This window comes from Mytilus galloprovincialis, chromosome 2, assembly GCF_965363235.1.
Source record: "Mytilus galloprovincialis chromosome 2, xbMytGall1.hap1.1, whole genome shotgun sequence".
Lineage (NCBI taxonomy): Eukaryota > Metazoa > Mollusca > Bivalvia > Mytilida > Mytilidae > Mytilus > Mytilus galloprovincialis.
This window is the reverse complement of record NC_134839.1, coordinates 84756473-84881106: the sequence shown is the minus strand read 5'-3', so window position 1 is coordinate 84881106 and position 124634 is coordinate 84756473. Positions and strand designations below refer to the sequence as shown.

At 32.1% G+C, this 124634-nt stretch overlaps 3 protein-coding genes across 10 annotated transcripts; 1 reads left to right on the top strand and 2 right to left on the bottom strand.

The window, feature by feature from the left end:
* Nucleotides 1-8135: 8135 nt before the first annotated feature.
* Nucleotides 8136-10725, bottom strand: LOC143064662 (serine hydrolase RBBP9-like). Of its 4 annotated transcripts, none has more exons than XM_076237651.1 (2): nt 10623-10725; nt 8136-8706 (listed from the first exon to the last, which is right to left on the bottom strand). In XM_076237651.1, the coding sequence occupies exon 2, from the start codon at nt 8696-8698 to the stop codon at nt 8153-8155; it is 546 nt and encodes a 181-aa protein (XP_076093766.1). In that variant the 5' UTR covers nt 8699-8706; nt 10623-10725; the 3' UTR covers nt 8136-8152. The 4 variants fall into 4 exon arrangements, with proteins under 4 accessions (XP_076093766.1, XP_076093764.1, XP_076093765.1 ...); XM_076237649.1 differs by lacking the exon at nt 10623-10725 and adding an exon at nt 10122-10249; XM_076237650.1 differs by lacking the exon at nt 10623-10725 and adding an exon at nt 10080-10218.
* LOC143064661 (enhancer of polycomb homolog 1-like) lies at nt 10508-31572 on the top strand. Of its 2 annotated transcripts, XM_076237647.1 has the most exons (14): nt 10508-10660; nt 13205-13361; nt 13675-13820; nt 14121-14216; nt 15639-15746; nt 16194-16261; nt 16841-16921; nt 18650-18758; nt 19122-19286; nt 19810-19896; nt 20218-20366; nt 21691-21807; nt 24796-25470; nt 26107-31572. In XM_076237647.1, the coding sequence occupies exons 1-14, from the start codon at nt 10508-10510 to the stop codon at nt 26171-26173; spliced, it is 2178 nt and encodes a 725-aa protein (XP_076093762.1). In that variant the 3' UTR covers nt 26174-31572. The 2 variants fall into 2 exon arrangements, with proteins under 2 accessions (XP_076093762.1, XP_076093763.1); XM_076237648.1 differs by lacking the exons at nt 10508-10660; nt 13675-13820 and having other exon boundaries at nt 13233-13361.
* An 18095-nt stretch (nt 31573-49667) lies between these two features.
* On the bottom strand, nt 49668-114991 carry LOC143064660 (uncharacterized). Of its 4 annotated transcripts, XM_076237645.1 has the most exons (8): nt 114848-114991; nt 91003-91148; nt 78337-78487; nt 66173-68615; nt 63647-63765; nt 56011-56145; nt 54657-54839; nt 49668-53152 (listed from the first exon to the last, which is right to left on the bottom strand). In XM_076237645.1, exons 3-8 carry the CDS (start codon nt 78397-78399, stop codon nt 52979-52981), a joined length of 3117 nt encoding a protein of 1038 aa, XP_076093760.1. In that variant the 5' UTR covers nt 78400-78487; nt 91003-91148; nt 114848-114991; the 3' UTR covers nt 49668-52978. The 4 variants fall into 4 exon arrangements, with proteins under 4 accessions (XP_076093760.1, XP_076093757.1, XP_076093759.1 ...); XM_076237642.1 differs by lacking the exon at nt 78337-78487; XM_076237644.1 differs by lacking the exons at nt 78337-78487; nt 114848-114991 and adding an exon at nt 97303-97524.
* Nucleotides 114992-124634: the final 9643 nt, after the last annotated feature.

Genomic DNA, 124634 nt, shown 5'->3' with positions numbered 1-124634 from the left:
TACAATTTGATATAACAGATTATTAATTTGATATAACAAATTATCAATTTGATATAACAAATTATCAATTTGATATAACAAATTATCAAATTAACGATATAAAAAGAAAATGTGAATTTCTCTACCAATAGTATGATTTTATTACAATAATGATGAATTAAAAGATTGCGCATAACCCAAACTGGCGTATTTCGTGTATTAATTGATTTTTCATCTGACGTCCAGTGACAAATATCTAATGCATTTTTGAAACTCAGTTAACAGGTTGTATGTTTCTATAACCAACCCTCCTCTCCCTTTTTTTGAGACATTTTTCATGAATAGATTCTCAATTTTGTATATGGGACCTTGTGTCTTAGAACGGACACATATATAAGAGAGAAAAGGGGTCCTATTTGATCAATTGATATTGCATATTTGCAAGTCAATGCGAAACGAAGAGTTCTATTGAGATATTGGAGTTTCTAGGAACATTGGAACATGCAAGGATAAAAAAATGCGTTTCCTTCTTAAAAAAGCCTGGCATTTTGCTTTAATTATTTTAATAGGAACATGAAACGACTTATTAAACATCATTCAATTCATCACTGCTTTAATATACTTGTCTTCCATACATTTGTTTTTAACATATATTTTTTATTTGGAAATGTTTTATTTAAAATAAAGAAACATGCGTTAGATTTTGAATGATTGTGGACCATCAATTTTCGTTAAAAAAAACACCACACATGTATAATCGATCTGAGCACTTTAATAATGTTGTATATATAGGTTAAGGATTTCAGATCATGAGTAATACAAAAAAAAAACATTTAGGCCTTTATGTTTTCCCCCTTTATATCAAATAGAGAAGGGGAAAACCCCAATCCATGCATAAGTAATTTGACATATCAAGTTTCTTTTTTTGTTATATCAAAATCATACATTGTTATATCAAATTGATAACTTGTTATATCAAATAATTATAATCTGTTATATCAAATTGGTAATATGCTATATCAAATTGACAATCTGTTATATCAAAATTGACAAATTGAATCTATTATATCAAATAAATACATTGTTATATAAAATTAATAATTTGTTATATAAAATTAATAATTTGTTATATAAAATTAATAATTTGTTATATTAAATTGTAAAAAGTAAATTAGCATGGCCCTAAAAGGCTTTCGTACTAAACCTTTCACTTGATTCACAGTTGCATCAAATTCCATCACATATACAACGATGCGTGAACAAAACAGACATAATTGGTAAAATTGTCAAATATTGGGTACAGTAGTCATTACTGTGTCCCAATATCAATTAGAACAAAAACAAACAATATTCTATAACAAAGAAGCACAAAAAGCTTCTATCAAATTTAACGACCACATAATCATTCATTGCTTACTTTAAATGTATTTTAAATCAACCCATAAAGGATTGAAATATTTGAAGTCCTGTGACTGCATTCACATCAAATCTAGTAGAGTCGCGTGTTAGATGCCAGAATGTGAACGACACATAGGAATAAATATAAAAATAATTTTGACGTTCAAAGTATTTTCAAAATTATAATTTCACATGGAAAATTGTGGTATACAGGGTTGAAAAATCAAAAGTTTTGTAAAAACTAATTTCAAGAAAAAACCGAGATTTAAAATTATACAGAAGTTCTTTAGAATTTTTAAGAATCTACATATGGTTAATAACACTACGCGAGTAAAAATAATTTTGTCGTTCAAAGTATTTTCAAAATTGTAATAGAACAATAACATAATGGCATTGTAATAGAACAATAACATAATTGAAGGATCTTCCAAAAGAACAGAGCCACGTCATATGTACCAAAGAAACATAAAAAGTCACACGTACAAAACACACCAGAAAAAATGAAAGATAATACAAAAAACACATAGACGGGGATGTATAAGTACCGAGCCACGTCAAATGGATATCACAGAAAACAGACCAAACAATATAAATAATATTACTAATAGAACAAAGACAAATAAAAGAACAATATAAAAACACGTTATTAGGATGATAAACAACGTCAGTACTCAGAATCTATTCATCAAGACCATCATATATTATTTGTAAAGTTGATACGGAATATTTATCAACAAGGTCTTGGTACCTTCCGAAGAACTTTAAAAAAAAAGGATGAGACGTTCTTTGACATACCCCTGGTTCATCAACTTTCTGCTCAGACACTGGTGACGTTTTACAAAGTCTGAGTAGGAGCTGCTTGAGCTCTTGAATATCGAATAAGTTGGGAAATGTATATCCCATAAGCAGGTTAAGTTGGTATATTACCAAGGTGGGAGAAATTGATAATTTCAAAATTAAAATCGTCTCGTTTGTCAATAAATTCTGGTACTGAGATGACTGTGTATGCCAAATTCAAGGTATAAGTCTAAAAATGAGGTGGAGGAAGTCGTGTCTGTTGTTTCTAGTTCTGGGGGATATATTAATGAAACCCAATCAGAAAGTTCGGATTGTTAATGGAAAAAACATCATCAATATATCTGAAATTAAATAATCTAGCTTCTTTGATCTTCTTGTTTTTGACAAGTGTCTGAAGGCTGGTCCATGAAAGCAAAAACATTTATTTCCAATGGAGTCCGTATAGACTTGAAAAAAACATTTTTTTTAAGTATTCTGGACATTTGTTGTGAAAAACATTAAATACATGATTCAGACTAACTTGTTTCAACTGTGTTAGAAACATTCAATTAAATCATGTATACTTTAAAGCATCGAATTCAAAAGTTGAAAAACTGTGTAAATGATCGACCAAAAAAGTCCGTATGCAAACTATTGGAAAATCATTATATTTTCCAATCATGAATGTCGTCGTAAGCTGCCGTGGTCACGTTTTTCAAAATTTTGTGATTTCTAAGGGTACCCAAAGATACCTAATCATACAGGCCATCTTCAACACGAAAAATAAAATTAATTATTGCTTTCTGTTTTATTTGTTTAAATGACACTCATCATTTAGGTTAAAAATTAAACTTATCATATTACGAAAACTGAAAAGATTTATAACGTTTAAGTATAAGTTTTTTAGAATTTTAGTAAGACTATTTTTTTTAGCTAAAATTTTCCTCATTTTGAACGAAAGAAAATTCTGATTACATCAATAAGACATGGTTCATATGTGTGCCAAATATCTTTCGTGTAATGTTATTAAATCGGTGAGAAGAAAATAGCAATTTAAAACACAAATTTACTGATTATTCTGTCTTGATTCAAACACGCCTTTTCTCGTGCCGTTAATCGTTTTGTAGCTTATAAAAAAGAAGATGTGGTATGATTGCCAATGAGACAACTATCCACAAAAGACCAAAATAACACAGACATTAACAACTATAGGTCACCGTACGGCCTTCAAATATGAACAAAGCCCATACCGCATAGTGAGCTATAAAAGGCCCCGATAAGACAATGTAAAACAATTCAAACGAGAAAACTAACGGTCTTATTTATGTAAAAAAATGAACGAAAAACAAATATGTAACACTATCAGGTCATTAACTAGGACAATTGTCACTAACTTCATTTCTCTTTTTCGCTTGTTGTATGGTCGATTTGTATGTTTTGGATAGTCCAGTTAGTTTGAAGATCGATGTTTTGTTTTATGAAATATATTTTTTTGTTGGTTTTTTAACTTTTATTGTTTTTTTAATTGATAGTTTTGATATAATTATAACAAACAAATCAAATCCTTCGGTCACGTTTCAGACCCGGAATATGGCACACATTCACAGTCCTGTTAAACTTATCACCAAGCCCTAATCGAAGTAGGAATGAATTCAATGGGATAAGTGTGTTGTATGTCAGGTTCTTCTACTGAGTTATTGCCTATTAATATGCGAAGAATTAGGAGAAACAAAAGCTTTATCGAGGCTATGGGAGCACGGAAAGATCATGTATATTTTAGTATATTGCATGATGCTTCAGACCTAGACCATCTACGAACTGATGATTACAAAATATTGTACCATGATTCTTGCTATAAATCTTACACTAGCAGACACAACTGCAGTTATTTTAAAGCTAAATCAAGTTCTTATTTGTCTGTAAAAGTGTTTCAGGTCATAAATAGAAGGTTACTGACTGGAAAATATTTCTTTGAGTCAGTGAGAATTAGCTGGCCTTACTTAGATTTCTTGGCAAATCGATTGTTCAGCATCATGGTAGATCAACAGCTACTATGATACATAAGGAAGACATTTATCTAGCTAGCACTTCAAGGACCATACATTTGCTCAGAAGGAGTATTCAGGTTTTAAGAATTATTTTGTACGCCCGATGAAGTAGATACTCGCCTGAATTTACACGCTATTCACGTAGACTAAGAGTTCGGTGTGAAAGGAATCAAGGGTATGATAATGATAAAGTCACAAGATACAGATGTTCTGATCGTATGCGTTCATTACTCCCCCTCCATACAGCATACGCATGAGCTATGGTTTCAAACAGGCACTTTAACTTACACACAAGATTTGCGCGCTATATGCCTGTCTTCGAAATATACAAAAGTCTCGGGTTTGACACTTTGCCATCTGTGACATTCTACCAGCCGCACATGCTGTAACATGATGCGATACAACGTCATCCCTGTTTAGGATAAATAAGCGCACTGTTTTTTAGTCTCAAAGGACAACCCAGATGAAGGTCAAACCTATCTAATTGTGACATCGATGGATCTATAAATGCAGCTCGAGATCTTGGTTTTAGGTTGAATTATCTCAAGTCAAAACTCAAAATAGATCATTGTGACCTAAACAAAATCAGTGTAAAATTGGCTATAATTTAAAATTTCTCCCTGGTCAAACGTCCTTGTAAATTTACTTTTAAACAATGTGTAATAAGAGCTTCACTCTAGACATAAATTTGATGTCTTCCATGCATATAGCAAAACTACAAAACCTTAACATTCTGCTCTTCAGTTCGAATGGGTAAAGAAGAATGACTTGTTCCTGTCATCTACATCGGTGCTGTAACCCTCTCCCTTATTATATGTTCGGAATATTGTAAACATTATAGCCAATTGTTGCTTACTTAGTCATCTGTATATGCAGGATGGGGTGTTTTACCTGTTTCTAATAGACGTTTTGTTTTCATAACTTTAACCCCCCCCCCCCCCTTTTCTCCGTTTGCAGTTATTTTTACTTCTGTAAAGCAAAACTATACACAGAGCTTTATATTCAACCAAGTTTAAAGTTAATGTTACACAAATTTCAAAACAAATGATAATACATGTATATGCTCTTTCACACCAAATAACAGAAATTTGATATTTACCTATAGAAATTGACGAACACCTTACTATTGAAAGACGTGAAAACACATCTTGTTTTCGACAAATTATTAAAGTTAAGATCTAAATAAATATCTTTAGATCTTACTTGTATCGAATTGAATACAAAAATTTGAAATTTTTAAATTGAAATAGGTCAAGGTCATTGTTAATTAACAGCTGTTTGGAAATTTCAAATTTGCACCCTATATGAAAAAAAAGTCAATCTAAAGTCATTTTTGGCGATAAAAATATAGAATAAGTTCTAAATCTTGATACAAAAGATATTTTTATATAAATTAGTCGTTTTTATTTTGCTTCAAACGCATACACGTAGGAGAAACAAGCTATCTAAAAGTGACTGTGCATATTCCTTGAATTTTGGCTTTGACCTTTGACCTCGATTAAAAAAAAACGTGACCACCGGCACGGCAGACAACGACGACAACGCTATTTCAAAGAGGATTGTTCTCCTCTTTCCAATGATATAAAATATAGCCGCGTGTTATTCCGTTAAGGCAAATTGATAATATTCGTTGATTGGGCACCCTACTACTATTAAATGTTTAAACCCGCTGCATTTGTTTGCACAGGAGAACTGTCGTAAGTCAATCTGATGTTCAGTAGTTGTTGTTTGTTGATGTGGTTGATAAGTGTTACTCAGTTTTTTAATATATATTATTGTGGTTTTTTTTTCCATTTGAATGGTTTTACACTATATGTAAATTGAAAATCGTAAAATGAAAAAGCTTCATCTGACTCATGTTTAGACTTTACCTCGGATTTGACATAAGCGGTCAACTCAGTATCAGAATCTAAAACAAAAAAGACGATTTTACTTTTGAAACTATTTCCCCCAACTTTGCAGCAATATACCAACTTCACCTGCATATAGGATATACATTTCCTTATTCATTTGGTATTTAAGAGCTTGTAGATGCTACTTATAATGTATATCATATCACCATGCAGTGTCTGAGCAGCAAGTTGATGAACCAAGGTTATGTCAAAGAACGTCTCGTCTTTTTTTTTTTAATAAAAGTTCATTTAAAGATACCAAGACCTTGTTGATAAATATTTCGTATCAACTTCACAAATAATACACGATAGTCTTGAAGTAAAGATTCTAGCTACAGATGTTGTTCATCTTTGCAGCGTGCTATAGTGTTCTGTTCATTTGTCTTTGTATATTTTAACCATTACTGTTTATTCCAATTTTGGAAATATCTTTTTGGCGTGGATCGGTATTTAAACAATTAGCTATTGTGCTTTAGTCATTTTTTGTTTTCTTGTCTTTCATATTTTGTTTACGTGCTTTGTTTATCAGGCTTAAGGTTATAACACAATGGTGATTGCTGTTCCACATTTTTGACATTTAAACCTATTGTGTCTGTTTATTTTACCACACATTGTAGTAAATATAATGAAATTTTATTAAACTGTCATACAAGTGAGGCGTTAGATATAAAACCAGGTTGTATACAACATTTTCTACATAAGGAAAAACCTGTACCAATAAGTCAGGAATATGACAGTTGTTTTCATTTAGCTTAATGTGTTTGAGCTTTTTGACCTTGCAATTGATGATGGACTTTCCATTTTGAATTTTCTTGGACTTGAGTATTTTTGTTATATTACTTTGTACAAAAAAGTACATTATTGTCATATCAAGGAGTCGCATCAAGGCATTTAGTTGTACATCCATTTTCTCTTGCCTAGCGCGTATTTTTGTTTATATAGGGGCTAGGTGAAGCTCGCCTCCGGATGCATGCTTTTCTTGCTGTATTGGAGACCCATCGGTGGATTTGGACTGTTTTCTGCTCTTTTGTCGGGCTGTTATCTCTTTGACACATTCCCCCTTTCCATTTTCGTTTGAGTTTACATGTAATTGCATGGCATTGCTGTTGGGTGTGTATACCGATTGATAATTTAGTCCTGGATGCATGATTTATTTTTATTAGTTGTTATTGGGTTTGAACTAGCTGTCAGTAACTTCGTGTACTCTCAAATCAGTACTTAGTGTCTTTTTGTTGTTGGGATATACACGTACCAGGTCACGTCTAATCTGTGTTTTTGTTAGATGTATGTTATTTGTATATCCATCTGACGAGTTAAGACTTTTTCAACTGATTTTTATAGTTTGATCTTATGTTGTACTGTGACACCACTGTTACAGGTTGTGGGGAGGGTTGGGGTCCCGCTAACATGTTTAACCCCGCCACATTATGTATGCATGTGCCTGTCCCAAGTCAGGAGCCTGTAAATCAAGTAGGTGATGTTTGATGTGCTACATAAAATTGAGAATGGAAATGGGGAATGTGCCAAAGAGACAAAAACCCGACCATAGAAAAAAAACAACAGCAGAAGGTCACCAACAGGTCTTCAATGTAGCGAGAAATTCCCGCACCCGGAGGCGTCCTTCAACTGGCCCCTAAACAAATATATACTAGTTCAGTGATAATGAACGCCATACTAATTTCCAAATTGTACACAAGAAACTAAAATTAAAATAATACAAGACTAACAAAGGCCAGAGGCTCCTGACTTGTTTTTCGTTCATTTTTTCCCCCCATAAATTAGTTAGTTTTCTCATTTGAATTGTTTTACATCTGTCACTTAGGGGTCTTTTATAGCTGACTATGCGGTATGGGCTTTGCTCAATTGTTTTACAATTGTCATTTCGGGGCCTTTTACAGCTGACTAGTATGCGGTATAGACTTTGCTCATTGTTAAAGGCCGTATGGTGACGTATAGTTGTTCATTTCTGTGTCATTTTGTCTCAATTATCATTAATATAATAAACATGTATGTATAAAATAAGCAAACAGCAACAATCCAAAAGTGTGACAAAACAATTTAATGTAATTTTTCCTTAACAACATTTAATAGTTCTGGGAAAGAAGAGTTCATAAAATGTCCCTTGTCATTGTATTTCTTAAATTCACTCTCAAGTCCATCTGCTACTTGCTGTTGTTCCTTCCATGGAATAAATGGGTCATCTGTCGATCCAAACTGAACAACAAAGGTTGTATTAGATTTAATTTTCTGCCATTCCCATGGTCTGTTATAATATCCACTTTCACGTTCGTTGTCATCGCCAAGATCCGTCACGCATGCAGAGACGAGGATAATTCCCCTAACTGGGTATTTTTCAGAATACCTCATAGCAGCCTCAGCACCTGAACTATGACCAATGATAATCGTTGTTTCATCGCATGTCATTTCGTCATGCATGAAAGGTATCCATACTGTTTCTTTTGCTGTGACCGGATCAGGCATATTTCGTAAATCGCATGAAACGCCTGAAATCTGGTTAAGTTTTTTATGCATCCATCCATACCAGTTTGCACAAAAAACATCACCGGCACCGTTACCTGGTATTATTGCAATTTTTGTTGCCATTTCTTACTCTGAAAAAAAAAATCATAATGAAAAAAAATATATATGGGTGATGGTGTTGCCTCAATTTTTCAAAACCTTAACGGTGAAGTTAATTTTTTTAAAACGTTTTATATTTTAAACAGAACGAAAAAACAGACCGATGCACCGTTCATAACCGTTTCTCATACGTATTTGTATATCATATATTTTTTTTCTTGCAGATACGTACACATGCTCATAAACTACAATTTGATAAAATTCTACGTAAAGGTGACAAAGTACTATCAGAATGATGCAGCAGTGATCTGAATTTACCTTTGGCAAAAACATCTTGAAATAAAATATACAGGTATGCAAAACAAATAGAAGAAGCAAGTCGTGTACACCTTTTACTTTCCGGTGTGTTTGAAACTCTTGTTTCAGTAACCTTACAACTTCTAAATAAAAAAAATGAAAATGTGATATCGCTCGTGATTCCATTATCATTATTTTAATCTTTTCAAACTTAATTTTGATTTAGTAGCTTTAAGAATTCATCTTTTGGAAGGGTCAAGTAGAATAACGATCGTATAAGATTTGAACGCGCAGCTTCTTTTTTTATCACGACTTTATAGGGTTCTGTCAAGAGAAGCGTGCGTTACTTCCACGCTTCATACACTCAAGTCGATTACAAATTGAAATTGACAAGGCCACGGCGAAAAAAACAACACAAAACACTTCTTTAAGAGTATACATACAAAATCATCAAAACTATATTATAAAATATAAACTTTGTTGCAATTCCCTTTCTATTATTTCTCTCTTACTAATTTATATGTTTACTGATAAGTGCCAGCCTACTGATTGCCCTTGGAGAAACCTTCCTCCTGCAGATGTCAGTATAATTGTAATCTCCTAGTTATAGCAGTAAAATTATTAAAGGGGCAAAATTGAAGAAAAAAAAACATAATTAGGAAGGGACATGTAGCAAGTCTATATTAAATACTGACAATACCAGTAGCGGATCCAGAAATTTTCATAAGTGGGGGCCCACTGACTGACCTAAGAGGAGCCCGCTCCAGTCACGCTTCAGTGATTCCCTATATAAGCAACCAATTTTTTTCCAAAAAAAGGGGAGGCCGGGCCCCCTTGGGCCCCCCTAAATCCGCCTCTGAATACTCAACTCCCATCAAAATCGTGTGTGTCAGCTTAAGATTTTTCACCCTAAAAAAAATACAAAAAGAGGCATTTCATTCTCAATTGACTATTCATAAAAATGATTTCTTGGGAAATTAATAAACAAAGGAACAGGCGGTGAAAATATAATGGTATTTACCGTGAGAAATTTTGACACGTCACTGTTCGTAGTAAATTGACTCCGCCTACTATATAAAATTTTGAAATTCTATGCATTCCATTTTACCTTCACGAAAATCTGTTCGGCACGCTAAAATATGAAACTTACTTAGGATTCCTGTGAATAAATGAATTCTGAAATCCTACTAAATATTCCTGAAAATGATTGAAAGTGGTTTTACTCATTACCACGTGGTACTTTGTTGTTCAATGAAACTTTTGCGTACGTAATACCGCATTGGCGTCTGGGATAGCTTTGACGGGCACTTATGGCCGCCATGATGGATTTTCAGAAAATTTTGTGATAAATGAATTTATTATCAGGTTTTGGAGTACTATTTTGAGACAAAAACTATTCATTAGGGTTAAGTGATGTGTACTGTAACTTGGTATATTTCTTAATATGCTTTATTGGTGTATGTAAGACATTTAAGTCGTTCCAGAAGGAAGGCAACGACGTGGACGAAGCTCATTAGCATAAACGAGGTCAGCAAGATGAGCAAGGTTTCGTTTAGGGCTAGGGCGCTGGACGCCACGAAGCCCATGCCTGTCTACAGAGCCGAAGAGATTCCCGACCTCCCTGATTTTGCAAACATAAACAGATCGGTACCTGCTATGCCGACCGGGATGGAGAAAGAGGAAGAAACGGTACGCTGCTTTGTGTTGGTTACGGTTTTCCGGCAGTCGCCATCTTGGATTAATTTTATATATGAGCGCAAATTATCTGAACTCTTGTCTTTAATTGCCTTAGTTGATAAAATGAATAAATCTAAATAGTCATTAAGTTTTTTGTTTAGATCTTTGTTGGGTTATTAACCTAATAGTTAGTATGTCTATAATTAGAATGTCACGTGATACTTTGTTTTTGTTTGGCACGTGGGGAATGGGAAAACGAAAGTTCTGTATTGTACAATGAAAAAAATAATTAAAAACTTACAGTAACAGTTGTTTGTGACGATTTCAATCCGATCTAAAAAAAAAGTGTTTAGTTCGATCAAAAGTTATAGAGATCTTTAAACTATAAATATACATGCATCATAACAAGTACGCCACTTTCATTTTCAACCAACTTTTTCACTTTTTCCATAGTAGGCCAATCACACTTAACGAAGCCTTGACAACTCATCCTATTAGAGAAGGGAGTTAAATTCTGGTGAATTTAATTTTGCCAGTGATCTCGTCTTGATTGGGAAGACCCTTCCAAGTACAACGTTAATTGATTGCTTTTACTTCAATTCTTTCTTGCTTAATGTCTTTGTGGTAAATATGTGTGCATAGATTGCAGACTCTCGACAAGAACAAATTAAACAACACATAATAAATATATATTTGGAAAGTGGTAGGGTGCGAAAAATTAGGGACAGCAATTTTGCCTTGGACCTTCAACCCTGACTTTTTGATTTGCAGAAACTAATGCATTCTCCATATTATCGGCATTAGATTGATTTATTGACTGTCATAAACTTGTTTTCTTAATGTCCAGGGGGCATCAATTGTGACTTTATTTACACAACTTTAGGCTAAAGGACAGCTTTGCGGGAAAGATGTTTCCCTCATTTAGTGATACTTGGCATAATTTATTCATTGCAGAAATAGTGGTATGTCTTTCTTCATATGCTTCTGTTGCTGACGAATTTTAATTGAAAAATAATAAGAATCACTGAGATAAACATCTTTCTATCAAAGAAAAACTGCATATCCTCTAATAGCTGACTGATTTACATGTATGTTCATGTTCCACAAATCCCTAAAAATCAAAATCTAAAAGATCACACCATTTTTGCACAACGTTTCTAAGTGATCTGTACAGAAGATATGTTGTAAGTGTAATGATCTTGAAAGTGTTATATAAGAGGAAGCATATACATGTATATATATGTACTCAAGGTAGAAACACAATCCAAAAAATGTCCAACACGTTACACGTACATGTATTGAGAAAACAGGTGCAGTTAAAATAATCTTGCACCCTTGTATTAGATTAGTGATGCCACTGATTAGTCCTATAAACAAATCTTTTTTTACTGTCAACTCCTGGAAAAAGTAGGGTTGGTATGTTGGCAACATTTTTTTTTTGTTTGCAAACTAAGAAATAGCCTTATCCTGTTCCAGAATCATATTTTTATTGCATGTACCTATATTGCTGGTTAGTCATTTGTCACTGTTGTCTTAGTTAATCAGAAATTTTAAACACTATTCTTGTTGATAATTTTCAGCATTAACATGATTAAGTTGTTGGTTTAACTAAACAAATATGGCTGTCCAGAACAATACAGATGAAGATATATATATTTTCCCAATTTTTAATGAAAGAAATTTAACTGTTGGTTTAAAAAAAAATAAGGGTTTGGTTAGGATATCATAGTGGATCTTGTTTTATATACTCATGAAAACCACCCTGAAGGTAGTTTTCTTGTCCCTGATTGAAAGAGGATAAGGTTTAATAGATTAAGACAAACTAAATACTTGACAATTGTTGTGTATGTTTGTTCCTGCCAAACACACAGCATCAAGTAGGAAAAGGAAAAACTAGTTGGCCTGGAGTCTGAATAATGTTTTTGCACAGGGTGTTGTATATTCCTGCAGGATATATCTTGGTAACTAGCTCAGTAAACCCCAAGACTGACTCTATCTAGTACAAAGCATGTTTTCTATTCATGTTAATTGCCAGTGTAAAGTAGACAACAATCCATCCCTGTACTTGCTCATGTGTAGCTGAAATAGGTTTCTAATGGCTTTTTAGCTGATCTAATAACTCTAGAATTAAGAATCCACCAGATCTGCCCTTCACAGCCATTTAGCTACTGTACCATTTGCAGTATGGGGTCTAGAACAACTAACTTAATGAAGCTGTATCCTGATTTATGATATACCGTTCACATAGATGTAAAATTTGGTTCAAACCATAAACCTACAAATTATGACTTGTAAGCCTTGCAATACTATTTTTAATAGAAAGTGCTTTTCTGCATGTCAAATTTTTCAAAACTGACATTCAGACCAATTCTCATTGTTAACTTGGTGAATAATCTCCATGATGACAGGTATAGACTTGTAATTCTTGTTGCATAAATATCTTTTTTATATTTGAATACCTACTTGAACTGCAGTATTATTCTCCTGGTAAAATAACTTTCCCTTACTTGCTCCATGTGTATTTTATATATATTATGGTTTGTTATCCTATTGCAGGAACATCATCTCCAGAGATACCTATCAGCCCAACAAGTTTATGGTACTGCAGATGCTCTTGTCATCCCTATACCTGATGTTGAGACCATTAAAGAAGATTATGATAAGTTGTATAAAGGAGAATTTAAGCCCACTAAACAGTATATTCATATCCAGGGTAAGTAGAAAAGTTTTTATCATTTTATCATATCATGAAAATATGTTCTACAAATAAGGTATCAAAGGCTCTGTGTAGTTACCTGAAAACAAAATTATGAAACTTCTCAAATCTTCAATAACAGTATTCTGAATTTTAACTTGCAAGAAGTGACAGTTTTTTAATTGTAGCTTCCCTGGAAGAAGTTGGCTATGCAAAACACTGATATGAATATAAGAAAACTACTGGTATTGTCAAGTAATTTTTCTTGTTAACACTGCCAACTTCACTGATTTAAATTTTGTTATACTCCATGGGTAAATGTGTATTTTAGCATGTGGTATGGAACAAGAAATACCTGATTATGATATGGATAGTGAGGATGAATCCTGGGTAGAACATCAAAGTAAGAAGATGGAAATCTCTGCACTTAAGTTTGAAGAGATGATGGACAGACTAGAAAAGGGAAGTGGTCAACAGGTAGGTCTTGTTCACTCATGGGAAGTATTGAAAGTGACTGCTCAACAGAGGTGACCTTTTAATTGAGGTTCTGATAAAACATCCCAATTTTGACTCTGCAAATGGATGGGACCAGGGAAATTATTTGAAAGGTTTCAATTGGTAGAGTAATCGTATGTGCGAGCAGACATGTAAAAAATAATAGATTTATTTGTAGGATGTTAAACAATTGATTTATTTGTAGGATGTTAAACAATTGATTTGTTGTTATGACTGTTAATTGCATAAAACAACTCATTTGTATTTTCTGTTTATTTTCAGGTTGTAACACTGCAGGAAGCCAAACTTTTGCTCAAGGAAGATGATGATCTCATTATAGCTGTGTACGACTATTGGCTGAACAAACGTTTACGCTTGGTAAGCCTTATCCTTGCTCGTACACTTCTGTCCTCCTGTTTGTCCGTGGAAGGTCAAAGGTATAGCTTAGCTTTAATGAATCTGTATTACAGATTGAATCCCTTCTTTTCATTGCTTACCCTCTGTTTTATTCTGCCTATCATTGATAAGGTAGTATACCTACAAATAAATATCAACTGTTTCTTTCAGCTGGTCCAATTAAGATTTTAGACATGTTAGATAAATAATGTAGGTATTAAAGGGCTGCTCCTTTAAAACATATATGGTTCACAGGTAAGGCGCTTGCGCTTTAAAAATTGGGCAACAGCATAAATGGGAATTTTAGATTTTCACTAACATTTTCACAGAATACATTTGTTAAAAGGATTTGAAATTCGGAAGTGCACTGGGACTTGTGTATGTTTTTATTGAAGAACCCCAAGGTAAAATTCATTTGATTTTACTTATTTATATCATATTAATACTTGACATTGAAATTTGCAATGAAATAAAGGATATTGCCCATGTATGCTTATTGATTATTGGGCGTTTTGTTTTGAACAATTTGTTGACATAATGTATGAGTATGTTTTGGTGCATCTTTGCTAGCAGAGAGTGAAGTTCCTCCTCTCTACCCTCGGCAGATTAATATTAGATTTTCAGATCCATGTTGTTATGATTACATTGTGTAACTGACTGCAACAATTCAAAATTCTCTTTTAAGATGGTAATGTGTAAATGTATAAAATGTAAACAGACATTTGCAACATAGGACAATATTTGGAGAAAATTTAAATTTCTTAATCAACTAATTGAAGTTCATGAGTATGTTTCTTACACAACCTTGGAATGTCAACATACACTTTCCCAGTAGCCAGTATGTACTGGCATGAAAATACGGATTGTTTGTGTTATTAAAATTTGCTGTTACGAATTGTTGGAAATTATTATAAATTAAGGAATGTATCTACCTCATGCAAAGCTCTGATTCCTTTCACGGATTTGACTATACTTTTTGTACCTTTTAAATTATAGCTCTTCATCTTTTATATAAACTTTGGATTTCAAATATCTTGGCCACGAGCATCACTGAAGAGACATGTTTTGTCGAAATGCGCATCTGGTGCAGAAAAATTGGTACTGTTAATGTTATTTCAGTTCACGAAATTTTTATCAAAAGTCACAACCATATTTACACCTCCACAATGAAAAGAGATCGACCAAAAATGTTGTTTCAGAATGAGTATGACTTTTAAATTTTAATCACAAAAGTTGGCTTTATCTGCCAAGGGTAGAGAGAGGTGGACAAGATTTTAACCCTTGGCTAGCGAAGATGGTTTTGGTGAAATTAACATTAGTTTAAATAATAGTATTAAAGACAAAATATTGAAACATTGCAATTAAAGTTGTCAGTAAATGCAAGTCTGTGAAATTCTTTTTTAGGCCCATCCTTTGATACTTCAAGTGAAAACAGAAAAAAGAGATGGATCAACTACTAATAATCCATATGTTGCATTCAGAAGGAGAACAGAAAAGATGCAGACTAGAAAGGTTGGTAGAAAGAGATACATGGAACAATATTTTATTGGAATATAATTTAATTTTGAATGTTACATGTCTTCTGATTGGCTGACGTTGTTTTGTTTATCAGCTCATAGACATAATTTTGTCACGTTCCCGTCATCAACGTTTTTTCATGGTTTACTTGTTTAAAATGGAATTTAGAATTAACTTATAAGAAAATATTGTAATATTTTTTCTGTCTTTTTGAATGGTACACACTTTTAGAATAACCCACATCAGTGTGCACCACATTTTTTATGTTATTTCTTCATAGACAGAAAAAATATTAGTCATTCCTTAAAAAAAACCATTTGAATTATATTTAACATTAGGACGTTATGGTAATAGTGATTAATAAGTTAGCCATATGTGAGCATATCACATTTTGACATTGCTAAAAATAGAAATTATGTAATATGATTATTTCTATTTCAGAACAGGAAGAATGATGAAACATCTTATGAAAAAATGTTGAAATTAAGACGAGATCTTAACAGAGCTGTGTAAGTTTCAAAAGTTATACTATCAAAATTAATCAATTTTGAATTGGAAGTCATCTTTTTTTTTAGAAACTTGTTGGATCCAGCAGACTAGGAAAACATAGCTCACTGGGTATTTTGAATCTATTCTGGTCAATTGAAACAGTTTATGCCATATTTCGGCTCTTAGTATGCTCAGTTTACTGATTTCTGCTCTTGGGGTCTTACAGTATTAATAATAATTCTTTATTTAAATATACAGAAAGTGAAACTAATCTTCTTTGAAGTCCTCGCACACTAAAAAACCCCAGATATTTCCATTTAGGTTATTTACCATTATATAGTGATGTATCATAAAAAGATAGTATGGTAGTTTCAGAGACAGAGGTACATGTTGTAAAATATAAAAATATATATACAAATCAAAATAAAAATAGTTATCGAGGAACATGGTGTATTTTTTTTTTAGGTAGGATATACAAATGAAAATAAGACATTTAAAAAAACACAAGTTTATGCATTTCAGATGTAAGGCTAACACTGGTTATATAAATTAATCTCTACCTGTCAGATAAATTGTATAGTTTATTCTTTATACTCCAGAACACTGTTGGAAATGATTAAAAGAAGAGAGAAGACCAAGAAAGAAATGGTTCAGTTAACAATAGAGGTTGTGGATAAAAGGTAAATACATCATAATAAACAGCTGCTATATTTAGAAAATAATCAAAATAACAAGAAAATGTGGGTATATATGTTCCCTTTCTATTATTTATAAATGTTAAATAAATTTTAACTAAGATCTTTTTACCAAACAGTACATCTGCGTATTCAAATATTTAGAATACTGTAGATTCATATATGTTAACTTTGTTGATACTATCTTTTTTTGTTCATTTAGAAAAGATCATACTTCAGTGGACACTAGATTTCCTGATTTTGCCAAAGTTTGCATACAAGCCTTTTGAAAATGTGTACTAAGCTGAACTCTATAATTCCTGGTTCTGGCTCAAGAAATAAGTTAACCTGCATCTCTACTAAAAAAAAATAGTGTTTGAGATTAATAAAATTGTTGGTACAATGTTAATAAATGAAGATAATAGCCTTTATCAGGGACTAAACTTAACTGTTTTTGTCTAGGGGCCAGCTGGGCCCCCAAGATATTTTTTTCAGGGGCCCAGTAGAAATTTTAGGAGCCCAACCAATCTTTATACAAAAAGACTAAATGAAAATAAAACTGAAAATAACTTTTTATATACTTACTAACAGTGTTCCAGCTTGAATCTCAGGGCAGAAGGGTGCTAGTGCTCCTAATTAAGGAGTTTTATAAATAAAACGGGTGAGATGGGAGAGGATTATATTATTTTGATGCAACAATACAATGCATATATTGCAGAAGCTTAGAACTGTTATTTTTTTTCTCCATAAGTGTTAAAATTAAAAGCATTTTATAAGTGCCCCCATGTAAGGAGGATCATAAATACAAGAAGTAAAACAGGAAGTACAGTCTTGTTTATGTTCAAATACAAATTTCTCTGATTCTTCTTTAAATGTATGTTCATGGTATGAAACAAAACAATTTTTTTTAATAAAGCTTATAATATTTAAATTATTGCCACCAGAAATGTATTATAAGATTTGACAATATTTATTTTAGGTTATTTCCTGCCAAAATTGTCTCCCTTCAATTTTTTTCAACTTCCTGTTGATCTGACAATATGGCTATGTTTTTTTTTTTAATAAATACTATCTCAATCCAAGCCATCCTCAAATAGTGTTGATCAAAATATATTTTTGCAATAAGTTTAAATTGAAGATTGGATATCAAACTTAATATTGGGATATTTATTTACGAGACTTTGCGTTTCGTTTTTACATTAAGTATTTTTTGTAAATAGCGATTTAGGGACAAGTTACTGTCTAACACAGGCTTGTAATGACTCCGAGGACAATTAGAAAACATCCCTTTCGCGATGCTTATTGAACAGTTGAGAAGAAAACACTATTCAATAATGAAATCATTGTAGAAAATTTAGCAGAGTTAAGAAAACATGCTGATTGAAGGAGGTATATGACATATCGTCACTTCGGATTGAAAACAAAGCTGTTCGAATGGGTTAGGTTATTAGAAAGAACCTACTGGTTTTCGGAAATATTAAATATTACTATATCGCTTTGAAAAGACAAAACAGGTTTCCTTTTGGGAACAGTCTTCGTTAATATCGCGGGGGGGAAAGGGTACAAATGGGATTTACTTCAATTTTTTATACAGTCGCCAGCTGGGCGATCAGGATGACTAAATATATTCGCCCAGCCGAAAATCTGGTCGCCCTGGGCGAGCGTTAAGTTTAGTCCCTGTTTATATTAAATTTAAAATTTTGTCATTGACACCACTATGCTTTTGTATTTTAGGTATGCAGCAGAAGATTATGAAGGTAAAATGTTGGAAGAAGCAGAAGCATTAAGACACAAAATGCCATCGTTTTTATCACCATATACCTATGGTGGAGGTTGGAGTCAGGTTTGTGACTAATTCTTGCAATAAATTTTCATGTAAATAGGTAATTAACTCTATTGTGAATTATTAAAAATTGATGGAACTGCAAAATTTAGTGGTGCATTGTGCAGTGCATGATATATTCCTTGATAAGAATAGGAGCCATGTTTCTAAATATTTCAATTTAAATGTTTGAATAATATTTTTCTTGGAACTCAAGAAAATGAACTTGTTAAAAAAAAAATAATAGGTCCTTTTTGATTACCTGCATATTGAATGTTAGACTCTTCCCTTTGAAATCTTTCATCCCTCTTTTTATTTCAATAAATTGAACAAATTCAAGAAAGAACTATACAGTTATCATACTTCTATATACAATATTCACAGGAGGAAATGGTGGTTAAAAAGAAGAGAGAATACAGAAAGAGGAAACATAAACAAGTCATACAGCAACAGAGAGAGCATACAGTAACAAGTGTTCAACAATCTCATTATAACGATATTGATGTTCTACACCCTGACTTCAGCTCTGAAGATGAAGGACTTTCTCCGGTATTACTTATTTCTAATGCCATTGAATTAAGACGTCCACAAAGTATCAGCAATGGAAATGTGTGTAAATAGTTCTAAATTCTCATCATACATATTAAACCCTCAAGATAATATTTTGAAAGAAGTTTCAATTAAATTTGGGGTGGTGATCCATTACCCATTTCCCTGTTTAAAACCTGACTCGGGACCAGTTGCAAACTCCTGGCAAATGAGAAGTGTAGGTTTTTTTGCAGCTTTAAATGGTTCTGTAAAATTTCTATGTAATTTTTGTTCTTTTTGAACTCTTGTTTTGTTTCTCTTATCTACACTATTGGATGAGCTAATAAAGTAGAAACACAGAAACACTGCAATAAAAACTAACTCCTGAGCAAAGCTCTCAAATGATACCCACACCCCTTGCAGTTCATGCTTTGGTGAGAGAAACCTCAACTTTTATTGAGATAAAACAAAATCACTATATAGCTATTTAGAAAAAAGGAAACATGAATAAATTCTAAACTATAATGTGTTTTTCTTTTTTCAGGGTATGTCACCTTCTGATCATGAAGAGGAGAATGACCCAGATGGTCTGTTTGCCTTCAGGAGGAAGAGGAACTGTCATTATCATGCTGTAAGCATAATTATCGTCTTTTCTTCCATAATTCTTATGTGTGGTCAAAGATTTTGTAAAAACGTTAGAAAAATCTGAATTTTATTGTTTTAAGCTGATGATAAAAATTAAATTTATTTTAATATGCTTCATTAAAAAACATCTGTTTTCACGAGAGGGTAGATTTTGGAAATATGTATTGGGGTGAAAAATTATATCGGCAAGGCAATGTAGAATTAAAGATTTCTGAATTTTCTCATCATGAGTTTATCTTATGCGGTCAGTCATTAAAGATGCAAGGTTTCTGAAAGCTGATATTTGATCTCCAAAATTATTTTTTAGCCAATTTTAAATCGTCTTGGAAACTGGCCTTGGTGCAGTCAAGAAGATGGTGGAATGGGAGACAAAAAATACAGATATAACTTGACCTCCTTGTCTCAACCCCCTCGCTGTATAGGATTTGCACGTAGGCGGTTAGGTAGGGGAGGGAGGTAAGTGTGAAGGAACATCTTTTAGCAAAGAAAAAAACTATTCCCAATTATCATTGTGTTTTTACCTTTCTTTTAAAATTTTGATATTCTGACTGTCTCATTGAATAGCTATTGTTCTGGACTTCATTCAATGACAAATTTAAATTTTGCCTTGAAAAAACAATCGTTCATTGATAGATTTACTACCAAAAAAATACCTTGAAGTGACAGTGACAAATGAATATGTATGCTTACGTACTAATAGCGCACATTTTTAGAGCAAGAGATTATTATCACAAATTTATCACAATAATAGACTACAAATTCCTTTTTTTTGGGTTCAGAACAGGAAAAGAAAACTTGTAAAAAAGATATGAGAAGTAGATTATTTGGTTTGACATGGTTCATATTGTTATAAAATTAAATCAGTTTCTTTGGGTTTTATAATGATAAGTGTGGAATAGTTTTGCAGTCAATATGTCCCTTGTACAATCTAGTAACCCAATTACATCACACTAAAAAGACTTTTATCACAGTAGAAATAAATCTATAAGAAATAATCAGATGACACTTGTTTTCTCATCACCAGGAATTATTTTTTTGCACATACAAATAAATCTTTGAGGGAAAATTTAAATAGCTCGGTCAATACAAACTGATTCTCTGGAAAATTTTCTTTTCCATCTTAATATTATGTGATACATATCTCAACCTAAGTGTGATAGCAATTAATAATTCTATCAAGGTCATGTAAAATAAGGTTTTAGTTTCTGGTAGGAATTACATTTGTGTTTAGTCTCATAGGTATGATCAGATTTATGATATGTGATATGTTATAATTCTATCATTTTCTTGCCAACATGACTGACATGTATGTTACTTGTAGATTCATTATTTGTTGGATACTAATTTTCATTGAATTGGCTGGTACAGGTCAGCCACCAAATTAAGTGTTCAATGAATTGCAAATATTCTATAAGGTTATATGCAGACTTCATGAAATGGGATATCCACTAAAATGTGTACCTACAAAATAAGTGAAGCAACAGTATGTCAGTAAACCTTGAAATCATGTGAATTTGTTCTACACTTGTTTAAAACATTCTTGCAACTAAGATATATGATTTCTCAGTAAGTAAACATGAAGAAATTCAAAAGGAGATGTTTTAATGACTGGGCAGAAAATCATAATCACTTGCTATTTTGTATGATTAGTTGCTTTTCAAACATATTTATATCATTAAATGTAGATATATATTTTTCTGATTAATGCACATGGAAATGTATACATTGGCATTAATATTCTGACTTTTTGTAGTATTTTAGTTGTTTTATTCTATTGTAGGGTATTGTTAGACCGAGCTTTCTCAGAATTTGATGAGCCATTGTATAGATCAAACTTTTCATCACAGAGTACATCTTTAGGGGAAGATTACAACTCATACATCAGGGAAAATAAAATGTAAGTATTAAGAGATAAGTTGTAACTATAAAACCAGTGGAGGAAGCTACAGAAGATAGAATCCTATGTTCAGTTTTAATAAGCTTATTATATGACCGCAAAAAATTTTTGCGTTCATATAATGGTATGATGTCGTCTGCGTCGTAATCCGAAGACACATTTGGTGTCCTGACAATAACTTAGTTTAAGTATTTGGATCTCTATGAAATTTTATAAAAAGGTTCAATACCTCAAAAGGAAGGTTTGGATTGATTTTTGGGATGACAGTCCCTTCTGTTTTGGAATTAGGGGCCCAAAACAAGCATTTTTCTACTTTCAGGATATCACACTTGTGTATAAGCATTTCAATTACTCTGAAATTGTACCATCAATGTTTGATACCACAGGTAAAAGGTTTGGATTGATTTTGGGGGTTATGGTCTCAAATGTGTGGGAATTCGGGACCAAAATTAGCATTTTTTTTTCATTTTTAGTCAATAACTTGTGTTTAAGTGTATAAATCTCTCTGATATTTTACCACAAGTTTCCATACTACAATGGGATGGTTATGGGGTGGGGGTTATGGTTCAAATCAGGGCTTCCAAAACGGTCATATATTCCGGACATTTGTTTAATGTCCGGTAAAAGTCCGGCTGGGGAAAAATGTCATTTTAACATAATTCACGATCTTTTTGACATAACCTTTTGACTTTAACATCCACACATTTACGGTCATAAAAGTGACATGATGATTAATTACTATCAAAACAATCCCTTCTTTAATACTTCGTAATTTTAATCAAGGCTAATTAGTTGTTGGACAGCTGAAATCTACCTGTTCAGGAAACAGGTGAACTATTATCAGTACCGGACATTGTATAAATTGATCTGTCTATTCGCAATTATTTTCTTTCATTTCAGCGGTTTGTATCTAATTGATTTAGTCCAAAAGATTAAATTTATAAGAAAGTAGTTTATCCGATGATTTTTTGCTGAAAAATTTAAAAAGGTTTTAAATGAAAAATCGTCAGAACTACGTTGTCTGAACTAGAACACGTGTGCGCATGTGCACAGGAAGGAAATTTAAATTTAAATTTGTATTCTACATTTCTTCAAAAATGCTAAAATTATCATTGATACCTGTATCTAACGTTCATTTTAAGTATTTTGTTGAAGAAATAACGTGGAAAGAGCTTCTTCGCTCAGTCAAGATTTGTAAACGTACACGGATTTTACGTATCCGTTTATGGTCCATGTTTTACCATTGTCAAGTCAACATCCGGTTTGAAAAAAATGTGAATTTAAACCAAAGTAAAGTTTTTGACAATGTCATTTTGCACAAATAAAGAGTCTTGGGCAGATATATGAGCCACTGATATGCACACTTTGACTGATGCACCGCCAATTTAACAGTTTACATCCGAACATCAAATTCATATCAAAGTAAAGTTTAAAATCGTTATTTTTTAATCTAATGTCAATCATTGGAATGGCCATCTGATTACAATAATTGCCTTTTGTGACTAAGTCTTAAGGGATTAAAATCGGGATCAGATTTAAAATGTCCGGCTGGCTCAAATATTTTTTGGAAGCCCTGGTTCAAATCATCAAGCAATTAGGGACAAAAAAGGGGGAAAACAAGTGTCTTTCTGATTAAAGGACAATTTAGAAAATTTAAAAGCAGTGATGGGGGGGGGGGGGGGGGGGGGGGGGGGGTAATTCAATTAAAACTTAAAGAACACTGTTATATGTTTGATTATTTGATTACCTCCCTTACACTGCTTGAAACTTCTGTTTTAAGAAATGATGAGTGTTTTGAAATGTGTAGCTGGAAATTTATTTTTAAAAGTTACTGTTTATTTATATTAATTTTAACCATGACTGTATAATGAGTAGTAATTGATGCCAACTCCATTAGAAATTTGAATTGAGATTATTTTTTAATAAGGAAACAGGGGAGGTAAAAAAAATGTGGGGGTAGGGGTGTAAAATTTTTTCTCATTTCAGATTTCAGAAATTTAAAAGAATTTTTTACAAGTATTCTTTTTGAGGGGATTAATATATGTTCATTAGACCACATTCATTCTGTGTCAGAAATTTATGATGTGTCAACGACTTAATCACAATCCAAATTCAGAGCTGTATCAAAGCTTGAATGTTGTGTCCGTACTTGCCCTAACTGTTCAGGGTTCAACCACTGCGGTTGTTTAAAGCTGCGCCCTGCAGAGCATCTGGTTCCTTTTAATGTCAAAGAAGAAATAAAACAATGAACAGGACTACAGATAACTTCTTTCAATGGTCTTGTAAATTTTGTGTTCACCATGGACATGTTTGACAAAAAAAGTATGCTTAATATGTGGCTTGGTTACATGTCAGGCTGTCCAGAAATTGCTACGCCATGCCCAGGGACGACACTTTTTTTTAACCCACCAACAACAGAATTTAAAAAAAATAGAATAACACTCCCTTTGCATTTGAGTATTTCAAATACAATTGCATACATAGAATTAAAAAGAATGCCTTCCCTGGGGTGGACATAGTATTGAATGGTTAAGATGTTATCTGTAACACTAATGTTATGGTAAATTACTTCTTTACAACATATAAAGAATATCATTTTGATTACATTATACAGTGATTTTCCTAGTGCTTAGGGGAAGGTCCCAGGGCCAATGCAATTGGGAATAAAATTTTGTGGAATGTTGGGGGAAATATATTAGTTCGTTTATACAGAGGACACACAGCATCATTGGTGTACAACTTGCAAACAAAAAACCATGATAAGACACTAACAAAATCTTGATACAATGTCTTTTTCCATTGGGAATTTTAGAGCTAAAAATTAGGGAAAAAGAGCATATTTCTTTGGGATCAGGGCCAAAATGAGGGTTTGTAAATCCCTGTCATATATGGCCAGGGTAAAGAAAGCTGTCAAAAAGGTAACTAAAGTTAATGCATTTTAACATTTCAGAGTATTAAATGTCATGCATGTAATGTTATATATTTCAGACCATATTTTCGTCCACATTCACCCACAGAGGAAGATCACAATTTTAAAGATCGCATTTCTGGTGATAAACTAGAAGAAGAGTTTAATCTAGAAAGTTTTCAATCTCATCGAGAACAGTTATTACAAATGCAGAGAGATCAAGAAGAGCAGCTGTTAAAACAGACAACTTGTGACTTTGAAAGTGCTGGATGTTCGGGTCTGGATCAGTCTTTCTCATCTCAGCCCACATCCCGGTTTATGTTAGATTCGGCTAGTGCTAAATTTGCTGTGTCAGCAGTGATTAATACGACACAGGTTCAGACTAAAAAAACTGGTGCTATATCATCTTTATTATCATCTACATCATTGCCATTAGCAACATCTTCATTTTCACAACCAGCAGCAGTCTCATTACAACCAAGTTCCGTTGCATTAACAAATGGACCAATATCAGACAGTAAACCCACAGGTCTTTCAACATCACCAGCAGCAACTGTTTTACAGCTGAACTTTCCAATTACAAACAACAATAAAAATTCGTCCAATCACAATTTGGTCACGTCGACTGCTACAAGTCTTTCATCAGTGCTAATGTCAACACAGTCATTCCTGCCAGTCCAGACTATAGGCAAAACTGTTCAATCAGCTAACCATGTCAAAATATCCCCGGGCAACTTTACACATAAGTTAATAAAGTAAGTAATGAAGCTAACTGGGGGAATATGTAGTCAACCTGAATAAAATACTTTTAACATAAAACCTTTCAAATTCATCTTTGAAAGAAAAGAAAAGATGCAATTGTATAAAATCATACTGTTATGTTAAATATAAAGATTATTAACTTAATTTTTCGAAAATCTCAATTCATAAACTTTCCACTTGAATAAAACTGAAAATGAGAAAAAAAGATAATTATTTGTACATGAAATATTTTGAATTGAGGAATATATCACCCTCATGCAAAGCTCTAATTCCTTGCCAAGCTTTAGCTTAACCGATTTGTCCTTGGTTTTATAACTCGTCATATTTAATTAAGCTTTGGATTTTCAATTTTTTGGCGCTGAGGATCACTTAAGAGACATTTATAGTCAAAATGTGCATACAAAGCAGAACAATTGGTACAGTTTAGTACAAACTTTTTGTACATGCCAATAGAATCTATACAATATTTTCCTGGAAATGAGCTTGTGTTGTTTGGCTGCACGAATTTTATTTTAATTTTATTGTGGAGATTGAGTTATTATTGGTATTAGTGAACTTGATGTTAAACAGATATAGATATATATATACAGTTGTTATGGGTAATACAATTTAATTCTATTTCATTACAGGACAGAAGATGGGAAGCTGAATAGTATAATACAGTCTGATAAAATAGTGGCAATGGATGTAACCTGAGAGCATCAAAGGTAGTAGAATGGTTTATAGATAGTGCTCTTCTGTCATCAACAAACAAAAGCTAGTCGGAGGGAGATATGTCAGCTGACAACATAATTGACGCCATATGCCCCAGGAAGAAATGTAGTTCTGTCATCAAAAACAATATAATGATTTTAAATAGCTGCTATGGAAAATTTGATGTGTAATAGGACACTTATTTTGCTTGCGTATTTATAATTATGTTAAGTTTTGTAAAAATCAGGAAGAGAAATTATGCAAAATTGCTTGCAGGAAGTAGTTATATAATATCAAACATCAGCTACATCATTGTTTTAAGTTTCAAATTATATTTATAAAGACAACAATAATCATGTGATGACAATGTTATTTCTGGTAAAGAAGAAGAACAAAAGGGATGGTTGGGGGACAGAAGTCAAAGGGAGATTTTCTATGTTCTTATTTGTTAAATATATTATACTTTTATTGTCTTGTGTTTGTAGTAAGAGTTCTGTTTCTGTGTAATTTAATTCCATTTGCTATGTGGTACGTTTTTACTATGGTCACAATATGAACTAGGTGATCATGTTAGTGCAATTGCCTCTATTAAATAACTTAAAACATAAACCTTTAAACAGAAGTTTAATTTCATAGATTTCTAGTATTAGTATGCTTTCCAGCAAAAATAAAGTCAGTTTGACCAAACTTAGAACATTAAATTGCTAGATTAAGTTTCACCTTTCAGTTCAATGAATTTATTTTGGTATTCAAAACAAATTGGATGTTCACAATAATTACCTACTACTAAATAAATTTATGCTTAGATGTAAACTATTACCTTAAAAATTCTGCTCTACTCAATAGTATTTTTATTATATTTAGCTCTGCTCGTTAAAAGGTGTTGGATTGATCCTTGTTATGAAACTAAATTTCATGGAACACTATAATTTTGAGTCTTCCTAATACGTTTTTTTGTGTAACAATCAGTGACTGAATAATCAAATACATGCATATTGAATATACAAAACATGCTTTCATTTAACAGTATTTAACAATGCCCAATAGTTTCTTTTCTGTCAAATATTTCACAATGTTTTATACCCCACCAACTTGGAAATGAGTTGGTGCACCAATTAAAAAAGTGTTTAAAGCATTCCTGAAAGATATTTGGTCAAAGCTAGTCCAACATAATTCTGTAAGACTTATAACAAGCTTTGGCAACATTGCTTGTAATGTTGCAAATTTGTGTAAAGTAGTTCAATGGCTTGCTAGGTATTTGTTTTGTGATGGAAGTCTAGGAATCTGATTGATGACCCCAAAAAGAGATCCCATATTTTTTGTATAATGAAAATTTCACTCTGTCATTTACTTCTAAAACATTTTCAACCAGCAATTACATAAATATCTTCTATTGTCTACATGTTCTTCTTTTCACATCTGAATAATGGTTATATCTTAAATGATATTAAAGATTATAAATATATTAAGAAATTAATCTTCGAATGGCAATATCAAGCATGGTTTGAGGTGGTGCAAAATTTGAATAATATTTTGAATTTCTGTCTATTTTCTTTGAACCTTTTAATAAGATGCTTATGTTGCTTTAATTCAGAACAGTTTGTGTATTAAAATAGAATGTACTGATCTCTTGTTTGAATACTTACTTCTGCAGTTAATTAATGCAAGCTGTACTAATTCTTCTGGATATTTTATATGCTTTCAAAAATTATTTATTAGCTTTCAAAACACAAGATCATGTATTAAGTGATGTTAGTATTACTGATAAGTACCTTGTGTACCGAGGCATAATATGAATGCATCTTTTATGTTGTATGATGTTTAACAGAGGGAATTGTATATTTGAACAATTCATGTATAGTGTACATCACTTAAAAGGGAACAATATTGTGTGCAATTATTTATTTGTAGACTTATGTGCAATGTAAATTTTTGTTTGTGTGTCTATAAGTTTAAGTATTATTTAAATGTGTGTCAAGACCTTGAAAGTTCATTTAATGAGTATCTCAGCTCAGGGTGAAGGAATGCTTTTTAAAATCAACCTCCAGCTTGTGAATAGAAATTTTTAGTATAAAAATCTAAGAATATGAAATAACTATTTGTAATTTGAAAAAGGGTTAAACAGTCAGGCCAGACTTTTTATTTTATCTGTTTAACGAGAAAATTTGTAAAAAATTAGGGTCAAGGGGGCGAAATAAAAAAAAAAAATAAAAGTGCAAAATTGGTCCAGTCGACACTAAAAATAAAATATTAACCCAAAGAAATATAAATACATATAGTTTATATATGTCTCTGGTTAACCCTTCTATTAATATAAACATAAAAACTATGTTTTGATTCTGTATTTCCACTAATATAGATCCATGGCACCACTCAAATATATCAACCTCGCTGCATATACACTATATATGTATATACCAGTCACCCAGTCAGGAACCTCTTAGTGTATGCAGAGACATATATATACACATGTGTATATATGTCTCTGGTGTAATAGTCCCAGAGTTAAGCAACTTTAACCTATAAATTGAAACAATGCTTATACATGGAAATATATATATACATTAATCAAGAAGATCTAACCAAAAGTATGTTAATGCGTGTGGAATGCGTAATTTTCCCTTTTGGGATCAATTTTTGTCTGTCAGCAGTGCCATTCATGCGTCTGCAGTCATTATCGCAAGAATCTGGAATTTCGGTCATAGCGGGTCCGTTTCCAATGAAATCCCGATTCCGATCCGTAGTTTTACAAATTTTAATGTCGGACAAAGAAAAATTTACAAAAATAAACGATGTTTGATACGCTATTTGGAAAGGAATATGACGTTTCTAATGCAATACATGGATGACAAGTTAATTTTAGGCTAATTTCATCAAGTTCTGATGAAGTAATAACTGATTTTGCCGAAAGTTAGAATGATTTGATGTACGCTCTCGTGTAACAAGTATGAAAAGCATGCCACCAGCTTAAAAATCTTTTAGAAGAAAGTATATCGTTTATGCCTTGAATTTCTTTACTTTTAAATGAAAATTACTGTTTCATTGACTTGGTAAAAATTAAATATTACCGATAACGAAATTGACTGAAAGCGAGTATCGTGAACAACACATTTTATTTTTTTCTGAGGATTTCGTAACAGTCGGCGGGAAAAATAATAATAAAAGTAAGAAGCACTAGTTTTATTTTTATTCTAAAATTGGGAAAGGTGGAGTCGGCGGATCTCGTTAAACAGATAATAAAAAAAGTCAGGCCTCAGTGGTTTTTTTTTTTTAACAATATTGCATATTTCTTACTGGTGTTCTAAATTTTCAAATTATATTTTTTCTGTAATGCTTTGCTCATCCACCAAGAAATTGTGGTTAAAAGAAACTGATTTATTTTATATTTATTCTGTATGACCTTAAACTTATTGGATCTATTTTATTCCTATTGGAAGTGTCTTTTACGATATTAGAATACATGTACCTTACAGGTGTAATACCACCAAAATTAGAACATCAAATCTGGTTTCATGTTAAAACAGTACAAAAATAAATAATCCCTACAATTTTACAGTTGTATGAAATTAAACCTTCCAAAAAAAATCCAGGTCTTAAACATTTATTTTTGGTGCTTTTTTTATGTTTAATTATTTGCCATTTTTGTAAAAAATCAATGTAGGTAATGATGAGTTGACTTTCAGTGAAGGTAATGTCTAACATACAATGATACTGTGCAAGATTTTCACTTGAGCTTAGGAAAGAACTAAACTTTATTCAGGCATAGTATTTCTGTATTTGGAAAAAATGTAAATTCTGCAACTTTTTTTTTTGAAATTATTAATTAAACATAGTGTTAGAATGCTTTGATGGTATTACCCCTACAAATTTAATATGGATTAAATAGTCCATGGTTTATATTATGTCAATGGAAATGACATTTATCATGATACCTATATTGAGAATATATTATTGTTATATTAACAGTCATTTGATGATAACCATTAATAGTTTAAAAGTCATATTTTTATCAATTAATTTTTATATATTTTGTAGAAGTGCCTGGGTTTTTATTACTTTTGTTATATTCAGTAGAAAACAAATCTACCTCAAGTAAGCCAATTTGTGTCAAATTCCACTGGGAAATCCATATCTAAAAGAAGGAACTGAATTATAACTGCCTGTATGAATACATATTGTAACTGCTATAACTTGGCCAAATTCAGGTAAATAAACTCATCATAGATACCAGGACAAAATTTAGTATATGCCAGACGTGCGTTTCGTCGTAAAAGATGTTTCCTTAAAATAGATATTTGATAACATTTTTAAAGATTAACCTTTCAGAACAAGAATTTAAGAAACTTATCAAGAAATATGTTATTGCCATAAAATATCTTAGATAAATAATAACTTCCATGCATGAGAGAGAACAATAAGACTTTTTAAGAGTAAATTATTTGAAAATTTAAGCTAAGTTTTCTGAGCAGATAGTCTGAATGCAGCACAAACATGTACAGTGGAATCAAGGTACTTGTAAGTGTAAATTGTCTTATCCTTGTTGGTACCTCTCCCATTTCAATTTAATTCCAACAGATTGAACAAATTATAAGTACCCTTTACAGATAATAACTTATGAGATAGATTGGTAGTAATATCTTTATCTTTGTATTAATTTCATGAATTTGATTTTTGGGGAAAGAGGGCTTCAAGCCGTCAATCCCCTATGTGGTTGACCAGAGTGACATCCGCTCACATTATTCATTTTGTTGTAATAGTGTGGAAAACCCCCAACAAATCTTACTGAGATTGATGAGAAGGAGACACACAAATGAATAGATTGACTTTATAACTTTTTTACACATTTCAGAATTCCCTTCTGTTTCTCTCGAAATTATGATATCTTGAGCTCTCCTTTACACTATTTATGTTTCTTTTACAATCCGTAAAAATCAGTATGACGAGATATTCTAATTATATCCAACCTACATTATATTTAATAGTGACGTCATTGTTGGAACACTACACAGAAGCAGGGATATCCTTGGTTATTTAAAATCATTCTCAGCGTTTGTGCACTAATTAAAAATTGGTATTTGTTAAATTTAGACATAAAAATGTTTGCTGTAGATGATTCAAACGTCAACATGCAATACTTTAAATTGTAGGTCAACAACTTTCAAAATAAATAAAGGCCATGGGGATGCATGAGATTGGGGAGAGAAACAATTTTTTTTCTTCATTTTTTCTGTAAAATTCTGTTTTGAGAATCTTCCTCCAATTCGGGAGCACCTCAATTGATGAGTAATTACCCAGTAAAATAAAAGTTAATGTATCTGAACACTTAAAATGTGACATTTAGTATATGATTAGTAGTCTTCCATTAAAACTAAATTATGTGTACAAACAACCATCCCCCCCCCCCCCCCCCCCCCAAAAAAAAATAGAAACAAGGGCCGTCTTTCCCCTCAGAGCTATTCAGCTCTTTGATTTTTTTTTATCTTTTTAGTATTAATATTTCTTTAGTGCAATACAAATGGAGTCCCCAAGCCACCTTAAAATTTATTTTTTGCATTTGGTATTAAACTCAGAATTACTTGTGCAATCATGAATGTTTGTAATTGGCAGAACTTGTGTGCCAAATAAAAACACCCAAATGACTGGCCATAATTTAAGCTTTTTATGAGGTATAAGTAAAAAAAGTATTATTAAAATGCAAATTTGAAGAAGAAGAAGAAAAGAGGTTAAATGTTTGAGGACCTTGATTAATAGTGGATCTATCCAAGGATATTGGCAGCTATTTATAAGTAAAAGGCGTCTTCACTTTTAAAACTAGATAAATATATCCTGGAAGGTGACAAGCAAACTGTTTTCAGTCAGAATTTTTGTCAGTTATAATTTTAAAATCCAGATCTTATGTTCTTGCTTAGAAATATGAATTAAGTCAACAATGAAGTTATTGTTTGGGAGATAAGATAATTTGAGTTTTGAGTAGCCCCTTGACCAAATGTAAAGTTCTTTAACATGACATCGTTGAGTATGAGTGTTATGAATTAAATATGAATATCAAGGCTCATTTTTGACAGTTATTAAACCTGTTGTCAGGTTGCTTGGGGAAAGAAGGGGTTAAGAGTCCAGATGTTTTAAATATATTTTGAATTTATTTATATAAAGATATTGAAAGGAAACTTATAATGACTTATTCTGTTTCAATTCATAAAATATAGTTTTGAGTTCCAAGCTTTGATGAACTATACTGTATTGATAAGCTCATGTAGCAATAACTATAAATGCTTTGAAAACAAAACTGAATAGAGAATCATAGTTCGAGAGAGGAATGAATGTAGATTATCTCCCTTTGTTATCTTCCTGTGTTGTAGATAATGTAAAATGTGTTCAGCTGTGATAGTCCACAATAAAAGTGGCAGTAACCAATCAAATCAGACTTTTTTTATTTCTTATGTTATTGGATTAAAAAAAGATTATTTGACAATCCCATTTGTCTAAAAAGTAAAATAACAAAAATACCAAACTCCAAGGAATATTCAAAACAGAGTCAAATGAAAAAATCAGAAGCACAAACATATCACAATAATGGATAACAACTGTCACATTCCTGACTTGGGACAAGCATTTTCTTATGTAGAAAACAGTGGATTAAACCAGGTTTTATAGCTAAATGAAGCTAAAACCTCTTGTATGACAGTCCCTTAAAATTCCATTTTAGTGACCATGTGTGATCAAAACAGAAACAATAGGTAAAAATGTCAAAAAAGGGATAAAGCAATGAACGCTGTGTTACGGGAGTTCGCTTCTCAGTTTCAAAGTAATTAACTTTTCAAAACACTAGTTTATATAGATAGGGGATTAATAAAGGAATCCAAAGAGCAAAAAAAAAAATATTGGTCACCATGCTTGTTTTCGAGATATTAGTCATTGAAATTTTTGGCGGGAAAATATTCTCTCTTGACTTTTCATAGCTTTATCATTGACAAGTTGAAGTTCTCAAAAACTGTTAAAAAGTAATTAAAATTTTATAAGACTTTTACAGATGGCTTATCATTATACATGTTAAAGATTTACAGAAAGAAAAATGGGGGTCACAGGGCAAATTTTTTCAAGGCATTCAAATGGATAAAACCAGAGGAATCCGAAAATCTGACAAAAAATCTAAAACATGACAAGCCAGCTTCCTTAAAATCTTAATCACTATCAAACAAACAAATATGTAACAAAGGAACACAAAAAGGCATATAGACAAAGCACATTAGCAAAAATAAAAGACAAGAATACAAAAATTTACTGTAGCACAATAACAGGACAGTACAGAGCCATGCCCTATGTAACAGAGAAACACAAAAAAAAAGGTATGTAGCCAAAGCTCATTAGCAAAAATGAACCACAGCAAAACAAAATGTTATTAACCATAACATAATGATGGGATGTATAAGTACAGAGCCACGTGGAATAGATATAACCAAAATTAGACAAACTAAAAGATTCATGAAGTCAAATCAGGAAAATCAAGTCTAAAGGACAGTACAAAAAAGTTAAGACTATAGTATTTACTATGTTCATTATGCAGAAAATAGGTCAAGAATAAACTGTTTGATGCAAGTAAGACGAAAATATACAACCGAAAGGTCTGGTTATTATACGACGACCGCAAAAATAAAAAAAATTTGGTCGTATATTGGTATCACATCGTCATTGTCAGCGTCGTCCAAAGACAGATGGTTTCTGGATATTAACTTTAGTATAAGTAAATAGAAATCGATGAAATTTTAACACAATGTTTGTAACCACAAAAGGAAGGTTGGGATTTTTTTTGGGGGTTATGGTCCCAAACGGTTTAGAAATTAGGGGACCAAAACAAGTATTTATCTAGTTTCGGGACAATAAGTTGTGTATAAGTATATCAATTGCTCTGATATTGTACCACAATGTTCATACCATATAGTAGAAGGTTGAGATTTATTTTAAGGGTTATGGAGCAAAGTCTTGGAATTAAGGGCCAACAACAAGCTTTTTTGTAGTTTCGGGACAATAAATTATGTATAACTGTATGGATCTCTCTGACATTGTACCACAAGGTTCCATAAAACGAAGGGAAGTCTTTGATTTAGTTTGGTATTAATATCCCTGAACATATAGGAATAAGGGGCCCAAAAGAAGCAATTTTTTAGATTACAGGCAATAACTTGGGTTTAAGTGAATGGACCTCTCTGAAATTATGCTACAAGGTTTCTTACTACAAATGAAAGGCTGGAATTGAGTTTCGGGGTTCTTGCTCCAAGGTGGGAGGAGGGGTCAAAAAAGGGGCCCAAATGAGCATTTTTGTAGTTTTCAGTCAATAATTTGTGTTTAAGTGTATAAATCTCCATGAAATTATAACACAAGTTTCCATACTACAAAGGGATGATTATGGGGGTTATGGCTCAAATCATTAAGCATTTAGAGGCAAAAAAGCGGGGAAACGGGTTTTCTGGTTAAAGGACAATTTAGAAAATTTAAAAGCAATGTAAGGGAGGTAATGCAATTCAAATTTAAAGAATACTGTTATATATATGTTTGATTACTTGATTACCTCCCTTACACTGCTTGTTTTCAAAAGTTTAAAGAAGAAATCTTCAATTGCACAGTATTGTGCAATAGATTTTTTAGATCTTTGACCACATTTATATTGTGACAAAAACCTATATTATGTCAAAAAATTGATCACAATCCAAATTCAGACAGTGTGAAGCTTGAATATTGTGGCCAAATTTGCCCCAACTGTTCAGGGTTCGACCACTGCGGTCGTATAAAGCTGCGCCCTGGTTTAAATAATTTTGTTCTTGGCTGGTAAGCTTTTTTTCACTAGGAGCCAAACAAGATATTTCCATTATTTGGCATCAGTCAACAGTAAGTAACTTTTTCAGAAATATTCTAAAAATTGGTCTTATTTCAACAAAATTTAAGCTTAATGTTCTTATGTTATCTTACATGAAGTGTTTTAAATAAATGTACTTTAATTTATATTTTGCACTAATCAACATTTCAAAAGTATTACTCCACATGATGTATATATGATTATAAAACAGTTGAAGGGGAATTATTTCTCAATTATTTTGTGCTTGTGTGGGGAAAATTGATACAATTTGTACGTTCTTGGCTGCAACACATACACATGATTTTGGCATCTATGTATTCCAGCCGCATTCAGAATAAGGCTCCGTATAGCAGAGACCCTCTATAGTATGCTTTAGCTTAAAATTGAAATTCTATGTCATCTCATCGTCTAACACTAAAACCTATCTTTTCTGAAACCATTGGACTAGTTGTACATAAAGACAACTGTAGTATGCCGATGTTCAAAAGTCGTAAATCGCTTAAGAGAAAACAAATCTGTGTTGCAAACTAAAACTGTTGAAAACTAACATAATCTAACTTATCTTTAAGCTCTTTTTGTAGAGGAACCATATTTTCATATGTAGAAAGATGTAAATTTTGTACAAGAGCATCATAGTCTCCACGTCAAATTAAGGCAATAGTAGAATACCGCTCATCGAAATTCATAAGTCGATTGAGAAAAAAAATCTGGTTAACAAAATAAAACTGAGGAAAACACATCAAATATACATGTAATAGGAAAACTACAACACAACATTAACATGTAACACACACACAGAAACGAAATATGATATAACAATGGCCATTTTCCTGACTTCGTACAGGACATTTTAAGAAAAAAAATGGTGGGTTGAACCTGAGTTTGTGGCATGCCAAGCATCCCGCTTTACCGCTTTAATGGCAATGTTAAATATAACATTACATGACAGGACTACAATACAAATAAATGGGAGAACATATAGGACAGAGAAACACACCAATGATAGCTAACAAAAGGTACCAGGTTTAAAATCCAAGATCGTGGTGGCCATTACCCCCCCCCCCTTTCCCCCCATAAAAAAAAGCAGGCTATAAGCACTTCTTTTGGGTTTTTAATAAATTCTTCCACATTTGCTGTCATGTTGCCCTTGTGTGATGTAGTTCTTAGTATTTCCAGACGTGTGGCTTTCTCAATTGATGGCATATCGTTTGGTCCCATTTAAAAGGTCTGGTTGTTAGATTCCTGTTTTCGCTGTTTATCGCATCAACTATAAGAGAAAAACGAAGGAACAACAGGACCACGGGAGTGGAACAAAATCAAACACAAACAGAGAGTGTTCCCGGTTTACGTCAGACCTTGGTATTAAGCTATTAGAAGCAAAGCTAAATCTTGTTACTGCGATGCACATTTTCATCTTCCTGCGTCCTATTCCTAATGTTCATTTCTTGTGTCCTATTCAAAGCGTATTCGTCAAATGTTGTGCACATATACGAATTTTAGGTCAAATTTTGTTAGCAGTAACAATTTAAAGCATCTTAATAATTGACCACATAGTTGTCTAGTTATGGCATTGCAGGGAAGAAGTTTGAGATCATCATCAGATGATCTTTGCTACTTAAATGACGTGGGCACATATGAATAAACTCATCATAGATACCAGGATAAAATTTTGTATTTACGCCAGACGTTTTGTTTCGTCTACAAAAGACTCATCAGTGACGCTCGAATGATAAAAAAACTAAAAAAAAAACCGGCCAAATAAAGTACGAATTTGAAGAGCATTGAGGACCAAAATTCCAAAAAGGTTTGCCAAATAAAACTAAGGTTATCTATTCCTGAGATAGGAAAACCTTAATAGTATTTCAAAAATTCAAAAGTTACAGTTAATTTATAAAAAAAATATTACCATATCAATGATAATTCATGTCAGCACAGAAGTGCTGACTACTGGGCTGGTGACAGCCTCGGGGAACTTAAACTCCACCAGCAGTGGCATCGACCCAGTGGTTGTAAATTAAATCATCATAGATACCAGGATTAAATTTTGTATTTACGCCAGACGCGAATTTCGTCTACAAAAGACTCATCAGTGACGCTCGAATAAAAAAAAACGGCCAAATAAAGTACGAAGATGAAGAGCATTGAGGACCAAATTTCCAAAAAAGTTTTGCCAAATACAGCTAAGGTAATCTATTCCTTAGGTAGAAAGACTTTAGTATTTAAAAAAATCAAAAGTTTTGTAAACAATTGATTCATGAAATAAGACCATATCAATGCTAATTCATGTCAGCACAGAAATGCTGACTACTGAGCTGGTGATACCCTCAGGGAATTAAAACTCCATTCGCAGTGGCATCGACACAGTAATTGTTAATAAACTCATCATAGAAACCAGGATTGAATTTTAAATTTACGCCAGACACGCGTTTTGTCTACAAAAGACTCATCAGTGACGCTCGAATCCACAATTATTTTTCTCATCACTTGGCGTCAGGCGTCTGTCGTCGACGTGAACTTTTTACAAAAATCTTCTCCTCTGAAGCCACTGGACCAAATTTAACGATACTTGGCCACAATCATCATTGGGGTATATAGTTTTAAAATGTGTCCGGTGACCCAGCCAACCAACCAAGATGGCCGCCATGGCTAAAAATAGAACATAGTGTTAAAATGTAGTTTTTGGGTTATATCTCTGAAACTAAAGCATTTAGAGCAAATCTGACATAGGGTAAAATTGTTTATCAGGTCAAGATCTATCTGCCCTGAAATTTTCAGATGACAACTGGTTGTTGGGTTGCTGTCCCTGAATTAGAAATTTTAGGTAAATTTTGTCGTTTTTGGTTATTATCTTGAAAATTATTATAGATAGAGATAAACTGTGAACAGCAATAATGTTCAGCAAAGTAAGATCTACAAAAAAGTCAAATGAACAAAATGGTCAGTTGATCCCTTAACGAGTTATTGCCCTTTATAGTAAATTTTTGTTATCTTTTAGTTTAAACATATGTTATTGTCCAAAACTTTGACAATAGGATTAGACACAAGTTTTGCAAATATGAAATACATAATAATAACATCATAAACAATATTAATATGAAGACATGAAATTACAAGAATTTAAACGACATGGTTCATCGATTCCTAAAAGTCGAGTTGATCGTAAATTTTTATGATAGACGTACCTTTTAGATTGTTTTAATCTTGGAATAAATATTCACTCAAAAGGTAAGTTTTTATTGTATTTTAAACAATTAAATTTAATTGTTGTTGTCAACTGATGGATTATATAATAAATTCAAATTGATGATCCATGTCTTAGGAAAAAATGAACAATTTCGTTCAAGGTCAACAAAAAGTAATAACATTGTTATTGGTATATATTTATTTTATTTATATTGGTATATATAATAGTTATCTTTTACAAAAATCTTCTCCTCTGAAACTACTGAGACAAATTTAACCAAACTTGTCCACAATCATCATTAGGGTATCAAGTTTAAAAAATGTGTCTGATGACCAGGCAAACCAACCAAGATGGCCGACATGGCTAAAAATAGTACATAGGGTAAAATGCAGTTATTGGCTAAAATCTCAGAAACCAAATCATATATAGCAAATCTGACTGGAAAAAAAATGTTCGGTCAAGGTCTATCTGCCCCGAAATTTTCAGACCAATCAGGCAACCTGTTGTTGGGTTGCTGCCCCTGAATTGGTAATTTTAAGAAAAATTTTGCAGCTTTTGGTTATTATCTTGAATATTATTATAGATAGAGATAAACTGTATACAGCAATAATGTACAGCAAAGTAAAAACTACAAATAAGTCAGCATAATCAAAATGGTCAATTGACCTCTTAAGAAGTTATTGCCTTTTATAGTCAATTTTTAACAATTTTCATAAATTTTGTAAATTTTGTAAATTTTTACAAGAGATTTTAACTACTGGGATAGATTCATAGGTTCATTATATATAAGATAGAGATAATTATAAGCAGCAAGAATGTTCAGTAAGGTAAGATCTACAAATGCATCACCATCACCAAAACACAATTTTTTCATGATTCCATCTGTGCCCTTCGTTTATGATATGTGCATAGACCAAGGTGAGCGACACAGGCTCTTAGGGGACCTCTAGTTTTAAAAAGGCCAAATAAAGTGGGAAGTTGAAGAGCATTGAGGACCAAAATTCCAAAAAGTTTTGCCAAATACATCAAATGTAATCTATTCCTGGGGTATATACAATACTAGTCACATTTTCCTCAGCAATTAATACAATGCACTCCTTTTCGACATAACAATGCAATTGCTCACATTATATTTTCATTCTCAACCCAACGAACCCAACCTTGTGGTACTAGTATATGATTTATTGGTCTACTTTTGTATGAAAAAGTAGACCTAACGAGGATCTGACAAACACATTAGTGTACTATTCGTAATAGAATTAAAATTGGTTTTTTTTTGCCCCCAAATGTTTGTAACATATGTCATTAACATGATCATTGAATTCGGATGTGCATCCTAGGTACTTTTTGACCGGATCTAGAATGTGACCATGTAGATTATAGGATGTTGCAATGATATTGTTTTCCTGGATGATAGCATGAATATTACACTGTGTCTGTGTAGAAGCTCTCCCATGTCCCTAGTTTATTCAGATTTTTTTTTTGTATTCGTTTGAGTCTTTGTCTGATGATATACAATCGAACCTCGTTATGTCGAAGTCGATTATTCAATGTTTGACTCATCTGAGTCCGAGTGTGTCGACATTAAAAAAGATGAGTTCGAGTGTGTCGCCATTAAAAAAGATGTTTTATGTGTCGTCTGCAAATAGTCGGATAGTGGTATTGATTCCATCGGACATTCCGTTGATGTGGAACAGGGATAGTGAAGGCCGAATGACTGAGCTTTGATGTACCACACACTAAATATACATCAAATTATGATAGATAAAGAAAACAATAGTAAACCGTTTTTCCAAAGGCATAATTCAATGAAGTAAAAACAAATCCGGGTAACAAACTAAAGCTTTCCCTCCACTACAACTGATTGTGTCCGATGCTAAAGAAAACTCGCAATCCACATATTGACTTTTTCTTTGACCCCATAGTGTTCGAGTTTATGTACGAGCTAGAGGAGACGTTTCTGAAAAAAAAATCCATTGTCTGCTTGTTTACCTGCACTCATGTTGTTGGTTTATCGTCCTGCAAACTCAATAAGTTACATTTTGCATGATCGGTTGATATCGAAGGACATGTTGTAATCGGTAAGGAATTAATTATTTGGTGGTGATCTGTGTGGTTAATGATGAGACTTGTGTTTATGTGCTCTATGCACATATGCATTTCAGATACATAACTCGAACGACCCTACTCTGTATCTCATCTCCATTCTTTTTTTAAGACCATGCTAACATTTACATTCCCCCAGTCAGTCAGACAGTAAGCCCTCTGTTTCACTATATGTTTGCAAAATTATTGTAAAAATTTGAGGCTACTAGTTATTTCGGTAATTTTGATACTTTGTTTTCTGTGATGCCGTGTTCCTCTGCAGAATGGTATTTACCCGAAATCTGACACATTACATCGAGGTATGAATTCATGTTTGCTTAATGCATTGTTGTTGCTGATTTGAAGTGTTTATTAAGGATTGTTGCTTGGTCTACTTGGCGCGAGTTTATTAATCCTGCACTACATACCAGAAGTGGTGCCATCTTACTGCCCTTGAACCGCATATGTTTCATGTATGCTCAGAACTGTTTCATATAACTATATTGGTTGTTTTTATTTTTAGTGGTCTTTATGTTCTCAATATAATTCCAGTATGTATGTTCTTTCTGTACCTTTTGTCGGGTTTCTTTACATTTTGAAGTGGCTTTTCAATCTGCTGAATTTTTCTTTATTTTTATTATACAATCTATCCAGATGCTGTATTAGTTTGAGGTGTAAGCCAACGGGGACTGTTTTCAGTTTAATGTTAGATATAATTTATTACACTCTGGTTAGGCTTTGATTTTAATAGTAACAAGAGTTCCTCCTCTGAAGCCCCATTTCAAGCTAATCATTGTACTCTCTGAAGAGTTTCATTTTATTTCCTGTTTTATAAGCCCTAGTTAGCTATTTATATGACGGGTTTCTCCTGAATATAAGCTTTGTGTCTATTTCACTAAAGACAATATTGTGGTCTGACATCCCAGGGATTATTTTGGTGCGAGATAAAACTGATGGATTGTTTCAATGTATTTGGAACCTCTTGTTGGTTCCTGTACCAGTTGAACATACCCATCGTCGTCCAAGGTGCCACCATATTTGAACTGTTAGAGTCTGGTATATGATGCAAAGACACACATCCTTGTTAATTGCAAAATTTATTTTAGCACTCACAATTTCGTTATTGGTCTGCAGTTGAGGCACATGTGTGTTTAGCCCAGTAGTCATCACTGTGCTGACATGAATAATCATTGATATGGTCATATTTGTAAATTAACTGTTTACAAAACTTTATTATTTTTGAAATACTAAGGCTTTTTTAACACAGGAATAGATTACCTCAACTGTATTTGACAAAACTTTTAGGAATGTTGGTTCTCAATGCTCTTTAGTTTCGTACTTTATGTGGCCTTTTTAATTTTTTGGATTCGAGCGTCACTGTTGAGTCTTTCGTGGATGAAATGCGCGTCTGGCGTTAATACAAAATTTAATCCTGGTATCTATGATGATTTCATTTAGATAGTTTTGTATACCTTATCACCGAGTTACATGGATTCCGACTGAATCTCTGGACCGAAAAGACACGATACTCTTACAATTTTGTGACTTTATTTAGACAGTTTTGCTGACAAACTATCGATGGGGAAACCATAAAAATAAAAGGTAATCTATCAATTAAAGATTCCGATTAAAGTTTGACTTCTAAACGTTAGAGCTTCATGACCCAAAATAACTAAGATGCAAGATGCTATTTCGGAATAAATATCACTGAAAATGGAGTCACGAAACGACTGAACACATTAAACGTCCACAAAGCAGTCAAACTAGAAAATTATAAAACGTACAATTTTGAAGAGCTGTCCGCTGAAAAAAATCTTACATTCTGAATATGATCCTTAAAGAGTCTTTAAGACTTTATGGTACTTAAAGACTGAAAAAGTACCATAAATAAGGATACCAGCAGAGGCATGTCACATCTTTAAAAAAGGAATTTTGAAGAGGTAAATTATAGACCAGTGTCTCTTACTTTTATTGCCTGCAAACTCATGGAATGCATTGTCAATAGTAACATTATAACTCGTGCTGATAAGCAGAATATCTTAAATCAACTAAAAGGTGGCTTTCTGAAAGTATTTTCCTGTGAAACGCAACTATTGGAATTCATTAATGACGCCTAAAAAACTTGGATTTAGGTCTTACTATGTTGATTTCAGCAAAGCATTCGGCAAAATGTCCCGCAGCCTCTTTACACACAAACTTTATCACAATGGGATGAGAGGTAACACCAACATATGAATCCAAACATTCCTGAGAGACCAGAAACAAGCTATAGTCGCAATCGGAGAACCATCAGGATATACAGATGTCGAATTAGGGGTGCCTGTGGGATCAGTATTAGGTCCAAGAGTGTCCTTATACTACATCAACCAGGTGCCACAAAACCTTGAATACAGTAGTATTTTCAGATGATATCATTGCATATCTTACTATAACATAAAGTGTCGACAATATACACCCTCAAGACGATCTTGACAAACTAGCATTAGTACAAAAAACCTGGAAAATGAGTTTTTATTCATAAAAATGTAATGTGCTTACCATTACAGATCACCACAAGATGGCCATGAACGTCAACATGTTATGACAGCCAAATATCTACAACGTTCACAAAGCAGTCGAACTAGAAAATTATAAAACGTACAATTTTGAAAGAACTGTCCGCTGAAAAATCTTCCATCCTAAATTTTATACTTATAGAATCTTTAAGACTTTATGGTAACATACACAAGGAGATCAGCGAAAGCATGTCACATTTGAAGAAAGGAATATGAAGCAGTAATTAAAAGACCTGTTTCGCTGACTTTTGTTGCTGCAAACTCATGAAACTCATCGTCACTATAACATCATAACTCAATATCAAGTAAAACGTTGTTTTCGACAGTATTGCCCATTGAAACTCAGCTAATGGAAATTCATTTGTGACGTCTAAAAAAAATTAGATTAAGGTCTCATTATATAAGGTTTAAGCAAAGCATTCGGTAAAATCTCCCTCAGACTCTTAACACACACACTTGATCACCATGGGAGGAGAGGGAACACCCACAGGATATACAGATGTCGAATAAGGGGTACCAGTGGGATCAGTATTAGGTCCCAGAGTGTCCTTATACTACATCAACTATATACCACAAAACATAATTGAATGTATTATCATATGCAGATGACACCATTGCATATCTTACTATAACATACAATGTCAACAATATCCACCTCCAAAGCATATAAAACATTAATTGGAAGATTGTTAATTTGATTAATTGTGATCAATTGTGAATAAGATGTTTAAGCGATAGTCTCGTAGATACGAAGACAGATACCACAACAATTCAAATGTCACAGACTTTTTAGAGAAATTAGAATGAAAAAAGATAAGTAGTTATGAACTATTTCACCAACACGATTTAGACGAAATATGTATAGCAGATCATTTCGAGTACCATCTTGTAGCACAATTACTCGTAGATAATCAGTCTACCAAAGGACTTTTCGAGAATGGAATGTCCAGCGCACTGATACTGGCATGGCTACAAGTCTTGAATCATTCAAGACTCGATTACTTGATTAATATGAATCTATAAACTGTAATTAATAGTACACTTTTGATATGTACAGAAACGTGTTCGGTTTATGTTTATAGTGACCCTCGAATATTAACTAAAGTAAGGCTAAATCAAGTAGAAAATTGAATAGCAATGAGAACTAAATATTCTTAAATGTTTTACCAATTACAGCTTAGATAATCTGCTTTTCACTCACAACTAGCACATGGCAAGGAATAGTTCTATCACCTAAACCCTCGGTCTAACGTACAGAAGTACCTTACGAGAATGGTTAATACCAAATAAAGTTATCTCATTACTCCTAAGTGAGAAATTTTCTTGATATAAATCTTTTTTTAAGCAGTTGCTGAAGAATGTAAATAAAATCAAGGACAATATACATGGCAGACATATTCTATCTAATTTTGCACTGGATGCTGTCTTTTGGTCACAAAAAGGCTTGTGTCCAAGATTCCACTATCTGACAAAATAATAGGACTTAAAAAAAAAGAGAAAAAAAGTCTGACCCTAATTATTAACAACGCTGTTGGGAATCAAAGCTGGAATAATTTCAAATTATATTTAGGTATAGTATATGTATAGGATAGAAATAAAAAGAACATTTATATTTTGTATAATGTAATTACATAATTTGCAAAGCAATTTGTTTAAATAACAATATGATGTCTTAACTAAATATTATAATAATCCCTGTTACATTTTTCTCATTTTACGTTTTACTTTTATTTACAGAAGAAATTACAAAATAAAGATTATTCTCATAAAGTTAATCAAGTATCCTTGTACAGCATGGGACCAACAGAAAGACTTGAAACTAAGATCTTAATTGTCTCCAAAATTCTATCTGGAAAAAAAGTTTTGGGGCATTTTGTAATTTGAAACATAAGTTAATTACATTGTTCTGCTCTAAGAATTGCTTGTTGATTTTGAAAACAATTAGTGTAACCTTCCTAATCCGACGCCTGAGAATTCCAATATCCTGCTTTAACTGACACATTTTTCTGGTCCCAAAATATGCCTATCCTTGCATAAAACCCTGAGTATTCTGACACCCTGCTTATTCAGACATTTGTTTCTTCCCTTAGTTTGTAGGATAACACAGAATACACTGTACCAGTATCATGATCGTATGACACTGAATATTAAAAGTTGTATAGCACATTTCCTTTGACTGTGACATGAGAATTATATTTCAGTGTCTATGCATTTTGTAGATTTGGTAGCTGACCTGTATTCTATATTAATAAGTTTTGTAATTTTCATTGTTATTAATACATGTTATATCAGTACAAACAAAAGTGCACACGCTGAAATGTCTCGCCTTCTATACTAATCATTGATATTATGTTGATAGTCCTAAGTAAAAAGCTAAGCTTTATAACAACTGTACCATAAACTTAACATTAACCAAGATAACTTAACAAAGACCAATGAACCTTGAAAATGAGGTCAAGGTCAGATGAACCATGCCAGGCAGACATGTACAGCTAACAATGCTTCTATACAACATATATAGTTGACCTATTACTTATAGTTTAAGAAAAATAGACCAAAACACAAAAACTTAACACTGTGCAATGAACCGTGAAAATGAGGTCACGGTCAAATAAAACCTGCGCGACTGACATAAAGATCATTAAATATTTCCATACACCAAATATAGTTGACCTATGGCATATAGTATTAGATAAAAAGACCAAAACTCAAAAACTTAACTTTGACCACTGAACCATGAAAATGAGGTCAAGGTCACATGACATCTGCCCGCTAGACATGTACACCTTACAATCATTCCATACAACAAATATAGTAGACCTATTGCATATAGTATGAGAACAACAGACCAAAACACAAAAATTTAACTATAACCACTGAACCATGAAAATGAGGTCAAGGTCAGATGACACCTGCCAGTTGGACATGTACACCTTACAGTCCTTCCATACACCGAATATACTAGCCCTATTGCTTATAGTGTCTGAGATATGGACTTGACCACCAAAACTTAACCTTGTTCACTGATCCATGAAATGAGGTCGAGGTCAAGTGAAAACTGTCTGACAGACATGAGGACCTTGCAAGGTACACACATATCAAATATAGTTATCCTATTACTTATAATAAGAGAGAATTCAACATTACAAAAAATTTGAACTTTTTTTTCAAGTGGTCACTGAACCATGAAAATGAGGTCAAGGACAATGGACATGTGACTGACGGAAACTTCGTAACATGAGGCATCTATATACAAAGTATGAAGCATCCAGGTCTTCCACCTTCTAAAATATAAAGCTTTTAAGAAGTTAGCTAACGCCGCCGCCGTAGCCGCCGCCGTAGCCGCCGCCGCCGCCGTAGCCGCCGCCGCCGCCGCCGGATCACTATCCCTATGTCGAGCTTTCTGCAACAAAAGTTGCAGGCTCGACAAAAATCTAATCTTGAACTCTATCCTTTTCAGAAATTTAAATGTGACGTCACTTTTGTGTGCTGATCTCTTGGGCTTACCTATAATACGTTGTTTGTTCTTTTTTATGTGCTGATTTATGTTGTTTTACATATTTGTTTTCATTCTGTAGTTAGTCATCACTTCGGTGTTAACATGTATATCTATTATGTAGTCCTTTTTTTGTAAATAAAGGGATTGTGCCTGATATTCATATGATGAAGACATAATCTTTCAATCAGTTTAATTGAGGTCTGGAGCTGGTATGTCAGTTAACTGCTGGTAGTCTGTTGTTATTTATGTATTATTGTCATTTTATTTATTTTCTTTTGTTACATCTTCTGACATCGGACTCGGACTTATCTTGAACTGAATTTTAATGTGGGTATTGTTATGCGTTTACTTTTCTACATTGGCTAGAGGTATAGGGGGAGGGTTGAGATCTCATTAAAAATGTTTAACCCCGCCGCAATTTTGCGCCCGTCTAATGTCAGGAGTCTCTGGCCTTTGTTAGTCTTGCATGATTTTTAATTTTAGTTTCTTGTGTATAATTCGGAGTTTAGTATGACGTCCATTATCACTGTACTAGTATACATATTTTTAAGGGGCAAGCTGAAGGACGCTTACGGGTACGGGAGTTTTTCGCTACATTGAAGACCCATTGGTGGCCTTCGGCTGTTGTCTGCTCTATGGTCGGGTTGTTGTCGCTTTAAAACATTCCCCATTTCCTTTCTCAATTTTACTGTTTGCAAAAGTATGAATTATTTTAAATACTTAGGATTTTCTCATCCCCAGCAGATAACCTTAGCCGTATTTGGCACAATTTTTTGAAACTTTTGGTTCTCAATGCTCTTTAACTTTGTACTTGTTTTGGTTTTCGAACCCTTTTTTTTTTATCTAAGAGTCAATGATGATTCTTATGTAGACGTCTGGCATATTAAATTTTAAGCCTGGTACCTTTTGATAACTATTATTGGTGTTTCTTTGTCCTGTATGTTCTCCCATTTATTTGTATTGTAGTCCTGCCATTTTAATGTTATATTTAATATTGCCATAAAAGCTGGAGGTCTGGCTAGCCATAAAACCAGGTTCAACCCACCCTTTTTTCTTAAAATGTCCTGTACCAAGTCAGGAAAATGGCCATTGTTAAATTATAGATCGGATTTGTGTGTGTTCCATTTTAGTGTTGTGTTCCTGTTGTGTCGTTGTTCTCCTCTTATATTTGATGTGTTTCCCTCAGTTTTAGTTTGTAACCCGGATTTGTTTTTTCCTCAATCAATTTATGAATTTTGAACAGCGGTATACTTCTGTTGCCTTTATTGGAACAATAGATCTAATCTTTCCAACAACAAAACTAGAGGCTCTTAAGAGCCTGTGTCGCTCACCTTGGTCTATGTGCATATTAAACAAAGGACACAGGTGGATTCATGACAAAATTGTGTTTTGGTGATGGTGATGTGTTTGTAGATCTTACTTTACTGAACATTCTTGCTTCTTACAATTATCTCAATTTATAATGAACTTGGCCCATTAGTTACAGAGGAAAATATTTTGTTAAAATTTACAAAAATTTACAAAATTTACAAAATTATTAAAAATTGACTATAAAGGACAATAACTCCTTAAGGGGTCAACTGACCTTTTTGGTCATGTTGACTTATTTGTTGATCTTACTTTGCTGAACATTATTGCTGTTTACAGTTTATCTCTATCTATAATAATATTTAAGATAATAACCAAAAACAGCAAAATTTCCTTAAAAATTTCTAATTCAGGGGCAGCAACCCAACAACCAGTTGTCGGATTCATCTGAAAATTTCAGGGCAGATAGATCTTGACTTGCAAAACAATTTAACCCCATGTCTGATTTGCTCTTAATGCTTTGGTTTCAGAGTTATAAGCCAAAATCTACATTTTACCCCTATGTTCTATTTTTAGCCATGGCGTCCGTCTTGGTAGGTTGGCAGGGTCACGGCAAACATTTTTTAAACTAGATACCTCAATGATGATTATGGCCAAGTATGGTTAAATTTGGACCAGTAGTTTTAGAGGAGAAGATTTTTGTAAAAGATTAAAAAAAATTGGTAAAAATGACTATAAAGTGCAATAACTCCTTAAGGGGTCAACTGACCATTTTAGTCATATTAACTTATTTGTAGATCTTACTTTGCTGAACATTATTGCTATTTGCAGTTTATCTCTATCTTTAATAATATTCAAGATAATAGCCAAAAAACGGTATAAGTTCCTTAAAACTGCCAATTCAGGGGCAGCAACCCAACAACCGGTTCTCAGATTCGTCTGAAAATTTCAGGGCAGATAGATCTTTACCTGATAAACAATTTCACCCCAGTCAGATTTGCTCTAAATGCTTTTGTTTCAGAGTTATAAGCCAAAATCTACATTTTACCCCTATGTTCTATTTTTAGCCATGGCGGCCATCTTGGTTGGTTGGCTGGGTCACCGGACACATTTTAAAACTAGATACCCCAATGATGATTGTGGCCAAGTAGTTTCAGAGAAGAAGATTTTTGTAAAAGCTAACTGACGGACGATAGACGCAGTGATGAGAAAAGCTCACTTGGCCCTTCGGGTGAGCTAAAAACGGACTTACACAATCCTATAGTCAAATTGCTGTGATGTTTAAGAAGATAAAGATTGATTTTTCATTATGAACTTGAAATTAAACATTAAATTGTATTATATCAAGCAAATGGTTATATCTAGACAATATTCTGAATTGAATTACTATGAACTTCTTTCTGCAACTTGTGTAATGGTTTTTAAGTAGTGCATACAAATCATTTTAGAAATTGCATATCTGAGTAATTCTTATTACCGGTATATAATAGCTTGTCCTGGACATGTGTAGGATTTTATGAATATCTAAGAGACTGCACTATGTTGTGTGTACTTACAATGACAGGTCTGAAATGTAGCAAGGTGTGTGTTACCAGCCAACCACAATAGGGATTAGATTGAAATTTGTTAAATCTTGGCCCAAAATAAAATGAACAGGGTTTTAAGCAGTTGCTGAATTATTAAATTGAGGTCAAGGACAGACGACATATGCTGAACAGAAAGTTGAAAAAAAGAAGGTATCTGCATTTATAAGATATGAGGCGTACAAATCTTATTTCCTATGAAATACAAATTTTATTAAGGTGATTATTAGCAGAGTGTCTTTGTTTCATCAATGATAATCCAATAGTTTCAAAACATTTGGCCTTTTAGTTCAAAGGAAACTAGGTTAATCAGACAACAAGAATCATAAATTGTCTCTGGTGCTATGTTTTGTATCTGAATTGAATCGAGCCAGGTACCTTACCATAGGGCAAATTAATGACTAGGACTGAAGTATAATTATAGAAAATACATAAATTTTAAACAAATTTTATTTATATTTGTTTTCACATGCTTGTTCAACAATGTTTATAATTTAAAAAGCAATAAAAATGGCACATTCTTTTGTTCAGACAAAAGCTAAGTATTATACATGTAAAATACTTCTAAAGGCTGTTTATAAAATGCCATATATCTATAAAAATACAATATCATCATTCTGGACAAGATTAACAACTGTTTCTTAACTGTCTACTATATTTGCATAATGTGTTGTAACTTGCATTGGGAAATTAATTTTGAGAGCAACATTTTAAAAATTAATTGACATGTTGACTGGCATTAATGTTAATGTAAGAATCTGTGCATGCCTTTACACTTATACAACCATGACACCTATAAAAAGGCACTTTGATAAAAGGCTTACCACTTATAAAATCAATTCACAATTTTTCTATAATATTCATTTCAATTCTACACTTTGCTTTTAAAAAGCCCAAACAAAAATTAAGTAATGAAATGTTTTTCCAGGAAGCTATTTTTTTTTACCTAAACATCCCCAAAATTCATCCATACAACATCATCTATTCTGGAAAAATGAAATGAATAGACATTGCAAAGAAATTTTTATAATTAATTAAATAGTCATTTACTCAGTTAAACTTTTCTATTTTAAAGAATTAAAACCTTTCAATCAATTTTCTGTAAATTGTTTGTTTCTGAAATTGGCCAAAGATAAAAAGTTTTCAGCGAATAGTATAATACTGCAACGAAGGTGGGAACTACTGTAAAATCTTTTGTAAATAGTATTAAGTAGAAAATTAAGGCTTCAAAATACTCTCAATACATCAAAGTCTTTAAGTACAACTTTCCCTTCAATTCGTTTTTCATTCTTCTAGAAATAAGTTATTTGTCAAATATTCATCAATAATAAACTACATTGAAGATAATTTTTGGCCATTTTTGCAACCAATAAAACTTAAAAGTTTGTAAGATAATAAATGGACATACAATCAACATCAAAGTAAAAAGAGATCATGTTTTCGATCTTTAGAAAGCACTGAAACTAAAATAAAATGGGAAAAGATATAATATAAAAATGTATATAATTAGTGAGTTAATGAAGTACAATGAGATTTCACTCTTCAATTGAGGTAGAGACAACAGCCATAGATACAGTACGTTTCTGTAATGATTGAACCATAATTTCTTTAGATTTTACCGCTCTGTATGTGAAGAATACATGTCAGTCATATCAGTTAAAAAGTTGCCTACACTTATTTAACAGTGATACCTTCATGAATAAAATCTGTCTATCATTAAAAATACTGAAAAATTAGAAGAAAAAAATATTTACTAAATTTTGCTTCAAATGTTATATCAAAATCTTTGAAAAACTTCCGTCAAACATGTCAAGGTTTTCTAAAATTTAAAGTCTTGAATGTATTAAAAACTTTTACCAGACAAATGAATCAATATGTCTTGCTTCAGCAACTTTGCAGGCTCAACAAAAATGGGATAATTTCAATATGAATGCATAAGAAAGATAGAAAGAGTATGAAAGAAAAGAGAAAAGAGAAACTAACATCAACACATACAATCACAAAGACTATTTCAATAAAAGAAGATGCCATTGTATAGCCAAGTGCACGCACTGTAAAACATACTATTCATTAAAAATTCTCACATGATCTCCACATGTGTTTTATTACATCACATGATCAATTAGGAAGAAGATATTGCTATAATACTATAAGCACCAAGAATCTCTGTCTTATTTAAGTATTTATAATTAGGCAACCAAATTTTTCATTTTCTTACTCAGTTACCAATCCAAAATGAAACTGCCTTACTGGTCAAATATAATATTAAAATGTAAAGGTCATGGTTTGTTAAAAACAACCATTAATGTGTCATTTTATCTTTTCTCTTAAAAATGCTATTTTGCTTTATTATGGGTTTAATATTCAGCTTTCTTTTTTACAAAATAAATTTTCACTATGAATAAAGCAGTTTTTTATTTTTATTTCAAAACCTTTAATAAAAAAAAATGTAGTCTATAACTTTTGTCCTCAACAGTTATGCATCTTAAAATAAAGGCAATACGCTATAAGTAACAAAATAAGGTTATAATGCAGTACTCCAATAATCTCACTAGTGCAATATCTAATTCCCAATCACTTAAAAACATGACAAATAAAACAAGACTCTGACAGTCACATCATTTAAATTCTAATAAAAATAATAACTACTTAATATAATATTTTATATATTTACATAATATTACAAAACCAAAACTTATGTACAAGTTGTATAAAAAGGCACTAACTCTTTTAAATGTACAAGGTATTTACATTGCTAATGCTATATTACTTCTTCATCAACTTGATCAAAATTCATGCATTCTAAATGAAGTAAATGATATTAATAAATCAATTAGTTTCAACAGCATTTTTACCCCAGAAAGTAATTCATTCATCTATCATAAACTTTTGCCATTTTAACCTCCATGCAGCAGCAAGTCTTAACAATTGAAAACACCACAAGTGTTGGAAGTTACAATAATTATGCTCTTTATTAGACAGTTCCTTTTCACTTAAACTGTTTTATAATTCAACAACTTTTTATATGTCCTTTGGACAATAATTTACAAAAATAAATTACAATAATGCATAGGCACATATAAACAAATGCATTTACTTATACCAAGCAATATGCCTGTTTCAGCACTAACCATAATATATAAAAGTCAACTTGTCATGGGCATCACTTTGTAGAGGAACACATTATGTGTATAAAATCATATTTCTACTTTCACTATTTCTGCTGTAGCAATTTTCAACCTTTTTTTACTGTTTCCTTCATCATATCTTGCTCACTACTATAAAACTTATAATTTGTTCAGAGAAAATTTAAATCCGAAAAACTTTCCAAGTAAATAAAAAAAAACTTTCAGGAAAATATCTAAACTGATAGTTTAATACAAAAGGCCACAAAACACAAAAATATCATTGAAAAATTTGTATCAAAATACAGAGTTAAAACAACCACTTTGTAAATATTCATTTTTTAAATAATAACAAAATATACTAAATTAATCACTTGTATAAACAACCTTTGTATTGCATACGTTTCACACCTGTGACATAACATTAAATAGTGACATTTATAAAATTTGTATCATGTGGCCTGATTTCTAAGTTATATTGTTTCTTTTTGTTCTCACATTATTATCAAACTACTGCTTTAGGATCAATAACAGAGTAATGAGTATCCACCAAAAGCCAGGACCTAGGCACCTTTTCTACTAGCACAGTTATCTCCCATTGTACAATTACTACAGATTTTATTTACACTGTTGAGCCCACTTTGGTAGAATTCGACGTCTAGCATTGGTGAACCAGTAGTTAATCTGATTAATTGTTAATCCAGTTTGTTTAATTAACATAGCTTTCTCGTCATCATTAGGATAAGGATTATCTTTATGCTGTCTTAACCAGTCCAACATTATAGCTACAGCCTGAAAAATAAATAAATTAATAATAAATAAAAGAGGAAAATATCCAACAACAATTTAATGGTAAACATCAATTATCAACATATTTGAAAACCCAGAAGCATTAATTGTGAACTACAACTTTTGTATCCCTATTCCAAATTACAGGATTAAGATCTGTAAAATCTTTACACAAATTTTAATTTAGTAGTTAACAAACATTCCATTTACAAACTATATCACCTGCTCACATCAGTCATATAAATTATAAAATATATTAAAAACCTCACATTGGTTATTTACAAAATTAAAGAAAGAGAGAAAGAACAAAAAAGTGATATTTTTTTTATGTTTGTTAAATAATTTTTATCACTTGTACATGTATTAACACTTATCAGTACAAAGTAATGAATAAAATATAAATTTTTAGTAATTTTGTTTAATAATTTCTCAGCAATGGTATCATCTCAATCCTAGTTATTGCCAAGAACCAGCTCCTGGAAAGCCAAGGCAGGTATCAGTGACATACCCACATAAACATAATCACGTCATTACCTCCTGTTCAACATTTTTACACTTCAACACAATTATTACCTGGAAGAAAACTCCAGGGAAACCCATTCAATATATTATGACCTTTCAAAAAAATCCTTTAATAACATATCAATATTTTTAACCATATATAAACAAATGTAAAATTAAAAGGATTTGAAATCTTGTTTGACTAAGGCTCTTAGAAAATTATTGATCATCTGATACTTGTGAAGGAAAAATGTGTTGAAAGAAAGGATGGAAGGACTGGTGAATGCAATATATCCCTATGATCTCCATGCAAGAACAATATAGATCCAGTCTTTAAAGTGTCCAGTTGATAAAACTAGATGTGTCAAAGCGACACGAATGGCCCCATCTCAAAGATTTAAAAAATATGCAAATTCAATAACACATGTGGACACAAACATGATGGTAGTCTCACATATCAAAAATCAGCTCAAATTCTGGAGGTGTATAGAAAAAAAGTCTGTGTAATTGTGATTTCCAACAATTTCTAAAACCCTTAAATTTGGTAAAAATTAGTGGAGCAGAACAAAACTTCAACTTGATCTGTAACTCATTATGAATAACTCACATACCAAATATCGGCCCAATATCTGAAAGCATTTAGAAAAAAAGTCTGTATAACTGTGATTTTCAACAATTTTTCAAAGTCCAAAGCCTGTAATTTCGGTATAAATTAGCAGAGCAGAATAAACTTAAACATGATCTGTAACTCATCATGGTTAACTTACATACCAAAAATCAGCCCAATATCTGAAGGCATTTAGAAAAACTCTGTATAATGGTTTGTTGTTGAATGATGGAAATTACGGATTTCAGAATTTCGGAATAACGGACAAGGGTAAAACTATATGGCACTGACAACTTTGTTGCGGGGCCATAAAAAAATTATGTGGCCATTTGAGACAGGTGATCTCTAAAAACCAAAAGATTGAACAAACAGAATGTGCTTTTCTTTTTGAACAGTTACCTCTTTGGGCAGACTAGGGTGTTTCTTTGATTCTGACTTGTTACTATGGTTACTGCTACTGCTAACAAGACTGCCATTATCATTAAAATCAGCCAAGTCTTTCAGAGATTTGAACTGGCCACTAAATGCTGACATCTCTAAATTCTTCTTGGCCATTGGTGAGGCAAACATTCCACCTACCATCTACAAAAATTTTTAAAAATCCTTATAAAATTGTCTTGTAATGGTTGTCATCAAATTATCATAAAACACATGTTCTATTATTAGATTGTTAGAGTATACTTAGAATTACTTTATATTTATTGTTTTTTATTTGGTATCAAATTAATAATTAAGATCCATTTTGTTACATCTGGTGATCAGTCTATTTAGCAATCGCCAATGGCAGTAAGCAATATTTAAGAACAACTGTTGTTTGACCTGCTAGTCAAATGTGTTTTGTTAAAATATTATATATAAATGAGTCTAACTTAAAGGGGCACTAGCTACGATATATATATAAAAATAAAGTATGTTTTTTTTTAGATCAATCATTAATCAAATTGGAATAATGAAAAAATAATTTGCTTTTAGCAATCAATTACCTTTAATTTTGTTGAAATAAGCGATTAAACATAATTTTTGACTGATTCACTTGCAAGTGAAAACGTCATCATCATTCTAACCGGTATTCATGTGAACTTCAAGTTAACCCCTAGCTAGAGATTGACAACGCATGCATTGTACGTGTACTGGTTATTTAAAGAAAAAGAATGTCAACAATGAAAGTAAAACTACGGTAAATCATTTGATTACTAATTCGATGCACATAAAATCATTCTTATATGGTTAAAAATAATGAGAAACATCTATTTTTAATCTATAAAATAAAATCAAACAGACCTATAAAAATGCAACTGCACGTGTTGGTTTAATCTATTCGTATCTTTATTTTTGTTTACATCGCTTATATGGTCATCTGAGGTCAAATCGATAGTTAATTAGATGGCGTCTGGACTAAAATACACACGAAACGAACCTATATATTATCTACCCCATGCTCTGTAAACTGTTTATTTTAGACTTTTGATAGTTTGGATAAATGTTTTACATTGTTATAAACCAAATATGAGAATTTGAGTCAAATCGGTTACAATGAATTTGACAGCTAGTGCCCCTTTAAGTTAGAGAACAGAAACAAAAGTTTCAGCAATTTGTCTATTTGTAAAGGGGCATAACTCTAGAACAAAAATTCAAACTTAATCTGTATTTTGTGAGGCATAAAAATTTAAGATTGTTTACACCAACAGTAATGTTAACAAAATCATAAATTGGAAAAACAGATTCTTGAATATCGAAATACAACATGTCTAACCATCATATTATCCATAGCACTAAATTTGTGATCTTTTGTTGGTGTCTCCATCTGAGGTGTCATTCCTGGACCCATGGGTCCACCCATTGTTGTTGTTACTTGGTTCTGTGAATTAGGAACCTGGAATGTTGCAGGCTGAAAAAAAAAGCAAAATTTATATAATTGTTTATAAAAAATATTCCTGAAACACCTTAATCATTGAAACCAGCATTGTTTGCAGTAAAGATTCCACTAAAACATATATTAAATTTATGAATAATATTGGATGCATGACTATATACCTTATATTTACAGTTACACACTCTGCCAATGAAAAAGCACTAATCCCTTTTTTAGTAAATATTCTTGTCCCAAACATCTGGCCTTTACAGACCTTCTTCCTCAGTAAGTTATATTAAAAACATTGATACTCTTATCAACTATCATAAGTATAATATGTTATATTAAAGATCTGAGACATCAATCAGGTCAGATGTCAGCGATTCCTACATGAAATCTTCCAATTAACTGGTCATTCAAAATTCAGATCACTTGACAGCAAGTTTGAAATAAAAAAAAGAAAAAAAAGTTTCTAATTTATCCAGCAGATGGAAACATTTACACTATCTTTTTAGGGTTCTTTACAACTTTTCATGAGATTACTAACAAAGCAAATATATTGATCAGCGCTGATTTTTAATGACAATCTAGTTATTGCCGATGCAAACATTATGATAGAACCTTATTCATAAATTTCATGAACATGCCTTTAATGAACATATTGTGGGAGCTCTAAAAAGACAGAAAGATACTGGTTTGTTTGTGCCTCTTGCAACCTATTAAAGCATTGCAAAAATATGTGGTCAAAGCAATATTAGCCAGTTGAAAGGGATTCCTGAAAGTTCTAAGAAGATCATACCAAAACAAAGAGAAAAGTGATAAATCTTGGCAACTAAAATCCATTGTTTATAGTCAGACAATGACATTAAAGAAAATGTGTTGAGGACAATAAGTGTCATGATTATATCATGGTCAAACAATGAGTGATAATAATAGATAACAGGTGATAAATGTAACAACTGACCATATTATACCCTCTAATCTTACAAAGTCCAGTCTCATGATACATGTAGTAGGGATCACCAACAGATTTATAACACTAAGAAACAAACTTGTTAACAACCCTGGAGTATCAAACTCCTTGTGTCATACAAAAGCTTCTTACAATATAAGAAAAAAAGATGGTCTTATTTATAAGAAATTTTATACAGGTTTAATTTATTTGTTTAAATCTATTATGTCAAAGCTAAAGTATATTCAGTTATTCAGGAATTTTACCAAAAAGGCCAATTTTGTTTCAACTTCTCGACCAAACTCTGGCATTTTTTTTATACAGAGATTTTCATGCAGACCCTCCAAGAAATACCAAAAGAATGAAGAATATCTATGAATGTGTCATAGTAAATCACAATGAACATTTTTCCATGTTGTAAAATGCCTGAGTGGTATTTGATGAAATCAAGCACAATATATCATATTTATACAGACATAAACAACTGATAAACCATATTGATGTAAATCCACACTTAAGTTTGACCTTATCATTCATCACTACACGTTAAAAAGGGAGGGAAAAATAAAACAATATTCTTACTAACAGATACTGACAAACCCAAAGACAGATAACATCTTAAAATTACTCAGGTCAAAGAAAAAAACATGGTTAGGCAAAACAAGAAATAGAAATATTAACACAAGGTTAGTCCTTCCTTCAGTGTAACTGGCACCACACATGTACAATACTATGGCCTAGTCATTGCATGTTATACTCATTAGATCTGCATGATATAAGCCTGTCAGTTAGTGCAATATCATAGCCAGTCTTTAATTTGTCAGTCAAGCACAAAATCAAGACTAGATCTGGAGTGATATTGGAACTGTTTTTGTTTTTGTTTTTTTTTATTTAAAACCTTTACAAATGCAGGTAATTTTAAGTTGATCTGAAAGACCCCACACACTCCTAATGAAAGCAGCTGTCTTAAATCTGTTTGGTGTAACCTTACAAAACTAATAAATACAGAAACAAAGAGTTGAAAATAAAGTCATGGAAATAGAAACAGGTGAGCCCAAAGTTTTACCTACTGGCATTAATTACCGGTCTTAAATCTTATGTCAAGTGAATGATGATCCTATTGCTGTTGAAGTTATTTAAAAGCCCTAAATTCCAGTAGCACGAAAGATGTGTCTGAAGAGTTGCAACTAGAGAATTTTTGTAGTTTTGCTAATTCTGATAATTTGGGGTCACACCCTTTAAAATATGGAATATAATTAAGAAGAACAAAGTCTGCAATGAAAATATCAAAGTCAAAGAAATACAGACAAGGCCATAGCTAAAAAGAAGCAATTAAAGCAAAATCCACAAAATAATGCATAGAGTCTGAATAACAAAATCCTCACTGGGAGTCATCACAGTACTCCATAGCGTAAGCTGTTCCTGCTCCACTAGTGACACCTATCAGATAACATTCTACTTCAATCTCTATAATAAAGGCTTTGTTTCGCAGCAAGTAACGCTGGCATTACTAAATTCATATGACCATTAATACATGGCAATCCTCTCAAACATGTTTGAAATGAAAATACAAACTGTTTTCATGATAAGGATACAAGAGAATGACTGGTACATCAAACAATTATGTATATAAACAAAGAAAACTCAGTAGTTTTGAATTGTCATTCCAGAACTGTTGATTTCAAACTGGGCAGACAGAATTATACTTATCATCACCAAAGCAAAAGTTATAAATCTTTTTATCTAGTAATTCAATTTATTGAACTAGTTACTACATGTCAAATGAGATTTTTTTTTACTTAAACTTAATTTCTTTAATATCTTGAGTAAAAGCAAATATTATTAATACAAAATCACAAATCATTTCTCATGTGATTTACGTTTCATTCTGACAAAAACAAAAGTGCACACACTGAAATGTCTCGCCTTCTTGATATTATGTTGATAGTCCTAAGTATAAAGCTTGATTACAACTGTCACATAAACTTAACATTAACCAAGATAGCTAAACAAAAACCAATGAACCATGAAAATGAGGTCAAGGTCAGATGAACCATGCCAGGCAGACATGTACAGCTAACAAAGCTTCCATACAACAAATATAGTTGACCTATTACTTATAGTTTAAGAAAATAGACCAAAACACAAAAACTTAACACTGTGCAATGAACCGTGCAATTGAGGTCACGGTCAAATAAAACCTACGGGACTGACATATAGATCATAATATATTTCCATACACCAAATATAGTTGACCTTTGGCATATAATATTAGATAAAAAGACCAAAACTTAAAAACTTAACTTTGACCACTGAACCATGAAAATGAGGTCAAGGTCAGATGACATCTGTCCGCTAGACATGTACACCTTACAACCATTCCATACAACAAATATAGTAGACCTATTGCATAAAGTATGAGAAAAACAGACCAAAACACAAAAACTTAACTATAACCACTGAACCATGAAAATGAGGTCAAGGTCAGATGACACCTGCCAGTTGGACATGTACACCTTCCAGTCCTTCCATACACCAAATATACTTATAGTATCTGAGATATGGACTTGACCACCAAAACTTAACCTTGTTCACTGATCCATGAAATGAGGTCGAGGTCAAGTGAAAACTGTCTGACGGGCATGAGGACCTTGCAAGGTACGCACATACCAAATATAGTTATCCTATTACTTATAATAAGAGAGAATTCAACATTACAAAAATTTTGAACTTTTTTTTCAAGTGGTCACTGAACCATGAAAATGAGGTCAAGGATATTGGACATGTGACTGACGGAAACTTCGTAACATGAGGCATCTATATACAAAGTATGAAGCATCTAGGTCTTTCACCTTCTAAAATATAAACCTTTTAAGAAGTTAGCTAACGCCGCCGCCGTAGCCGGATCACTATCCCTATGTCGAGCTTTCTGCAACAAAAGTTGCAGGCTCGACAAAAAATTACCAAACAAAAGTGTAAATGGCAAGGATCTCTAAGAAGAGCATTTACAACAGGTATGTTATTTTCTTTAGAAAAGTCAATATATATAATATATATATAAATGTTGTATGTATTTTATACCAAATACTTGACAGAATAAAATAGCAATGTTTAATTGTGCAAGATACATTTTGAGAGGCCTTATCATCAAGTCATAGTGATATTAGTAAAAACACATGGCTGTCTGATTAACCAAACATTCCTCCCTTATAACTCACCATAAGGCCAACTAAAATTAATTGGTAGATTTTCATCCAAATTTTTGAAAATAATGGGGCGGGTGGGAGGATTTTATTTTTTAAATTTTATTTCATTGAAACCCTTTTGTGACGAGTTCTTCATATATGCAAGTGTAATAATAAGCTTATAGAATGTATACACAAGTATGAGGAATCTTACATAATATTTCAAATCCTTAAATAAATATATCTAATTGCGGCTTTAAAAACTCAACAACAAAAACGTGTGAGAAATACTCTCTTCAGTTAGACTACATGTACCTACACAAAATGTATTTTGGTTTCTAAACAATGGTTTGTATTACCATAAAATGAAGCAAATGCATTGGTATGCAACACAATTATTATGAGTACAGAATAAAATGAAAACTAAGAAGATGTTGAAAATAATAGGGTTGGTACTTTATATGCAAGATGAAAATATAATTATCATGTAAAACATGAACTTAATAATAAAAAACAAGTTGTTGTTTAATGAGTCTTTTTGGGTGTATTGATTGGGACATTTGCTGTTTGTCAACATAAAAAAACAGCCATGGGTACAATCAAAGGGCTTGCATAAATAAAATGCGTATGTTAGTCGACTTTTTAAATTCAATAAACGGTCATACATCTAACAAGTTCGTGCTTGTGTTTCAATATCTATAATTCAGTCATGTTTTCTGTATCAATGGTTTCCACGAATCTTGTGCTTTGGGTATCATTTACAGTTTAAATTTCCTGAGACAAAGTCATTGCATAAATAAAAAAGTCCGCAGTTTTCTAATCACAGAAATTTGTGACATACCGCGATTTGCAGTCTTGGAAACATCGTTTTTCTCGTAACACCAATATTTCATGTCGTTCTCGTTATCAATCTTTACTCTCGGAAGATGATGTTATCATCATAGAGCAGCGGAAAGGTCAACTTAATCATTTTGGTTAGATTTAATCGAGGTACAAAACCGAAATTTAAAACAGGAAGCATTGAATGAAACGAAATTTTACAACCGGTAACGGGAATGAACAAAATCCGGAAATCGTAAATTTTATAAAATAAAAAAATTCGGGGCGGGGCGATTTCAGAGGGGCGGGCGGGGATGAAAATCTATCAATTAATTTTAATTGGCCTAAACACAATTTTTATTTATAATTCTTTTGTTGATTTTTTTTCTCTTTTTAAACAAATTGCTCCTCCTGTTCCTAAACAACTCCAATTAATTGTGTATTGGACTTTGTTTAGTACCTTAATTCCTTTATTGTATACTTCTGAATTATGAGAGCTTTTGAAACTTTTTATATACCTTTAATATGATTTATTCCTTGATCTCAAATTGTTTATTTCAGGTAATAAACTTTGATAACACAGGACAATATAATACATATGATAGAATTTATCAAAGTAACTTGAGAAAATGAAATATTAAATGAAAACCCAATACACAATGTAAAATGTGTATTTTAGAATGAATCATCCAGCTGTAATTTTATCATCTGATTAAACGTTTTAATGACTTTGTATAAATCTGTATAGTAGCCAAGGCCTTGTTATCAAATTCCTTACATTCCCAGGGAGGGGCTGAGAGTTGTTTGTCAAACAATACACAATCTACTTGGTCAGTGGTCGGGTCAGTGATTAACAATAGCCAGGCGGAGAACCTATCACTTGAGGACCACCCATTTTGAGTATTGGTAATACATGGAGATGGTATCTCGCCAAACTTTAGTTATTCAATCTACCTTCATATTCAGCTTGATCGACAAGTTGACAAAAACAGCTCAGCCAGGCATACTGAGAGCAGATACTTTTCTTTTTGACACCACCTAGTAGTTCAAACCTTTTAATGAATAAAAATTTAGGTTTCCTAGATGTGGCAGCCAGGTGTGACTTGAATGTATTTACTTTTTACTGAATTTTCATAGACTTTACCAATGAAACAAGATTTTGGTAGACCATGATGAAGGTGTCATATTAAAGTTACAACAATATATACATGATATATACATGATATACAATGTATTATAATTTAAGATTTTACTAGTTCCTTTTGTATAATAAAAAATCCATATATTTTAACCAGACTGTTTTAACATCACATTGACAAACAATAGTCAGGTTAGATTATGATAGGTCATTTGATTCTAGAAACGAACTGAGGACTAAAGCTGACGCTTAAAGTTAAAGCCAATGAAACAGTGAAAAACAGTTCATATGACCTTTATTTATTAGAATAGTATTCGTCTATTGAAGATGAACATCTGAAAGCATATTTTTTTATTGTAAATTATTCAGCAGATTTACAACAGGTCCATATTTTGACCTTTAAAATATCTATCTCAATGATTTCAGTGTTGATTTGGAATACAAACTTTACTATTCAAAAATACTGAACAACTCTGAAAGGATCTAAGTACACATACTGTGGATAAATTTATTTTTGTGGATTGAGGAAAACTTGCTTTTTTATTGATGTTTAATTTCGTTGTTTTGGTAATCTGCATACATTCCTTTAGGAAATTTATAATTTGTTTAACATTTAAATTCTTGGTTTCCATGTTGATGAACACGAATAATAATGAATCCACAGTAAATTAACTAGTTCAAAAAGTCAACGTAAGGATTGATTAATTGTGGTGAATTTCTTCTCATCAGCACAAAAGGGTATTGAAGGCTAGGGACATTTTAAAAGTAGCTGATCACAAAAAAGCTGTTGATAAGAGAAAACGCTGCTGACCAATCTTGAGAAATGTGTAATGAAAATATTTGAAAAATATTGAAAAATTTCAAAGTATCAATCATAAACTGATAAAGTAGGTGTCAGACAGATCTGAAGGGTGCTACAACAATTCAACTGATCAATTTCAAGCTGAAGTCATTCTGTTTATTAGTTTCCCAGAGAAAATTTATTTAAATATGAATTGTATGAACAGAAAGACAATATGAACAAAAAGGGTAATTTCAATATTTCCCTAACTCCTTGAGTGGAGAATGGTTACTTACACTAAACTTATATGTTCACTGAAGCATGGTATTTGGGTCAACTTTATTTTGAGGGATCTTTTGATATACATGAATCAATTCTTAAATGGCCATATTTGCTTATTATCATCAACATGATCAAGGGATGTAAAAGTTTTTTATCTGATCATATATATATATATATATATGGCCTATATACCATCTTAACATGGCATAATACAGTCCGATTAGAAGTTTCTTATGTCATGTATTTCCTTTAAATATACATTTTTACAATGTATGAAGAGCAAAATATTTCTTAAGTATATATGTTGATAAGGGTCTAACTTCATATATATACCATTCATAGTTTTTTTAAATCTTTTTTATTAATTTATTTCTACAAACCTTTATCACGCTGTTTCTAACTGATCTGTCAAATTTTTCACAAAATTCTTCAATTGCACTTAAAGATTTCGATGTACTCTTTGTATGCTTATCCTGTTCTTGACGAGATCGAATTTTCTCTGAAAAAAGTAAATTAAAAATAAAAGCGATCTTAATTGAGTGAATTAAAAAAACTTTCCTAATAATCAATTCTCATCTACATACATGCACTAAAGCACTATTAGAGATCAATTAAATAACAATCAAATATCTTTTAATCAAAACTTTCATATTTTGTTTTCTGTGCCTTATATAGAATGGCTATTACCTATAACCAGGTGAAAAGTTTTACGATCAATGAGTATATTGTGGAAAAGTACTCAAGCAATCGCTAGCGGCAACAACATATCCCCTGTTTACATGTGCAAATTGATGAAAATCGTTTTGAAACAACAGCAAATTACATTTAAAACCTCAACAGAAAAAAATCAATGGGTTATTGCAAGTGAGGAATAATTACTTTATTATGTAGTCCTGGTAAAAGTAAGAGAGAGATGAAAAACATAAAGAATACGAGTAAAACTATTGTCTTTCTAACATACTTTGTACATAGTGCAACTAGAAAACTTAACCAGCATGTACACCTTCATTAAAACAGTATTAGATTTACATTTCATGACAAAAATATCCAATGACTTCACATGAAAGGATGGCTGATCAATTTAACTTGCATATTAATTTAAAAAGAAAGCCTTGCACATGTGGGTGGTGTCACCAAATACAGGAAGTTTAGTCACCAATGTTGCTCCAAACAGTGTATGTAAATTGTATGCAATTCCTTCATGTCTTTAGTATTTGCCTTGCTTCCTTTCACTGATTTAATAGAGATAATTTTGATCAGAAACCACTGGTCTACACTGCAGCATTGTGAACATGTCAAGTTACAATCAATTGGAACGAACTGAGAGTTGATAATTTATATCAACTTCATTGAAATTATCCATTATGCATCAAACTAAAATTTCCATATGATGAGCATTTTTTAACATCTTTTTGTCTTAACTGCCACAAGCCTATGGTTTATATTTCCATATTATGCATAATGGTACCAGCAATCTGAGTGCATTTAGTATTTATGAATATCAGCAGCCAATTAAGTTTGCAAATTAAGATATTAAATGAAATGTCCTACAGTTTTCTTTTCCTTTAGTTAACATTCTTTTCCATATGTCCCACAGGTTTTTAACTTAACATATTGTAAATATATTCTGTAATCTTATATGTATCAAAGTGCAATGGGTTTAGATTTTTTTTATTTTAACATGTATTTTAATACTGCAAGTTTTAGCCTTGTGTCTATTGTTAATACTGTTGGTTAATAAATTAACAGTTTAAGATTTCAAGTACAATATATATCTTTTTAGGTAAATGAAAATTCTTTGAATATAATTCTCACAAAAGTTATAATGAATATTCATATTTAAGTAGCCAAAAGTTCATTTCACCTATCAAATAATTATTTTTCTCTGAAAAGGTAGAAGGAGTTTGGACAGGACCTATATTTGTGCCATGACATATTTTTGTTATATGAATTATTGTCCCATAGGGAATCATTTGTGATAAAGTCCCTCAATATTCAATCTGGTTGATTAATTTAATTAAAAAATATGCTACTACCTACAAGGTCAATACCATAATGATTTGAATTTTATATATACGTGAATAGAATAAAATACTTTTATTTTTACTCAAGCATGTTCCCTTTTCAAGAATGTCATGAATGTAATCTACCAAATTAAGACTATTTAGCGGGTTTGTAATAACATGACATGACAGGTGCCACATGTGGAGCAGGATCTGCTTACCCTTCATGGGCACCTGAGATCGCCCTGTTTCTGGTGGGGTTGGTGTTGCTTAGTCTTTAGTTTTCTATGTTATGTCTTGTGTACTATCATTTGTCCATTTTGTCTTTTTCTTTTCTAACCATGGTGTTGTCAGTTTATTTTCAATCTATGAGTTTGAATGTCCCTCTGGTGTCTTTTGCCACTCTTTCAAGATGTAAGAACAGTTATTTCGAATTCACTTCACACTGATCTACATAATAGTACAACCTTACTGTACTTCAATTAAATCCATTTTAAGGCTTGGGAAGACTTGAAATTAACAGACATCATAAGACATGTTACATTTTGTACAATGTATGATGATTAAGTCAATCAGATAAACTTGACTGGATAAGTTAGATGAACAAGAAATTTAAAGGTTAGTAATTCCTACTGTACTTTTTATTTATAACATGCATCTTGAAATCATTATATACACCAAATATAGTTGACATCATTCTTATAGTATCTGAGAAACTGACCTAATATTGAAATCTTCAATCATCCATGTTTACCAATACCATCTGATAACAAAAATATACGTATATATTATATATGATGTTGTCTTAACATTTCTGAAGGATTTCAGTGAGGTTGCTGCTATAAAACTATATAAAATAGTACTGTTTTCATGTAAAACTCAATTCTTTTTTTATAATCTTACCTATTAAACAATGATGAGCATATTTCAAGGCATCCATGATGACACTTTCCACTGCATAGTTATTTTGATACTGTCCGTTTGGTGGATTCCTATGTAAAAAGTTTTGTAATAATTTGTCAAAATCTGCCGGTAAATTACTTATCAACTGATATGGAAAATGTGGTGATGCAAAGTTCATGTCTGCTATAATCAAATCCCGTAGTAATGGAAAGAGAGGGTGTGATCGGAAGGCACTAGAACGATCGGTTATTAAATGCTGTATAAAACTTTGTTGCGATGACAACATTGGTGGACGGTGTGGTGACCCTGTTTTACAACTCTGACAGTTTGGTATAGTACAGGGCATTGGAGGACCTCCTCCTTGCATAGGATTCTGTCCATGTGTTTGCATGTCTGGCACTGGCATCCCAGACATACCAGGATGTGATCCTTTTGGATTCATCCCAGGTTGCGGTTGTGGTGTCTGAGGAGCAGAGCCTCCCCAGTTTGGCTGACACAAATTTTGAGCACTATTACTTTGTTGAGTTTCTGATGGGAACATCCCACTGTTCATATTAGCACCTTGCATTCGATTATATTGTGGTTGATCAAATTCATTACCCATATTGCCTTGTCGCATAATCTGGGGTTGCTGTCCATTCATATGCATTTGTTGGGACATATGATGTTGATTGAAATCGTCATCTTGGAAACCTGAATTACAGTTTTGTCCCATCATTCCACCTTGTGGGGTACCATGAGGGTTACCCATCATTTTAGGTCCTGTATTCATCATACTACAACTATTATTCATATTCTGCCCTTGATGGCCAAATTGATTATCACAGAAGTTCATATTGCCCATTTCATTTTGTTTGTAACCTTTGTTTCTCTGCATAGAACCATACATTTGTTGCTGAGCATTCATCTGCTGCATATTACATGAATTTTGTTCATTAAAATGTCTTAATGGCTGCATTCCCATTGGGGCACCACCCGAACAAGACGAAAAGTCTGGCTCTTGCATTGGGTGATTTTGCATAGAACTATTGTAATTATTGATAAACATATTATTCTGATTATTGTCCACATCAAAAATATCCCCTGCTTTGCTATGAGGATATTCAAATGTCTGTGCTGATGCCATTGGATTATCCCCACTCCCTGGTCGACTATTACTACCACGGGGATAATTCAAATTATACGGAGCAATGTCAGGTTTCATGCTTGATGACAAACGTGGTAATATTTTGGACGGAAGATTTCTTTGGTTTTCTATAAGATCACAGTCAGGTATATTTGTATCATAAGGATTGTAACCACCTAAAGCTTCTGATGAATGCTGTTGTTGCAATACTGGACGTTCACAGTCCCCTGCAAAATGAACACTTTTTTGATCGGGTAATGATGCTGAGCGATGAATTGCAGTCATTGAAGATGATGCAGATGCTGATGACTGAACAGAAGAACCATAACTTCTAACACTTCCAGTATCAGCTGAGAAATAACCATTATCCATCGGAGATTCCCTGTGTCTTGAATACTGTTGTGTTTGTGGCGGGAATCGCATGTTTCCATTTAAAGCACATGCTTGATTCATCTGATTTGGCTGTTGAGGCACATGATTTTGTTGCATTTTTCCAGGCCACTGCTGATGCATGTTTTGAACATTAACATTAGGTGGCGCTGGACGACCTAGTCTTTGATAATTATATGCACCTGACGATGATTGATTCCCTCTTTGCATACATTTCTGGGCAACCTGTTGTTGTGAAGTAGCCTGACTGTAAGGGGGAGGTTGCTTCTGTGGAGTTGATGTAGACGGCTGTGGTGAAAATGGACCTTGTGTACTTGATATACTTGGTGATGCAATACTTTGTGAATTTGACGAAGGCCGACGAGGTGTTGGAGGAGTAGGTGGAGCTTTGAAAACATCAATAGGTGGTTTTATTCTTACAGGACTTGGTGGCCCTGAAGTAGACACATGAAATCGTTTGGCTACAGGACTACTAGAACCACTTGATGTTGCAACTGTACCATTTGTACTTGAAGCCTGAGAGTATGTTGTAGTGGGACTACCACAAGTCTTTGATCTATTTGTAATTTCAGCACTAAAGGTTGTTTTGTTCGAAGGTATGGCAAAAGTCACAGAGCTGGGTACAGGAGCTGAACTGACATTCGCTAATGTGTTTTTAATGGCTTCTGGAGTCATGTACATGTGTGGATCGACCATGTCCTGTTCCATTAAAAACTCCACAAAATCTAACTCCATCCCCTCCTTCATTCCTATGTCCTCACATATCTCCTCCAAAAGTTCATTGGGTAATCGATCATCATCCATGTCTTGTTTGACAGGAGGTGGAGAAACAGGAGGGGATGCTAAGATGTCTGCATTATCCATGTCATCCTGAGAGTGCACACTGGATGCCCCAGGACTAACAGGGGCCTGTCTGTACTCCATTAGCTGTAAAATAAAAATAAAATTTTTAACGTATTGTTACTAGTTACTATGAAAGATATGAAGTTGACATTTTCTACTGAAAACTGATAAAAAAATGTTTGATACAGATTATATATGTACCGGTATGTATACATTGGTGTACTTGTAGACCTTGTAACAAGATAGCTGAAGCAATCTTTTAATTGAGGACCCATTGTTTGCCGTGGGCTGTTTTTTGCTCTTTGGTCAAGTTGTTGTCTCTTTGACACATTTTGCATTTCCATTCTCAATCTTATTTCACAAACTTTACCCCTTGCTTTTATATAGATAGAAAGATGAATAGATAGATACAGATAGACATGATTGATACTTATATATTGACATAGTACATGTAGTATACTGGTAGATATTTCTAACTTATGATTATCATTCCCCTCAATTATTTTGACACTTTTGTTAAAAAATTATATAGATCAATATTAATTCACAGAATTCTGATAATTTCATTACCACAAAAAATGAAAAATTTCAAACCTACCTCTGTTTACTGATAAAAGCTAGATCCATCATAGAATCACAAAATCATTTTTTATATATAATCCAATACTTTTACACTTAACAACATGTTTATTCCATTTTTAATTGCAAAAATTTTCACATGTTAAAATGTACCACATATTTACAAATGGTCTTTTTTGTTGGATACACTTAGTCAACCATTCACTTATACAACTCATGTATCCTTTAAAAAATATATTATAAGTCTAACTAAATCCTCATCAATTTGGCCAATTAAATCTTCTTACAAGTTACAGATATCAACCGTCTATAAATATTCATGCAAATAGGATTTTTTTACTGGTAAGACAGTGTATTTTACACACTACTAAAACAGTATGTAGAACTTTCAAAACTTTCCTCTATCAGTATAAAATCTGGGTCAAAAACAGCAAATGAAATAAATTCCTTTAATCTTAGTTTGTGTATTTGGTACATCTCAAGAGAATCTACCTGTCTCCAGTTTACAGGTAAAATCTTTGCGCTGATAACGTAGGTCGACCTATACAATGAATGAGTCGGCCTTTGTGTGAAATATTGCCCTCGGTGATATTAATTTGCTTAGTCCATTTATCGCTATTCACCTAATGACAAGTGCCCCTCCTCTCTCGTTCATTCATAAAATTACAATGAATACATTCCACGATAAAACGGCTCTTTAAAAGTTTTAAACAACTTCAATTTAAATTTTACTTTCTTTTCAGCTGAATAAAATTGAAATAAAAGAAATGCAAATTTAAGTTTCCAGTTCAAAATTAAAATTTTATTAGAACTGTAAAAATAATATGGAATTTAAAAAAAAAGCTATGGATACTATTTCAATAGAGAACCATGTCAGTCATTGTCCACTATAAATTTCCTTTTAACTGACGTTGTTCATTACTTTTTTATATTTAAAATTCAATGATTTAATTAATTTCAGGATAATTATAAGTTTGTTTTAGATTTTATTCAGCTTTCCCCCAAAACATATCGATCCCATTCCCTACATTTTAGTCAGGAATGGTTACTTGACAATCACACATTTTACATATAAGCAAACAAAATGTATGTAAAATACCAAGGACAAACTGTTGCTTGATGTAAAATAAGTTTACTACAATACAAAGAGCAAAAATAGGGACTTGACTTTTAGGTTTAGAAAATCTTGTGCCTATTAGATGCAATCTCAATTTAGTCGATTCTATATGGACAGAATCTTTTAGTAATTATGAATGCAAATGAAGATCACTTTCATTTGTACTAAGCCTGTGAATACGGGTATTTCCTATAGCTTCAATTTCTATGTTGTTGTTAATTATTCAGGACTATAAACAGTTAACATCACAGGTTTTAACAGCTAACCTCAACTGCTACAGAAACCACAGTTTTACTTTAAGAGAGGACAACTTATCAAAAGGAAGGAAGTCCTTAGAAACAATTACATAACACTTGTAACAATTGGTTATAATACCAAAGTTGGGCTCTTTTTAGTTTTTGTTTTTCACTGTTTTTTATGAAGGTTTTTTTTATTTATTCAAAGTTTAATGTCTTGTTTGAGTATTTACCCCCTTAAAAGGTGATCTGATCCAAACCATTATTAAAAGTAAATTATTTCTATCTGTGACACAAGTGTACTTAACTTGTCAAAACACAATTTTTCAGGGTTCTACACCTTAAAGGATATCAGACTTTACCCTAGCGTCTGTTATTTATAGCAAAAAGAAAGCAAAAGGAAAAATATTTGAATAAGAAGAAAGCATAAAATATTCAGACAAAACGTGTTACTAAGAAAGTTAAAATAAAATCAAATGATAGATCAGGAACCAATGCAGTTGTGAATTTGATTTTTTATTAATGATTTTTATTTTTGTTTGGGTAAGCAGTTTTATTTGCCTGCATCTGTGTACCATAGAAGGTTAACAGATTACAATGGTTTATGGGACTGTCCTGAACTGGGATGTCTATTACACCTACTGCAGACATACACATTATGACACTTGTGTTTGGTACCATCCACCGTCATGTGACCATCCATCAACACTATACACACACAGAGAGCATGACCCCTGTATGACAAGTTCAGACATGATGTAAATATTTATGACCATATCTCTTTTCATTTTTTCACATCTTTCTATTTTTATTCATTCATAGTTCAACTACATGCTGAACCATAAACAAAATATATCAAACCTAACAAGACTCAAACTTCAGTGGAGCTTGTTCACTAATCTGTTCTTGTTGGAGATAGTCAGGTCATTTACTTAGACATGAGGACATGAAGGAGACCAGAAATGATGGCTGAACTTATATGTTGAACCTTTGACATGTTTGAGTATATTTGAAACCTGGCACTCATTGGACCTCAAGAAGGACTGTTCATCTATAACCTGGCCTTACGGTCTGATACATGTATAAGAACATTAAGGTAGTATGGGTGTCTTCCTCCATCTTGGATTGTAAAAAACAGAGAACCAAAGGTCCATATTTTCTATCAAGTTAGCAAAATGGGATGCAGGAATGCAGATATTTAATGTGATTTTCATTTAAAAGAACCAATTTATAAGAATATAACTTACAAATATTAATATTTTTGCAAATGTTGATTAGTTTTGGTTGTTTTTATTTTTTTAAAATTGGCATTTCAAGGGGAGGTAACTCTAAAACAGTGCATTTTCTGATGGATTCTACATGAAATTTTCCTATTTTGTATTTTAGCCGGAAAAAACGTATGGTGACCCTATCTTTTCTTTTGATATTCTCAAAGCATTGTCTGAAAGCTATCTTTTCCTTAAGTATTTAACAATTCTATCATTTTGTTTAGTTTCAAATCACAAAATGGTGTTTTTTCCTGTATAATCCATACAAAATGTGTTATTTTGTCACTTCCTGTAGCTTGAGAAAATGCACGGTGACCTATCATTTTTATTATATTTTTCAACGTATATAAATAGATACTACGTTTTGGCAAAGTATGAACAAATTCTATCATTTTTATTTTAGACTCCCATACCACCTTAACATCATCCTTTACACTGTTTTATTATCATTTGTATTGTTTACAGCAGAAGTGTTTGTGACTGTCCGTCTGCCATGTTGAATGCCCCCTGTAAACCCATCAATTCTACTTCACACTTGCCACTGACATAAATATAAAGCATTTTGTTTTCAAGTTTTCTTTTTACAAATGAATATTATGAAAGTTGAATATCTTCAAGTCACATTTGTATATTGTGTTTAAAGAAATTATTAGGAACAATAGAGTCTTATTTAATCAACATATTTTATAAAATCTCAAGTGTCCAGCCCATGTTAAATTTTCTACAAATCTTTAGAGGTAAAAATCTTTAGCCTGTGTTTACATAACAGCTAATAGTTTAGTTAAGAAGTGTTAGTATAGTAGTGTTTAATACCGTATATCTTCTTATAATCTTCCTACCAGACTAAAACAGGATTGTCTCATTTACTTCCCTACCAAACTACTGTAACTGAAGAGTAAGTGACTGTACACAAGACAATTATATATAATAAGCTTCATGAACCAGTATCACTAAACCTATTTTTAAGAAGCCAAATCAAGACACGTTTTTCTTTTGATATTTATTTTCAATTTAGAAAAAAAAAAATCACATTTGAGTATTTGGCCAAGATAGTTTTTAATCATATTTATGGTACTTAATTATCTGTAAACTAAGTTTACAATAATGTTTTAAACACCCAGTTAATGGAATTGTTTTCATAAGTTTCCATTTAAAAAATCTTATGCTAAAATTGTTTATATATATTTTGTTACTGAAGATTAAGGTGTCAAAAAAATCTGACTCACAGTAAAATACAAACAGCATGAAGTTAACACAGGAAGAAAACTTTACTCTTGGCAGTATCAAAACATTTATCACAAAAAAAAAAAAGTTATATTGTCTTTTGAAAGACCATCCCATCCTTTCAGTTAATGAAAAATGGCCTGTGAGGCTAACAACTGTAACAAGTCACTTTAATATAAAGCCCAAAGAAAGGGACCTTAGTCACTGTCTGTGAATTCTAGTTCAAACTTTCTTGTGCCACTAAGTGCCTTGGAGAACAGCTACTGCATTCACTTGCCTGACATTGTCCTTATGATGGACATGAAGAATCTAAACCAATCTGTCCTTACTCATTGTTGACATACACCATGTCTTCAAACGTTTTCACAGAAGTAAATTATTGCAAAACCGAATGCCTGTTTATAGGAACACGTAACCAGGTGGAGATTATGATAACAAACTTAGCTAAAAAGTACAGAAGCTGCACATAAACATTAACTACCACTGGGCTGGGTGTATGCATTACTGAATACTTGATATGAAAATGCAAGGATGTTTTCTACCCATACATGCCTATCTTCTTTTTTTTTTTTTTAATTTAGATGAGGTAATTGTAGACTATTATTGTCATGATTCAACACTTTTTGGTATTAGGAAGTTGATGAGCAATGGAAAACACCTCACACAGTATAGTATGCTTACATCTAGCTATAGTGATGAGTCTATATACATGATATACAAAATATTAATACATGTACTATGGGTCTTTAAAATCACCATTGAACCATGAAGATAAGGTCAAAGACATAATGGACATCTACCCTACTGAACACTCAGACTATTAAGGCAGCTGTGTGACCAGTATTTTGAATTATTAAGATCTTCTGAATAATGAACTCCTGTCCGATAAGTATCTTTTATGTCTCCCATTTTACAATCATTTGTCAAGGGCACAGGAAAAATAATTACTTCTTAGATCTGCAATCGTTGGTCAACAGCTATTGTTTTTCCTCTGTTTTTTTTTTTTCCTAACTCAGAAATCAGAATTCAAAGGTTTTTGTTAGCACTCAAGAGTTTTAATTTCAACTGTTAACATGGTCATGTTGGTAGGTGGAAATGTAAGTTAATTCCCACTTTTACACTGGTTCAGGTGACACAGAATAACAACTAGAGTACGGTACAATTATTTAGGAAATGATTAAAACAGACATGACTTAGATTCTATGGTAATTACCAAATAGCAGTGTATATATATATATATAGGAAGTTTCCCAATTAAGTATGCTAGTGGGTGAGTAATAAGTGGCTGGTTTGATCCAACTTATAAAAGTACATGGACTTTCATATACAAGAGTTTTCTTCAATGTTTAATGTTTCAAATAATTCTAAAAGTTGCAGCAAAACAATTATTGGTTAGTATGGTTAGTTTCAAGTTCCTTCATATCATACATCCAACTGTTCATCTACTTTCAACATTTTCCCATTGTTTTCTGTTTTTAAATAAACTTTTTATATCCAATCTTCTTTACTGAAAACAATGGATTTCAATTTTCTAGTTCTAAAAAATCAAATTATTATGCTACAAAAAAAAAAAATCAAATTTGAATCCCTTGTTGTAGTTCTTTACTGCATTGTCAGTGGACGTGGACAGCAACAATACATTACAGTTCATTTGCAGACAGTAAACTCATTAAATGTCAGTTAATTAAGTTAAGAAGTAATAAACCTGTTAGACTACACATTAACCTATCTGATTAACAAATCAATCAACAAACAAGTGCCCTCTGGGTATATTACAAAAGATCAGACATGGATTGTCATCTCAACATAGATTGTCAACTTTATAACATATATTTTTTTTTACATAAAAATTGAATTATATTAAATTGGTCAAAATTTTCATTAAGAATGTTAACATTTATGTATGTCAAATTTTTTTTCAGAAAAATAATTCAACCATTTATAAGAAGGACATTTCGTATAATCATTTTAATTCAATATATTTATTTCAATTATTTTCCAACTAAATTTGGCAATTGTCCCCCACCTGTTTATGGTTTTGACTGAAAGTAGTTTCACCTCAAGTGCATTTTCATTTTGTAAACTACAACAGATTTATATTTACATAAATAGTTTTACACAAAGAGGAATTTGAAGTCACTGTTATATATACTTAGAAGTTACCTATACCCCACATGCCTACTTTATCTTAAGAAGATTTTACATTTCATAAGGGTAACAAGCCACCTGGTATTCATGGTATAATGAACTTCTTAAGTCAAAATACAGGTTAAAACACAATTATTCATTACACATTAAGATCTTGTTTTAAATTGCTTCACTTATTTTTTTCCCCTAGAACATGTAGAAAATACCAAAAAGGCAATTGAAAAAAATCATGAGCCAAAATATAAAGATTTGCAGAGAGAAACACGACAGGATAAACAACAGTCTACAGAAATCTAAAGATTGAGCAGAAGGCAACAAAAAAAAAACTGAAAAGGGGCATAACTCTTGAACAGTAAAAGTGATGCCACCAAAATTCAAACTTGACCTGTGTATTGTGGTAATAATGCATTGTGTATAAGTTTCATAACATTTGGTTCAGGCAAACTAAAGTTAAAGATTGGAAACCAATTCTGGGACGTAGGTGAAATAGTCGGACAAGGGTAAAACTTAATGCCCCCTCTGCTACCTCAAGGGCATAATAATATGTTTATTTACAAAATCAATATTAAAAAACAAATGATTAACAATATGAACTCAAAAAGTACCTAGATTGAAAGCATAATTAGAACAAGATGTCCACCCGCCCCAAATAGTATGGTACATCCTTCCAAATGTCCTGTTTAAAAGATTGCAATAACATCCAAGAATGAGTCAAATTTGGAGTCTAACAGGTCACTTGCATATATTTGGCAAGCTATCTCCAATACAGTTTTTTTAACGATCAATTAAATGAATCCATGACAAATCGCCCCACTGGCAAATCGCCCCACTCCTAATCGCCATACTTTTTCACAAACTCGCCCCACTTTATAAAAAATCGCCCCACTCTTGTTTACTAACTTGCCCCACTTATGAATAAGGGTAAAATCCCGCTGAAATAAGGTTTGCCAACTAGCCCCACTTGGGACAAATAGATAAACCACAATGAATTTATAATTAGTGTCAACTCGCCCCACTTATGAAAAAAAAAATGCAATCCCGTTGTATATCTATGTCCCTGCCCCACTTCAATACCTATGAAAACCTTGGTGAAGTGCTATAACATCAAATTGGTATTCTGTGAAAACTAGTTTTCATTTAAGTGGGGCAGAGACATATATACACATATATGTCTCTGAGTGGGGCTAGTTGGGAGTCCTGAAAATTATATATTGAAGTAGATTTTACCTTTTTACAATAAGTGGGGCGAGTTGACCAGGGAAAAATTAACGGAATTTAACCCTTTTCACAAGTGAGGCTATTTTTTAAAAAGTGGGGCGAGTTGGTAAACCCGTTTGGGGCGATTTTTTTAATAGTGGGGCGAGTTGGTGAAAAAGTGGGGCGATTTGGTGTGGGGCGTTTTGCCAGTGGGGCGATTTGGTGTGGGGCGATTTGTCCTGCTTCCCAATTAAATTATGATGGCCACACTAACAGTTTTAAAATAATGAAGCCTATTACACCACAGAATAAGTAGCCTTCTTGGGCACTATATCTGTTTGATTTAAATAATAATTAAGTTGATATCCCACAAATAATAATTGTCTTCTTTTCTTGGGTGAAGAGATGAATCATCTTACTAGACCAAGTCTGGTTACATACTGTTCCCATTTCAGGATTTTACAAACACATTTTTCCAATGGTTTCAAGATTAAAACTGTCTTTTTTAAAAACATCATCAGTATAATACTTGTTCATTATATCAGTTACCAAGTTACTCAACAGTCACAAGACTAATAAATTGACCTCCTCAGAGTATGACTTTCTATCATCATGATCATGTCAATAAAAATAAAATAGCAATATAATTTTATTGGATTGATTACATTGCCTCTTGTCTAATCATAGAATAAATAGCCTTTTCCATGTGGACTACACTAATTGCATAAACATCAAAGGGTTATAAAGTACAATAAAACTGGAGTGGTCATTTGTAAACATGTCCTTTCTAATAAATAATCATTAGTTTCATTGTCAAGAAAAGAAGTGGTCAGTTGACAAAATTCTGTAAGAAGCAGGAGAGAACAACGAACACTATCTGTTCAATAGTATTGTAACTTGTACATCATTATAATATCTTCTGAAGTATATTCAAGAGAAAATTTATAGGCAACTCCTTTAAAAATTAAGAAAATAAATGACAAATTACTGCAAGTTTTACTTCTTATTAAGGGTCATTTACCTTTATTAAATATAATGTTTTAAACATGGGCAGACTTATCAAACAAACATACTACTCTTTTGTCAGACTTTATTTTAAATATAAAATTTTACTTCCCATGTGTGATTTATCTGACCTATTCATATATGACTACAACATTCAATAAAGAGGACATGCTGAGAGGGGATGGACAATGACTAACATTACCTATTCAGCTGTAAATTTCTACTTCTTATTTGGTATCACATCTGGAAGCCTATGGGGGTTTAATGGAGATTTAAATGAAATTTGTGTAACAGCTGGATTTTGTCCTCAGAGCGTCTTTTTTAGTTAAGTTACCATAGAAATACACTGTTTCTTTTTATTTTAATTCCCATCCTGCTAAGATTTTTACTTAATAATAAGCTTTACTGATAATCAACAAATTTGATAGAAAATACATTATAAGAGAGATTTGAATCAGGTGTGTACACATCTATATAGCCTGGGGATTATGATAGTAGTTTGCTAGATAAAATCTTCCTGGTTAACTTGTTACAACTACCTATTAGTATATCCTATCATATCATATATGCTACATTTTAACCACAATTTTTTTTTATTCAGCATCATTTTCATTGATTTTTAACTTAATTTTTTACATGAAAACCTTTTGTTTTGGTCAATTCTCTAATAATACACATAGCTTTATAAAACCCTCATGAAAAAATTGTTAACACAACTAATTTGCCTTGTCTTTTTTTTTTAACACAACTAATTTGCCTTGTCTTTTTTTTTTAACACAACTAATTTGCCTTGTCTTTTTTTTTTTATTTCAAATTGTATATTTTAATTGAATGTTCAATCAATATAAATTGACAAAAAATTCTCCAATTGTATAAAAAGAAATTGTTTATCTTTCTCTTTCTTGATTTTAAACCATGTTTCATTGTTTTGTGCAACAAGAAGTTTCATATGATGGATTCCTATTTGTAGGTCTCTAGGGTTAAATACATTACTGACTTTAAACATTTTACTAATAATATACTATGATTACCTCTAATGGACTAGAATCACAATTATATAAATCTGCTACTGATAAATTTGTCATAATTTTCATCTTTTAAACTTTTCTTGTTGTAAACCATCTGTACTGTCAAAAGGTCAATTGTTTCACTTTTTGCATCATTTCATTACATTGTAAGCATCTGTCAATCACAATTTACAATCATTACTCTTTTCACTTCTAATTTCACATATAATTGTGTTTTTAATCCATATTCAATTTGAAAAGAAGCATAAAATCTAAAAAGTATTCTTAATAAACATATTCTATTATTTTACTATACACAGAATTTTCAATATCCAAAGATAAACAAAACACTAAGTACTGTATTCCAGTCTTTGATCAAGAATTGAGATCACTAAGTTTGCATTAAATAATTTTAAAACAACTTTCTGTAAGTCCTTATTGCATATTTACTGCATATCAAATATATTATTAGCAAATGTGTAAACACACAAAACAATGCTTTACATTCATTACAATCTCATGAACAAAGTACAACAATTACTGTTTGAACTATGCTACATAAAATTTGATTGGTCACTTAGTGTATAACTTGACCAATCAAATAAGATAATCTGGATGACAACATGGGAAACACCTGTCGTCTGCCAGCTGAGGGAATTCCTAAAGAAAAGAAATCCAGGTAGTTGTATAAATATTCACACATGCTTAAAAATAATAAAAGATCAAAGGAAAATTGATTGAATTGAGTGTAACTGAGAAAACAAGTTATACCATAAAAAGGCAGGTGATTGCAGGGTGCTACCATAAATACTAAGGCTCTAATCTTGTATCAATAATTATAACATACCTGCTAATTTTCTTTGATCCCTTAATTGGTAGATTAAAACTAATATACTTTTAAGTAACTTATCCAGATTAAAAAAAAGCCTTATATATTTTTACATGTGAAAACTCCTGTGGATGTTTACAACATTAATTTGTAACTTAAAACTGTGCATTTTATGAAATTATTATGATGATAATTTTTAATATCAAATAAATTAAAAATATTTATATAAATAATTTGCTAAATTGATTTACACTTTATCATGACTTTATTAGAGAAACAGATATTACCCAAGAGGTTCTATTATCAATTACTATTATTTATAAATATAGACCATCTAGATAGTAGTCAACAATCATTTTACAAAGTTATGGAGAACATATTTTGCTGTACACAGAAAAATAAATAAAAATAATGCTAAAAAGTGTTTCAACATCAAAACAATTATATTTGTAAATAAAAAAAAATGTAATCATTGTTAGGCCAAAAAAAAAATATATGTCTGTTTCCTACTACCAGACCGACCCTGGATCAAAACCCTGACCCTAGATTTTTTGTTTAAATTTCGGGAAAAAAATCGTTTCTGGTTCGATCTGGAACCGTATCATACTTTGCACAAACAATAAAAATGGCTGCTCCCAGCACAAATGTGCTACAATTAAGGTTTAAAAAATGTTGGCACTGGGAGGAGCAGTCAATTAAAGTTTCTCTATAGAGATTAACACACTTTTGGGTACAGGAACCCAACCAAACATGACATTGAACCGACAGCAGGGAGTGCAAAAAAAAACCAAACCAAGAATGTATCCATAGCACACAGATGCCCCACTCGTACTATCATTTTCCATGTTCAGGACTGTAAAATTGGGTCCAAATTTTATTTTGAAATTAAAATTAGAAAGATCATATCATCGGGAACATGTGTTCTAAGTTTCAAGTTGATGTGACTTCAACTTCAACAAAAACTAACTTGACCAAAAACTTTAACCTGAACTTCGCACTATCATTTTCTATGTTCAGTGGACCGTGAAATTGGGGTCAAAACTTTAATTTGGCATTACAATTAGAAAGATCATATCATGGGGAACATGTGTACTAAGTTTCAAGTTGATTGGACTTCAACTTCATCAAAAACTAACTTGACCAAAAACTTTAACCTGGAGCCGGACGAACGAACACACAGACAAAGGAATGGACGAACAGAGGCACAGACCAGAAAACATAATGCCCCTCTACTATTGTAGGTGAAGTGGGGCATAAAAAATAATAATAATTAAAAAATAAAAATCCCAACCTACAGATCCTGATTTATTTGCCTTGGCAGCAGGAAACAGACATATTTTTTTTTGCCTTGTTGTTTAGGTACTGTTGTACACCTGTTAGACATACATATATATATAAATATATAGTGTGGATTTATTTTTATTCCTTGGATACCAATTTCTGTGTCTGTCGTGGGTACAGGTGAACCACGATATTAAATGTTCAATGTATAACAAATTTTTAAAAGACTTGTATGCAGACTTCAGCAAAATCAAATATCCACAAACATGCAAATTTTCCTTCAATCCAAGAAATTTGGTACCCATGAAAATAAAGGAATCCACAGTACTGTACTATAATAGCATCCAATACAGACATGAACTCCAAGGCAAGCAAATATATTTCAACACTGATTCAACTAGAAATCCACTTGAAGAGATGGGGCTGGCTATAAACATAATACTATTCAAACATTTTTCTGTAAGCTGAAAATCTCAAAAGTAGCTAACTGCTAGGTTATACAAAGATAAAAATAAAAGGACTCCATATGATCTGACGTACCATCCATTTAAAAATAAAAATAGCTATGGTGTCAATCGTAAGCATTGGGTATCTGATGACAAGAATACAAACTATCCAAGATATATCCAGCGCTCCCATGATAGTGTATAGAGAATCAAATAGTCTGCTGAACCTACTTGTGCTGGCTGAAGTGTCTGAGCCAAGAATTACCCCTTGGGAATGTTGTTTAGGTTGTTAAAAACCCTGCAAATGCTGCCTTCAGATGCATTACTCATCAACATTCAAAAGTGAGGTCACTGAAATTAACTACTGTATAGGATATTTTGCAATGTGACCTGCAAAAGTTTAAAAGTTTTTAACATTCTTGAAAATTTGGTTGTGGCTTCCAATATGTTATTGAATCAAAGCAGTCTTTCCACAAATACACCAGGGGTGATAGAAGTGATTTCTCTGAGAAGTCAGATCATAACTTTGATGACTTCAACCGTATGAAGGTCCTAGTGACTGAATAGAACGTTAACGGTAGTGATCTTCCAGAGATTCACTATATCAGTATCTTAGAAGAACAAATTGAGATATTGTGAACATTGATAAATACTACCTAAGCAGAAAAGGCAACAGCTCTTTCAAATGCAAGTGTTACACCATATTTTTTCTTTTTATAATATTTATGATCAATACATGTGATATGAAAAATCTAAAACTTAATAATGTACTCGATGAACTGGCTACTACTTTCTAGGATATATAAACTGGTAAGATAATTATAAAAAAACAACCCAACAATTTTACTCTTTTTCAGTCTGAATTAAAATAATCATGATTTTTTCTAATGAAGTAATTTCACAGAAAAAAAAACAGTATATTTCCTCCATCCTGACAATGAAGGAAAGTAAACAATAGGTTTAATTGTTTGAATACTACACAATGAATTGTGTTCAGGCCAGAAGATAAATTTGATCAATTTCATTTGAAATTATCATATTTTTTTTTTGTTATACAATAAATTGGTAGCCTGGATTCAGTATCGATTACACAGCCTATCAAATGAAGATCAGCAAGAGAGTGAATAAATTTAAGTGAAATTCGAAACCTTACTGATGAAAAAGATAAAATTGCGAACTGAAATTACTTCTAATTGCCCTTCAGATCAATTCAACAGTAATTCTACCTTCCTTAAAAGAAAACATAGCTGGTAACACATTGCCAGTGGAATATTCTACCTATTTAGGCATTTTTAATGTCCACTACGTCAGAAAAGACCCTATTGTTTTTTTGTTTTTAAGGTTTTTTCCCTACGTGAGGAAAGACCTCATTAAGTGCCCTACCCCCATTTCATGTTGAAGTTTTCAAGACCAAGGACCATCGATAGACTACTACATGGAGTATTATCAGATGAAGCTGTAAAGTATTTCATCATCCTCTACAGAAGTTATCTCCCTTTTCTCCCCATTTTTTCGACATGGCACCTCCTCTTTGTTTTTGAAGATATCATACCCTATTTCGACAATAGGTAGAGCTCATCATGAGGTATTGCCAGATAAGGCTGAATAGGCTTCCCCTTTTAGAGTTATTTCCCCTTGAAGCAATTTCTTTTATTTGCATTTTTCAGTATTAGAGATGGAATCGATTTGAAAATGGCAGCATGTACAAGAACAGATGGCGTTAATAAGCATAAACAGTTATTTTTTATTCAACCCTTATAAGGAGCTATTTCACTTGAAAAGAATTGTTCTCTTCAACCAATAGATATATCATTTGTAGATTAAAAAAGTATAGAGAACCAGAATAGCAACTTACTATTTAGTGATTTTTTTTTAAAAGCTACAAAAAAGCTACTCAATTTGACTATATCTACAATTTTTTCTGCACAACAACAAACATATCATTTGTCAAAGTCATATCTAGTTCAACTATAAACAGTAAATGTTATAAAATTATTATCTATAATGGTCATGAAAACATATTTTTTTCTCAAAGGTTTAGGAAATGTTTTTTTTTCAACCTACACAAATTATTCAAAAGATCTCTGTCAAATCTTTCAGGAGTCCTAAACAAAAGCAAACAAAGAATAAATAAGTCAATTATTGTTATCTAAAAATCAAAAATTAACTGGCTGATATGTGTACTATAAAGAAGGTTAAACATGGCAGTACATAGGTACAAGTTCATATCAAAACCCAAAATCTTAAGCGCTTGACTAATTTTGCACTCTGTCACCGAGGTTTTATTTACATGATTTACTAGCCAACAGTATAATTTATGACTATCAATAAACTATGATCAAATTACAGAACTGTTTTTCAATATAGTTTTTTGTGTGTAAATCAAGAGAGCCTTTAAGATGTTAATTATTCTTATAAATAGTTATATGCAAAAACAGGCAAAATTCCTAGTTTAACTGTTCATGTCATCATGTTTTTTTCTCTCATTACACAGTATACAAATTAAAGAATTCAAATGCTTTAAAAGGGGAGGGTCACAATCTTTTCAATACAGAATTATCGGAAGGCTTTTGAAACTGCATACTAAATATCAATGAATTCTTCTTGAACTCAACAAAATCTGAATATTGAAAACTTCAACAATGTAAAAATTCAAGCCACTGAATTGTGAGTAATAGAGCAGAGCCTTCTGGTTTCTATGAAATTGAATTGCAAATATTGTTGGGGAAAAAAAAATCAAAGAGCAGAATGCTCTGAGGAGAGCAGAATGCTCTGAGGGATATGATTGCCATATAGTTTTCATTGACACATGTATAGCAGTTCTGCCAACTTTTCATTAAGCAAATTCGTGAGATTTGGCCAAAATAGAAAAGATCAAAGAGGAAAAAATTGATCCAAGGATACTGCTGCAAAAAAGCATGAACATGCGTGAGTCTCACGCATTTTTGGCAGCCCTGGCCTTGATAGTCGAAGTAAGGCTTCAAAGAAAAAAATTATAATAGCCTTCCAAGACGTCATAATTATTTGGACTATGGCCTTGAAGGCATAAAACTTTGCAAAAATCATGCTCGAAACAAGAAATCAAGCAATTTCATTGGTTGATTTTCGAGTATGAGTACAAAAAAACTGACTCGAAAGTTTTATGACCGCAAGGCCTGGTACAGCTGGATAGTATTATTTTCAAAACTAATTCAACTGCACATGCAAAGGTAATATAAATCTGAATAGTCACTCAACTTTAAAAATAGCTAATCCCGGATACAAGTGTACGAGCAATGTACTTATTGTGTTTTATTTGTGTGCTATCAATTCCAAGTTTACTTTCCACAGCAGTCACTGAGAGAGAGAGAGAGCCAAGGTATTTCACTTCATAGTTCGAGATTACTCTGATGTCCGACGGCGAATTTGCCAGACAAGCTGGGACCGTGGTGGACTTTTATGCTAGTATACTTAAATACACCTTAACACAAATCCTGGCTGACCCGGCCGCTTGAACTTTTGACGCATACAACAATCACTTTTCCATTGTGGCGTCAGATATTTTGTTTTATGACGTCAAAATTTTACGGGAACCTGTGTGATATCCAGTAATGGCGGACAAATAGCGATAAGGTGTATTACAAACTTAAATAGTCCCAGTCCCATATATTGTATCAAGTATTATTGCATGCCGAATTAAATTTTAAATAGGTGCCGATTTGACTAGAAGCCAATTTAACCAGGTGCCGATTTGACTTTTTCTATGGGTGCCGATTTGACTTGTACCCAGTAATCTCGGGACTATTCACTTCCTATCTTATCACCGTTAATTCTAGGAGGAACCCCATTTCCCAGTCCCATATATTATATCAAATATTATTGGATGCCGAATTGACTTTTAAATAGGTGCCGATTTGACTAGATGCCGATTTGACTTGTACCCAGTAATCTCGGACTATTCACTTCGTATCTTATCACCGTTAATTCTAGGAGGAACCCCATTTCTAACTCTTTAATTATTAATTTTCTTTGGGTTAGTGGGCATGAATCCTTCCGTACACACTCCTCTGTTTAAATTGAGATCGTTCTTAATATAATACGACGTTTATCGACATCTAACGAGTTAATTTTTTCTTGACGGGAAATACTTCTGAAAGGGAGACAACTCGAAACGATAATATGGAAGACTCCATTTCGGCTAAAGGGGTGTTATAGGTAAAACTTCATTGATTTTAATTTAAATTATGCATATGATTTTAAATTATGCAACAACAATATTAAACCCTCAATAGCAGGCAGACATAGAAAGAATCCAATGAGTTTCAAATTAATTAATAAGCGGGGAATCCAGAAAAACCACTCAATCTGATACCCCTTGAAATCAAGAAAACTATACGCATGCGCATTAATACATAAACAACCCCGCGACTTGCGATTTGGAACAAGAACGTTTATTTAATTTATGATATGATGAATGAGTCTCAATTTCTTTATGAGAGTACAGTATCAGTTTCATAACGGTAAAATATAGAAAACTCCACTTCAGTTCTTATATGACAGAAATAGAATTATCGGAATTCAAAGAACTCTCGCATTTATCAAAACTGGGGAATTCCCTCTGACGTGTTTCTAAATTTATAAAAACACTAAATATAAATACTGCTTAATTCTGATTTTCCGTGTTGTTAAAAACACGCATATAAGTCAAGGATATAATCAAACATGAAGATTATGAGAAGAACATTACAGGAAAGTTGTTTATGTTCAATCCTTTTGCTTGTTTTTACCTTTTAAAGCAAGACAATCATAAGAATCTGAGATGTTGCTGAATGTTTAGAATAAAACGGTTGACGTGAGGGAATGAGCCCTGAGTCAACGGTAAAAGTCTACAGATTGCTTAAAAGCAATCGTATCCCAAAAACGTTTCCCAATTCCTATCCAACTACAAACAAAATGTAATGTCAACATCAATACTTGGACAACTTTTAATTGAAATATGAAAAATTCCAAAACTTTACAATTTTTATGCAACCATTCAAATGTATCATATTTAATATCAAGATTTTTTACTGTATTTTCTAACCATTATTTTTCTACCAGGTTTCTGAAAAACGTGCATGTTCTGAGAGAAGGGTAGGTTTTAACCCACATGAAATTTTAAGAAAGTACAAATAAGTTTTTCTAAATACCAAAATGAAAAAAAAATTATGAGGTCATCATCCATTGAACCATTTTATTTCAACTAATTCTTATTGTGATGATTTACTGAATTTGATTGTGATAAATACATGTACATCTGTTTCACATCAATGTCTTCTACACGACTACTGAACTATATAAACAATGAAATAAAGGTAATGTAACCCTTTACCAAAAATAAAGCACTGCACTCCCCCCCCCCCTCCTCAAATAGAGTTCCTAGATAACATTGGTAGCAAACAATATTGTTTTTGCAGGTAGAAAAAAGTTGATACCTTATATTTGTTATCCAAATCAGAAATGATGGAAATAACAGTTTTTACAATTTGTTTTATTATACAAAGAATAATATAACAAGAAAATGGAACTGATGAATACGAAAGATCCAACATAAAACATCAAATCAGAAATAAAGCACTGAGAGAGAAAAAAATCACTATACCGGTATATAGCAAAATTGTGCATGCATATTATTGAAAAATGTTTGCAGTATTGCAATGTGATGTTATCTGCCCCTGCGGACATTGTGGATATACCATACTGCACTCTCAGGATAATAAAACTCCATCAACATTATACAATAGAAATAATGCAAACAGAAATAAATCCTTGAGTAAATACAGTTGATTGGAAGTTAATGAGGTTTCCAGGACAAAAATAGTATAGATAGTCAGGTTGACAATACAGTGTAAATTTGATAATGCTTTTATTCAAATTAAAATAATTCAAACTCATAAATATTCTTTTCCAAGCTAAATCAACATTTGAAAAAATAAATATTGAAAATATCAATCAGTAAAAGTTTTCTATATAACATAGGAATAAAAATATTTCACAACTAATTTGAAAGGATAATTGCGTCTATAATGTCTATCATTTTTTTTTTCAATTAAAACCAGATCCTTATTTTTGAATGCTTGAAGTTCAAACTTTGTTGTTGAATATATATTTTTTTACTCCTGATATCTTTTCTGCAACAGTTTTAAATAACATATATTCCTGAAATAATTTAAGGGCAATATTTTCAACAAGGAGTCAATAATGATTTAGGGCATGTTGACTCATTTGAAAATCTTGACTTATTGATCATTTTGGCAAATGAAAGTCTTTTTATCTCTTATAGTTTTAAAGATACAAGGTAAACATAGAGGGTAGGAGGGGTCCTGATCCCTAAATCCTGGGCTTAAAAACATGAAATCCTAAGGTTCCGAATTTAAATAAATTTAAATCCTGACATCCCGAAATTTGAAAAAAGAATTCACGGATCCCAAAAGGGTCAATCCCGAAATCCAGAACTTAAAAATACCCAATCCCGGAGTCCTGATAAAGGTCCTATCCCCCCTCAAACATGGTAAAAAATAGTAAAAATCTTCATTAAAAGAGCAATAACTCTTACAAAGAGTTGTCTGATGATTTCAGCCATGTTGACTTATTTGAAGTTATTGTCTTGCTAATCATTTTCAAAACATAATTTTCTCTGTATCTATTGCAGTTTTCAAAACAAAAGACCAAAATTAAAACATATAACTAAGGCCAATAACTCTTATAAGAAGTCGTACATAAATTGACAGCTGGTCTCAACATTCTCAACATTTCTGCCCCTGTCAGATTTTCTCTATTCATAGCATTTTAAAGATAATAGACAAAACTTTTAGAAAATTGCAACTAATTCAGCTTATCTAAACAAATGCATATATACATACTAATACAGATGGGAAACCTTTTTAATTTTGAAGTTAAAATAAAGTAATAAGAAATGAATAAGGTCTTACCTCAAGAAGAGAAATACATTTATTCTAATGGACTGTTTTGGTTCCTAATCATTTATAGCCAAACATGCCAGCTGGGTGTTTGATATGTCCTTACTATGTGGTATGGGTTTTGGACCTTGTTGAAGGCAGTACAGTGACCTAAAGTTACTTACTTCTACGTCATTTAGAACAAGGAAGAGTCATCTCATTCACATTTACTTATTTGTATCAATTAACACTTGTAAGCATTTGCAGTGAGCTACCGACCATATTCTAACCTATGTAGCTCTTCAAAGTGTTAAAAACACTAAGATCCCCATACTGAATGACATGGTTACCACCACTTCTGGTGCTAAATATTATCAAAGGTTAATCATACCTGCGCCCATCTCAAGATCTCCATGGGGGATATTTAGCACAGGAGGCCATGTAGTATAAATATAATATGTGCCTTTTATATATGATATATGACTTGAATAAGTATATAAATATGTATTTTAATGTCATTTTTACTAATTTGAATTAAAGTTTTTATTTCATATAATGGAGGATGTAGAGTCAACATCTCTCTTGGATCTCGGTTGGTAAACAATATTTGGAAAGTTAATATTTATTGGTTGACAAACGGACAACTGTGGTTGGCCAAAACAATTATCAAGTCAACAAGCTGGCCTTTTAAGACCAATAAATGACTGTATAAATGCTCAAAGGAGATGCAATGATCATGGCACAAAATTCTATTCTATTCTGTTTCAAAGGTTTAACTCTTCTTGTTTATAACCTGTCATGGTGCAAACTATGTAACAAATATCAAGTCAATATCTTCAAGCATGACTAACCAGATGCTCCGCAGGGCGTAGCTTTATACGACCGCAGAGGTTGAACCCTGAACGGTTAGGGCAAGTATGGACACAACATTCAAGCTGGATTCAGCTCTAAATTTGGATTGTGATTAAATAGTTGACACAGCATAGGTTTCTGACACAGAATGAATGTGTTCTAATGAACTTAAAATTTTTGTTTCTCTTAGAGCAATTCACTATGCTGTTGACTATTAATCCTCTCAAAAAAATGTTTGAAGAAATTTTCTTTTTTATTTATGAAATTTCAAATGAGAAAAATTGAACCGAATTTTTTTAATCACATCCCCCTTTCCCTTATTCCAAAACTAATCTCAATTAAAATTTCTAATGGAGTTTGCAACAATAACTACTCATTTAAATACATCATAAAATATTAAGATGTAAAAAAACTGCTTGTTATCACTGAATGGTAAAGATTATTTTAATTTATCAGTTGGTAGTAAAAAGTGAATATACATTGTATATTGTATATAACAAAGATTTAAGTTGATTCTGGACAAAGAAAGATAACTCCAATTAAAAAAAAATCTTGCTATTGCACAATATTTTGCAATTAGATATTTCTTGCTTACTATTCTGGACAAAGAAAGATAACTCTAATTAAAAAAAATTTGATATTTCATAATATTGTGCAATTAGATATTTCTTGCCATTGCGCAATACTGTGCAATTGAAAAGACTTGCTATTGCACAATACTTAATATAATAATTTTAGATCCTGATTTGGACCAACTTGAAAACTGGGCCCATATTAAAAAATCTAAGTACATTTTTGGATTCAGCATATCAAAGAACTTCAAGATTTCAATTTTTGTTAAAATCAGACTAAGTTTAATTTTGGACCCTTTGGACTTTAGTGTAGACCAATTTGAAAACAGGACCAAAAATGAAGAATCTACATACACAGTTAGATTTGGTATATCAAAGAACCCCATTTATTCAATTTTTGATGAAATCAAACAAAGTTTAATTTTGGACCCCGATTTGACCAACTTGAAAACTGGGCCAATAATCAAGAATCTAAGTACATTTTTAGATTCAGCATATCAAAGAACCTAACTGATTCATTTTTTGTCAAAATCAAACTAAGTTTAATTTTGGACCCTTTGGACCTTAATGTAGACCAATTTGAAAACGGGACCAAAAGTTAAGAATCTACATACACAGTCATGACAGTTAGATTCAGCATATCAAAGAACCCCAATTATTCAATTTTGATGAAATCAAACAAAAGTTTAATTTTGGACCCTTTGGGCCCCTTATTATGTTGGGACCAAAACTCCCAAAATCAAACCCAACCTTTCTTTTATGGTCATAAACCTTGTGTTTAAATTTCATAGATTTCTATTTACTTATACTAACGTTATGGTGCGAAAACCAAGAAAAATGCTTATTTGGGTCCCTTTTTGGCCCCTAATTCCTAAACTGTTGGGACCTAAACTCCCAAAATCAATACCAACCTTCCTTTTGTAGTCATTAACATTGTGTTTAAATTTCATTGATTTCTATTTACTTAAACTAATGTTATTGTGCGAAAACCAAGAATAATGCTTATTTGGGCCCTTTTTTGGCCCCTAATTCCTAAACTGTTGAAACCAAAACTCCCAAAATCAATCCCAACCGTTCTTTTGTGGTCATAAACCTTGTGTCAAAATTTCATAGATTTCTATTAACTTAAACTAAAGTTATAGTGCGAAAACCAAGAAAATGCTTATTTGGGCCCTTTTTGGCCCCTAATTCCTAAAATGTTGGGACCAAAACTCCCAAAATCAATACCAACCTTCCTTGTGTGGTCATAAACCTTGTGTTAAAATTTCAAAGATTTCCATTCACGTTTACTAAAGTTAGAGTGCGAAAACTAAAAGTATTCGGACGCCGGACGCCGACGCCGACGCCAACGTGATAGCAATATACGACGAAAATTTTTTCAAAATTTGCGGTCGTATAAAAAGTGTTGAAAACTGATTATTTAAATGAATTTTTTAAGTCCAAGGACCATAACTCTGCACAAACTCATAAGACTGGAACAAAATTCAAACTTGAACTGTTAGTTGTCATGATAATACAATGCAACAAATATCAAATCAAAATCTTCAAGCATGAAGAAAAAAGTGTTGAAACTAATTTGCCATACTGATGGATGGACAGACAATCGAGTGCAAACCTAGGCTTATGTCCCCTTTAACTTCGTGGATAGGAGATTACTAATCAGTATTCATAATAGATTGCATTTGTTGTTTGTGTGAATTTGTATGAACTTTTGTGATTTGTGTTGATTTATATGATCTATATGGGCCCTTTAATTAGGAATAAAGATATTTGATATATACATTTGTACTTACATGAAATTTATCTGACTTGCTCTCTCTCTGTCTTTTCAGCAATTGTTTCTGGACTTTATCATCATCCATAGCATTAACGTTAATAGTCAGCGGAGAATACCTATCCATTGGCAGGGGCTCTATCTTTATATTTGCCATCCTCACCCCTGAAAATATATCAATGAAAACTTTAACCAAGTTCTAACTTCTAAACATTCTTTCATTTTTAATGGTTTCTCTTGGTCAGGATCTTTCAACACTTCCCAAATTATAAAATGTGATCCACCACACAATTTTCCGCTTTCATTAAATGTGTCAGCAAACAATAACATACTTATAATATGTTATATGTATGTAATAACTACTTGATTGACAAAGTATTAATTAAGGAAACTTGTTTAAATGCACCATAAAGATGTCATTCAAAAACCCTTAAAAACAACTGTCTTGATGTTTAAATAAAGGTATCCAGTACTAGTTCTGCAGTGATTTAGTTTCAATAATAAGCATTTATTTACTAAAAACATAAAAACAAACATTTTGAATATCAAATTCCAAACTTCAAATTTATTTCCTTCAAAAGTTTTAATTTGAAATAACATTTCATACATCAGAGTGCAGAGTGTTAAACATATTATCATAGGACTCAAGTTTTCACAGATTTCAAATACTGTAAATTCAGAAATTATTGCATGCATGCATTTATTATTGCTATTTTTTTTCACAATAATTTCTGAATTGACAGTAAACCATAACAGACTCATTAAAATCTGAAAGCTTCCAACAAACAAGAATTGTATTGGTAATTAAATTTAAAAAAACAAACCTCAATTCATCTAAGTTTTTGGAGAAACATTTCTGAACATGTTTATGAGGAATTTAAAAAAAACAAAAAAACAGCAGATTAAAATTTAAGGCATAGTTTAATTTTTTGTTAGCTCAGCAATTTTCACATAATCATTATAACTTACAAGAGGCCATGAGAGCACACAGAAGTTAACTTTCTTTGTTTCTATGAAGTTTGGTATATTACAAGACTTTCCATTTTTATTGATGTTCCTTGATCCCACTTTGTCAGTAACTTTACATAATATCGTATCATAATAAACATAATTCCTTTTTCCATTGCAATTCAACTTTCTAATATTGCACCATATGGATAAGTATGTTTTCATCTGTATTGATTAAGATTTAACTTGAGAAATTAAATATTAGTTTTGAGATACTGTCACTAAGTATTCTTTATGTTAAGTAGCTTTACTAAGTCCAATTTTGTATGAAAATTGTAATTATTGAGTGATATTAGCTTTGTTGGGGGGAAAAACAGTATCATATTTACTACCAAAAGATACATGCAAGGTATCACATACATTTAACTCTTTCAATGATCTGTGAGAAAGAGGTCATAAGAATCCTGTCAGAAGTTTACACCTTAAAATAATTCTTTATGCTGTACAAAGTTAACCTATTGCTTAGTTACAGTATCTTAGAAAAGGAACTAAACGTGAAAATGGTGTCACGGTCAGAGAAGCCTCAACAGATAGACATGTTTCATGTTTCTCGTTTTTTATATAGATTAGACCATTGGTTTTCAGTTTGAATGGTTTTACACTAGTCATTTTTGGGGCCCTTGCTGTTTGGTGTGAGCCAAGGCTCCATGTTGAAGACCAAACTATGACCTATAATGGTTTACTTTTACAAATTGTGACTTGGATGGACTGGAGAATTGGCACTCATACCACATCTTCTTATATCTATGTACTGGTACCTTACAATCAATCTAGTAGTCAAAATATAGTGGATGCATTTCTTAATAGTTTCTGAGAAACAACCCTACCAGTAGATATGCAAACTTAACATTGACCATTGAATCATGACCTATATTCACCCTAAATACATGTACAGTTGATTTATTGTATATATTTTATATTAGGACCAAACTGAATCATGAACTCAAAAATTCAAGTGAGAAAAAAAACGAGGTGATGGACAAAATCTATGATAGAAATTGTAGGAAGATTCATATTGATGATTCAAATATAAGTTCAAACAAATAGAAATTATCACTCAAACATAAACCAAATAAAAATTTGCAAGTAAATTGATGGTTAAATCAGTTAATTGTGAACCATAATCAACACCTCTTCTCCCCACATCTCCAGCACCAGTAGTGGGCTTTCGTCACTAACGCCAGTGGGAGCAATACCTCAACAGTCCAATCAAAAATATAGAAAAATTGTAGCCCAATTCAAATTTTAAATATTTTGTTCATATGGAAAATCGTTATTATTTTAGTAGTAACAAGGAGTCTAGTCTCTGGTCAAAATCAGCACTGTGTTGGTAGTTTTTCCTCAGTTATAAAAAATCATTAAATTCTTAAGTTTCTAAGTAGATATAACTTGATCTCCATTTATCTAAGGAATATAGAAAAGGTAATGCCTAAACATGGAATCACAATATCAAGCCTATGTGACATAAAATTTGAGTAAAATACAAACTTGAAACCAGATGATCCGCAGGGCGCAGCTTTATACGACTGCAGAGGTTGAACCCTGAACGGTTGGGGCAAGTATGGACACAACATTCAAGCTGGATACAGCTCTAAATTTGGATTGTGATTAAATAGTTGACACAGCATAGGTTTCTGACACAGAATGAATGTGGTCTAATGAACTTAAAATTTTTTTTTTGCCTTTGAGCAATTCACTATGCTGTTGAATATTAATCCTCTCAAAAAAATTTTTGAAGAAATTTTCCTTTTATTTATGAAATCTGAAATGAGAAAAATTTAATCCCCCCCCCCCATTTTTTTTTCACATCCCCCTTTCCCTTTTACCAAAACTGATCTCAATTCAAATTTCTAATGGAGTTTGCAACAATAACTACTCATTTAAATACATCATAAAATATTAAAATGTAACAAAAGGTGCTTGTTATCACTGAATGGTAAAGATTGTTTTAATTTATCAGTTGGAAGTAAAAGTGAATATACGTATTGTATATTGTATAAAACAATGATTTAAGTTGACTCAACTACTATTCTGGACAAAGAAAGATAACTCCAATCAATTGAAAATTTCTTGCTATTGCGCAATACTGTGCAATTGAAAATATTTGCTATTGCACAATACTGTGCAATTGAAGATTTCTTGCTATTGCACAATACTGAGCAATTGAAAATTTCTTGCTATTGCACAATACTGTGCAATTGAAGATTTCTTGCTATTGCTGAATACTGTGCAATTGAAAATTTCTTGCTATTGCACAATACTTAATATAATAATTTTGGATTTTGATTTGAACCAACTTGAAAACTGGGCCCATAAACAAAAATCTAAGTACATGTTTAGATTCAGCATACCAAAAAAGCCCAAGAATTCAATTGTTGTTAAAATCAAATTTAGTTTAATTTTGGACCCTTTGGACTTTAATGTAGACCAATTTGAAAACGGGACCAAAAATTAAGAATCTACATGCACAGTTAGATTTGGCATATCAAAGAACCCCAATTATTCAATTTTTGATGAAATCAAACAAAGTTTAATTTTGAACCCCGATTTGGACCAACTTGAAAACTGGGCCAATAATCAAAATCTAAGTTCATTTTTAGATTCAGCATATTAAAGAACCCCAAGGATTCAATTTTTGTTAAAATCAAACTAAGTTTAATTTTGGACCCTTTGGACCTTAATGTAGACCAATTTGAAAACGGGACCAAAAATTAAGAATCTACATACACAGTTAGATTTAGCATATCAAAGAACCCCAATTATTCAATTTTTGATGAAATCAAACAAAGTTCAATTTTGGACCCTTTGGGCCCCTTATTTCTAAACTGTTGGGACCAAAACTCCCAAAATCAAACCCAACCTTCCTTTTATGGTCATAAACCTGTGTTTAAATTTCATAGATTTCTATTTACTTATACTTAAGTTATGGTGCGAAAACCAAGAATAATGCTTATTTGGGCCCCTTTTTGGCCCCTAATTCCTAAACTGTTGGGACCTCAACTCCCAAAATCAATCCCAACCTTCCTTTTCTGGTCATAAACCTTGTGTTTAAATTTCACTGATATCTATTTACTTATATTAAAGTTATTGTGCGAAAACCAAGAATAATGCTTATTTGGGCCCTTTTTTGGCCCCTAATTCCTAAACTGTTGGAACCGAAACTCCCAAAATCAATCCCAACCTTTCTTTTGTGGTCATAAACCTTATGTCAAAATTTCATAGATTTCTATTCACTTAAACTAACGTTATAGTGCGAAAACCAAGAAAATGCTTATTTGGGCCCTTTTTGGCCCCTGATTCCTAAAATGTTGGGACCAAAACTCCCAAAATCAATCCCAACCTTCCTTTTGTGGTCATAAACCTTGTGTCAAAATTTCATCAATTTCTATTCATTTTTACTAAAGTTAGAGTGCGAAAACTAAAAGTATTCGGACAACGACGACGACAGACGACGATGTCGACGCCAACGTGATAGCAATATACGACGAAAAATTAAAATTTTTGCGGTCGTATAAAAACTATCTTAATGGCCAAGTTGGAAAACAGAATACTGCGAGATCTTTTTTAAACACAACTTCTTTTATTCAATTAACAAATTGCAGCTGTAAAATGATTCTCACAAGATTACAAAAGTAATCATTTCCATCAGAACTAAGATGTTTTTTATTGAGCTGATTAGTTCTGTTTTTTCTATAGCAAAAATTCCCAAACTTTTCTATAGAATCAAATGTTTATAAAATAAAAGAAAAAAATGTCCATGGGACACTGATGCCCTGCTTGTAAATAAAGGGCAAATTCAGAAATTTTCAATTTCTAAAGGGACATAACTCTAGAAAAGTGAAAGCGTAGCCAGCTATATTCAAAATTGATCTGTGTTTGGTGGAAATAAGCATTGTTTTTAAGTTTCATAACATTTGGTGGAAGCTAGAGAACAGAAATCAACTTTAGGATGTACAGACTGACATACAGATGGACTAGGGAAAAACTTGGGCGGGAGCATAAAAAGGATTAATGAAGCAGTATTAAAGAATTGACATATAACAAAAATTTATGATGTCCAGAGACAGATTCATGATTCATCAAGCATTATTTCATACATATATATACATGTGTGTATATCACTGTTATTTGAAATGAAACTCAATGATATGGCAAGTATTAAAATACAATTTACCATATGCTTGCCAGGCTGGGCACTTCCTCAATACGAGTTGTAGAGATATCAATTCTTTTAAAGCTTTAAAACAGATGTTTAAAAGAAACAACAGAATCTTACCCTGTTATGAATGATTTCATTTTTTCTGTCCATTACTATTCAGAATTTGGTTATTTCATGACTCAGAATATTGCAATATATGTAAATTATCAAATCTTTTTAAAAGTACTTAAAGTGCTCAGATTCATTTGCTTATATAAATAGTCTCAACTGTTGTGACATCTAAAATCCTTTTGAGGAACTTACTGATCGCTAGGCCTCAGAGTCCCAAAAAGTGGTGTCACCTGGCAGAGAGCAATCTATGGATAAACAGGGCATAAATTGACAATCTTGTCGCAGTTAAATGGCTTTCAAGTTAAAAATGTTACAATATTGAAATTGTAGTCGCCCCTTCCATGGGCATCCTGATTAAGGCAACCTAATTTGTCTTTTTAATTGTTTTGCTGACCTTTGATTCAAACAGTTTATTAGCCTTCGCTGTTATATTGCAAAAATTTGTGAAAATAAAACAATAAAAAACATTATTTTTAAACCAATAAATTCCTGCCAAAAAGTAATTTATGAATGGTTTATTTAAATTAATTTTTGACTAAAAATTGGTTTGAATAGAAACATTTTAATTGTTTTAAATTTTTGCAATTAATCAAACCCATTCATCAACTTAATAAGGAATTATTGACCTCAGCTTTGCCGCAGTCCATGAATTGTTGTATCCCCTAAAATGCCATTTATCATACCAGCTAAAATGACTGTTCTGATGCATGAGAAAAATTTCCAAACAACATTACAAGAGCCCATTGATAATGCCATCATGTTAAACCATACTGCACTTAATTTTGGGTTTGTACTATCAGACAAATCAGAAGTGCAGTTTAAATTTTTCTATATGCAAAGTTTTCCTAGGTTCTGTCTCTCTACCTCAATGGCCATAAATACAGTAAAGTTTGGAAATTAAATGTATTTCAAATCTAAATATATAGAAGTATGTGTTTAATTAAGATTTATTTTGCATTCAATTATAACCAGTGTGTAAAAGGAAAAAAAATTCCACAGATATTTTTTTACCTCATTACAAAATAAACGTGATACACTCACTTGAATTCCTTTCAACTGTCTATCCATATCTTCTGTGTCTCAGAATTTTAATGTCCAACAACTTAAAACCACCATTTTTTGTTGTATCCTATCTTTCTGCTACAAATGTCGAGAAATCTCGGACATTAATTTAGGCACATTTACACACAAGATTTTTTTATCAAAACAGTTATTTCTTTCACATCAATTTGTGAAGTGAAGGCAATACACAGTTTGAAACAGACTACCTAAGATTTATCATGTGACCTAGTTTCTCTGTAAACATAACTATACATTGTACAAACAGATTTATGATTTACAAAAGTAGCCTTACACCTTCAGATTACCTGTCGACCCAGGTAATGCAACTTCTCCGCCTTCAAACCTTGCGTAGTGTAGTCCTTGGCTTTACAATAGAATTATAACACCAGAACCCGCTTGTGGAAATTTAAGCATGATTAATAGGAATGTTGGTATAATATGAGAAAATTGTTCAATAATTAAACCGAGGATCAAAATCTCTCAAGGTAACCTTTTTAAGTAACCTACTGCTTAAAATATTAAACGGTTACTAGAAATAACCAACCGGTGCGCTTCCTGAAAAATTCAATACCAGTTTTGATATCTTTGAATGAAAAAAAAATGTTTACACAGGCTTTATATGTTATATATATATGTATTATAAACAAGTCTAAATGAAAACAACGTTCAAACCTATGATTGCGTTGGATAAAAACCGCAATTTTTATATGTGTGCATGTAACAAGTTTCGTTGAAGAGGGGTCTAAATACAACACAAACAACATTTTCCAAAAGACCAAAAGAGTGAAAAAATATTTTTTAACAAAATGCATTTGACTAACAGGTCAAACAACTGATGTTATTAATATATGTTCTTTCTGTACCTTATACAATGTAAGTCTAGGTTTGCATGACATCAAACATTTTTTTCAGGCCTTTTGTGAAACTTTTTATTCATTAATAACTTTTTCAACTAGGGTTCACTTTCTTCAAATTTGCAGTATGAATCATTCAATTTCCAATGAGAACAAGAAATACAATTTTGGTGTGCGACATCCATATACTTATAAATCTTACTTGCTCAAGGTCATGCTTTTCTTGGGCTGCCTAAGAAATCTTAATGCTAAACCCTTTGGAATATTACTGATTGAATATTTATTTGTGAAAACATCGTTCATAGTTGAAATTGTGCTTTGAACTGGCCTCCAGTAATTGTGAGTACCAGGACTGAGTTCCCCAAAAAAATATGACAAAAGTTGATCCTTAGTATATAATAAGGAATTGTACAAAGCTTACGATCAACTTTAGTCGTTAATGTTTTTGTGAAATTGACTCCCAAGTCCTTTTAAGACTTTGGATCTTTGTTTATGCTCCTTAGTATGCTATCTCTAGGCCATGAAGTTTTCTCTAAGGTTAGACAAAATTATCAATGTTCTCTAATTTTTTAAACCTGAGTATATGTATCCAAATCCTAAATGCCAAAATTAAGTTATCAGTTAATCCTTTCCTCCATAGTGACGCCTTTTGACGCCACCCCCTTTACTCCATAATGACGCCTTTTGACGCTTGTGTAGTACCTCAGGTGAAACGCTTTGACTACAAAGTGTCTGCTTCAGACTTTATAAAATTTGCATCCAATATGAAAAGGATATTCATAAGAATATCTGACTCGAATTTATTTGATGAAATTTATTTTTTTCGCAAATTGTGTATATTTTAAAGCATATTTTTAGCATTTTATTGAAAAATCCTATGTGAATCAACTTCAAGTATGCAAAAAAAAAAATGTCATTAAATCCTCATTTGGTAAGAAACATGTTGTTGTCTCATTGACAATCATTTACATATTCTCATTATGTTATGAGGAAAACACTAAATTTAGAAATTTTTGCTCTTAATAATCGCTTTTTTTCATAACATATTATTTAGTTAAGTTTAATAAAAGTCCATGAAGCTACACCAATATCATTGATGAATGAAAATCAGACACCAACTTTGAAACCTAAATGTTATCACCACAGCAAACTTTGCTATTTTTGACCGTTGCAATACAATACATAGTTCGTTCTTATGTTGTACTGTTATACCACTGTCCCAGGTTAGGGGGAGGGTTGGGATCCCGCTAACATGTTTAACCCGCCACATTATTTATGTATGTGCCTGTCCCAAGTCAGGAGCCTGTAATTTAATGGTTGTCATTTGTTTATGTGTTACATATTTGTCTTTCGTTCATTTGTTTATATAAATAAGGCCGTTAGTTTTCTCTTTTGAATTGTTTTACATTGTCTTATCAGGGTCTTTTATAGCTGACTATGCGGTATGGGCTTTGCTCAGTGTTGAAGGCCGTACGGTGACCTATAGTTGTTAATGTCTGTGTCATTTTGGTCTCTTGAGGACAGTTGTCTCATTGGCAATCATACCACATCCTCTTTTTATATGTATATCTTGTGTGTTTGTTTCCCCCTGTCTGTCTGAATAAATGCAAAAAAATGTAACCTGAATAATGCAAGTTCATACATAAACAGTTGGACAGCAAACGATGTAATGGCTTCTAAGGTCAAGACATTGTGTTAAAGCTATTCCCCTTAATTAAGCTTGGCCTCAGCACATTTACCACTACCATAATTGTGCAACAACTGACAATGAAATCAAATCATTTGTGCAACAGGATGGACAACGTTTTATAAATATATAATTCAACACCATGTAATTCCTTCATACATTTTTTGGTTCATTAGAGAAGTCTTAAAATAAAATGAATTTCTTACAGGAAGTCTAATAATAATATCAAATATTTAATTTATTATTGATGATCAGAACATTTTCTTCAGTACATTCAATACTGTATTCTAAGAAAATATTTTTCAACTTATAAAAATAAAATTGGGAATGTCATGGTAAAGGATATGCTTGTCTCAAAAAGCATGTTAAACCCAGCCACATTCTTGCGTTTATCCCAAGCCAGGAGCCTATATCCTTTGTTAGTCTTGTATAATTTTTAATTTTAGTTTCTTGTGTGTATAATTCAGAGTTTCGTATGATGTTCATTACCAGACTTAACTAATCGATCAGATCGGTAATCGAACACTAATCGATCATATTTGATCAGTACTCGATTGATGACTTGAAGTCATCGATCAGTAATCGATCAAACTCTCTCAGGAGTTTGATCGATTAGTGATTGATTAGATTACTGATCGATTTAAGACCGATTACTGATGGATTAGTGATTGATTAATGACAGATTAGTGATTTTATTATTATTGACAAAACAATGCTATTCCAGAAATAAGCCTTATGAAAGACATCATTTGTGAAATAAAAATTCCATGAAAATATTTTCACCATTGCCAAAATTTTCTGGAATTCTAGAATTTAAAATCATTTCACTGCTAAGAAGATACTGGAATTTTTTTTTCATGATGTTGTCAATATGTCTGGAAATTTGAATGTAAAGATTAGAACCAATACCCATGCCAGACATCAGTGTTTATTTTTAAGTCTTGAATTTATGTTTCTGTCTAAATATGCCAAAAAATCCAGGATTTACTCAGCAATACATTTTTACACAATATGCAGTCGTAACCAAGAGAAGCATATCTAAAAGCTTAGCCCTAACATATTCCTGATTAAAAACTACATTTTTGTAGGTTTACCCATGTATATTGGTACAATAACTGTGACGTCTTGAAAGGCTATTGTAATTTTTTCTTTTACAAACTTTCATTGACGGAAGGCGTCAAAGCAAAATTTAAAAAAGCCATCCAAGATGTCATAATTATTGATATAAAAACTCTAATTTTTATATGTGTGCATGTAACAAATTTGGTTGTAGAGGGGTCTAAATACAGCACAAACTACATTTTCCAAAAGACCAAAAGAGTGAAAAAATAGATTTTAACAACAACATTTGACTTGAATATAGTAGTATACATATACTTCCATGGTTTGATAAATATTTTATGCCTTTTAAGTTAATGACCTTTGTTAACACATTAAAATTAATTTTTACATATAATATTAGCTTCAGACACTTGTGATTTTATTAAGAAGATGAAAATTTCAACCAAGCTAATATATATTAAAATCTGTATTTTTCATATATACGGATTAATCAACACAAATAAATTGTGTAATACACCAGTTTCACATTTAACTGCGCATGTCTAATCTAATTAGCAAAACTATGAAATCACGCGATAATTCTCGAGAGTTTATCAACTGGGGGCTAACGGTTGTAAGCAGTGACCATTAAGACTTGGAAAAACAAGCATCTGATTGAGTTTTTGCGTTTACATTAATTTCTAACAACATGAGCCTCATTTGAATCAAAATGTAAAATTTATATTGACCAGACAACTTTAATTATTAACAATTGACACATTAAAAGATTTTAAAACGGACTACTGCTGTGTTGTTTATTGCAGTAATATACGATCTGAAATGCCGCCTGGCTTTATATTAATTGTACCTTTAAATGTCACGAATTCACGCTGAGATCGTTCACCAAACGGGAAGAATAAATTAGATAAATAAGCGGGGCTCACTTCATATACATAGTATTAGGTCATAAATTAAGAAGGCAATTAAGATAAATTAACACCTTGGCCATGTGGAATCCTCGTTTCACCTTGTATAATCTCACCAGGTGAAAACTGATAAAAACGTACCCTTTTCTCCATATACAGTTACTGAAAAAGGGCGACCATTTGATAATTTATTCAACTTTTGTACACAATTATTTCCTGTATTTTGTGTTGCAGATCATTCTTTTCCATCCTGCCTAGGTCATAATTATTTATTAGGAAATTAGTCTAAGAATATTATTTTTCTACACCCCCCCTGACCCCTCCTGAAAATCAATTGGTCATCCCTTAATACAAATGTTTGAAATGTTAACCCTGGTACCTTATTAACACTGAGATATCATGGCCAGTGTGGTTAATGCCGCTGGGAATATTTTAATAATTTAGGAGGGGGTCATGCAGCATTTGATCTTAATTTAAGGCATATATCGCTCGTTGTAAATACAGGATATTCAATTACTTTTAATGGCACGAAAAATGATAAAGCTGACAATATGTAGAAAATTACTCGCCTCGCTGGCACTGAACCTCTGCTAAGACGAAATCGATCATGAACATAGCTTAGAAATTAAAATGATATTGAATGCATTGTATTATAGTCTGACCTTTGAAAATTGAAGATGAACCTGTATTTCTGATACGTATTTTAAAACTGCCTTATATCTCGCTTCATTTATATCATGGCCGTCTAAAACATCATTGACACAGAAATATTTGAAACAAATGTACATACAAATAAGCAGATGTGGTATGAGTGCCAATGATTGCCAATGAATGCCTCTGATCGCCTCTGTTTAATCCATACAAAATGCTTCATATTTTCACAGCGTATAGCTTGAAAACAAACTCGGTGACCTATCATTGTGTTTTTCATATTGTTAGCACATCACAATAATTATGTACTACATCTTTGACAATCTTGAGTATGTAAGGAAAAATTCTATCAATTTTCGTTAAACATTATATATCATACTCCGATACTACCATTATTGGAAATTTCGATAATTTAGTAGTGCCGGTATCTTGATCTTGTATCCATAAAATTTCACGCAAAAGTCACCATAACAGTAACCTGTATATTTTTTAAAGAAAATTAAAAGTTCGAGTCTATGATACTAAACCTATATGTAGGTCGTAACCCTTTACAGTCCTCTACATGCATGTGAAGAAATGTAAAAATTTAAGAAAAACTGGAACAGAACTGAAATTAAATGAATTTCTGATGTTTAGGCTGTTTTCTCTTTATCAAAATATTTTTCTCTTTTCATGAAAAATCAAACTCACATACAGCAATGTACATAGCGCAGTAATTATAAGCAAAAGAAAGCAGTTACAAGATTATACTGTGTTAAAACCATTTTACTCATAAACACAACTGTTATGAACTCTTTACAGCAACAAGATGACTTATTTTCTCGTTTGAATTGTTTTGTGTCGAGACCATTTAGAGAGTACTATTCGGTATAGATTTTCTCATTGTCGAGGGCTGTATGGTGACATATGGTTGCTTTCATCTGTCATTTGCTTCTGGTGGATAGTTGTCTCGTTTGCAATCATACCACATCTTTTTATTTTGAATTTATGTTATTCTCTGTATACATGGTATAGACGGTAAAACTATTTATTCTAAATATATAAAATAAACGATTATTAATATCTTCAAAATAAATAATCTCCAGCATACATCACGAGAGACAGAGATGTTGTTTAACAATCGGTTGATGTATTATTGTGTTGCTAAATATCAGTAGCCCCCTGTCACGTATGATATCGTTAATTGTCGCGAGATTTAAACTCAAACGCGCATAAGATTTTTTGATCGGCGTTGATTAGTAGCTTATGTGAAACTGGTCTATTTGATATATCCTTAACTTTATGATGAAATTTAGGGTTTGTCCTATAACATTATTAACTAATGCCAGAATTTAGGTCACAACTAAATAGCCAGAACATTTACCAATTAACAGAAAATTGATACATCATTTATTCAAACACACTTGTTTGTCTTCACAGTAGGATATTGTCTAATTTCCACAATATTGTAGAAGACTGACCAGAAATGACCAGCTGTGGACTATGACTCTACTAAGGATTGCAAAATACTGATAAAAATAAATAGATTGTTATCAGAGTCAGTGGAAAACTTTCTATTGACTTTTGAATTTACATACAGAAGATCCCCCCTTTTTTCTAAAATTTTAAAATAGTCCTAATGCAAGGCAATAGTGGTTAGTGTTTTATTTTCACACGAAAGCATACACACCTAAAGATAAGTAGAATGAATATGAATAAGAAATTAAAGATGTTTTTAAATAGAATTGAGTATGTGCCCGTCATAAGTCAGGAGCCTGTAATTCAGTGATTGTCTTTTTTTATTATGTGTTACATATTTTTTTTTTTTAATAAATAAGGCCGTTATATCCACCTATGATTTGTAGTTGCATAGTGCAACTACAAATCATTGTTCTGGCCTTTCATTGATACTGTGTAGCAATGTTTAGAGTTTTTCTGTAAATATGGTGATTAAAGGGAAACTTTCAGCAGAGACCACCCCTTCTGTTTGTCATTTTTTTATTACTGCTTTTAATTTATTGATTTTTTCATAATTTTGTAAAATTTGTTAATTTAAATTTAGATTTTTTGTTTTTTTTTGCAGAGTTCACGAAATCTTTTTTCCCCAGGTGGTCCTTGGAGAAAATCTGCTGGTCCTCATTATTAATTCTATTGAAAAATACTAAAATTGTGTCAGTCCTATGCAAAATTTTGGTGGTAAAATCCAGAGGACCACCACTTTTCACGAACTCTGTTTTTGATTTTCTAACTATTTCATCCTATTTCAATAAATGTTGAATTAAGTGTTTCCTGGTAGAATTTTGTCTTATAAGAATTTCAGTTTACATGTGAGGTTTACATGATGATTGTCATTAATTAGTTCTGCACAGTGAAATATTTTGAAGGAATTGTGACCTTCATACAAACTATTTTATAGGTCATTTCATTAATTCACCAATGTTCTATTTCTTTTGAATCCTATGGATAGGTTTTAATGGGATATGATACACAATGTAGCACTTATTGAAGAATCTGTTTTAATAAGATGCCAGAATTTCCTGAATACTTTTTGAAGTTCTTCTGCTTGAGGATGATAATATGTAAATGATACATAACATCTATTTTAAACTTTTTCCTTTTTCTTAATTTTATCTTTTCTGTCATGGAATTTAATAAAATTTGTTTTACCAATTTCAGTTAATAAAATGGTTTTTCAATAAAGAGCTTTCTTTCTGGTTTGTGTTTCTATGTAAATGAATACCTTTGCCTTTAATATGGGATTTAAAGTTCCAAATGGGTTGGTTTTGGGTTTTTATGAAGATGTTGAAATTTTTCTGTATTTTTTTTTTTTTTTTTTTTTTTATATAGCATTTCATATCTTACCAGTATTTTCATGTGTTCGTCTTTGAGGATTTCAAGGTCTAGAAATTTTATGGAATGATTATTGCATTCCTTAGTAAACTTTAGCAGGTAGTGTTGTTGAATGAATTGAGTGGTAGGGATGAGCTGGTCACCATGGTCACTATTTCAAGCTCTATTACATATTTCATGATAAAATCGTGAAATTTAGATGGAGGTGAAGTTTTCAACTTGCCTGTTTATATCACAAGTGTCTGAAACTAATTAGATGTCAGAATCTTTTGATGTTTGTTAATGTTTCCAATAGTGTGGTCAAATCAATTATCTCTAAATCAATTTTCCCATACAATCTTACCAGCTATTTATTTGCTGTTTGTGCTTTTGATCCTATTATTTTGACATTTTCACCTAATTAACATTAACAATATATAATAATGAAACATTACATTACTACAAATGTATCCTGAAAAGAAATTCTGATGTCTTTAGAAAAAATAGCAATGTATCTTTCATCAGTTATATACATGTATACTTTAGGTTAATCTTATTTTCATAAAAAAAACATTTTATGACAGATATACATTTTTGATAAGTAAAAATATGATACGGGAAGGGTTGGGTAAGTGCTGGATCCAAATTCACATGGAAATAATGTTGTAGGTCATATCTAATTATATAAACAGTAGTCCAAATAATTATGACATCTTGGAAGGCTATTTTAAATTTTGCTTTGACCCCTTCCGTCAATGAAAGGCGTAAAAGAAAAAAATACAATAGCCTTTCAAGACATCATATCATAGTTTTTAGGACTAATATACATGGGTAAACCTACAAAAATGTAGTTTTTAGTCAGGAATTTGTTAGGGCTAAGCTTTTAAATACGCTTCTCTTGGTTACGACTGCATATTGTATAAACATGTATTACTGAGTAAATCCAGGAATTCCAGAAAATTTTGGCAATGGTGAAAATATTTTCATGGAACTTTTATTTCACAAATGATGTCTTTCATAAGGCTTATTTCTGGAATAACATTGTTTTGTCAATAATAATAAAATCACTAATCCATCAGTAATCGGTCTTAAATCGATCAGTAATCTAATCAATCACTAATCGATCAAACTCCTGAGAGAGTTTGATCGATTACTGATCGATGACTTCAAGTCATCAATCGAGTACTGATCAAATATGATCGATTAGTGTTCGATTACCGATCTGATCGATTAGTTAAGTCTGGTCATTATCACTGAACTAGTATACATATTTGTTTAGGGGCCAGCTGAAGGACGCCTCCAGGTGCAGGAGTTTCTGGCTTCATTGAAGACCCATTGGTGGGCTTTGGCTGTTGTCTGCTCTATGGTCGGGTTGTTGTCTCTTTGACATATTCCCTATTTCCATTCTCAATTTTATTGCATATATAACATTATAAAGGGACATAATTTCAAAACAGTTAAAGTCAGAGAACTAACCAAAAATTTAGCAGTTTTAGCATTTGTAAAGGGGCAAAACACTTGAACAGTAAAAGTGACTCCACTAAACTTCAAACTTCATCTGTTTTTTTGGTAATAAGCATATTGTATAAGATTCAGAACAGTTGGTTGAGGCAAACTTTAGAGAACAGAAACATAGAATTAAGCAATTTTTCCGTTTGTAAAGGGGCATATCACTAGAAAGTCAAGAGACACCACCAACATTCTCATTTGATCTCAGTTATTTGGTAATAAACATTGTGTATAAGTTCCAACCAGCCAGAATATGTACTCTGCCTGATTTCTAAAGAACCATCATCAATGTACAAAATGTATTTCTAACAACACACATACCAACCTGTACAGCTGTACCAACCAATCAGAATGTACTCGTGTCTGCCATTTAAAGAACCATCATCATATATTACTAACAACCCCTACAATACCAGCCTAACCAGCTGTGCCAACCAATCAGAATGTTCTCTGCCTGCCAAATTAATAACCTTCATCACAAACAACCTAAACATATCAACCTGTTACATGTACAGCTGTACCAACTAGCCACAATGTTCTCTGCCTGACATCTAAAGAACCATCTGACGTCATATATTACTTTCAACCTTTAGTTAACAATACCAACCTGACCAGCTGTACCAACCAATTAGAATGTTCTCAGCCACTCAAATTAATAACCATCATCAATGTATTACAAACAACCCAAACATATCAACCTGTACAGCTGTACCAACCAATCAGAATGTTCTCTGCCTGCCATCTAAAAAACCATCATCAAATATTACTTTCAACCCACACAATACCAATAAACCAGACTGACTTCTGTCTGTCATCTAAAACCATCAATGACTACAGCTACATGTTTAATGCAGGGAAAGCAGCAAATTGTCACCAAACCAAAAAAAGATAGATCTATTGTGTCACATCGTCAAAAAAAGTATCAACTAATTTTACTAGGCCTGCATAATACATTTTGTACATAACATTACTAACTACAAGGGTTTTACGTATAACCTGCAGTGATGATAAAGTATTTTATGAGATGAGATGTAAATAGCTCTGTTCACTGGAACAGATAAGTATGAGTTTATTGCTGACAGATATAATTATAAAATATTCATTTGTAACAAGTAGTGTGTTAAACAAATACAGTTCATCATTTATCATATATGAAACTATTTAGAAATTATGGGTACACACATATATAGTAATGTAATGTCAAAATGTATGTGTAACCTTAAGTACACAGATCAAATAAAATAAGTAGCACATGATGTGCCCGTCCCTTTTGCAAAGAATAAACTTAAATAACTTCTCATTATCATATCAGAAATTTATAAAAAATTAAAGGGAATTTATCTTCATAGATATATCAGTCACCAAAGTTTCATGAAAACTGTCCAAAGTTCTTTAAGTAAAAGATATTTCCCGATAACTGGAAAATCATTCCCTTTTTCTGAAAAAAAATTCCATAAATCAGAAACTTAAAATAAACAAGAATGTGTCCAAAGTACACAGATGGCCAATCCGCATTATCATTTTCTATGTTCAGTGGACCATGAAAATGGGGTAAAATCTCTAATTTGGCATTAAATTTGAAAGATCATATCCTAAGGAACATGTGTACTAAGCTTGAAGTTCATTGGACTTCAACTTCATCCAAAACTACCTGGACCAAAAACTTTAACCTGAAGCGGGACAGACAAACAGACGCACGGACGGACAAACGGAAGCACAGACCAGAAAACATAATGCCCATAAAACGGACATAAAAATGTATAAAAATTAAAAAGGAGCAATAGACAACGGATATAAACAACTTTCTTAATTTCAACAAGAACTGCTGAAAGCATTTTTGAGTTGTTGTCCGAAAACTGGAAAAATCCCCCCTTTTTTTATAAAGAAAACCTCATAACTTGAAAACATAAAATCTAAACCTTATCAAATTTGAAAGGTAGCTGTTTTTGTTATTTTGAAAGTAAACTGCAAATGTTGAAAAATTAAATAGCCAAGTTTTCAGTCAATGAACCATGATTGTAAAGGGTGACCCAAATAGTTTCTGTGGAAATAAGATATATGCCAATAGTAATACATCTGCATACTTAATTTCAAAGACTTCTCATGAGTCACAGAGTGGTTCCCCTTTAACTGACCTTATCACAAACTTTAACATGTAAAATATGCAAATGGCCAGGACTAAAAAGGGCAAGGCCAACTTATCACCAAGTAATTGTAAACTGCATACCAAATATCATGGACTTACAAATGTATCATTAGTGGTTCCCCTTAATTTGACAAAACACTGCAAACCAAATTTTGTTGACCTAACTGCTGGCTGGACCTTAACACAAATAAATACATTGTTGAAGCTGTCTTTGCCACAGGCAACAAAAACAAATTCCTCTAAAGAATTCAGCCAAATGTGTTGAATAATTTGTTTTTGTTTTTTAGTATTTGTCTTTCATTAACAAGTCTATTCTTGCCTGGTACCGTAGTGTACAGAATTACTATCCAAATGAGGTTACAAATGTATGCCAGACTGTGATTCAAATCCTACTACACAGGAAGAGCTTCTAATCTATTTAGCATTAATGGATTATATACTGGTTTTCTTTGCTGTGGTAATCCTCTTTTAAAAGGGGGTAATCCTATTTCCAAGCCCCCAACTGTTCAATTAAAAACCATGCATGTGACTGTGGATCCTGGTTTACTGTTGGACATGGAAATCTTTTGAAAATTGAATCAGAGCATCTTTTTTATTTTACTTGATAATCATAGTCTCTAAACCTGTCCATTTAAAGGGTTAGGCTGCACACCCTTACTGCAATTTAAGGTTAAACAGTACTGTCATTGTTTATGGCAATGTTTTCCCTTCTCACTTTGGGTGGTAGGCTGATCTTCCAGTTGTCAATGAAATTAACAAGTCAATGTCGTCATAGGTAAAAAAGCAATAAATTATTTATTATCTATGTTGCTTTTGGTTGCTTTGGTCTAGCATGTTTTTACTTCATTCTAAAATGTGTTGCTTATTTTTATTGCATGATATGTATGTCAGATTTCAACTTTGTATTACAGGTTTTTTTATTTGTCAATATGTTTATATTGAATGACTGGAGAATTTCAGCAAAATTATCATAAATCATAGGTTATTGGGGACAGGAAAATGTTTTTTTTAATTCCTCTCCTTTATTTCCAAAATTCCCAATGTGTGGTTTTCTATCAATTTCAATATGAATATACATTTAGTATGTTATGAACATTTAAGTAAGGAGCCTGTACTTCAGTGGTTGTCGTTTGTTTATGCATTACATATTTGTTTTTCGTTCATTTTTTGTACATAAATAAGGCCGCTAGTTTCCTCGTTTGAATTGTTTTACATTTTCATTTCGGTGCCTTTTAAAGCTGAGTATGCGGTATGGTCTTTGCTCGTTGTTGAAGGCCGTACGATGACCTATAGTTGTTAATTTCTGTGTCATTTTGGTCTCTTGTGGAAAGTTGTCAACATGGCAATCATACCACATCTTCTTTTTTTTGTAATCAATGAATTTTGTAAAAGATTTAATGACTGGAGAATTTCAGAAAAGGTATCAAAAGTGCACATGAATAATTTTAGCGCTTATCTGTATATTATGAACATTCACTATATAGATCTATATAAATAAAGTGTATTTACTTTCAATTCTAAGTTTTCTAATCGATCCATGGTGGTCATTGATATAGTATACAGACCCTCTCTATTTAATAAACTCTGTGACCACCGTGGATAGTAAACTTGAAAATGATAGCAGATAGAATTCTGAAAATACACTTTATTCGTAGTATATGTATGTTCAAAGTATACAGAAAAACGCAAACCGGAAGTATAATCTGACTTAAAATTTTGTCCAATGACGGGACAATATCCGGATGCCCTTTTTCTCGATTTTCTCCCAAAATAACTCAATCTGAATAATCATATGAATGGATGACAAATGCGACTATGCACTGTACCTATAGGACACAGAGGCGTGTTGATTAATTTATTGTGGAAAGTAGAGAAGCGACACCCAAAATGAGGTGTTCTCGTTTAATAGTATAGATTATCATTGGTCATCAACTCGATTGCTTTTCTCACTGCTCAAGCCAGTATCAATCTCTTTTGAGATGATCGATAATCTATAGTATCAAGAAATTGTTGTTTGAAAACTATCTTAATGTAGTAAAAACTTGATGCTTAATATACCATGTCTTCAAACAGGACCAAAGAAGAAATAACTTTCTGTAACTCTTAAATAGTCTTAATATATATTTATGCTAATCTAAACACTGTCTTCATTGTTTTAGGTATTTCAAATCATTCATCATCTGATCAATTTATTTCAGCTGTAGAAACATTTTTTGTGGGGTTTGAAACTTCGTTTTTTGTCTCTATATAAGATTTCATGGGGATTTAATATTGTGGTTACCAGTAAATGGAAGTGATGATATATGTAGGATACATTTTTCGTGGATTTTTAATTTCCTGGATATATACTTTCAACAAAATTAAATCCTCCACGAAAGTTTCAGCTTTTCCAGTATACAAACAATAATTTGCACAGAAACTTCAGTCCAAATTAAATAAGGTAACAAGTACATGACTTCTTGCAAAATTGCATCCAAGTACACAAGTCCAGGTTCATTTGCCCATATACCTGTTTGCACAAAATAATCATGTTCGGTCTGCCTAGAATATATTACCTCCTGAACACCTTTTAAGGTAAATCAGATGGGGTGTATCAACCTAATGTTAATCATGATTGTATGCACATACCCCTGGTATGCAATGTATATATATGGCAAAATGATTGATGACAATAATTGAGAAGGGGGTCTTCCAGAATTTGACCTTATTTCATCTAAAGCATGATAAATGCAAGATATTCAATTTGCATTTGATGGCATCATGGTGTAAAATAAATATACAGCATGTTTTATCATGATCCTTTATAAACCATAGGTTTTCAAAACAGCTCTCCATTTAACTCATTTATATCACAATGAAAAGCTATGTGTCAACATTTTGTAATACACTTCATAAAAAAATTCATGTCTTGTTAAAAACACAAATCAATTCAAAAGTAAATACAAAGTGTACAAAAGAGCTCAAAATTTCAAATTAAGCACACTTCAACTGTAAATTTTATTTACTTTTGAGTAGCTGGCATTTTAAAAACACAAGTGGTATGTGGTTAATTTAAGTTATTGTTCATAGATGGTACAAAATTAAGTTGTGAATTTTTGCACCAACTTGGTCAATATTTGTATTTTAATGTCAAAATTTATTCAAATTGAACTTTCAATGAGTCACTGTACTGTTCTATTTAAAGTTACAATGTATTACAACTTTCTTTTCATTGTTAATATTCAACTTAGTCTGCACCAAAATCTTTTAAAATTTATGGTCAGAAGACCAATATATATATATTCCAATATTTGTTTGAGTCTAAACAAAGTTTTCCAGATACTTATAATAACAAGTTGAAATAAAGTTTTACTAGACAGTGCTACTAAATACTAGTCTGATGCCCCATGACTATCAACTCTTACATGAACTAACTGAAAGAATCAATGCATTTTCTATATAAAATAGCATTAATGGTATTGCAATATACATCTATCATTTTGAATGTACATGTATATAAGTTTCTCATAAACATTTAATACATCAATTTCTATTACATGTATTAACACCCTTAAACAGTTTTTTACCACCAAGCTTCTGCACACCGTAAACCAACTTATTATCACAAGCTGTATTTTTTGTTATTTTATTCTTTACAAAAAGTGAATCAAATTAGTCGGAAAAAAATAGGGGGTCACGGACCATTTAAGCTTAAATTTTTACTTTTAAACAGGTATGTAAAAGGGACCATTTTTCAATGAAATGATAGGGAAAATAGAGGTGTTGACATATTTTTATCGGAATAACAAAAAAACGTTTTATGACACTTGGTCCAAAACTGTAATTTAAAAAGCTGAAATATAGCTTCAAAGGATGAGCAAATAAAAAACATAGGTCACCGATAAGGAAAAACAATTATTTTGCATTAAAACCCAAATTTAGGCGGGAAAATGCTGACAATGGGTGAAATGTCATTTTGACCCTCTAACAAATACGGATAATAACGGCAATATTCTATTAGTCACGTAACTACAACAATTTCACATTTCTGATCAATCAAAATATTTAAAAAAATTATATCGAATTTACGACTAATACTTTTGTAATTCATGCGTGAAATTATGCGCAGTCAAATAGTCCCAAGCCACCTTAAACTCATGCGATACACGCATTTGCGAATTAATGTTGTTGTGAAGTAAAATACAAGCAGTAAGCTTGGTAGGAGTAAAACCAATGAATAATATATTTTTAATAAAAATTGAAAGATACATTTTTAATTATTTTACAGCTTGCAGTGAGTTTAGAAGCCATTTGGTTATCTGCTTCTGTATCTCTTTTACAAGTCTTGAAAACAAATGACTTAGCCTTTCATCATCATGGCAATATTCATTATTCATTTTGTCAAATTATAAATAATTCTCTAACAAAATTCAGTTTACGTTTTCAGAATGTCACTATATAAATAACACATAATTGAGAGGGTGATAGAGCAGACTGTTACCCCTAGAAAACATTGTCAACCTCTGCGAAGCTAAGGTTTACAAAAATGTACAATGCTTTTTTGAGGGGTACCAATCTGCTCTATCACAGTCTTCACACCGAGTGGCAGCCCAGGCTGGTAAAATTGCTCTCGGGCCTGTAAAAATCAGACTACAGGCCACCAGAATCTAACTAAAAATTTTCAAAATTGAGCTGTGGGCCTGTAGATTTAGCAGTTCAGCGTGAAGACTGCTATCACCCTCTCAGCTATGCGTTATTCAATTTATTATACTGAATGTCCTATCATTATTGTCTTTTACAGACTAATTTTATTTTAAAAGTATTTTCTATGTTTTCAAATACATAACAACGTTATAGGTCTTAGAAAAAACAACAAAAAGTGAGGCAAGATGTTTTATTTTGACATTCAAATAATAAAATCTGCGCCAAAACTTAGAACTTAAGCATTGTATTTTATTTAATGGATATAAATTCAATTCATTGTCCTTTCAATTAACGATTTTTGATTGGTCTGGACGAGAGGGTGACATTCAAAAAATTGTCACCCGCTCAGCCTTGTGATAGAGTAAATTAACACCCTGGTATTAGTCAATAACAAACTAAAGCAATACTAATGACTAATTCAACACAAACCATTTATATTTAAGACGGGTGCAAACAGATCAAGGGAGAGAATGTGAAAGGGGATGAATAAAAAATTAAGAGAATGGGAGCGAACATGATTGTGGGCAAACAGACCTGGATTCAAGTTTGAACTGTGGATAAGCCGGTCAGGAATCCACCTTATCACTATTTCAGTATTTGTCCCTCATTACTGGACATCACAAAAGTTCCCAGAATATTTAGACATCATAATAGAAAATATTTAACGTCACAATGGAAAAGTGCGTGTTGTATGACGTCATAAGCTAAACCGGGGAAAATTTCTTGGGTCAAGCGGGACAGATTTCCAAATAGTGATAAGGTGTATAATTTTGGAACTGTACGCATACTTCTTATAATCAGTTTAGGGACCTAATTACTTGAATTGGATCTGCATTTACTTTCATAATCATAAAATGAGATATCCCAATTTATATATATACATACTTCCAAAACTCGTCGGTCATCGCTTCACTTAAACAGACACTTTTAAAATGACTGAAGAAAAATTATCAGAGAGTAAAGACACATACATGTATTAACAACCCCTTTTAGGGACTCAATTTATCATATATAAAACAATAAACGTTTGGGTGATATCTTTAGAAAGCAATTTATATAAATTTACAAGCACTCCTGTGAAACTACTGACTGTTGATCAATCACGATCTATATGTACTTCAACTTCTTCTCGATCGGGACCCTGTAAAAGTCAAGTTTTTCTCGGACATTTTACTTTAATTAAAAGCTTTATAATGATAAAAACTGTCAGATTTCTTACCTTTTTTGTTGTTGTAGATATCAGTTATTCTAAATTACATTCTTAAAGGCTAGTATTTTGTAAAGGTAAGTCATAAGTTCACTTCAGTTTTCAAAGATGGCGGTGAAATGCACCCAGTGACGTAATTTCAGCAACAACTTCGGATTCCGGAAGTGCCACTTAAAAAATAATATGTATTGAAAAAAGCCCGCGAAAATCAGAAATTATGATATTATCTTATAACATGATAACAACAACAACAACATAAATACTTTATTTTTTGTGTTCAATACAACTTGATAAAATGTGATGAAAAAAAATAAACATGATCAGTTTTTAATATTATTGATACAGCTAGGTTGATTTCACTAAATCAGAGACATATATACACATGTATATATGTCTCTGACTAAATGATCTGTTATTTTGTATTGGAAAGCATTAACATTTGTAATATTTCTTAGGGAGCTACCATTTGATTTTTAGCGGGGGGGGGGGGGCTAGGATGAAAATTTTTGTCCTGCATTTTTTTTTAGCTGTAATCTCTGTCCTGCATTTTTATTTTTAGTTTATCCTGACTTTTTTTATTTTTCACTCTGTTCGGTCCTGCCTTTTTTTTTTTTTAGTTTATCCTGACTTTTTTTTACCTAAATTGTCGTCCTGATTTTTTTTTTGCAAGTGTCTCATCCTGCCTTTTTTTTTACTCAAAACTCCTGTCCTGCCTATTTTTTTCAAATTTCATCCTAGCCCCCCCCCCCATAAAAATCAAATGGTAGCTCCCTTAATGGTATTGGCAAATTATTCCACAAGAATGGTCCAGAATACATAAAAGATTTTTTGAACAATTCTGTTTTTGGTTTAGGGAGTATGAGGTTTCCTTGAACAGCATTTCTCAAGGGTATGGATTTCTGTCTGAAACATAATGAAACTTGTTAGTAAGACCAAATAACAATCCCATAGAAGTTATACATATGCCATTTCAATGTCTTTTATATAAATATAGCTGTCTATGCCATGTATGCGGTATGGCCGATTAGCTCATTATTGAAGGGCGAAAGGTGACCTATAGTTGCTAACTTCTATGGGATTGTTATTTGGTCTCTGGTGGAGAGTTGTCTCATTGGCTTGAAATTGCATTTTCATTTTTTATATCAATTCAATAGCCACCGCAATGCGTTTTGTCGAGCTGGATACATATATTTGAATTCACCCGCTAGAATGGACAATGGGAGACAATTCATATAACACTGGAAACCGTATGGGAAAGATAATTCCTACAACACGAAATTTCAATTGCCTATTTTACGCTTAGTTTTACTCTGTGTGTGTTGCTGATATGAAAATTAGTGAAATTTTTTTTTTTTATAGCAAAAGTCAGTTTTAAAAATAGTCAGCATGATCGAAGTATTAATATGCATTGAATGACGATTAAAATTTAAAAAAAGTTGAAACTGTACGATCGAAACAGCAATTGTAAATAGCAAAATGATTAACAAAATAAGATTTAAATAAAAAAAAATGAAACTGACCAAAGTCTTCCATCTACTCGTTAAAGGAAGTTTTGTCCTGAATTAATTTTTGTACCAATTTAAGCGTGCTTATCAAATATCATGAAACTGAGCTTTAATTATTAAACAGCCTGACTTGTCTGATTAAAGCAACATGAAAATCAATTCTATGAATAACTATTTACAGGAGTTTTTGTCCCTTAATTACAATTTTTACCCCTTTTTTTCATTTTCCATTTTTGGTCTAGCAAAAATTATATCAACAATGCAAAATGTTGGCCCATACACGGTTTCCATGCAACACAAATATTCTATTAGGTATTGCTTTTATCAATGTCTCTAATATTTTTTAATGAGTCCAACGTTTAAATCTAATTACATGTACCAATTTTGATAACATAGAATTACCTTTAAATCATAACCCTCCCCACAAAAAGACCCCCCCCCCCCAAAAAAAAAAAACAAAACCCAACATCAAAATAAACCCAAACAGTAGAAGTATGAATATTTAATTACAGTACAACTGTTCGAAGAAATTACTGAATATTGTGGATATTCGCATATCACATTAATATGTAAATTAATAAAAGTGTAAATGATACACCCATGCCATACCGAAGAGAGAATCAAATAGTAAACAATCATGTCATTGTCAGATCCCACATCTCAGCTGAAGGCCTCCTCTCAACAATTGCCGTGAATGGCGTGAATGTTCGTACTATGTTATGTTTTCTTAAACTACACAAAACAGTCAAATCGTTTCATTTCAGTTTTTAGTAAGTGCTAATTTTCTGTGCATTCAAAGTTACTAGTGACCTTACTTAATCTAAGGAACTTGTTATTAACTTTTGCAATTCAGCAAAAGTAAATAATGGAATAAACTAGTTTTAAGTAAACCTCTTTGGATATTTAAGATATGATAACGCGCTTTTGATGTACCGTGACTTTCAATTCAATTTTGACTTTTGCACACTCTTCCCTATACACTTCCACAAAATATTATCAAACTGAATTTTCTTTTGTGAATAAAAATGTATTTTGCAGAAATACTGAGCTGCAAGGTAAATCTAAAAAAAAAGGGACGTCCATAACACCTGGCAAAACCTAGTGCTCGACTATATCAACCAAATTGGCAATGGAACGAATAGAACACGACTGTCATACTCCTGACTAGGTACATACATTTTCCGAAGAAAAAGCAGGCTAAACCTGATTTTAAAGCTAGCTCAACCTCCCACTTGTATGATTATTGTTTATAGTTCAGTCTAATTAACCAAATTGGATCTGCATGGGAATATTATATCTTATAATACTTCTATGGTATGAGCAATTCGTAAAGACATACATATTTTACGTAACAATAATGGGGATCCGGCAGCCACAATTGTGTAATGATACAACATTGATATATACAACACAGTTTACTTAAAACAGTCCAAAGCAAAAAAATACCACATGAAAGCTAGATGTACAAATACCACAACACCTGACCAAATCAAGTGCTCGACTATATCAACCAATTGAAACCAACCTGGTTTTATAGCTAGCTTAACCTCCCACTTGTATGCTAATTGTTTATAGTTGAGGCTTATATATTAATCAAATTGGATCTGCATGGGAGTATTATATCTTATAATGATTCTATGGTATGAACAATTCGAACAGACATACATATTTTACGTAACAATAATGGGGATCCGGCAGCCACAATTGTGTAAAGATACATCATTGATATATACAACACAGTTGACTTAAAACAATCCAAAGCAACAACAAAAAAACACATGAAAGCTAGATGTACAAATACCGAGCCGCGTCAACAGTCATACGTCTAAATGAAACATAAAAGTACAAAGACAAAAAAGAAGGAAAATTGTAAAACAATTGAAACGATACACAACGTCAACAACTCAAAAAGATCCGGTATTATTTGTAAGGTGGACACTAAGTATTGATTGTCAAAGTGAAACTAAATGATCTTGTTTCTTTTGTCTCCTTTTTAATAGAGTCTGAAGGAACTCCGACTTATATGAAAATAAGAAAACGAGAGGCACACATTTGGTTTTCATATAGGAATGACGACAACCTGCTGGAAATCCATCTCCAAATTCAACTAAAATGTTGTCAATGAGAAGCTCTAGCAAACTGTTCTTTGGTTTATTATTTTACTTTTATTAACAATATGTATCGAATTGTATCCCAACACAATAAATTTGTAGCGTATTTTAATTAAGAAAAGGCATTGTTGATAATGTCTTTTAGACGAATTTTCATTTTTTATGCAGTAAGGTGATGAAAAGAATGGAAAAATAGTTTTGATAGAATTTATTTTAGAGAAGGGCCGAGATTAGATACTTTTAGAGTTCTTAAGAATCCACATATAATTTATGCCACATCGCATGGTCTTGGGAAATCCGATTGCATTTTTTGTAAATATGCTAGATATACTTGTTGAAACTGTGATGAGATGAGCAAACCTGTATTTTTCTTCTTGACAACATTCATATAAAAAGATGATGCAGAATGATTGCCAATGAGACAACTCTCCACAATACATGGTATCAGCCTAATTAAAATATAGAACCCTAATTTCGTTATAGTGCATATATAGAGTATAACGAAATTAGAGTTCTATAGCTTAATTAGAATGAAAAATTATTGACTATCAAATGTTCAGAAGAGGCATTAAGCTATGATGTTGCTACCGTATTCGGCCGTGTATAGTATGCACTCCTTGTCTTGCCCCAAAATCGTGGAAACAAAATATGAAAAAAATAGTTGAAAATAAAAATAAAGTCTAGTTCACTGTAAAAATCTGTTGCTAGGGACCTAATATTCCATATATTTAATCTCTCTCGGTATGCTTTGATTGTTTTCTATAGAGCGAACGGTTTTAAAAATGTAGAAGAATTAAAAAATTAATTCTTGAGAACCTATGTGTATACTATAGTATTATCGCCATCCCATCATCATACTGTTGGCTGCTTTGTCGGCCGGTACAAACACAAGCCGCTTTGAGAGTACTTGAAGTGTGTTTCTTATTCTAAAAATAAACTATTGTGTTCTCTTTTATTTATTTCCAAATTAGTTTCAAAATGCAATATTCTAATATATTCACTGACATTCATACATTTAGAGGCAAGGGATTTTTTACCAATTTTTCCCGTTTACACCAATTTTCACAATACGATATATACAGAGCGTATTTTGAGACCTGACGAACCTTTTTCTATAATCTATTTTAGATGGATGACGATATTTTGGTCCTTTTATGTATGTTTCATATGGATACAAATCGAGCATCCAGAACTTTAGAAGACTTGTTTCTGTATTGTTATGAATTACAGTGTATCAGTGGACAATAAGGTGGACGACTTTTGGACTTTCTGGGCGCGAATAACAAAAAAAAAACGAGCACACGTAGCAACATATTAAGGGCATACGATACAGTTTTGATCCCGTATTCATATTTTGATAAAAATTTCCATATAGACCATTTTTTACCTGATTAAATCAAATATGTAATAAAAAATATACCTTCATGTTCTTCTTTTTGAGTAAAATGAAGTCGAAATTTTGCTCAAAATTCGGATTTGTGGCCGTATTTTCTCTTTCAAAAGAAAGACATTACTTTTTTGTTTTAAAAGATAAACAGATGTTTTTTGTTAAATAATTTATAATTTCTGTATTTTATAAGTATCCTAAAAATCTATACATTTTTCATTCAGAAATAACTCATATTTATCAAAATTAATGTTCATGAATGTAAAAAAAAAACCATCATTTTTTGCTGTATATTTATCAAATTAAAAAAAAATGCTCTATTTACGTTTTCATAAAAATTGGCACACATAATGTTGTCGCGTAATCAAACCAAATGGCATTTTAAAAAAGAGGGGTCCATGAACACGTTTTCAAGTTAAATAAGTTTGAATAATAAAAATTCGTAAGGGTTCCACGGAACCCAGTGTCTCGCCTACTTTTGCTGTTAATCGCAGATTCAACAAAAATGAGGAAAAACATCAATAAAAATTTCCCTCTCGATACTGTCTTTTGATTGAAAGAAGCTTCCAAGTTTGGTAAAAAATCCAGGATAGTTTATGAATCTGATAAATGTTTTATAAACTTTAACTGCAGACTGTATGTAATGTTAACTGGAAGAAAAACTAAGTCCATTTATAAGTAAAATACGGAAAAAGTGATTTTTTTTTACAAAATTTACTTCTGAATAATATCTTAAGATCAGAAACAAGCTTTTGTTTAAGTTTGGTAGAAATCCAGGATAGTTTAAGAACATTATAAAAATTTTAAAAACTTAAACCACAGAGTGAATGTTTTGTTTCTGGCAAAAAAAAACTAAGTCCATTTATAAGTAAAATACGGAAAAGTGGAAATTTATTTTTACAAACTTTTCTTCTTGATACTATCTTATAATCATAAACAAGCTTCTGTCCAAGTTTGGTACAAATCAAGGATAGTTTATGAAAGTTATTAAAATTTTAAAAACTTTAACCACAGAGTGAATGTAATGTTTCCTCGCAGAAAAACTAAGTCCATTTATAAGTAAAATACGAAAAAAATGGAATTTTATTTTTACAAAATTTACTTCTGGATACTTTCTTAAGATCATAAACAAGCTTCTGTCCAAGTTTGGTAGAAATTCAGTATAGTTTAAGAAAGTTATTAAAATTTCAAAAACTTTAACCACAGAGTGAATATTTGTGGACGCCGCCGCCGACGACGACGACGGAATGAATGTAGGATCGCTTAGTCTCGCTTTTTCGACTAAAGTCGAAGGCTCGACAAAAATCAGTCGAAAACTGAATCTTTTCTCGATAAGTCATAGTTTGACGTCGCGAAAATAACAATTTACGTTAGCAACGTCATTACCTCCCCTGTAACTGTATCGTATGCCCTTAAAGCAAATAGTCAATCAGGAGGAAAAAACTCCTACCTCTTCCATAATATCTTATGGTCTTCCCTTACTTAGTAAAAGATCTGTCTAAATTTCATTAAATGCACTTACCGTTACCTGGATGATATTTTTGCTCGAATTAATCTAAACTCTCTAATTAGATCGCAGAGATTATAACCAGAAAACTTACTTTAAATATATCTGATATTAGCAGCAAGATGTCCGTTGCTAGATTATTTTTTCAGTTCACTCGGGAAAATCAAAACAAAATTTTACGTAAAAGAAACGATATTCAATCCATGTCCGAATGTTGAGCCCTTGCTTACGGTGTGAATGTATATTTCCTAACTCGTTCGCTATGCTCGTTTCTGTAGTGACGTTTGAGATTTCAATGAACATGATTTATAAATATTATAACATGTTAGCAATTAAGTCATGAATTTCGTTACCATGCTTTACTTACTGAAACATTTACGTCATTCCTTCAAAGATGAAAAGATTCAGTTTTGAAATTTTACTGCATCTGTAGAATTCTTATTTAAAACACGATATCACATCCTAATTTTTACGTTAATGTTGTCAATAAAGCCCGTAAATTAAGAAACAATCAATGTAAACTCATTAATTTTTTGAATAAACTTAATCTAAAGAGGACATGCTTTTCTCAGACATCTTTATTCCAAATCTTTTGGAGTTGATTTTTTTATACTTTGGTATTGGAAACATATGTAAACAAAAACTATAAGCACCAGCAATAAGTAATAAGTAGCAAATTAAAACCTACAAATAATTCAAGCGTGACTAAAATCGTCAACAATCTTGGAAATCTAATTAGTTGAAATTTGTTTTGAAATAACTTTCTGTAACTCGGAGTACCCCTAGATGACTAGTTAGTGTCTTTTGTCTTTATGTGAGTTTTTTTTATGCATTTTGAAAATCTGATGAGTGAATCAATTTCCTACTGATTTTTTTACTGAGTTGTTCATTTGTTGTGAATTTACACCACAATCCAAGATATGAGTCCAGATTGAATGATAATACTAATATCTAACCCACCCATTCTATGTGTGCCTGTTCCAAGTCGGAAGCATGCATGTAATTCAATGGTTTTCGTTGGTTGCTTTTCTGCAATATTTTTGTTTTGTTTATTCTTTTGTCATTAATTTTTATGTTGTTTTTGTTTGTTTTAACTGTTTCACCTGTTATGCTGACTGCTGGGAGAACATGATTCAACGTTATTCGTTATCTTCACAATTTTGCTAGAAGATTTAAAGTTGAGTACATGTACTTTTAAGTTTCAAAGTTGCTCAAAATCTGTTGGAAGTGCACTGAACTGATAAACATTGTAATGTTGGAGAACACGGTTTATTTGTTAGTTGGAATTGGGCGTTGAATTAGCTTTCAGTAACTAAGGTAACTAAGGTTAGTCTTATATCGACAAATTGTGTCGTCGAAAGTTATACACTTTTCCCTTTAAAATGTGTTCTAGTCGGCATACTATTTTGATGAAAATTACCGTTTGAAAGACATTGTATAGCTTTAATGAAACTATACAAAATGATATATGTTTTCATCTAATGTTGAAATTATCAATCAATCAATGAAATAAAGATGTTGTCGTTTTAAAATAAAAGTCATATGACGCTACGATTAATTGATTACTCTTATTAAAAATGGATGTCCATAGTTGAAATAACTCAAACAACATCGAATGCAATTCTTTAGCCGATTCCGTTGAGTCTGAAACTTTTGATTCAAATAAGACCAATGTCTTGTCAAAAAATCGCCAGCACCGTATTAAAACCCACATACACAGAGCCAGGACCCACTAGCATTTTGTTTATTTCCCCCGTGCTATAGATATTCAAAAAAAAAAAAAAAAGAACAGCATTGTAAGTTGTATAACTTGTGAGGCTCTGAAGCACTACGAAACATATTTAAAACATCTTAATTTTTTCAATTGATATTCTAGAAAATGTAAAAATCATACTTTTCGTATTTTGTTCAAACATTTTGAACGACCATGCATATATTATAACGGTCAACACTATATTTAACAATTTTCAACGATATTGATCAAATCAACACAAAAGAACATTCTCTCGCAGGACAACGCCACGCTCTGTGAATACAAGGAGGTCAGAAGTGGAATTCAACTTTTAGACGCGGTAAAACTGAAATGTTTTTATGTTTTAATTTTTGTTGTTTAATGTTATCAAACCCAATACCATGGAAAAGTAAATGAAACAAAAAATTTCAAAATAAAGGACGACCGTTTGATATTCTGGAGGGTATTAGATACAATAGTTACATCTTTGTACACGATTGATTCCTTCATTTTGTGTTGCAGTAAAAAAATTAACGGTACCAATTTTGTTGCACCAGATGCGCATTTCGACAATACATGTCTCTTCAGTGATGCTCGTGGCCAAAATATTTGAAATACAAAGCTTATATAAAAGATGAAGAGCTATAATCCAAAAGGTCCAAAAAGTATAACCAAATCCGTGAAAGGAATCAGAGCTTTGCATCAGGGAGATACATTCCTTAATTTATAATAATTTCCATCATTTTGTAACAGCAAATTTTGATAACACAAAAAATCCGTATTTTCATGCCAGTACTGGCTACTGGGCTGTTGATACCCTCGGGGACTAATAGTCCGCCAGCAGAGGCATCGACCCAGTGGTATAATTAAAATTAACGGTACCAATTGTGTTGCACCAGATGCGCATTTCGACAATACATGTCTCTTCAGTGATGCTCGTGGCCAAAACATTTGAAATCCAAAGCTTATATAAAAGATGAAGAGCTATAATCCAAAATGTCCAAAAAGTATAGCCAAATCCGTGAAAGGAATCAGAGCTTTGCATGAGGGAGATACATTCCTTAATTTATAATAATTTTCATCATTTTGTAACAGCAAATTTTAATAACACAAAAAATCCGTATTTTCATGCCAGTACCGAAGTACTGGCTACTGGGCTGTTGATACCCTCGGGGACTAATAGTCCACCAGCAGAGGCATAATATTCCTTTTGATCATGTCTAATGCTAGGTTACCTATTGTCAGCTTTTACGAGACTAGGATATTGATTCAAAAAATAATCCTGCATGGTATCCCCAGAAAATAAAATGGCTTACAAATTCCAGCCGATTTTGTGTCTAGTATACAGACTTACTTCAGGACATTAGCAGGATTTAAATAATGGGGAAATCATTATAATGTTCAAAGTAATTCCTTTTTAATTAGTAGAAATTAGGCCAGAAAGCCATATCTATAGCATACTATTTCTTCTCTGCGTAGAAGCAACAGGCAAAACCTCGCCGTCTCATTTTGTCTATACATATACACGTAATATTCGACTAGGCATATTCAAGCATT

Excerpts from the sequence above, each read along its gene's own strand:
- LOC143064661 (XM_076237647.1), top strand. The coding sequence starts at position 10,508 with ATGAGCAAGGTTTCGTTTAGGGCTAGGGCGCTGGACGCCACGAAGCCC. Across the intron at positions 13,821-14,120 it reads AAAAGGGAAGTGGTCAACAG|GTTGTAACACTGCAGGAAGC; the intron begins GTAGGTCTTGTT and ends GTTTATTTTCAG. Across the intron at positions 16,922-18,649 it reads ATAGAGGTTGTGGATAAAAG|GTATGCAGCAGAAGATTATG; the intron begins GTAAATACATCA and ends TTTGTATTTTAG.
- LOC143064660 (XM_076237642.1), bottom strand. The coding sequence starts at position 91,140 with ATGGCAAATATAAAGATAGAGCCCCTGCCAATGGATAGGTATTCTCCG. Across the intron at positions 63,766-66,172 it reads TGCTCATCATTGTTTAATAG|AGAAAATTCGATCTCGTCAA; the intron begins GTAAGATTATAA and ends TACTTTTTTCAG. Across the intron at positions 53,153-54,656 it reads ACCCTAGTCTGCCCAAAGAG|GCTGTAGCTATAATGTTGGA; the intron begins GTAACTGTTCAA and ends TTTATTTTTCAG.
- LOC143064662 (XM_076237651.1), bottom strand. The coding sequence starts at position 8,698 with ATGGCAACAAAAATTGCAATAATACCAGGTAACGGTGCCGGTGATGTT.